This window comes from Coloeus monedula, assembly GCF_965178545.1.
Source record: "Coloeus monedula genome assembly, chromosome: 16".
NCBI classification, from domain to species: Eukaryota; Metazoa; Chordata; class Aves; order Passeriformes; family Corvidae; genus Coloeus; species Coloeus monedula.
In genome coordinates this window covers 11,549,544-11,673,091 of record NC_138796.1, presented here as the reverse complement: position 1 = coordinate 11,673,091, position 123,548 = coordinate 11,549,544, and the positions used below count along the sequence as shown (strand labels likewise).

At 42.6% G+C, this 123,548-nt stretch overlaps 2 protein-coding genes across 2 annotated transcripts; one reads left to right on the top strand and one right to left on the bottom strand.

Moving 5' to 3' along the window:
* Positions 1 to 10,006: 10,006 nt before the first annotated feature.
* On the top strand, positions 10,007 to 14,066 carry LITAFD (LITAF domain containing; the record flags this gene model as incomplete). Its single annotated transcript, XM_082292514.1, has 4 exons — positions 10,007 to 10,100; positions 12,157 to 12,222; positions 13,346 to 13,505; positions 13,958 to 14,066. 4 exons carry the CDS (start codon positions 10,007 to 10,009, stop codon positions 14,064 to 14,066), a joined length of 429 nt encoding a protein of 142 aa, XP_082148640.1.
* Positions 14,067 to 18,579: 4,513 nt separating this feature from the next.
* USP7 (ubiquitin specific peptidase 7) lies at positions 18,580 to 90,472 on the bottom strand. The gene is made up of 31 exons (XM_082292330.1): positions 89,836 to 90,472; positions 59,631 to 59,735; positions 53,711 to 53,909; positions 52,184 to 52,322; positions 51,409 to 51,497; positions 50,580 to 50,688; positions 44,729 to 44,859; positions 42,258 to 42,312; positions 41,656 to 41,736; positions 41,471 to 41,561; positions 40,604 to 40,686; positions 39,062 to 39,171; positions 38,043 to 38,199; positions 37,017 to 37,161; positions 36,298 to 36,428; positions 35,050 to 35,184; positions 34,743 to 34,844; positions 33,963 to 34,068; positions 33,522 to 33,614; positions 32,650 to 32,717; positions 31,625 to 31,725; positions 30,104 to 30,257; positions 28,720 to 28,787; positions 27,564 to 27,672; positions 27,393 to 27,470; positions 26,945 to 27,045; positions 26,251 to 26,350; positions 25,290 to 25,409; positions 23,989 to 24,060; positions 22,984 to 23,074; positions 18,580 to 20,268 (listed from the first exon to the last, which is right to left on the bottom strand). Exons 1-31 carry the CDS (start codon positions 89,918 to 89,920, stop codon positions 20,162 to 20,164), a joined length of 3,315 nt encoding a protein of 1,104 aa, XP_082148456.1. The 5' UTR covers positions 89,921 to 90,472; the 3' UTR covers positions 18,580 to 20,161.
* Positions 90,473 to 123,548: the final 33,076 nt, after the last annotated feature.

Sequence of the window (123,548 nt, the reverse complement as noted above, 5' to 3'; positions counted from 1 at the left end):
TCTTTCTACATCTTATTTCAATAAGCAAATTACCAGAAAAAGCCAGTGTCCAACTTGTCCTATGAGAGATGATTTTTCACGTGGAAAGCATTGAGCAGAAGTGGTTTCTGCTTTGAGCTGTGTGCCACGTGTCACCAAATATTTATTTTGCACATTACAGCAACTCATCTCTGGATCTTATCTGAGAAGAATGGTGTTTCATATTTGAGTCACTCTTATCCTTCTTGTGTCATCAGTGTTCCAAGAAAATGCTGCATTCAGATACCAAACAGGACAGGCGAGTTCCCAGCCAAGAGAAGGTTTGTTCAGCTATAGCAAACTGGCATTTTAATTGGGAAAGGAATTTTTCTACCTGCACTATATTTATGGCAGACAATAGCAGGGGTATTCACAGGAACTGACATTTTTTGAATTACAAAATGCTTCCAGCTCCAGATGTCAGTGACTGCACACAAACACCTGCTGGTGTAAACAGGAGGAGAACTGTGTGCACAAGGTCTCTGCTTTCTATAACTGGAGAAAGGGTTCAGATTTTTCACCAAGCTTTATTAGCAAAGGACCTTTACTCATTGATAGAGAAGCTATATCAAAATATGAGTTATCTGTAATAAGGTCTCAATTCAACTTTATTTTTGTCGTGCTTTTACAGAGGTTGCAGTCAGCAGGGCTAGAGCTGAACACAAAACAGCAAGGAAGAGACAGTCTCGCTCCAAAGAAGATATGAACTATTTAAAAGGGAACAAAGAGAGAATTAAATCTCAGTTTCACCCACCTACAAGTCAGGAGCACAGCATGAGCCACTTGTCTGAGGCCCCCCTAAGGTCAATGGAAAGACACAAAAACTCCTTTGTGCCCCATTCCACCTGCACAGGTGGGTGAACAAGGCCTGGCCAGGAGGAGACCTGTCCTCACTGCTCTGCTGGGTGCTCTGCCCTGTCCTGGGCCAGACTGAAAACCTCCTAAAGCTTCCCCAGGGGCAGCCTCTCCCACATGGTTCATGTAGGGCTTGATATCCAGCAGCACTCTGGCTCTGTAGAAGTCCCCAGGTGAGAATTTACAGTCTTTATCTCACACAAAGAACCTTCTGATCTTAACTCCACAGTTAAAACATCCACAGTCAGGGCTAACAACTACATGCAAAAAAAACCCATAAAAATATTGAATCCAATTTTTCCATCCCATGAGAAACTGTGAGCAAAAATAGGAAAGAAGCCACCAATAATTGTGAGCAGCTCCTACGTGCAGCAAGTGGCTATTTTGTATGATGATAGGAAAAGCAATCATCATTGATGGACTAATTTATAATGATTATTGCAGCCTTGTTGGTCTCTGATAGCATACATGATATTCAGGGGGCTGATACAATCTCTCTCCTTACCAAGCATCACACTGTTTCTCCTAGAGCAAGCACTGTAATTAAGATTGGGAAACAAAGCCAGTGATACGCACGTAACCCAAAGTTTAAAACCACTCACTTCCCCCACGGGCTGGAGAATCAGAGAGAGGTTGGCAGGGGAGCACAGCAGGAACAAAAACACATCTGGCAGGAGACAGGAGGGGCTTTGCACCCCCTCAGCTCACCTGCAACAAAGGCTGCAGGTGACAGAACACCTAGTGCCACTGGGAGCAGGGGCCAGAGCTGGCATTGCCCCCCGTGCACCTGCAAAGAGCCCTCAGAGCTCCAGCCACGGCAGAGCCTTTCCCAAGTGTCAGCTTGGCAGCACCTTAAGTGAATTAAGGCTGTTGAAAATATTTAAAGCACTTGAGCCACCCTACATCATATCCTGAATGTGTTGTGCGTGAGTGCTTTTGGATGCACTCACGGTTTCATCACTTCTTTTCCTCTGCTGTTCAAGGAAAAGAAAAGGCATCCATCCCCTAAGAAATGGGCCCTCTCTCCCACGCTGATTTCCTGATATATAAATATATAGAAGGACTATCCTTAAATCCATTTTTTCTACAGATATTACCATTTTGACACTTCTCCTTTTTTTTTTTCTTCAATAGAGTGTTTTCCCTAGACCTTAAAGCGCCTCTTCAAGGAATAGCACTTTGCAGTATGAACATGCAGTGACTTTCCTAAGAAAATATTGTCAAAATAAGGTCTCTTCACAAAGCATTTGAGTTTCAAAAAAGCATAATTTTAACATTTCTATTAAAATTGAGTTATGATGATCAGTCTGTTATTTTCATTTACATGAAGAGAACACAGAGGAGTGAATAAACCTGTGAAAGAACAAAGATTTGAAAGGCAGAAATGGGATCAGCCACAGTTACTGTCAGCCATCCTTTCATATTTCTAGTTTAGCCTGGAGATGTGACTCTTGTGAGGTGACTCTGCAGCTACTCTGGTAATGTGTGTGTAGAGCACAAAGTGCTGAGCCTCCACTTGGGCAGTGAGACAAATCTGAGTAAGTGCTCTGTACGTGGTCCTTTGAGTCTGGAGAGGGTGGTGATTAACAGCATCCAAACCCACCACAACATCCATTAACAACAACAAAAAACTTCTGTTTGCAGAGTTTCTGAGCTGTGGTGACAAAAGGGGCATGAAAACTTGGAGAGCAGAACAGTTCCCTCTCTTCCTTTTCCCATGGGCAGTTTCCCAGCTGTACTGGGAAAGAAGAACCACTGTTTTTGCTAATTACTATGCAATCCTGACTTTCCAAGCTCAGGGGCTTCCTGCACTGCTACAGCCCTTTCTTGAGTAAGATTTTGCCCAGGAGCCAAGCCAACAGCATGTTCTGTGTTGGTGATGAGAGTCTGCCAGGCAAACCCAGGGCATCACGCTCTGTCCTTGTGGGGAGCACTGGGGATGGGCTCCTGCTGTGGAGGAAGATCTTTGTACAAAACAGTTTTGCAGGAGGTTCAGACAAAGCAAAAATGATTCTTACTGAGAGGGTCACCATTAGACCTGGAGGTACCAAATGTATGGCATCTGAGGGAGGCAGTTTTGTCTCTGTTTCTCACCTTTCAAATATATTTAAATTGGTAATAAATTCAGTCAGTTTTCCCCAAGTCAAGTCTGGTTTGCCTGGGATGGTAATCGGTGAGTGATCTCCCTGACTTCATCTCATCTGATGAACACTTCCATCTCATTTTCACTATTGAGGAGGAGAATAAGAGCATCTGGGTGGGCATCTGGCAACCCACCACAGAGAAAAAGCATCTATTTGACAAAAATCCAGTTCAGCCACAGACGTGGTTACCAAGAAGATCTCAGCTAAAATATCAGTGGTCACCAGCCTGCACAGAGATCTTTGCTGATCTAAGCACACTTAACTGGTCAGAAAGTTAAAGTGATCTCAATAACACAATATCAGAGGCCCAGATGCACCTGTGCTTTCCATCACTCTCTTCTCCTAGAGAAGCACAGTGGGTGAGGATATACACTTTCCTCTCCATTGTCCTCAAGTTATTCCTGTGCTGCTTCTCATCATCTCCATTAGCTTTCAGCTTAGCACAAAGGAAAAAATCTCTGGGATATTGGGAAAAATACAAACTGAAAAAAACAAACCAACAAAAACAAGCTCTGGTGCAAGCCTGTCACACAACATTCCTTTTGTGACAGAGCAGGTGTGAGCAGTGGGCTGGGACTGTGGCAAGCTGGGGTAATTATACGCTGTGCACAGCTGACTCGCACCTTCCACGGGATGTCACTGGGGCAGGACCGGGGCCATGTCACTGCTCAGCTGTGGGCTCCCTCCCCACACACAGCCAGAGCAAAGACATGGATGAAGTGACCACCTTTTGAAGCTTTCTTTCCTCCCTAGATTTGCCAGAGCTACATAAAGGTAAGAGCTTTCAAATTGCCTGGGGTCAACACTGTGTTTCCTCCTCAGGAGATAGAGAAAGGGAGGACACAAGGACTAAAGCAGACAGTGAGCTCAAGGAGTATGGCAGCTGTGGCTCTCTGCTGGGAATGTTAACTTTTCGTGATTAAATTGTCAAGCTCTGAAAACCTGCAAGCCTCTCTCATGTTCCTAAAATCTGGAGGCAAAGATTTTTCTCAGGATATTTTCTCTTTTTCCTAGAACAGATGAGAGATGGAAAAGAGGAAAAGGAGCTTTCTGAGAAGGTGGAAATGAGAGCAGTAATAAGGATGGAAATTCAAGCTAATGCACCATAGGAAAGGGCTTAGCTCACACATAAACACAGGGCACACACCTGCTTGCTTCAAGTGAATTTATTCATCATAACTTTGTAAGAGTTGCTAAACCAGCTCCAGATGCTGTAGGACACATTACTTGAGCTGTTCTATCAGTTTTCAATTGAAGAACAAGTTATGGACATTATTTTTAGAAGGGTATAAATGAAATGCTGGCAACCCATGATTCAATGCTGTTGGTGAGAGAATGTTCATCTATAAAGGAATTAAATTAAAAGTTGGCAAACATTAATTTTTAAAGTAATGATGAGGTGCTGGAAACAACTGTGTAAGTCTGCCCTCAATTTTGAAAGCTAAAAGGGAACGTGAAAGACAAAATTGTGTTCATAGAGGACAAAGGCTGAATCTAAACTCAGCATTTCCTATCTTCTGTATGCTCGAGTTTTAAGGCCTAACCAAATGTGACCATGTCACAGCAGAACTGGTGCAGTGTCTCCTCAAAGCAGTATTTCTGTCCACAGCAGAGTTAAGGAAAACCAAGACTAATTAACTGTAGAACGTCACTGTGGCAGAACAGGAACTGAGCCCATTTTTTTTCCCCAGTGCAGGTTAAGGCACAAACCACTGGACAATACATCCTTTTAATGGTTCTTACTCTATTTTTGGAATGGCAATTAGGGAGGGACAAGTTCTAATGCAATCCCAGGGCTCAGCTGTACTCACCCTTCAGAGCAAGTGCCCTTTAAATACGAATAAAGTTGGTCATCTCAAGGGAACAAGGCATTATACATCAAACAGTAAATTAAGGAACAAGGTTTAAGAGATAAACCTGGTTTGCATCAAAGGTTAGCACAAAAAGCAGGGATGGATCCTATTCAGTATTTTAATTAATAACCTTGGCAGAAATATAGGAGTGGCTAATAAAATGTATGACTTAAGAAACAAATTATGAAAGCAGAAATTCTATTACACAGTATAAGAAAAGGTAGAGACCTGCTGTGGCAGTATTTGTGTGCACTACAATGCTACAAAGCAGCGCACTTAGAAAACGACCAGAAATTTCAGCTGCAAGCTGGGAGTTCATTAGTACAGAATGACATTGGAGGAGAAAGACCTGCTGCTGGTTAATGACAACTTAAATACAAACCAACAGCATGAGGTGGCTGTGGAAAAGGAAATAAGTGCTGCTGGATTATTCTGCAGACAGCTTTTCCATTAAATGCAAGAAGACATTCATACCATCCCATAGGCTGAGGACAGAGATCACTGACCATTCAGGGACAAGAAGGATGAATTCACTGTGCAGAAATGAAAAGGGCTCAGAACCTTGCTTAGCCCTGTGAAGGAAAGGCTGCAAAGGGACAGGAATGTTCTCTGGGCTGGCTCAAGGGGAGAAGGTTTTCTGCAAAAGCATGATGCTGGCACAATAGCACACAGCAAGGAACTACCATTAATAATTCTAGACTAGGAGGTTTGTGAAAGTTTACAGTGTTTTGGATTGATTTAAGGTGAGAGCAACAGGAGCAGTGAAGGTACTGAATTATAGGCTGGGGCTCTCTTCATGAAGGATTAACTCAACATAAACATCCGATGTGGGACAGGACTGGAAAATCCAGGCAGTCCCTGCCTATCCAGCAGCCTTGTGAGTGCACATACTGGGGAGTGAGTCAAGGCAGACAATAGACAAGAAAACAGAACCAGGTGAAGAGTTTCCAACAAGAAATATGGTGCATATTCAGTCAATCCCCCACAGCTACATCCTCTCCATTTGAAGAGGCTGGTAGCCGGATCCAGGCTTAAAAGCCAGAATAACTGTGATATTAAAAAATTAATTTAATGTGTAAAGAATGGGGAATTGGCAGAGCATTCTTCATCTCCTTGAAAAGGTTGTCTGCTACAGATATAATGAATACTTTTTTGAAGTCCAGCTTCTCATCTGCTGCCAGCTGTCCTCTCTTTTAGCTTCTGTTTAAGAATGAGAATAGGTAAATACCTGAATGCTGCTCGCCAATTATGTTTGTCTGTATTAGAGCTGGAACTATTCCTTCTTGAACATCTGGAAACCCTCAGCACATTGTGAATGTTACCTGAAATGACCAATGCAAGACTAAAGGCAAAAGATCTTTCCACTGAGGAATTCAGTGTTTAATTGCTAGCCAAAAACTGGAATTAACTGCTTCAATCAAGTGAAACGGGCTCTTGATATTGTTCAAGCCCCAGATGTAATTGCATGCCAGCAATGGCATTTTATGGCCAATCCTTAAAATATCAGAAATGTAAATTGTCTCATAAACACAGCTGGAAGGGCTAAATGCCCAAGAAAACGTTAAACTAGTGATGACAGGAGAACAAGAACACATTGCAGCAAACTGAAAGCCTTTGGGCCAGCACCCTCCAAGCCAACAGGCCACTGGAGAAAACTGCTATACCTCCATATGTCTAGGGAGCGTAGAGATCCCTCACTATAATGTTTTAATGCTAATCTTCCAAAATACCAAACTTTTGAATGTAGTACCCTATATTCTTTAAACACCTGAATCTTAAAGTTTCCTCCAAAATACCATGTTCCCTTTTTTCTGTCCTGAACACACCCTCACTGAATGGCAAATCCCACAGTGACATCAGATGAAGCTGGAATGGACATTAAACACTTCTCATAAAGTCACTGCTTGCTGAGATGCCATCCTGGAGAGCCAGATATGAATGTGAAAGCAGAATTAGTACTGCAGTGAGCTTCGACTTTCAAATGAAACCCTTTTCCAGGCACAGATGACAGTGCCTGTGCCTCTGCAGGCACACTTGGAATTAATGGCACCTATGGGATTATTCAGCCGACAGGGACAGTGGGGAGGGACGTGCAGAGGTGCCGGTGAGAGCTGGGCAGTGCAGCTGTGAGTGGAATTTCACACCTCATCAGCTTTGCTTGCCTGCATGAGGCTGCTCTTCACACCCAAACACAAACCCTGGAGCAGATCAGAGGAAGATGAAGGAAACTGCCTGCCCATTCTTCCCTGGAATCTGTCCTTCCTGGAACAGAAAGGCTTTGTCATTCGCACCTCACTTTCACTGAACGGGCTCTTTGTGCACATGCCTCAGGGTGTGATTTACTTATTTTTATTAAATACTGATTTCCACAGGACTTAAAGTCAGCTTTATTTTCCAGTGCATGTCCATATGTAGAAGAGACTAAAACTTGGGAGAAGACAGGGAATTGTTTTGGTGCCCCTGGGACGATGCGGTTCCGCCTGCAAATCAGGCAGTTTGCAGTAGTTTGAGTCAATCTGCTTCACATAAACTCAGGCTCACTCCAGAAGAGCTCCAGGGGCTGCTCTGCCCTTGCACAGAGCTCTGTTTGCTCAGGGTGACTGCAGAGAAGGAAACTCACATCACCTCCCAAGCTATTAATTGTGACCCTCCTGGGCATTACTGTAGGGAAGTTTATAGGGCATTTTCCTGCTCTTCAGGAACTGCTGCCTGATATTTCTCCTTATGACTTTTTCCTCCAGGGCTACCCACACTGTTCTCTCCCATATCTTCTCCTCCAAGAACTGAAAAAGAGGGAATTCTCTAGCTCTAATCTATGGCAACAACTCCTACAGGTTTGGGAGTCACAGCCCTAAAGGGCTCTCAGGCACCTTATACAGGGTTGGAACCAAGAACTGGGAGTAACATACTGGAGTATGTTATATTAAAGGGGCCGCTGAGTTGCATAAACCACCCTAGAAAATGCCTTTCCTGGACCTCTGAACTTGCAGCATTCAGGCCCAGAGGGTATCCAAGCCCCTGGTGCTTTCTCCCACACAGGCTGAAGAGGCTCCTGCAGAAGCTGAGCCCAGCTGCCCACCCAGCCCTGGAGCAGGTCCTCCCTCCCAGCGCACAGAGAGCACACAGCAGCAGCACTGAAAATGAGCAAATTCAGGGCTTTATCAACAGCCTCAGCCCACAGCTTCTGTGCTTGGCAGCTCCAATAGATCAAACACAAACCTGGCATCCCACACTATTCCCTGCTCTGCTGCTGATTCACTTTTGCACCTCGTGTCCTACACATCTACCTGGTGATATTATCCTGATACCTCTCTGGGTGGAACCAGGATTAGTCAGTGTGTGCTTGCTCTCAACAGTTAACTTGACAAGTTAACACCGTGCTAACCATGATTATTCCCTCCTACCCTGTGCCTCTTGCAAGCGCCTGCCTGGGCTTACAGGCACTGGATGGAATTCAAAAGCCCTTTCCTCTTTTTCCTGTTTCACAGCGAGATGAATTCTGCAGAAGTGTCGCCCAAAAGGACACCACCCAGTATTTAGTGTATGGTGTTTCACTACCAAGATAAGAATAAGACAAAAACTTGGAGACTCCCTGTAATTTTGCCCACTAATCCCTGTCCCAGGGGAGCAGCTCTTGGCCAACCCTGGCTAATGTAACATTATCTATCACCACACTCCTGAGCCCACGGTCACGGCTGACACACTCTCCTTCTTCTCCCTTGGCTCTCACAGCTTCATCCTACCCAAATTCTCTCTACTCTCACCTTTTCTCCTTCTCAGTGGGATCCTCATAAAGCTTCAACAATGGCCTATTAATAGCTCTGACATTCTCAATCACCTGTTTTAGCTCCTTTATAACAATTATACCGAGATGCTCCTTTCTCCAGCCATCCTCTCTAATCCGTGTGTTTTCAATTTCCTGCGGCATCTTTGGCCTTAACGTGGCCAGTGCTGGATTTCTGGTTTTTGCTCTACACCATCCTACCTATTCCCTTTATTATTCATTCTCCTACCATTTTCCATATCACCTGCTGTTCATCCAGATTTGTGAAAATTACAGCACTTCTTAACCGATGATATTTCCAAATTCCTTCTTTTCCTCCCTGAGGGACTGATGCTTTATCTCAGCACTACTGATCCCCCCTCTTTTGTCCTCCCCACCCATATTGCCCTTCAACACTCCTTGGGAAAAGACCTGTTGAGACCATCCTGCCTTGCCCAGCAACTCCTCTGTTGCTTTTCTTTGACCTCACACACTCGGGCAGTTTGTGCATCTGTGCTCCTTTTACCCCCAAAACTTCCCTTCCTGACCTGTGCAAAAACCCTGCGCCTTTCTTCTGCAAAGGACTCCTACAGTAAATGTTAGTAGGAAATCAACCAGTTAATACTGGTTCAAGAGGCAGCTAGGAATAATTAACGCCTTTCCACTGACAGAAATACGAACACATCCCCATCCGTGTCCTCTTCGTTCCACCCGCCTTTATTGCGAGGATCAACTTCTGCTAACACCTGCAAAACACACATTTTGTGGCCTGATCTTGCTCAGAGCCTCAGGGAACGCAGTCATACATAATAAGGATGTTTCCCAACAAAAGCCTGTCACCTACCGATGAGACAATGGTTTCACAGGACAAAGCTGGTCGAGGTAACAATGGTGATAAGGTTGCACAATAACCCGAGGAAAGACAGATCCGAATTGCCACTGATTGCACTGACTTAATCACATGTGAAGGTTTTTTTCACAGGTGCTCCAAGTGTGCTCTTCCCTTCCTTGATTATTTTGACAATCCATGGGGGAAAAAGGGTTATCTTTTCTGCAGAGGTAACACTTTCAGTCACGGGTTTACACACTTTGAATAGTGTTTTCTGGGGGAACATTTTTCGCTTTCCAGCGCAAAGAAACACCTCAAGATGGTATTTTCTGCTCTCCACCTTCCTCATCGTGAAGCGCAGTGCGGCAGGAACTGACGGCTCTCCGACCTACAAAGAGCCAGAATGTGAGAACTGCGATTTTCCCTCTGAGCATCACCCGAGTGTGAGAACCAGGAGCTCCAGAGGCACTGGCAAATGCAGGGCACGGAGAGGGGCGTGCAGCAGGGTTTATGATGCGCTCCCTTCGGCAGGTGAGCTGCGGAGATGCTCGGGGAGAAGGTGCGCGGGGAAGTGCCCATGGTGATGTACGAGCCGCACCGGCAGGAGCCCTCGGCCCCGCAGTTCTGCGGCCAGGACGGTAAGTGAGGGCTTGGAAACAGCAGCCACAGGGCTCCTTGGGCACACCGAGGGTTGGTTTCCTGCATGTCACTGAACACATTCGGGCCCGGCCTTTCCAGGACGTGATGGGGTTAGAGAGCATCTGCGCCAGGATATAAAACCCAGGGTTGGGGTAGGATCTCCTAACAGAAACACCATTAAGCGGCAGTAAGTATTTTTGTTGGTTTAGTCAATAGTTTTTCGAACAACACACGCTTTTTTGCAGCAGTGTCGCTACAATAATTTCATATTCCTAACGTGCAAATGTGTTCAGCCAGCGAACTCTGTACGTGGATGGGTTATGTCCTGCTTTAATTGCCATCTAGTTTTACAGAGGACTGGCCTTTTCCCTGACATCCCTGCTGGCCAGAGCTGCCCTGCCTAGGCGAGTTCTGCAGCCAGACTCCCACAGGGATGAACAACCCCTGCCCATGGGTGAAGCGCTGACAATTCAGCTCCAGGGCTGCGAGTGGGTGCCAAGAGCTGCTGCTCCTGGGTTGGCTTTTCCTTCTGAAACCAGGCACTGCTCTCACACCTACACAAGTACCTCACAGCACTCCTTGTCTGCAGTGATTCCACCTTCCTTACCTTCCTGCTACTGAGGAAATTGCCATTTACGGGACAGGACTGAAGAAAAAATCCGAGTGGGAGATCAGGTGGTGACTAATGAGGCTCCATGTGTCAGTCGTGGGCCTCTAAACCTGACTCATTTTCAGAGTATTTCACTCTGATCAGCTCTCCCTGTAAATATTTTTGTCTTCAAAGATCTCCCTGGCCTCTTTCTAAGCTCAGCAGAGCTTGCAAGAGACTGGGGAGAAGGAGTCTCACTTGAGAGCTACTCAGCCAAGGGACAGGGGCTGCACACATCCAACACTGAGCTGCAGGGTCTCGTCCTTGTGCAGGAAGCAGATCCTTCCCAAAAACACATCGAGTGGTAACTGACTTGTACTAAGAACATTCCTTTTCTAGATCATAAGGAAATTATTTTGTTTTTAATTTTTTTACAATTTTTTCCCCTACAAATAACACCCCCTAAAAACAAACAAAAACATCAAAGAGAAAACCACTCAAAGCCAAAAACTGAACACCACCCCATCACCACGAAACCCAAATGCCGTTGCAAATCTTTACTGCTTCTGGCAAGCCATTCAAGAAAATATTGCTAACGTTTTTTTCATCTTTGTCACTGTATTTTGTCTCACTTTGGAAAATTCCAGTTTATATCCCTGTGGGCTCATTCCCTGGTTGCACTCACATCGTTTCTGAAAAGCTCGAGCACAGGCTGGACTCCCAGCTCAGGGCTGCTCTGCCTGGGGGTGAGGGTTTCTCCAATGCTGTCCAGGGTTGACCAACCAAGATTTCTCATAGGGACTGTCCTCCTCTCCCAAACTCAGTCCTGTAGTTTGGTACCACGCTAGCTGGCTGTTAAGTTTTGTACATGGGTTTATTTTGAATGTATCCATGAATGTATTTTTTAATACAGTAATTTATTTCACTTCAGGTAGGCTGATTGCATTCTTAATTTGAAAGATCAGTAAGAGAACTGAAAATCCTTGAGGTGTCTTAGTCACCAGCTTCCCTTCTCCCAAAACAAAAGGAAAAAGATCTCTGAACTTTGTTTTCTAGAACAAAGAGTATGATGAAATAACTTGGTTGAAAGCTGAGGAAGTTCAAGCTAGTAAAAAGGCTCTAAATACTCAGAATAAGGGTAGTTATCACTGAAATTAGAGGTACTGTGGATCTGTTATCAGTGGAGTCCTTAAATTAAGATTGAGTACCATGCCAGTGTTATGCTGGAATGGATGAAGTTGCTGCCTTTCCTAAAAAATTATTTGGTTTCTCAGCTTTTGTTATACAGAAAGTGAGACCAGCCAGTCACTGCAGGCTTTAAAAACCCAGGAGTCAGTACAGTGGCTGTTTCTCCCTGTGCTGGATTTCACCCTCTCTGCGAGGCACCTCTTGTCTCACTCCACGCAGCTTTTGGGAGCCAGAAGCTGTTTGCACTTGTACAGTTTGCCCTGGTTTTCTTTGCACAGGGGGCTACGAGTTTCCTTCTCCCCCGCCTTATTCCTACCGAGAAACCACCACCATCGAGGAGCCGGGTAAGTGCAGGGGTTGTGCTCCTGACAGCTCTCGTGCCACATGCCAACAAAAGCGAAATAGGTTTCGTTTTAAAATCAACAGAGAGGGTGGGAGTTTTCTGACCCAGTCGCAATCTCATAAACTGGAAAATTTGCACAGAAATGTCAGAAGATAAACTAAGACAAGGGACTCAGACTTGCTTCTCCAGCATTAGCCAATCTACACAAGTACCCCTTTAAAAAAAAAAAACAAACCAAAAAGCCCAGCCAGAAGCCAGGGCTTTCAGAATAAATCATTTTAAGAGCGGTGTTCCTGATCTAGTCACCTTTATGGAAGTGGAGAAGCTCAAAGGAGATGCTGAGGAAAGGCTTTGAAGAAGAGTCAATAACACCTCATACAGGAGGAAAGGAAACACATTTTTAAATATCCCTAAAACCAGCAGGCACTTGAACTCAGACATGCTCTATCCTATTTATGAAACAGATACGTTCCCACTCCTCAAGTTTTGCCTCAGGCTACAGTGTGAAGTTGTACCCTAAACTTGTTTTAGGATCCTTAAAATAGTATTTTTTTCCCGAAAACATTTCTGAAAAAATATCCTTCATGTACCCACAAGGGGCATCCCCCTCAGGGAGTATGACAGTCAAGTCTAGACTGCAAAAACATGAGCTGGAGTCTAACTGGGGACAGCACCAGCAGCTGTTTGATGGCATTTAGGTTTTAGAGTAACTGCGTCGCTGAATTTCTCATAACTACTGAAAAGTTGATTCAGAATGTTCCTCTGTATCCTTCAAACCTCTTCAGGGAGAACAAGCATTTTCATATGATTTTAAATATCAGAAGATAAATTCTCAGTGTCAGAGTACATCCACCAGAGGGTGGTGGGGACTGCCTGACTCCGGGGATTATCCCACAGACAACTCCCTGTGTATGTCCTTATCCGAGTAAAACTGGCTGGTTTTAGGTGCAATGTATTGGGACACACAGAACAACCAGCACAGTGGTTCTAAGGAATATACCTGAAATCAACAATAACATGGGTGCCACCTTAAGAGCCCACATTCTCCCAGTTAAGGCTTTATAACTTGTAAAATATTTCCTGTGGTTCTAATTGGGCTGCTTCTCCTCTCCTCCTGAATTCAGTTTATTTGGTCTCCCAGCCTCCAATCATTGTGGCAGGGATCTTCTCCAGCAAACCAACATCCACAATCTGTCCTTCCTGCCGCCAGCACATCACCACCCAGGTCACCTACAGACTGGGCAAGCTGTCCTACCTCCTGTGCACAAGCCTGTGCATGGTTGGGTAAGTTTTCATGGCCACTTTAGAGATTCAGCATAGCAGAAGGTTAAAAATGAGTAATTAAAAAATCAAAGTTCTAGTTAGTGCTTATACAGACAGTTTGCCCTTTTCCACTTGATAAGAAGCCATCCTGTCCTTTCTAGATACAGTCATCATGCTACAGGGGATGCAAACTTGCTAAATTTAACCCAGGATGTTCCACTTTTCATAAGACAAGCAGAAATTAGTACAACGTTGTCTACTTCCCAACTGTCATTTAGAATCAGGCTCAGAAACCGGCTCATGCATAAGATGTAAGAAGCGAAGATTAATTTTTTGGAAGATACTTCAAACATTAACAGACTTGGGAAAGAAGTGGATTCATACAGTGAAAAGACAGACAGAACAAGGCAGGGAAAAATCACAGATGCAGCCAGTAATCATTCTGTGCATGTCCATCTCCTCTTTGGCTGCAGGTGCTGCTTTGGATGCTGCTTCGTACCTCTCTTCGTGAGGGCCTTCAAGGATGCAGACCATTACTGCCCCTGCTGCCAGTTTCACATTTACAGATACAAAAGACTATAGAAACAAACTATGAAACCAGATGATGTAAAGCCTCAATTTCGTAATGGCATAAGATTCTGCACATAAAACTACTGCTAGGAAACTCACAGGAGTATGCTTAGGTTCTGCAGCTCCCTTGCTGGTGAACCCACCTGTAAACTCCAGTTTACCACCACATGGTTGGACTGGCTTTAAAACAAAAGCACTTAAGGACTAATTTGCAGTGTCACTTAATTCATGCTCTATTTGATTTGCTGCCCTGTGCTGTGAAGTTTCCAGCTGGTGAGTACTTCAGCTCCTCTCAAACCTCCCACCCAGCTGGGACACAGACTCCTCTGGACCTCTCAGCCCAACACTAACCAAGGTTTGGACATGGATGTTTCAGAGAAGCTCCTACCTTCTCTGCACTGGAACTGACTGGTTGAGATTTCATTTTTCTCTGCTCTTCTTCCTATGGGACCTACCCCTGCAGGGCTGTGGGTGGTACAGTGTAACTGATTATTTATTAACAAAACACTAATTTATGAGACTGTCTTTGCTCTGTTATGTATGAGGTAAGAAAATAAATCTATAATTGTTCACACTACTGGCAAAACATCTGCTGTCTGCATTGCTTCCATGCCCCACTGCACCCAGAGCAGAGATGCAGGTCACTGGGACACCCCTTTACACTAACAAGCTACAATCCAAAAGGCAAACACACAAAGAAGAAATATCAGCAAACACAGCTTGAAAAAAGTCACCACATCACAAGGCCGTGATTTTACCTCTCGGCCTTCTCACTGCACTGTATCATCTCCCAAAGCAAGGACATACCTCTACATAGAACTTTACAGTCACTTATCTTGTGAAATCAAATATCTGCAGTTGCAATGCCCAGGAGGTGCCCAGAACCTTCTCAACACTGACAGCAGCAGCACCTGCTGAAGCTTATTGCTGGCTGCAAAAATAAACAGAGGAAGAGAAGAAACCCATGTATATCCATGTTATAACATCATAAATGCTTTCACATTGAATCAGCACCCTGCTTGCTGAGGGCAGGTGGGACGAGAGGCAGCAGCACTGGGCTGCTCCCCTACCCCGCTCTGAGTACAGGGTCTGCACTACCGGGCACTTCAGGAACTCTAAAAGCTCCTTATCCAAACCCTGTCCCAGCGGTGTGTGACCAGCCCCCTGTCCCTGCTGTGTGTGACCAACCCCCTGTCCCAGCGGTGTGTGACCAGTCCCCTGTCCCTGCTGTGTGACCAGCCCCCTGTCCCAGCGGTGTGTGACCAGCCCCCTGTCCCTGCTGTGTGACCAGCCCCCTGTCCCAGCGGTGTGTGACCAGTCCCCTGTCCGGCTGTTCGGTCACTCACTGACCGTGGCCGCAGCCGCCGTCCCGGCCATCGCCCGCCACCGCCCCCTGCCGGGCACGGGGCGCACTGCGCGCTCCGCCCGCGGGGGACCGGGGCAGGGACAGCGGGAAGGGTCAGGGACAGCGGGAAGGGCCAGCGACAGCGGGAAGGGTCAGGGACAGCGGGAAGGGTCAGGGACAGCGGGAAGGGCCAGCGACAGCGGGCAGAGCCCAGGCCAGAGCCCCCAGCAGCTCCTCCGGCGGCTGGCACTGCGACACAGCGAGGGCAGGTCCTGGCTGTTGGACACTGTGGGGTTGAAGGCGGCCGTAGCAATGAGCTCCAGAAACGGCACTGCCCCCCGGCCCTGCCATCCTAAGCCAGCATCACAAACTGCCCCTACTGAGCTGATCCCACGGTTTAGATTGGACAAACTGCCCCTACTGAGCTGATCCCATAGTTTAGTTAAGCTAGGCTGGCCATATGCACTGATTTTTGCTTCAACACGGAACTGCAGCCTTCAGACTATAGAAACCCCAGTCTTCAGACTGTGAAACGTGAAAAAACATAATCCAGTGTAAGTGAAAACTTAAACCACCATTTCCCTGGCCCTACATGAAACCCAGAGCCAGCACTCGCCAGCCCCCTCAACACCCAGGCCACTCCCAGAGCAGCTGCCCCAGGTTTCACTCCTCCGTACCAAGGTCAGGGACTCGCCCTCCTCTGGTCACCCAACCCACTGTGACCTAATGGAACAGAAACCCACAAGGATCGAAGGCAGCCACACAGATGGCAGCACAACAGGTTTTACCAATTCACACATTGTTTTAGGATGCTAAGATTTTTCTCCATTTTAAAATCTGGCTGTGAAACCACAAGATTTGCTGTTAATTAGTGGTAAATAACGCACCAAGTCAGTGACATTCATCAGGAAAGGTGCAAAACCCAAATCCACATGAATATGCACACAGCAAAGGAATTATATAAATATATGACTTGAGATGTGCAGGAGGTATTTAACACAAGTCGTTACGACATTTTTACACCACTATTTACAGATACAATAGTTTACACAAGTGTTTAATAAAAAAATAAAGGCTTCCAGCCATAGCAAATTTAATTCCCTGCTGTGCTTGGTATACAGCTAACTTCAACATCACCTGGGACAGAAATTAAGTTGAATACAGATTTGGAGCTGGATTAGGACATATCACATGTGAACATTGCCCCCTTTTTCTGACCTCAAAGACCACGCAGGTTTAACAGCCAACAATAAATGAACACTCACTGCTCTCACATCAAACAGCGACACTCTGCGCCTCAATACCAAAATGTTACAGGAAAAACAAGGGCTCAAAATGTGGAAGCTGACATACAAGTCAGAATTTACCTTCTGGCCAGCACACCTTATATTACTAATGCCATTCCTGACACACAATTTGGCTGAATTTTGCAAACTTCATCTACCTGATCTAACCAAAATCTCCCTGAGTTCTGAGCGACCCACAAGCTGTAACTCCCAATCCTCTCCAAAATGAAGGGCCAAGACACCAATGCAGTGTTTACCCTAGGCTATTTTATTTACAATATGTACAGTTCCTACAGAAAATGATTTCTCACAGAGGATATCAAACAGCAACCCCCCAGCGTGGCTCCGATGTGGGCGCTGCCGCCCGCAGCCAGCGCAGCGCCCACGGCCGGGCGGGTCCGAGCTCCAGAGGCCGGGCGGGGACGCTGGCTCGGGAATGCTGGCTCGGGAATGCTGGCACGGAGCTCCGGAGGGCAGCAGCTGAGGTAGATCCGGGATGCGGGAGGCACTCGCTCTGCTCGTCCTGCGGGAAGGCCACGGCCGGGCCCTGGCGCGTCCTGCGGCAGCACTGCCTTGTCGGGGTCGCTATGCCAGCCTGGGCGGCTGAAGGGGGCTGGGGCTGGCTGTCACTCTCTAGGCAGCAACTATGTCACTGGTGTGATCTGCTCAGATTTCACAGAATGCTTTGGACTCCTTTAGGATAAAAGGCACTATATAAATCTACAGGAACAACGCTCGCTATTTTCGTAGGGAGAATTCGGATGGGCTGTTAACAACATGTTGCTCTGATGCTGTGTACCATGAAATTACATCCTTATTGCTTAACACTTATATTACCATTACCTTAATTTAATGCATTCACTGTCTACTATCCAGATAACTCCAAAATCTGAATAAAGAAATGAAATTCATGGCAGTTTTGAAGACTGTATTCTTGTAAATTTTTTTAAATGAACTAAACAAACATACTGCACCTGAGAAACCCTCCTGTCCTCCTCTTCATAGGTGTTATTTCCATATTTGAATAACAAGTTACTTGTGCTCCAAAAAAATTTTTTTCAGAAAATCCTTCAGTCACTGAAAACTGCATATGGAATGCCCCAAAGTATGGACTTCACCAAACTAGTGTGGGAATAGCACAAATACTGAAGCACATAAAATCCAGTTATCTAAAAACCAAAAGGCACCCAAAATCTGTTAGCGGCTTTTTCTTCTGAAATAGGAAGGATTGTGTTTCTTAAGATAGTCCCTAAAAGCTGCCAACATTCCATAAATTAATGTGAAAACTTAGTGACATTCAGATACAAGCTCAATTTTATATCAGTCTAAACAACACTATATATAATTAGGGCTTACTACTGCTGACCAGAGCCTCTTATTTCACAGAACAGTTTGGAAACAAATCCTGGTATTTACTGAAAGCCTGTAGAGACAATCCAAGTACCAGTAAAAACACCACTGGGATGGTGCAATTCTCACCAGCTTGAGGGAAATTTGAAGCAAAGGAAAGCTTTCTCCACTTAGGGCGTGCCAGTTAAGCACTTCCCTCTATTGCTAACCTACACACTCAGACAAAAAAAAAAAAAAAGCAAACTAGTCTGCCTTGACTGGAAATAAGAGACAGTTTAAAGCACTGCAAGATACAAACTAAAAAGAGAATCAAACATACCTAGAACTTGCACCTTCTGTTTTGGTTATGAATACAAGGAACACACTAGGGAGGGAATCTATTTACTCTATGAAGAGACCTTACCTTTAGAGACTCCAGATTTCACTTTACACCATTTATAGCAACAGACTTGAGAATCTGACCACAAAATTTTGTACAGGCAGGAAGAGTCCAGTCTACCACAAAGACTCTACTACAAGCTTTACAAACAAACTAGTAAAATAATTTTTCCATTTGTCTTTTTTGTACATGGCTCCTTCCTGGAAAACCTTTTATTTGTTAAGTTCAAATGTTACTAGTTAGGACATAAAAAAACCAAAACCCCAAAAAAAACTCCAAACCCCAAAACTATTAAACAGAAAACCCCACAAAGTTTCCCCAAAACAACCAATGAGGATTATACAATTGTCAACACTTAAGGAAAAAAACCCACACCTTTAGCAAAATCTCATGAATGAAAATGTTTCTCAAAACTCTATTTCCAAGGAGAGGAGAAATCTTCTTCAATGTCCATGTCATCACTCATCGAAAAAAATTTTATAGAAAATTTTATTCAACATACAACATTTTCCAGCAAAAAAAGGCAATATACAGGAAGAGGAGTTGTACACTGCGGCTACAGAAACAAAATAAAATACTGGAAAAGAATGTAAAATTAAGTGTGAATTGCTGATTCTATCTTTACTGCACTCAAAACTAGACACGCGGCTGGCATTAGCTCCAAAGAAAAGGAAGCAGTCTGGGGACTGAAATAAAACTACACACAATGAATATCAACATCAGTGAAATTCACTTGCAGACTCACCCAATAAAATTAACCTCCAAGTGTTAAATTGTACATGTTCATTCATTAAATATACAATTTCTTTTTTCGTTTTTTTTCTTCTTTTTTCGTTTTTTTTTCCTCCTTTTTTATACAAAGTCAACAGCTTACTAAACACTAGTGAGCATGCCCTCTGTGCTAAAAGGCTAGTTCTTGTGTTTTCCCCATCTCTTCCCATGGTAACTAAATTAATGATATTTATAATCTTTTCACTTGCTTTTGCCAACTTTTGAGTGTCATTCTATTTGCCAGAAGATGGCATAATCAATCGCAATGGTATTTCTCAATGGTTGGAAATTTAATAAAAAGACCCAAATATCTCTTTTTAGGACTCGGGGCATCCACTTGGTAAAACGGGATGCAAAGTATTGACTAAATTAAATGAAAACTAGTTTATTAAAAAAGATTCTATGAAGCTGGAGGAGACAAAAATCCCGAATAAGTGCCAACAATGTACACAATGAAGTAGAGATTGCTATTTATTGATGATGTGAGTTTTTCTTTTGCATTTACAAATGCACAAAAATGTCATTTAAAGTATAACTGAAGGAAATAAATCTGATGTGAGTCTAAACATAAGATTTACTAGCTGCAGTGATGGTGAACACCACACAGGAAGGGCAGCCAGTCAGCTTATGCCATCTATAAACGTACTACAGACAAATAATTTTGCCAATGTCAACTGTTCTACTAAACTCTTCCCTCATTATGCTGACAATTGCCTTGCATTACGTTTACCATAAAATAACTCTCATTGGCATCCAAGCTTTTATAAAAACACCTTCATTTTGCTCAAAAAGGGCAGTCAATAGATACAGAGAAGCCAAACTGAACAGCCTCAACAAAATAAAATTAACATCAGCAGCAAATCCTCTTGCTGAAGACTTCAGATATAGTGCACGTGTACCAAAGTTCTACAGTTGTTAAAAAGGTGCACACACACACTTATTTTTGTCCCTTGCCTTGACAATCTGGTTAAGTAAGTCAGTTATGGATTTTAATAGCTTTTTCAAGGTAAGTGTAGCGACTTCTCTTTGGGGCTTTATTGAAATGGTCAAGCCCTAGCCATGGCCTTGGATGAGACATGTTGCCTAGAAAAGAAAAGAGAAAAAAAAATAATGAAGTTTTAAGACTAAATTGGAAAAATGTTTCCATTACACAACCTACTCCTGTGTGCCCTGTCCACAGCTTGCTGAGAATCACAGGGGAGGGCAGAGGAGTGCAGAGCAGCCCCAGCGCCAGCAGGGCAGGGCTTTCCTTCCAACAGCACATTCCGCAGCTCTTTCTGCATCAGGTACCTGGTTTTTCTCTTCTTCAGTCACCTACAGGAGTTTACAGCAGTGAAGGGTGTGCTAAAGCAGGAAAACTGCTGGTTTATGGCCAGAGGCACATCAGAGTACCAGCTTTCACCAGAGTGCTGAGCTGGTTTCAAAGGGGGGAATCTGCCCTCGAAACATGACAACCTACAGTACCTGCCATAATCTCTGCTATTCCTATTATCTGGTTTAACTGGGAATATCTGTTAAATTAATGTAAAATGCAAATAATGCTAATTAAGAAATCATAAAACTGACTCTTCTCTTTATTTTCTAAGAAAAAAAACCCTAGTCATTCAGATTGCAAAGAAAACATGCAGACTTTTTCACTAGTTCAACCCAATATTATTTATTTTACTGCTAGTTTTCATGATAAACCACAGTCTGCATACTTCTTGCAAAACGGAGAAATTCTCTTTTAAGACGTCCTCAATGCAGTGCATCAAATGTTCTTTGAAGTGCAATGATAAAGGCAGAAACTAAAGAGGCCCCCAGCAAGGAAAGCACATTCTACATTCAAAGCCATCAACTGCAACCACTAAAGCATAAAACACGTGACCTTGTTGGTTGCCTGCATCTGCATTTTGTGATATATTTTCTTGAATTTTTTTTTTGTTTGTTTCACATAATGGCCAATGTCAAATTAAAAGAGAACTGCCAATCTTAGTGGGAGAATGTGAATGTTTTTGAAGGAAGAAATTAGGTCCTACATGGTTGGTGCCAGCACAGTCATGGCTATAGTTAGTGTACCTTAGCAAAAGCAAAAGGGACACTGTTGACATCAGCTATGCCAATCAAACTGGGGAATGCCACAGCTTTGTTTCCATCACTCCAGTGTGTGTTAAAATTTGGTACTTGTAGAAATTAATTATATCAAAGCACATTCTATCAAAGGGGTGAATTCTATGAACTCTCAAATTAGAACATTTTGCTCTCACATTCCCTACAGTTCCTACAAACAGTTCAAGTTCTCCCTTTTCCACATTCTGACATGCTCTGTGCTTTTGACCTGGTTACCTGGTTAGTTTTTCAAGCTGTTTTGGCACCACTGGCTCTGCCTTGCTCACCAAGTCCAACAGTTCATTCCAGACTATTGCCTTTCCCTCCCTGACCCAAGAGGGATGACTCTCAGAATAAAATCAGGACTCTGCTCTGACCACAGAAGAGAGAGTTTATCTGCCTGTGGAGAAATGTCCACCTCCAAGCTGACCATCTGGAGACCCTTCCCAAGTAGTGCATGAAGAGGTCCTGCAGTGACACACTCCTGGGCTCTCAGGTGACTTGTGCACTCACAGCTCTGGCAAGCCACGAGCCATGGACCTGCCTGTGCTACATACACAAAAGCTCTGTTTGCTAGGCTCCTGCAAGGTACCCAGCAAGAGCACAGGTCTAACTGTTCTCTGCAGGTTTTGAAATAAATGGACAGCTACAGGATTTCTTTACAACTGTTACATAAATCCAGAGCACAGCTGGGAAAAATTGGGAGAAAACTCGACCCTAGCAGAACCTACCAATAAAAACCAGAATTCCTAATTGTCAGAAAAACAGAATTGCAGAGAGCCAGTGCCACTCACAGAGAGAACAATCAGCTAAGCTGGAAGAAGAAACCCCAATGAATTCAAGGGTTTCAATGGATCCCTGACTGCAGATCCAAAGGTGCCATTCCCAAACAGAACTCCCAGAAAAGAAGAGAATTGGATTTAGAAGCACTGGTGCAGGTTGCCCAGAGAAGCTGTGGCTGCCCCATGCCTGGAAGCGTCCAAGGCCAGGTGTGATGGGGCCCTGAGCAATGGGTCTAGTGTGTGGCATGCCCCTGCCCATGGCAGGAGGGTGGAATGGGATGGTTTTTAAGGCACCTCCCAGCCTAAACCATTCCATGACTATGAAAACACTCCGGTGACGGAACTCCTGAAGGACTAACCTGGTTTCTCCCATGTGTAAATGTCTCAGAAAATAGAGGTTTAAATATCAGTCAAGTTAACAAGTTGGCAGCCTATCCAGAGACAAATTTAGAATGGAGCCACATTTGTACCTTGGTGAATCATCTCTTATGGAAAAAAAAAAATCTAACAGCATCTTATTGAGATATTTAATGTTCTTGCTAGAATCTTCAGATTCATTGAGGAGATCAAGAATGAACAAGAATTATCTTTCCATGAGAACCAAACATGCAAGGGAGTAGATGGACAATAAAGGTAAGGTGAAACTGATGCTGCAAAGTGTGTTATACTGATACTAGACCCATTTGGTCATTCAAATGCAATCTTTTAACTCAAAAGGAAACAGATTATTTATCTATATGCCTATAAAATACATACTCTGGAACTAACACATACATGTAACACTGCTCAGTGTGCTCAGTCACTACATCTAACGTATGCCATGTAAAAAGAACAAACTTTCTGCATCCTGAGTTAAGGATAAACAAGTAACAACTGGCAGAGCAACTTCAGCAGGCCAAAAGAATACTGAGGTTGTCTAACAACTTACCAGGTTGGGACTCAAAATCTTTCAAGTTCACTTCATACTCATCTTCGTTGAGATACTGGTGTCGGCCCATCATTACAATGGCAAATTTAAACTATAAAAAGAAAAAAGAAACACAAAAACCAAGTGGTAGGATACAACATTAAAATAAAGTCTTCAAGCCTAAGTTCACAGTCTAACTTGCAGCTGGTTTTAAGTAGTACTCTTCAGGGGCTGAAAAAGGCCAAACCTGTTTAAAACCCTCATCAATAACCTGGATAATGGGACAAAATAAATGCTTGGGAAATCATGGACCCATATCCTGGAATACTGCGTCCAGGTTCAGGCCCTCCAGGGAAAAAAGATGGGGCAACAAACTGCAGCAAGTGCAGCAACAGTCCAGTGAGACCGTGAGAGGACTGGGGGGGAAGCTGGTGTACAGGAACCTCTGGGAAATGGGTTTTGGTTAGCCCAGAGAACAAAAGGCTGACAGGGCATCTACAGCTTTCCACCACCTGAAGGACGGTGCACAGGAGCAGACTCTTCTCAAAAAACTGCACAGAGGCGACCTCCACAAGTTGCAAAATGAAACATTCTGATTACATGCAAGAAAAGAAAAGCCTTCACAATCATAGTGGAAATACTCTAAAACACAGTGTCCAGAACAGGGCAGAATTCCCACCCGTGGGAGTTTAAAAATTGCAACTAAAAAGCCCGGCACAGCCTGACTGAGTCACGTTCTGCTCTGAGCAGGAATGTGAAGGGGGGATGGCTCCTAAAGGTCCCACACCAGCTACACTTTTCTGGGTTACTTTAATGTTTCACCAAGTATCTCTCTTGGTGCAATACAGAAATACTGATCCTACTCATCCTACCTAATTAGTCCTAGAAAAAGCATTATTTCAGTCAGGAAGCTGTTCTATCACACAAAATCTACACTTATCCCAAGTCTGTGCTATTCCAACTTATTAAAATAAACTCACTTAGGGTTTACAGTCAGCAATAAAAACTCTCCCAAATTGAAATTACCTTTTCAAATTCTTTTTCTTGTATGTCCAGCATTGTCTGAATCCGCTTCATAACCTCTCTGAAGTGTTCACCCTAGTAATTACAACAAGATTTTTAATGTCAAAAAAATCTAGGAAAAAAAAGGGAAGCTGTTAGTATTTTCTGCTTTAAGCTTCATTGAAAAACACTGCCTCAATCTCTCAAAAATTACACAAGTGTCAACATCATTCTCTACAATATGGAGTAACAGCAGGCAACTTGCTCTAAGTTCAGGAACTTTAGAAGTCTTATTGATTCACCATTATGCAAACTGCCCCATAAATTGGCCAGGCACTGCCACTGATATGTACAAGTCAGGTTAAAGTTAAGCAGCAAAGTTAGAAAATTAGCAGCAAAATAGAAATTTGGAAAAAAAAACCCCATATTCTGCTCCTTGTCTATGTAAACTGCCCAAAAAAGTGACAGATACCATCAACTTAAAGATGAATAATATACATTAACTGTCACAACAAGGAAATGCAGAACAAATATTTTCCACCAAAAATCACAGGCTTTACTCTTTGATCAAAAGTATGAAAATTAGTAAAATTCTAATTTTAGAGCTTTAGAAGCAGAGATGGACACATTTCTCATTCCCATATTTTTAAAAGTAGCTAATTTTCACACAAGGTAACATACATTAACCAGAAAAAGTTTAGAAGCAAATGGCTAACTGCTCCCAGAAATACACTTTGACATTAAGAGAATCAGGGTGACATTCAGCTGGAGCAGCACCACAGAAAAACTTGAGAATTTAAATTAACCTTTCAAAATTAGTTTTTGTTCTTGTACTAACTTTCAGCCCTAGAAGATAAAGCACATCAAATTACAGAAGGGATGAAATGCAAAGTCATCTCAGAAAGTGCTGGAGAAAGCAAACCCATTTTCCATAATCACGTCTCAGTGAGAGCAACCATGGCTGGGCCACTTTTGCCAACAACTCTGCACTGCAGTTACTCAAGCACTATTAGAAATGGGGTTCTGGGTTTGTTGGGGGATTCTGCAGGGCCAGGGGAAGGGGGTAGTACTGATTTGACAGCTGATGCCAAATGCCTGCTTTCTAGGTATTGCACAGGCTCACTGAAACACTGAACAATGCAGATATGCAAAAGGAACTGAGCTGGGAAGTGATTTAACCATAAAAAGGCACAGATGGGGCACAACCTTTGATACAAGAGCTGTATTTTCCTACACACTTCTTACACTAATGCATTTCTTTGACAGTACTAAAGAAAACATCATCAGTATAATCCCACAGAGAGAAAAAGGGAGGCATACTGCACCTGGTGTATCCTCAGCAAGAATGGAATTCCAAATGTCCCGAAAACCTCTTTGTGGAAATGTGCCACTGTGATTAGCATCTCATTTTCTTTATCTATATCTACCTGGTCCAGAGGAATTTCCTAGATCCAGACAGAGAATTGTGACTCCAATCAGCTAAACTTCCACAAAAAGAAACTAAAGCTTTTATTTTTCCAGTTATTAAGAAACTGAAAGCATTATTGATGTACTGTTACTGATCTAAAACAATTCCATTCAAAAACATTTAGAAGAGCCATGTCTGACAGAGTCTTTTACCAGAGTCCCTCATCCCTGGCATGACAGCACTTCAGTTTTCCCTACTCAGGAAACACTCTCCTGGCTTCCCTGAATGGCTTTTTTGACAAGAAATCTTCTGTCAGTGCAGAACTAGCTGACTGTAACACAGCCCTCTCATCAGCTCCTCATTACAGTTTACACTGGAAACTTTTTTTTGGATTTCTAATCTTTGAGGCAGGTTAGCAGATCTGAACAAGATGTTTAGGGAAAAAAAAAATCACACAGTAAGTATCAAATTTGCCTTAAGAACCTCAAATGTAACAGAAAAGGAAACAAAGCCTTCTAGAATATAAGGGTACAAAAGGGGGTTCTAAGGATAAACATTTCTACCATGAACTCTCAAACAAACCTTGGAATTATTGCTAAGACATTAAATGTCCTATGGACAGGCACTTGCAAAGTCTTCATGTATTGTTATAAAAAACATACATAAAAATGAAAGAATGAAACCATTATAGGGAAGCAGATGGAAAAAGTGACGATTTTCTTAAAAGCATTATCTTTAAAAATACATGTAATATTATCATGCAATCTTAGTACAAACATCACAGTACTTGAAAATCAACATCCAGAAAATTACCACTTGAGAGGGTTTCTTCTCTCAAAGTTAAGTTTTAAAGCTGTTTAAAGACAAGCACAATTTACCTCTATTCGAAACGTTCGACTTGTTGCAGGTGACAAACACTCTAACAGCTCATCCTCCTGATGGACACCGATTATTTTGTAACTTACAATTTCTAGCAGCCTTAAAGATAAGCAGGAAAAGCATTTTAAAGAAGTGAACTAAAAAAAAAAAAAAATCAATGCAACGTGTCTTTCTGAAACCTTGAGACAGATTAGTGTGGAATGTAAACTGATGCTGCTATTGTATTTGTAAAATTTTAAATTCAATCTTTAGTAAAAATTAAGCAGTAAAGCCACAAGAGGTTACACTATTTCTGGCTCATGACAAAAAGCCAGGACGTGCCATTACAAAATAGGGGTTTCTAGTGGAGATTATTTTATATATCCTCTTTAAATGACCTCACTTTTAACTCCTGTAACTCCTGAGAAGTGAATAGCATGAAATTCTTTGATTTTAAACAATTATTAAGTTGTGACTAACAAATGCAATTGATGAAACTCAAGGATGTAACTTTATTAAATACAAAATAAATAACGGTGTAAAAATCTGTATTTATAGTTAAGAACTCTTAACAGTGGGAATCTAGAAGCTTTTAACACAATATTACATTTAATCTGTTAATAATGGTTTTTACAGTATTTTAAATTCTACAGATACTTTGCTGCATAAAATTTACATGATCACATAGAAGACATCATAGTCATGCAGTTTTACCTTAATTTCCCTGAACCTTTTTCAGAGAGTTCTACAACTTTTTTACATTCTTCTAACAGGTCCCGCACACACCCATGCTTATCTGGATATACTGTTATTTCCTGTGGGATTTGAAACACAAAAATCATTAGAGAATCTGAAAATGTAAACAACCACGTGACAGCACAGAACACATCAGATTGTTGTCCTTAAACACTCATCTTGAAAAGATAACTAAAGTCAACACCTATGTTATCTTCAAAACTTTTGTTAACAGATCTAATTTTCTCTTACGTTTTTTTGTGGTCTTTAGATGTTTTTTGCTGTTGTTAGATTTTATTTTTTTTTTACATTATGCATAACCTTGTTCTAATTTTGTGTTACTCAGGGGTAGAATGTGTGACCCATAACCACAGCCATACCAGCTCTGACACAGGAATGACAGCAAGTGTGTAATGGCTTCACTCACCTCTTCCCTAAACTGGCTATTTAGCCATATGCATTTAAAACTTCTTCTGTTTTCAAAATCAGTTATCTTCATTTTGAGCTTAAGAAAGAAAAGAAAACCTCTTTAGGCATACTTTGAATTGGGCAGAATTATTTTTTACAGCTCATCCCAATAAAAGGAACAGACTCTTACCTGTTGATAGTAGAGTTTTTTTGGTTGCCTAGGCTTGAAGAACTGCAGAAGATCTCTTAAAGTACCTTCATAATTGTGTCTAAGAGGATTACCAGGACCATCTCTATAACTACAGGAGGAAAGAGAACATGTTTTTGAAATCCATCTCTTCAAACTCATCACTGCTCAGTAAATTGAAGCACCAAGAACATTTTTATTACTGTCTTTCAGTTTCACGTAATTGCTAACACAGCCCAAGCAGCACAACACACAGAACTTTAGTGATTTTTAAACACAGCTGGGCTGTGGGAACAGAAAACCATTCAGGGTGTGTGTTAACTCTCCTTTACAAGCTCACTGTCAGTGCTGCAGGCTGGCAGACCTACATTCCTCTGAAATTACTGGCATAGCAGCACATGCTTTAGATTGTGAAAGGTTAATTTGTGGAGCCATACGACACAACAAATTCCACAGTGGCCACAGTACTGGAAACTACAAAGAGCTACTCAAATTCTCACTGATGATGAAGGGCAATAGCCTCAGGTAACTAAAGAGCATCTACATTTCCATGTATACAGAAAGATGTAAGTTTGGTGTGTGCATTATTCCTGCAGCACATACACAGAGCTGTAATACACTAGTTTCTGCTATAGTTTTATGTAGATTCAAATCTAGTTTTACACAAACATGCATAAAACCACCACTTGAACCAGAAATATCCCTTTGAGCACCTGTGAACTTGTTAGATTGTCATCATCTTCATGAAACTTCATTTGCAAACTTTGAGGGAGGAGGGGGAAATTCAGTGAAGTAACTCCTGAATTTAAACTTGTAAAATCAGCAAAAACCAGCTTTTATGTGCACTTGTTTTTGCTCTCCTCCATTCTAGAAATCTGCATTCACTGAAACAGCACTTGCATTAGCTTAGCAATTTATCCCACAGCATCAGGCTTTGATGTAATTAATGATTTTTAAAATGACATTTACTAGAACTCTTCTAAAACATGCAATTCTTTGAGGCTCTAGAGACAGCCATTGCAATACTTCAACTGTCAAAGCAACCTGCTGTGCTTGCCAGAAAGGTAACATCTTACTGGTAGAGAATTAGTTAACAACCTGGCAAAGGCTTATTTTTGAGTAACAGCTTAGACACAGAATACTAAGGAATTCATCTTACCCTTGGGACTTGAAAAACTGTAATAACATTGGATCCGTGTTAAGTCTCTGAGCGACTGTCTTTGCAACCTGAAAATAAATTTTTGGTAAGTTCTGAATTGTTTCACACAATTATGACATTGCTCTACAATCATACAGTCATTCATTCCATGACAAGAACATTATGCTACTGAAAGTCTGAGAGAACCCACTATGCCTACCTCCCAAAGGCTAAATAAACTAGTATTGTTAGCTTCTGAACAGTTGACACAGAGTAAGATATACTAAGAAAAGAAAATGAGGAAATTGTTTTATTACAGTAAGTTACTGTTGCCAAAAGGCCACTAAAACCACAACAATAGCTCCATTCTTCTTTTGCTTGTTTTTGTTGTTTGGTTGCTTTTTGTCGGTTTTTGGGTTTTTTTAAATCATAGTATTAGGGAAATAAGTAAGACTTACTCTTTGAAGATTCCCCCTCCTTTAATCCCCTCCAAGCAAGTTAGCTTGCTGAGTAATAACACCACATTATTCCAATGAGTACATTTCCCATCACTACCTCACAAAAGCAGGGGCATTCTGGTTTTGCCTGACCAAGAAACCTCAACCTATACAGACCTTACACCTCAAGTGAAAAGAAAGTAGGAGAGAGCAACTAGCCTAAAAACAGATGATGAGAACAGGACAGCAAAACTCATCCCTGACTTTCCCTGTGTATGCAGGTGCTCAAAGTTTCTGCCTTTGGGGACAGAAAATAAAACTGTCTGGTTTTAAGCAGGTTTTTTTTTTTTTTTGACACTGACAAAAGCAACTGCAGGAGAACTGCAGGCAGTCAAATCTACTCAAGCTTTTAATGGATCAGACCAACTTTATTTCAATTTTTTTCTTATGTTTCCATGTCCAGTTTTCCTCATCTGAACACCCCAACCTATCTATTATCAACACAACAGGTTTGATCTGTTAGTCACTGAGCACTAAACAGCACCGTGTGAAGAAAGCAATACAGCTTGGTCTACAAAATAAATATTGTTGTTGACATTACAAGCACAGAACAGGTATCACTAGAATCCACAGGTATTTTCCTTTTAACGGCCAAATAAGTTGAGCAAGTTTTACATGTCACTTTGAAAGCAAAAGCGTAATTTCATGAGAATATAATTTCCCTGACAGAGCAGAATGGCCTACCAAGAAAGAACTTATTATCAAATAACTCATTATTAATAAAACTGGGGGGTTTATAGTATTTTCTTCTCACAAGCCTTAGTGGCTTCCTTCAATTTTTCATTAACTCAGTGGAAAAAATGTACATGGACAGTTTTAGAATTTTTAGAAAAGTATGTATAATGCATTTGTGAACTACTGCAAGTTACTTTCAGAACAAGGAAGCAAAAGAGAAATAGGACACATGCCTGAAAGTAATTCATCCTATTGGATAAAGTAACAACAAAGCCTGGGTCATTGGGGATGGTTTTATCACAGAAAATGACATCCACACGGTGATAGAGGTCTCGGAAGTATTCCTTAGCTGTTGGGAGCTCGCTGTTATCATTTTCTGGGTCATCCCTACAAGAGCAAACAAATGATGATACCATTACACATCACACTGTTACACACACAGGCAGTTTGGGCTTTTAAAAACACGTTCTACAGTAAGTCAGCCACAGCGGAGAGACAGAGATGAAGTTTAGAAACCTTTTGCAAGAGCCACCACGGATACACAGTAGGACTGATGCAGTCAGCAGTGACCCCAGAGCCCGGCGTGTCTGTGCGGTCAGGGCCCGGTGCCCTCGCCTGCTGTGCTGCTCACTCAGCAGCCTGGCCCTACTCTTGATTCCTGTGGGTTCACAGCACCATTACAGCAGGCACCATCCCTCCCTCCCACCCTGGCACATCCCTGTGTGTCTGTACTGATGCTGCACAGCTTTCCATGAACCCCTGTATCAATTGCTTTGCACAGAGGCCAGATGGACAACATTCCTTGGCACAGAGAGGCAGAACAGTGGGCACAGGGGCTGGTTTGGGTCACTCCTGCCTGGTACCCCAACTTCTCTGCAGAGAAATAGCACCAGGGTACAAGCTGTGCACTTACCCAGGAGTCAGCAGCCAGCCAAGGGTGCATAACACCAACTGGGTCAACTGGGAATGCGAGTTCCAAGGCATGACATGAGAAATATATTCATCTCACATAATCTGGGGTAAGAGTGCTGAAGATAGACTAGCTGGCTTCCACCCACTGTCAGCCCATGGAGAGAAACAGAGCAACACAGTTGGGTGTGACCATCAGGAGTGAGAGCATAGAAATGCTGATTTATAGCCCCGCCAAGCTTATGAAAGATCCCTTTATTGGATACAAGATGCAGGAGCTCCCCTTTTGCCTTGGAGAAATCTCCAGCTGAAGCACCAGTACATCTACGAGCTGCACGTGCTCAGGCAAACTGGGAGCATCTCATCACCACAGAGCAGTAAGGAACTGACTGTGAACATAAGGGAGAGGCAAAAAGGGAAAGCAATTTAGCATAGTTCTGGGCTGAAAGGAGCTCCAAGAGCCTTGTCCAGTGGCCATGGTACTGAGCCCAGGATCTGAAATGCTGGAAGGCTCCTCAGGGTCTGTGTTACAGTGGCTCCAGTATAAAGCTGCACAAATCAGATGCACTGCTGGACACACTCTGGGAATATTACGACCTATTTTAGGTTATTGGTTTTCTAAACTAGGAGGACACCTTTTCCTTAAGTAATGTGGCACATGATAACTCAAATACCACTGATATTTGCTCATTTCCCCTTTGAATAAACAAATGAGAACTGCTGAGAACACATCTACTGCTGGAATGTAATACTTTGCTCGGAATAAAAAAAGCTTAAAGGAAGTTCAGCTTTCAAAGTGAACCAGGTGATTTAATTGCAATAAGCTGCCACCTTAAAATACATACTTCTGAAACACTATGATGTCACCATCCATGAGTTCATCAAGAGCTTTATCAAGAGATACATCATAGTCTTGAATCCTTTCTGTTAAATTGGGTTTAACTTCCTGTAATAAAGAACAAAAATTACTGATCACAGAATAAACAAGAGACAAAAATAAAGGTCACAAATAAAGGTCACGATAGTGAAGAAATCATCAGATAAGGTAACCTATATGTTCTTCCAACTGAAACAAATGGATAGATATCTATCCATACAAATCAAATGCATGTATTATAAAATATCTATACACATATTACATATTTATACTTGCAGGCTGACTTCTTGGGATAGAAGCACCTGTGTAAACAAACTAGAATGACACTGTAACCCTGACCTGCCCAGAGCAAGGAGTACAGCTTTGCTTTTTAGGATGGCAGTGTGTGTGCTGCCCTGGAACCACCAGAGAGAGCAGCAGGACTGCTACCAGAAATTGCAACAAAAACCCAATTCCTTGTTCTTCCTGTAGCAAGGACTTTGCCTTGGCAAGATCTGCATCTTCAGCACTCAATAAATGTAGCAGTTATGAAGATTTATTGCTTCTGTATTTGGGCAGAAACAGCACAGCAGACTAAGGATTTTGTTTGCTGACTTCTTAGGGAAGGAAGGAGAAGATGCAACATTTTCTTAACTCCACTGTCTAAGGTGGGCACTGAAAACATGATGGCCAATAATGTCAGCAGCATTAGCTCCTCTAACACAGCAACACAGGTTTAGCACAACAAAGCTGCTCATATAGAACTTCATGGAGATTTTTTTGTTTTTGAAGCCTTACACTTCTATCTTATCTGCTTAATATAAAATCTCTTTTGTAGTCAACTCTCTGCTGCTACTCTGTTGCAGCACGGTAGACTTGGAAGTTGCAGATTACAGTGCTGATGATTTATAAATTACCATTGTTATAAGCAACTTTTTTAAATTAATAAGTCTTTTTTCTTTCTTTACAGCACGCAAAAGACAAAAAAGTTACAAAAAGTCTATCAATCCAAACCTCATAGAGGATAAGGTTAGTTTCTTGTGGAAATCCTGCTCTCTCACACATAACTGGAAGCAAGTCACCTGTTGGGGAAAAAAAAAAGGAATTTGAAATATGTTGCACGAATTGCTAGTGAGACCAATCACAAAAAGGAGAGAATCCCTTTTTTTACCCTGGGCAGATGGCTCTACAATGTCTAAGCCCTCCAGGTTAAAGTTTCCCTTATTGACATTCAACCAGAGACACATTTATGGTTTCTTTCCACTTAATCTGAACAACAAAAATACATGCAAGGTCATTGAAAATCCAAGAGATGAAGTAACACTGCTCCTTCCCCAGAGAAAAGGTTTAGTGTCTTTAAAAAAAAAATTCATGACAGCTAAAATTAAAAACGCGACATTCAAAATGACAAACTAAAATATTTTTAGTCAGTGGGTATTTGCTGAATTCCTCAAATGGACCCATATGAAAACCAAGGCTCACACACAATTCAGGCTGAGCAGCTGCTCAGGCTGCCATAGTGAAAGGTTGTAGAAGAGTTATTTGAAAATCTATTGCAAAAGTATATTCCAAAAGTATCAGAACAGATAGAGGTAAGTATGAAATCCCAAAGCTTTACAACAGGTCCAAAACAGCTCTTTGTGGGCAGTTACACCTGGTGAGTACAGCAGCAATGAACTGACCACCAGCGGGGTTCTGAGGCTCAGACCTGCAGAAAATATCACTGACACAATGTGGGGACAAAACTACTCAGGTGCTTGGTGAAATAAGAATTTGCTTCTATGGTGTACCTTTGGTTTCAGTGATGGAATTATTATTAAAGTATGTGCAATTTACTTTCATTAAAAACTTCAGTGATAGCACTGAAATTTAAATTCAGAACTCACGTATTTTACAGGATATAGGGGTGTAGATATGTCCACAATAATTCAAACTCCGAGTCTTCGGATCATACATCTTCAAAAACAACATTACATCATCTACAAATTAAAAAACAAGATTTAATTTTAAGTAAGGCTTGGGGAGGGGGAAGGAGAGCACCTAGATATTTTTATTTACACGGTAACAAATACATGTCTTTGATTTATTAATTCGGTGTCCTTAAAATATAAGAGAAATTTATTCAGTGAGTCTAAAACATGCAAAACATGTCTTCCACTTCAAGAGAAATGAAGGAAAAACTGCATGAGAAAAATTAATTTCAGCACTGTAGTCGTTTGATGGATACATCAACCACATTATTGAAAAAAGGAGTGCACTGTGTTTTTGGAGATATACCCAAAATGGAAGTGTTTTGTATTTCAGAAATGTTTAGACCATATGCTTACGATCTTTATCAAACTTGGGCAATGTTGCTCCAGTAGCAGCCATCTCTGGATCTACTGTTTCCAAAAATATTGTCCATGGATTCTCATTGTCACTGAGCTCAATCATCTATGTAAAAGGATGTGAGAGAAGAAAAAAAAGTCTCTGAAGAACATAATACAAACCTGGTATCTGCATTTTAATCAGATACAAGAACTTTATGACATTCTACAAGTGGGAGAGGTTTTTTTCTAAGTTGTGTTAGAGGAAGTTTATTAAGACACACAAATATAGGTATAAAACTACCAAAAACTTTGATGAAGCACTAACAGTAGGTTTTACTTAAAATGAACCCATTTCTTTATCATTTAAAAGTTGACCTACAGCTACCTTTACAGTGGCAAGGACATTACTTTGTTTTAGAATAAAAAGACACTGAAACCAATCCCTGTCCTCAGTGGTATTTACACACATTTTACACTTTAAGCAAGAGAATTTATTAAATCCAGCGGGTTTGCCCCTTTTGAAAAAGGGACATTTCTGTTTTAATCTAACATAAAAAAAATCACTATCACACCTTTTATCCACAGAAGAAAAATCATGCACCAACCACACTCCTCTGCTTCCTATCCAAATTAATCCACTAAACCTCAAGTCTTCCCAAGTATCAAGCTTCACCAGATACAGTGAAATTAATTTTAAATTAAAAGCCTGAAAAATCTTATGTCTCAAAGTTAGATATTCTTAAAGAGAACTAAAAATCATGGGATATGTACAGAAGTAATCTCTCAGTGACTACTTACCGTTTTATTGCCATCTGCTTCATTATCTAACATTGCAGGTCTTTTTGTTCCATTACTTCTCGCTTGCATTGGCCATAATCTGATTTGATCCTGGGGAAATCCCTAAAATAAATAAAAATTGTGACAGGAAACGAAATCAAAACAAGGGAAAAATAGGCTAAGATGCTTTTACTAAACTCAAACAGATCTTCTGTGTTAAAAGGTCTAAATTATGATTGCTGTCAGTATGTGGAGAAGATAAGGGCTATGAAACAACCATAATGTAACAAAATACATACGTGCTGGTATTCAGCTACAGAAAACTCACCATTGTTTGAGAGAGGTTTTGAACAAATTCTGTAAGTGTGGAGTTTTTTAATACTTTGAAAACGGTGTATTTCACTTTTTCTTCATCATACATATCATTGCCTTGGTGACCACAGAACTGATCCTCTGCCACTATCTGAAAAATGACATTTAAAGGTTACTATTCAGATTAGCCCAGCTGCACCACATAATACCTTCTCAGGATGCTTTACTGTGCAGCCTCACTGGCCCCCTGGCACAGTGCTAACACTATTCATGTTCTCAGGGAGCAAATTTGCAAGAATACAGATTATAATGAAACTAAAAAATTGTGATTGATAATCTCATCGGTGCAAGTAATTAAAATACATTAATTCTTACAAATCCCAAGCAATTAAAAACCAGTCGTGCTTAGATCCCAAGTCTTGGAATGTGCTCTAACAATCTTGGCACGTGGAGAAAATAAAAAGGCTACATAATTCTGTGCCTGGTGTAATGCAAGGAGGCCACCTAACCCTTCCCCTGCATTTCCCACAGCTCCTCTGCACTCTTTGTTAACAGAAGCACAAACAGTGCAATGCTGCCAGTGTCCCACTGCAAACTGCTCAGTGCAAATGCAGTGCAGAACAAGCTGAACTTGACCAATATCTCTGCTTATCAACACCAGAAAGAACAGGCAAGGAAACATGGAGGCCCATGGAAAATGGGTTCTATTTTCCTGTGCCAGATGGGTTCTGGAAAGAGCCATAAACAGGGTTCCTTAAGGCAATTCATAACAATCTAGTCCATCTGGCTTTTCCAAAAAGATAATTGCAAATATAAGCACTCTCTCCTTCTGCTTCTACTTGATGAGCTCAGTTTGGCAGTAGTCCAGACCTGCAGCCTATGGCTAGATACATTCTAATTTTAGAAAATAATTCCTGAAGGAGATAGAAGTGCAGTGGCAGGGCAGCCATTTGAAATAACCTGGTCCTTTTCCCTTTCACCTGAACTTACTATTTTCACTCACAAGCACAATAAATTCTAAAGAAAACAGAAATGTTTATAACATACAGTACTGTGTGTTTTATTATGATTCATTGCATATGTAAATATACTTAAAAGTACTAAAATCATTACTTCTCTTCAAACACTACTTTGGAACAAAAACTTAAAAAAAAAAAAAAAAAAAAGGAAAGAAAAGAAAAATCAAGGTTTGCCTCCAGGGTGGCTCAATATTCTAAATTTTCATGGTAAAGTAGTTGTAACTTAATCTGCTTCAAAAGCTGACCTGCACTTGCATATAGAGGTGAGCTTCCTGCCTCTCCTTCCTCTTCTGAGCTTCTATCCTTTTCTCTTCTTGTAGCCTTTCTACAAGTTGTTGAGGAATATCATGGTCGGTGACAGGCTGCAAAACTTCACCTACAAAACAGATTTTATGATGTCATTTCAAGATTTACATCAAACAGGTTCTTTTTCATAGACACTTGACTTACTTCTGATTTGAAGTCAAAATCAGCTTTCTTTATCTTTTGCTTAAAAACATGGTTTGGTATCATCATGCTTTGGCAACATTGAAGCACTTTCTACAACGAGCCAAAATGCACTACCTCCATGAAATATGTATCATAAACTTTTGAATGAAATATTCAGTTCAGAATTAAAAAATATTTACCACCACTCCATTTTTTTAGCATACATATGTATCTACATGTTTACAATCAATATGATTCAATTCCATTACTGAAGTCAGTTCACTAAGTTTTCTAGTCTATAAACCAACCAAGGCTGAAGCATTTGCAGGTGCCTTACAGAGCTAAAAGATGACACAGAGCAAGCAGCACATGCTTTCCAAAAGTGAGAGAACGGCCAGTTGATCCCATGGGATCTCTCCGTTCTGACTGTAAATAACGCAGTCCTGTTGTATAGGAAGACTGCGAACAACTCAGAGGTAAAAAAACCCTGACTCCCTGCCTGGAAGTCCCCCTGGAGCACAGAGAGGACACGTACTGAGCTTGGACTCCCTGATGTACACCAGCATGTAGGCGTTGGTGCAGTGTCGCACGGACAAGTCATCGTCGTGCCCCCCGTAGTTGTGCTCGATCGCCTCCTCCTTCGTGCATCTCGACACAACATCATCATCGAATTTACACCACTAGGGAGAAAATTTTACAGAAAGATGATTTTACATGTAAAAACATATTCCTGGATGATAAATTAATCCTATTTCTGGCATGTCTTTCAACTCTTTGAAGTAACTAAAATTACTCTTCAAGCGGCATGACTTTCAAAAGGAAATCTAGTTCAGTATAATTTGTGCTACCTGCTACTTGTGCTCAGTATAAGGAAGTCCATAAATACCAAACCTTTACTGAACATTTTACACTGAGTACCAAAAGCACAATAATTATTCCAGGAAGCTTTTCTTAAGACTGTTATTCAAACAGCTAGTTACTTCTGCAGGAAACAGAAAATTGACCTTTTCTGTTGTAAAATTAAATAAAAAGCAGTGATGCACAAGTCATCTAGTAATTATTTGTACATTTAGAGCAATATACATCAAATTTTAAATTAAAACAATATGGCCAATTAAGAATAAATTACAAATAGCAACAAATTCACAGTAAAATCTGACTTCTACTCTTACTGTGCACAGTTAGGTACACACAAAACCAGTGAACTCAAAGGAAGAGGTACCTGACCTATAAGTGTCCAATCCAATCAAGTCACCTGAACCTGGGACAGTGGGACATATACAAACATGCTGAACTTCTGAGTCACAGAAACATAGGAAATGCTCGTATTTCCTTCAGCAAAGTCAGCCTCAAAAAAATGCTGGATAAAATCTGATCGAAGTAGAACTTCAACACATACACAAGTGAAAGGATTTCCTCAGTTAAAGTCTTTTGCTAAGAGTCAAGTGTGTCTGCAGACTTTTCTTTTAGGGGACAAAACTTCTAAAGACTTGTCCATTATGAAAACTGCATATATGCATGTACAACACACAAATACTTTTAGGTGCTTTTCAATACTCACTTTGCCATCGCCCTTTGGATTTAAGTAAACAACGTAATGTCCACCATGGTTATCTCCACTGTGTACTAGAACTGCATGGAGAATGTAATTTGCAGGATCTTTAGGATCTGTTTTTTGCAAAAATTCATCTAGTGGCAACTGTTCAGGAAATTCAAACCTAGTTTTGAAAAGAATGAAGACAATTGTATTTGTACTTAAGATAGACATACTTTATTATGCACGTATTATTATGGAACATTATGTGTACTCCTAAAGCAAAGTATAAAAATTGAACATGTTACTGTTACAATGCCATTTCTATCCAAGACATACTGCATACAGTGGCAGAATTTACACTATTTAAATACGGAGTAAAAATAAACTTTTTAAGCAGCTCAGGAAAGTATACCCTCAGTAACAAGGGCAAGAGCACTTCAAATGAATTAGGGCTGGTTTGGATTCACTGTGTCAAGGCAATAGCTTTACAATCTGTTGTTTTCTAGCAGACAAATGCAGCTTTCCTTGCACAGGTACCACTGGACTGGAACATTACTCTGAAATTTCTCACCTTGGTGAGAATGAGATAATTGCAACACACATTTAGTTTACAACCAACCACTTATCTCCTCGAGAAATTATCAGCCTCTACTTACAGTGAGTGGGCAAATGGCTCTCCCTCCATCCATGGAAACAGATGGAGGGCAAGCAGGTAAATCCTTATTCATCCTGCTTACTCTGGTGGCAGCCTAGCCACAAACTACCCAAAGAATGCTACACAAGCCATTAAAAGATGCAGTCACCTGTTCACAATCAAAACAATCACTATAAATTACCAAGCATTCAATTTGTCATTCTGAACCTCAACATTCAACCAGTACACCTTTAGGGAACCTCCCCTGTGTGTGACTGCACACATCTGCCTCTCAGAGTTTACTCAAAAACAGGATCTTAGGAAGCTATTTTTTGGTAAAATACATTCACAGGTCTAAATTCTGTTAAAAAAACCCCAACCCACACACTAAACCAACCAACCCACTTACCTATCATTTATCTTGATGTTTTGGTCAGTCTGAGGATCATACATAAACCTCATGAGCTGTAGGTGTAATACTGGTGGCAATGTTAGGAACTTCACACCCTTCTCTGCCTCCTAGACATTTTAAAGGAAATAGAGGGTTGAAATTTCAGGATTTTTAGCAACTCAAAATAGTTGTTTGCCACAGATACTCTTCATATGGACTTTTATAGACTTGATGACACAATGTGCACCAGAATGGTTCAAAACTTGGGTGCAAGTTAAGTATCCTAATGCTGCACCAATCTCCCATGAGCTACTCCAGTAACACAAGAACTCAGTTAAATTAAATTTAGGCCATTGATACAAGCATATTTGGACACCTCCCTGCATTAAGAGCAAGTTACCTGCATAAATAAAATTGAGAGAATATGGAGGCAAAACCTCATTTTTGATCTATTAAGAATTTCATGTTCATTGCATCCTGCCAACAAGTATTTGGCTACTGTGCTGCACCTTCCTAAGAACAGCTAAAGAATATATAGAACATTACTGACAAAACCTGGCTGTGGTGGCCAGTGCACCTACATTACAAGGGACAGAGAGTTCTCAGTAAGACCAGTCCCGAGTGCCACAAGAACCACTTTAGGTTTGGGTGACCAGAAAGGCTTCTCCCAGGATGCTTGTTCTGTTATGTTAATCTATAACATAATAATCTAATATAATTTTATATAATCTATAATCCAGTTTGGATTCCCCGGTTGGCTGTTAGCCTCCACCCCTCGTCACTCCCCCAGAGATCCCCATTGGTCCCGCTCCCTAGTCCCGCCTTTTCCCCGCCCCCGGATAAAAGCCAGGTTTGCCTTTGTTCTCTCGTCTTTGCCCCTCAATCTTCGGCAGTGTAGAAGCAATAAATGCTCCTGCTGGAACTCATGCAAAGGCCCTTCCCATCTCTTTGTAACCGACTTTACACTGAAGCAGGCCATGCATTTGTGTGTGCGTGCATGCATGTGACCCCACAGAGCTGGACAGAGGCAGCAACACCTGGTATGTCAAAGCTGCAGAAATAAGCTTTAGTAAAACATTATTTATAAAGGACTTCAGCTTACTCCAGTGGGTGCAGCGAAGTGCAGCTGAAGAGCTCAGAAACACGTGCACACACATAAATGTTTAATTTTCATGGGTTCATTTGGTGTTCTTGCTGAGGATACAAACATGAGCTCTCCAAAGTTACTTTTAGAGCTATGCTGCTTTTTCACTTGACACATGGAAGAACAGACTACTCATAGAGGAAGAACTTCTCAGTCTTGAGACTGGTAGAAAAGTGAACCATTCTAGAAACTGGAAGACTTGGACCTATAAAACTCACTACTAATTAAATTGCTATAGAATCAGAGCTCCATTTTAAGAAAACTAACAGCAAATAAGAGGAGGTACATAAAATGCTTGTCTAAGAAGAAGCATCACCAAAATCAGTTGATAAAATCTAGAATGGGTTTTGCAACACAGCTGTGTTATCAAGGATAAAGAAATAAGATTTAAAACCAGGTAAAAAAAATAACAATACCTGCAAGCCGTGTTCTCCTGCATCATACTTGTTATCACCATCCAACTGCTCCACTGCAACGTAGTCAATGAAGGACTCAAAAACTAAATGAAAAAGAATGGGGAATTGTACAGAAGGAGGAAAAAAAGAAAGTTTCCTCTAGCCTGCAATGTATTAATCAAATGACATATTAGGACATGGCAGTTTGTGTTTGAATATTTCTGTCCTTACTTTAAGTAAAGTTTTACATTACTTAAGAATGTCAAGAAATGCACCATACTGCAGGAGCACATCTAAGAATATCGGTAGATTTTAAAATCACAGTTACAGCTCTCTGCCGCAACTCCTCACTTTGCAACTGTTAGGCATCAAGCCAGATGCCTCTGTTTGCTGGACTCTTACACATCCTTTTCCATGCCTTGTACACCAAGGGCTCAGTAACGAGATGATAAGGAACCACTGTTATGCTGTTCTGAGTAGTTCAATCTTTTTTCTTGCTTACTACTATGGTCGGGTCTAAATAAGACTCTATTTTGTCTGAGTTCATCTTTACATATAAATTATAATTACTGTGACAACACCACTGTGATCACCATGGCACCGTTCTGTGACACCAGAAAATGTCTAAAGTTCTTCAAGTTTTATGAAAAGATACCAGTAAGAGAATTAGGGAAGAAAGAGCAGGGAAAGGAAATGGAATAAGGGAAAAAAAAAGAAATGTAATGCAGGCAAAAACATTCTCTGCATTGAAAATGTTTTCAATGAGGTGTCCTAAAGCAGGTATTTCCAATCACTGTGCACCAACAAACCCATTTGAAATCAGCAGGCACTAAAGTTGTGCAACATGTTGAAGTACTGGATTGGTGCATATCACAATGTGTCACTTACTATTTTTCTTTCCCTTTATACTTAGCTGGATGTCATAATAATCTTCTATTCGTTCAGATCGATAGTCTACGTGCTTGCATTGGATATAAGACTGGAAACAAAAACGAAACAACAGGGAAGTTCAATTTTATACAAGTAGCAAGAGTTAATTTAAATTATTTTTGAGAAAGGTATTAAATACATACCACCATCTTCCCTCTGAACAATTTAGGGATTGTGCCTTCTACACACGTGCCTTTCATTTTATTTTCCACATTATCAAGCAGCTGAAAGAAAAATCAGTTTTTACACAAGACAAACTTGCAGTTTTTTAATTTATTCATCACACACACATGATTACTTGATTGATTAGATACTAAGTCTCTTGGATAAAAACGAAATATTAGTCTCTTTGTACTGGCATCTCCTTTCTAGTCCTTTAAATCCTCCTCCTCCCCCTAAACTGAGGGCTACTCCATGCCTTTGAGTCTGGAAAACCCCACAGATGTAACAATCCATTTCATCTTCAAAACTGCATTTCTCTCCACGGCTATAAAAGTACCACTAGCACATGCTCCAGCTACTTTCAAGCTTCCCTACTGTTTACAAATTCCTCACCCACAAAAGGCCACAAGCAATTCATTCTTAAAGAGGAACCAAGGCAAAAACTCTGTCTTTGAGACCTAATTTAAATTATTCAGGGCCACTATTACTCTGATTGTTCCTAAACTATATCATATTTATATACACACAATTTCAGGAGACAAATACATACATCACAGATCAGCAAGAAATAATATAAACATACCACTCGACATAATTCCTGGACATCATGTTGCATGAAGCTGTCTAAAGTTTCCCACCTTTGTAAGGCAAATAAATAAAAAATTACTAATTATGAAAAAAACACCTCAAAAGACATTTTTTCTGATTTCTTTGCAGATCAAGAATGTAAAACACAGCAAGATGTAAACACTGAGATTTAGGACTGGCTGCTGCACAGGTTCTTTAGTTGTGTAGGAAGAAGGGGCGGTGAACTCGTGAGACATTTTGGCAGCCGTTCTGTGGCCACCCTCCTTCTCCTGTGTGGGACTGGGGACAGGGACTGGGAGTGCACCCAGAGCCAGCTGAGGAGGCCACAGCCAGGCTGCTGCTCTTCCAGTCTACAACCCCGTCTCAGTTCATGCCAAAAAGCTCTTAAGAGAAGAGAGAGCAAGAGACTTAAGAGACTTGGGAGCAATTCAGTGCCATCAGTTTCCACAGCAGGTTTCCAGCTGCCTCTCTTCTGAGGGCACTTCAGGTGCAGTCAAGTATCATTTAGGGATTATTTCAGCACAGGAAAGGAAGCAAATGGATTTATAGGAAAGACCGGCTCCTTTGTGCTCATCTAAACAGTTAATCCTGGGCATGCAGTAACTCCAAGGAGGCATTCAGCTTTCTGAACTGTCCATGTGCAAACACACTGTGTGAAAGCAGGGGTAAGGGCAGCAGGCTCTAAATGCCTTCCAGCCAGCATGCCACACAGCAGCAAGGGTGTTCAGCACTTCTGCCTTCAATAAAACAAGAGTAACATGCTTCTAGCTCCAGCATTAAATACTCCTGTGAGAACTGTAACTTCAACTCAAGAAAACTTTTAAGTTCTAAGTCTCTGACAATTTTTTTAGCAGCAGTCACCACTCCCAACTGTAGAAAATAAACTCTGTTGACTGTAGGCTTCAGCTTCAGTGGGATGTTCCACCCTGGCCCTGGAACCAGCACCAGGGTGACCAGGAGCAATGCTGACTTTATCCTCCCTCACACTCTCTTCTCAGTGACTCACCCCCACTGTCACACAGCAGCAAATTAATCTCCAAAGTGTGCCAACAACTGTGCGGGGTCCACACTTAAACAAGCTGAATCAAGTGACTTGTCAGATAATTAAGAATAGAAAATAATGCCCTGAACTCTCTAGGCTTTACACACTAGCCAGCTCATAGGACAAACCAAAGAAAAAGGTCACACACTAAAATTAGGATAAAGAAGGGCCCCTTCAGACATGGCATCATTTTCTACTTAAAGAGGTCAAACTTAGAAATTCACAACACTCAGTAAAAAGTACTACCCTAACCAGCATCTATCTAGGTAGGGCCCACAAGGCCAAAAACCCCTCTCTGATTCAATGATGAAGGAAGGGGAAAACCTAAATCTTCAAACACATTCTAAAACTCCTTCCCAAGAACAAAAGCAGGCATGAACACATTTTTAAAGCCCTGCTGGTTTGGATATACATTTAAGCATCTGCAACACCCTTGGGAAAGGTCTCTTCATGCTACTGAATATGACACAGTTGGGATCTTAAGTGAAGATGAAATTTTACTCTATCACCAAGTCCTTCCAATGTAACGGGACAGCAGGAGCACTGATAAACTAAATATACAGTGTGCTAGTAGGAAGAGGGTATGGTCAGATAGACAACACTGAGGCTTCTGATTTCCCTTTAAGATTCCCCAAAGGGGGAAAAGTCAAGGTTGCAAAGACACAAGGTTACAAAGAGTGTTTCTAGGACAGAGCACCACTACAGGCTGTAGCAGCAGACGCAGGATGAACACGGAGGACAGCTGTGTGGAAAAGATGATACAAACTCCCTAATGTGTTTTGAACTAAAACAGTGCTTGTCAATATTACTACAAGACTAACCTACAGTGAGACAAAGTAATACAAAATCCAGTATTTTAGAACAGATTTTATTAAAATCCTACTCTACACTTACAGCACATGCAAAGAGAAGACCTGTAAAGGTTATGCTAATGTTAGTTTTTCTGTCCTAACTTGTGTCTTTGATATGTTGTAAGAAAATGTTACAGCAGCCAACAATGTACAACATGGACATGCAAATTATTGCTATTGCACTAAATCTAAAACAGATTCCATTTTAAAAAGATATTACCAATGCATGAACTGCAATGTTTCAACAACTGTTTTGTTCTGAATTTTACTTAAGTCAAATTCATCACACAATGTTCAAGTAACAGACAAATTATAACCCTGCTATTAACAGCTCTGTTTCTGTACCATTCCCCTTTCCAAAAAAATCTGACTTTTGGATCAGCTGTCCTTAGTACTGGCTACAAATAAAAACCTATCCAAGTCAACTACAGAAAGTTTACAATTAACACCATGTTATATTCACACTTCTCTGCACCTCTCTAAAAATAACCTTATTAAAATAGAACATTTTTAAAGAAAAGCTTTATGAAGCCTGCAAAAGCCCAATGAATAGTGCAAGTTTCTGAAACTTACCCAAATGATTTTGTTAACTTTTTAGTTCCAACTGGTTTGTCACTATGTTGCAGCTCATAAAACACTCTTTGCAATGCTAAAGGAACACTTTTGGATGAATCATCTCCTTCTGTGGGCATCATGTACACAGCCTGAAAAAGCATTTAGTTCAATTAGTATCAGAAAAGTTTATTGCTCATCCTATTTAATGCATTCTTTCCTCTTCAGTGACTTCCTTCACAGAACTCAATTTAATCAACACTTCAAAAAAGTCTGAAAAAAAATCTTGTACTGTAGTGTAAAAATGTTAATTGTCTGGAACAACTCTTCTTAGAGCACAGTGGTTAGAAAGATCTGAACAACAGATTCCATTCATGGTTATTTTATCTAAATAGTTCCCTTATTCCAGCCTAGAACAGTAAATGCACTAAAGCATTTAACACCTTCAAATAACTCTCATGCCTGGTATGTCTGTGCAATCATCACAGTAGGACCAGATATACCAGTCAATACTACAGACTTTTGAAAATAACTGGTATTGTGAAAAAGCAACCACATGAAACCATAAAGGGCAACAAGTGAACGAAAACAGAAATGGCCCACATGGAGAAAGATGTCAGAGGAAGCTCTGAGAGCTCCCAATACATTCATTCCTACTTAACATCATCACTGTCCAGCAAATAAACAGCTTAACAATTCAATTCACTGATTATACTGATCTGTGAAGGATTGAGAACAGAGAAATTACACAAATAGACCAAACAGGGATTAAGAGAGTTCAATAGTCATTGAAATGAGATTTACTTTTTAAGAAGTGTACATCAATACATCTAGGGACAAGGAAGAGCAAACAAAAGGCATTTACAGGGAGATGTTCATTTAAGAAGCATAAATGATAAAAAGAAACAGACAACCCTGTAAGGAGATTAGGCAACAAACGAAACTAAAAAGGACCCCAATATTAAGTAGCATATGAGAAAATAACCTGTTAAAACCAGAAAAATTGCCACCTGAATTTTTTTCCTGTGAAACAACAGGGAACGATCCATTTCTGTGAGTGAAGTGCTGAACTGGACCTCAGTGACTCTCCCTCAGTTTGTGCATTAGCCTGAATTCCAGGTGTGCAGCACATCTAACTTACCCTGGACTTCAGTTCCCTAAATATAGAGCAAGGGTAGCACTTCCAGCAGGCAGCTGGGAATTGCTGGGCAAACAGTCACTGCTACAGGACAGCTCAGAGTGATGGGAATCAGATGGGACAGGCACTAGATGAAGACAATGCTAATAGAAAAAGAACACAAGGTTGTGGCAAAAAAGAAAAAACAGCAAAAGAAGTTCCGAAAAAGTTGACAGGCCTGTTTTCTATTCCAATTCTGAGGATCCACTACATTTTCCAAAAGTACCGCAACAGAAATACTTCAAAGAATAAAGAAACTGTCATCAGAGTATCTACAGCAGTAAGATGAAATAAGAGAAATAATTTCATAAAGAAAGCAAATTCCTGATATTCTGACAAAAAACCAATGGTTAATTAAGCAACTGTAAAGTAATATGATAATTCACGTGACTGTATCTTTAAAATTTTTAATTTAATTTTCAGAAGTTACCAGTTAATAGAGATGACCTAAAACAGAATCACGAACACCAGTAACTTCAAATTTTTATTTCTACTCAGTTGCAAGCTACACCGTTAGTAGTACTTACACATACAGAAAGGAAACATCAACTATATTCTGAAGGACAGTCAACAGAAGTCTTTGTTAGAGTAATTTTAAGAACAATAGCCCAACCTCACCCTAATGGCAACAATAAAAAAAGTCTTCTTTTGCTCTACTTTGGGATTTGCTTAAACTGCTTTTATAAATTTTATAAATTGAAGAAAACAGCATCTTCAATTTTATCACTGGCAACAGGTTTTAACTGTTGAAACTCAATAACCCTTCAACTTTTTTAATGTGTTAAGCACTGCTTCAAGAGTTTATAGTGATGCAGTCTGGAAGAGAACTCTGTAGGTTCTGATCTCTGTTCCTGCCCATACAGGTGCCAAGTTCAGAGTGGGGGTCCAGGTGCTCAGGATCAGATCCAGTTAAATTCTGAGCATCTCCAGGAATGGAGATCCCACCACCTCTCCATAATGTAAAGCTGGACCCTGATTATGGAAATTTCCATCCTAAGCTCAGAACATTCAGCTTCAAAACAATTCAAGTAAACTAATGAAGTAAATAATTTCCAATTGCTTTATGTTTATCATCCAAATGCAGAATCCCAGTTAACCAGATCAATCTGGGCAAACTCCAATTCAAATTTCACTAGCTAGGCTTATACCTCTGATTTCACAAGCAAAAATTATTTCTTGCTTTAAAATATGAACATCAAAACAAGCCACCATGCTGAAGAGTCAACTTTAAACCTCTTCCTGTACCTGGTTTATGAACCTTTTTAAGAGTGGGTGTCACTGGCTAAAGGTAGAAAGAGAAACAGTTCAACAATCAAGTCTCGAATCTTCCAAATCTCTATCACCAGCCCCTATTAACTTCTTTGAATATCTTATAAATTCTTTTTTTTAAAAAAAATATATATCGACACTTGCTATGTTTAAACAAATAGAAACAGGGTGTGAAAATCAAGTAATGAAAAAATGCAAATATAGTCACTGCTGATACATTCAAAAAATAAATACTAAAATGCTAAACTTACAGCAGGCTAAAAATCAACATAGTGATTGACTCTTCCATCAAAAATGCATAAACTGGAACTCAGAATACCTTGACAATTAAACAAAATTAAATCCTTTGCCTTTAGTTCCTTTTTTTTTTTTCATGTTTTTCTCATATACCATCTGGACAATTAATTCCCTTCCTATATCTCTCAAGTAATATTCAAATAATAATTTACAATTTACTTATAATCACTACATTCCAGCTGTCATTGAATAAAAACACCAGTTTTATTTCTCGGGAAGTTCTACATGTGTTATGACAAAGCAGACATTTAACACAGCCTTTCTTGGCTCTTCATTCTGTTTGTGTATATAGGTAATATTGGAGCTCATTTATCTAAGTTTTTCTCCACACTACCACTTTTTAAGTATTATCCTCTTCAAACCTTTATTTTTATGCCTTACCCTCCCAAATTCTGAAAGCCTGACCTCAAGATAAAGGAGTGAGGCATTCTGAGGCATTCTGATCCACTTAAAAAAGCAAGGTCTCTTAATTTAACACCTGAGAAGTTCCCTCAGGAAATGAATACAAAAGAGGGATAAGAACATGTATAGGCATACTGACAGATATGAGAAAAATTTTAGATATTTATATAATAAAAGAATGGTACAGGTAACTTTGAACACATTGCTTAAAGCCAGAAATTACTTGAAGAAGGGAAGAAAATACTGTGCACGAAATTCCAAGGTTAGGTAAAATATATTGCATAACCTTAGGAGAGCCAGGAAGAAATGGACCAGTACTTAGTATTTTAATGTAGTTCGATCACCATTCTACAATGTTCTCATGAGTTGTAGGGACTTTTTCAAGGGAACCAGCAAAAGTTCCCAAATGGACTGAATGCAGCCACAAGCACGGAGAAGCTGGAGGCACTAAAGACAGTTCTGGGACAACTCAGGTAACAGACCCCAGGATCAAACCTGGATCCCTCTGGAAGTCACCACTGCCTCTTGCCTACATGGACTGCAGTTAAGCAGAGATTATCAGTCACAAACAACAAATAACAATATGCTCTAATGTGAAAGTTCCTTTCTTTATACCCTACCACTAAAGCCACCTTGTTGCTTAAAGGGGAGGTCTCATTTCAAACCCCCAAGAACCTCCTATCTGTTATCTGGAAGCAGAGCAGAGAAGAAAGGACCTCTCCATCAATCCTCACCCACGCTTCCCCAGGGCCTGACTTTCCATAGGTACGTGCCTGCCTTTGCTATTGTTCATTGCTTCCCCAGCTCTGCTCCTGACAGCAGCTTCTCTGGGAACAAAGCTCTAAGTAACAGCAACAGAAATCATTATTTCTTCCAAGGAAGGAGGATTCACAGAAATTATGGAAACAGTGAGAAGCAAACCAAGGATACTGCACGTTTCATTTTACTTTGGTTTAAGAGGAACGAGTTTGGTCAAAGTGAAAACAAAAATGTAAATAATACTTTTTTCAGACAAGGCAATTCCTGATTCTTCCTGATCTGTACCAATGCCAAGTGAGTGCTAAAGCTGTCTAAAACTGCCACTGTCATCTGTTCTGTTTGAAGGGGCTCTGAAAGCCTGAGAAATGAGCAAGGAATTGGGTATACCAGCTGAGTCCAGGAACACTTCCATAAAGGAAGCTGCAGCTACCAACTTTAGTAAATTAAGTTTCCTCTATGGTCACTAGCCAGATATTAAGAGACTCTAAAAGCTGCTATTTATTTTGGGGCTGGGGAAGAAGTGCAGGGGAATGCCTGGTAAGATTAGTTCAGCTGAAACCAATCTGTATTACAAAAAGAATTTCTTCTTCACTACCTCATGGTACATATTGATTTAGTGACTACAAGACAATCTTGAGCAAGCTACTCAATTGCATTAGATGGAGCTATTACAAAAACACTTTTTTCTCTCAAGCAAAGTGAAGTTGTCCAAAAAAGTAAAATGCACAAACATTGAGTGCTGAGCAGAAAGAACAGACTTTATAATGAGTGATAAACTGAATGAGTAAATTATACCTCCTGCAAAAAAGAAACAAAACAGGTGCATCATGTAAAACAAGACAAGTGTTTATCTCTTGTCCATGGCATTGGTAAGATCTCACTTACATTCTACTGGAGTTTGAAGTGCTATTTTTTTTTTTTTGCAGCACTTCGGAGTAAACAGCACATTGCACATTGCAAAGACAGAAAACAAATGCCAACTGGGACACTTACAGGCCACAGGGATATAAATAATAACATGGTGGGAAATTAAAGGCAGTGGAAAGCAGGTACATTGGAAAGGGAAAAGAAAGCTTAACTGAACAGCAACAACTAGTCTACACAAGAGAAAGCCCAAGTTAGAACAGTTCATTTTCACCAAGAGACAAAGAGTAAGTGCAGAAATGCACACAAGGATGAATTAGGATCAATAGGACACTCCAATACACTGAATAGTTCCAAGTTTTTTTTTTCTCCCAGTACATCCCCTCTTCTAGATCACCACCTCCAATATCAAGTCATCACTTCTGTTTTTAATCCCAGTGAGGGCACTGCACTGTTTTAAAATTACACATTATCTAGTTATTTTATTCTGGCTTTGGATGAGACATTTATTAAAAGGTATTCAAAGAAGTTCTTTCCAGCAAAGAAATAACATCTACAGTAAACAAAAAATATTACTAAGGTAAATATAAAATTCAGTGTTTAAACTACTGAAAATACAATGCTTTCCATCACTGTAAGGATGGCAATCATAATAACAAAAAATTCTGCTGCATAACATGAATTTCAAGATGGAGCAAATGTGTATTTTTGTGCATTGTTTATGGGCTGAGAAGCCATAATTCCCTATTTTAACTATTTCAAAAAAAGGGAAATTACTTCCATCTTTTATCTGCAAGATTAAACTCCTTCTCCTGCCCCCAGCAATTCCTAGCAATATTAGCACATAATACAGTCAAAGAAACACCCCCTAAGCTGCAGGTGCTCTGCCTGCTTCCACAAAAGACAAAAGCTTGTGTTCCACACACTACAAAAGGGAGCTTCCTGTACTCTGCCTGCAGTACGGCATGCATGACCATGTAAGTCACAACTCCTCTGAAAGGATAAAGGAGGCAGAAGGATCACACAGCTCTGTTTTGAAGCATTTATAAATGCTAATTAGAACAGCCAATGTTACAATCTCATGCTCTTTCATGTATTACTTACCTTTCGTAGCTGATTTGTGAAAAATAAAGTCTGTAACAAGCTGTTCATGTAACAAGTTGCTCCCTGGTTCTTTAAGCCAACATATCCTGTGTGCTTCTTTGAATCCCACCTGGAAAATAGTTTGTGGTTGAAACCAAGAGAGTTCTGTATTGCCAATAATAAAGAGTATTTCTTCTAAGGTAGTGCTGCTGGTAGATACCAGCTACTCTTCATTGCTACTGAAGGTTCAAATAAACTACACTTCATTACTGCCTGCCAGTAACAACAGTCTTCGCAATGAAATGCTTAGTGATTTTATTACTTTTTAAAGAAATATGTTCTATATGGCAGAAAAATTATGTCCTATGAGAGAGTTGTGGAACTCAGAGCTGTACTTTTAAGGGGCAAGTCTGCACCTCTGTACAGCCCCGTTGTTTACAAGTGCCATGAAGGGGAACAACTGAGATGAAGCAGTTTTACAACAACTGCAAACCAAGGCAAGTTAGACAGCAGAGCCACCTGGCTGCACCTGAAACCCCATCAGCTCCCACACCACAAATGCTCGGGCCAGAACTGCAGAGGTGTTGAATCACAAACCAACTCACACAGAAGCTGAGTTTCCACAACATTTTGGTGACTTGTGCAAACAGAAATTTAAGCTATAAAAAATCTCTATGCGACTGAAAATATTGCCATGTGAGAATTCATCAATTAGTAGTGACAAAGTGAGAATGTCTGATGGGAGCTACAAATGGCAATAATACAAAATACTTGAATCATCTCAAGCAACATAAAAATGCTAGAATTAAGAATTTTGAATATTGATTTATTTTTAAACAAAAATACTTACGCTACTCCGTGTGGAGCATCTGCTTGAACATAGACTTCAAAAGTAACTTTGTCCTCTTCTATAAAGCCTTTTTCAGGATCAGTAACTTCCTGTAAAACAGGAGTGACACAGGAACATGAGAAGAGGAAAATGCAGCGAAGCATTCAGTTACACATCGCTTTCTAATTTCCAAGCCTGAGCTATCAGTAATAATAAACTGAAGAACACCAAAGCAGCTGTTTGTCAGCTTGCTACATTTAAATTCTTTTTCAGTGTCTCAATGCAGGAAACTTGTTGCCTTTTAAGATTTTGCAGTAGTTTTTCAGTTTTCAATGATATAAGTCGGTAATAAGAGTTGGTAATCAAATGTTCTAGTTCTTCTAGAACATATTCCAAAATCTTTGCAAATGCTTAAAAAACTGTCACAATTCAAGAGAAACCTCAGTAATATTATTAGGGCATTAAATATTTGTACACATACACAAAGAACATATGGAAATGCAAGCAAATGTATGTTGCTCCAGAATGTCATTGACTTTCACAAAGTGAAAACAAAACACAAGCACTCAGATAGACAGAAAATAATAATGAGGGAACATTTAAATTACAACATAAGTAAAAGCACTCTATAAAAATCAAATTAATACAGTAAGAAATTGAAAAGAAATCTACAGCAATGATAGAAAAAAGTAACAGCTTGGGGAAAAAACCCCCTTGCTATCAGCATCTCAGTATGCAGGAGTACAAGTACAAAACTGCTCCTATCTAACAAACTAATACATGTCCAATTACTTACACTCCAGGCCATGAAGTTAGAAAAGCCCCAGTCATTCTCCTTATGAAAGAACAAGTGACTAATACGACGACTGAATGATTTTTCATCATCCTTGTAGTTTATTATCTTGAGAACTGCTTGTGCATGACAGGACCATGACCTATAAATACAGAAGAAACACTTGAAACTCTTTCAAAATCAAGCTTTTTATAGTTGTTACATAATTTTTTTTGTTAGGGATTTTTGGCACATTACTTTCACACACCGGCTTTTTTTTCCTTATTAGATGTTAATTGTTATTGAGGGCATGAACCTCTGGGGCTTTCTGAAGCCACATTATGAACCAGGAATGGAGATTTTCTTATGGCAACAGTGTTGACAAGAAAGTGTGTCAGTGACTTGCAGGTTGGTTTAAGAAACTGATGGCTCTCCCACATGAGTTCAACCTCACTGGACATGGACAGGCCAACTCCAAGTACCCTTGGTGTCTACAGAGTGGGAGGTCTCAGCCTTTGGTAAGGAAAGGAGGAGGAGCTTCTACCCTTTTTCCCACAAGGTAAACTCCCCAACACTAATTGTCTCAGCAGCACTTCTTCATGACCACTGGTGTTCCAAACCACCCTACGCGTGCAAGGCAATCAGGCTGGATACCAGCTCAGACAAAGTCCTGTCACTGTCTCATGCAGTGACACTGATGCTTGCTCAGCTCCACCAGCTGCACCTTGGTTGGTACTTCTGAAGATCACATTGTCCTTTTTCTGTAAATACTAGGATGTGAATCACATCCTGTGACTTGTTAATATACTTACAACTTTTTCTTTACATTCTGCCCTGAGCACTCACCTCTAAATCATAAAAACAACGAAGAAATGCAACTTATTATTCAGAGTAAACAAGCTTTGTGAGATTCAGTATCAGAATGGGAGTTACCCTATTGGAAAGGACACCTGAGAGGTCTGCACTCTTCCTGGATAAGCTACAGGAATGCCCCAGAAATTTGTAGTTATCTTTTAAATTTTTTCTATTATTTACAAAAGCAGTCAAAGGTAGACAATGTTGATTTGCATGCAGGACTCCAAGAACACACATGTGTTCAGATCTTGCTGGATGAGTGATGAACTCCACTTAAAGAGAGGACTCATGCCCTGTTCTGCCTGCACTGGTAGCAGTTACCTGTTCACACGCTTCACAGGGCAGCATTTATAGCTTGGCATGGTTAGAGAAGCTCCACTTTCATTTGAAATAAACCCAGAACTTTTTCCATGCCAAGAAAACTGTCAGTCAAGGACTTCTCCTTCAGCAAGCATATATCTAAATTCTACCAAAAATTTCTAGTTACACAAGCTGATTTTAGCTCATCCTAAAGAGGGGATTATTCTTATACTTTGAGATTTAGAAAGGTGGGGGATAAAGGGGACTCAAGCCCTTGCAAGAATTCTCTCCTCTTGCAGAAAGCAAGGCGAAGTATTTTTTGTAGATGTTTGTATTTCTTGCAATAGATTAACCAGTATCAAGCGAGGACTTGTACAATAATTAAAAGGGTCTTACGTGGAATCAGATTCAGCATTGCACTGAAGGAAGAATCCTACGCTTTTTTGGTGTGGTCTGTCCGGGTAGAGGCGCGGCATAACCATGATCTTCCATGGCAAATTCCGCACGAAGCAGGGAGGGCTGAGGACTGACTCACTCAACCTGTTGAAGCGTTCGACTGTAAACTGAAATGTTGCTTCTGATCGCCAACTTGTATCTGTAATACACACACACAGTTGTTTGAAACACCTCATGTTCTTCACTCCAAGATGACCAACATCATGTAACATGAGCATGTTTCATGTGGTGGGATATTGGAAGGAACAAGAACATCCCCATCCCAGTGAACTACTTAATTACTGACATTCCAATTTTTTAATTTTGAAAAACACTGCAACTCCATTTGGGCAAACAGGGCACTGCAAGACGCGTCCCTTTTGTACACAATTTCCTTAAATGCTTCTTTAGCAGTAGGATTTGTTACCACTCCAGTTTCTTCTAAAGCAGCAGATGCAGCAAGACAGAGACATCAAATGCTTTACAACTAAATCACAGCCCACTCTAACTCTTCTTGTTGTGTAGCATCTCTACAGCCCAGTTGAAGTCAGTTCCCTGCATGAACCCATATGCACTAAGGAATTTGACAATCTGTTCAAATGCCCTGTTGATATCATGTCACCATTTAGTTGGTTTTGGCTTGCAACAGTGTATTTTAGAACAGATGAATGCCACAGGTTGGTCATTGGATTTTTGTAAAATCTTATCAGTTTGCCAAATATTAGCTCAAGAATGGGGTCCTGTATTCTTTGTGGTATGCAAAGACTTTAGAGATTTTTAGTGGTCTAGCACGTAATTAAACGAGACTATTTTTTTTTAAAGAGCTTATTTTGACACACACGATTAAAGTAATTTTGCCTTCTTCCCACATACCCAATTCTTCACCTACCACAATCTGCTCTGCTTCTGTAGTACACAGCTATAACAGGGTGCTGGAGACTGCGACAGTTTCAGCAAGGCACAAGACCAGGCTCTCTCTTATTGTGACACGCCTCATATTGCACTCAGGGAGAAAAAGCCTGAAACTTATCCCAACAACTCTACAGGCCAGGGATGCACAAGATACTCCCCTCCTTTTCCATGGTTCCAGTCTGACATTCATGTAACACTGAATGCTGCTAGGCTGTAAGGAGATTGGACAGGCACACAGGGCAGCACGCAGCACCCATGGTCACCCTGCTGTTCTCACTGCACCTATGGGGGATGCACAACTGAAGGTATGTGACACATGCAGTGACACCTGAAATCAAAGAGCACTGAGGGACAACACCACCAAGCCAGAAATCGGATTGTGAAACTGTGACAAGGAGCACAGCACAATAAAAGTGTTCTTTCCATACACGGACAGCAGTCGTTTACTCAGCTTGGCACAGCACCAGAGACAGCGCTGAATCATTTTTTCAAAACACAGGTGAGTCCTGATTGCCACCTTACTTAAAAAATGAAACACTGTTGATTACAACAATGTAACAGTGTAAAGATTATACACTTCATACTGAAAATCACCACGTTTTATCCACAACTGCCAGGGAGCTATGACAGATTTCATTCTTCTCCCTTGTGAAGCAGTTTTCAAGCAGTTTCCTACTCCTGAACTGCAACACAGAGGATTTTTTTGTGTATGGCCTGGCAGCCCTAAGCAGTCCAATTGTCTCTTGAAGGTACTACAGCCCAAACCAGCTTCCTGTCCCTTCTACTAGTGCAAAGACCTTCGTGTTGCCCTGTGCTGTCAGCTTCCTCAGTAACTTAGGAGTTCAAAGGATTACTCTCTCTTTTTTCCCTACCTGCAAGTGCAGCTAAATAGCGGTCTGTCACCTACTTAAAAACTGCTCTCTTCCCAGTTTCACTACTCACTGCCTGTTGACAGAGTGAAGAGCTGATCTTCTACACCCAAGAACCTGGCAGGCTGCAGACAGAGGAGCTCTAACTTGATTTGCAGCCAGGATAAAACAAATCTGTAACATACTTAAAAATTTAAAATCAGTCTTGCATCACGTGTATCTCAAACCAACTTGAGGCCACCTCCCTACTCACAATCATGATCAGTGCTTCTGGGCTCAGTCTGAGCTTCCAAAAAACGAGCCAAGTTTGCTTTCTGCCTCCTTTGATGCAGCTTTCAGAGCACTTCAGCACAAGGATGCAGCAGTGCTGCTACAGTGTCAGCTAAAAAACGCAGCCCACGCTGCATCTGCAGAGGCTTCAGAGAAAGTTTGCCTGTATTTCTTGATTTCTTTTCAGGAAAGCCTGTGCATGAGAGCTCACCAGGGAATGGGAACTCTTCCTTGTAAAATATTTGAGCAATCACTAGTAACTGCTCCATAAAAATGCAGCCTCGTAACACAGGTCAACCCCAAAATAGAAGCTTCTTTAAAAATAACAACCTTCCTTTCTTTCCAGTAAGCCCATTTCTTTCTTCGCAAGTGTAATGATTTAAAAGAGGAATTTTACTAGAAAAAGAAGTTTACATAGCAAATGTGACAATTATTTTGAGTATGTCAATAAATAAAGCCTTTTTTTGCCATCATGAACGTGTCCTCCAGATTCCAGTTACAGACTGCAGCTGGCAGGAGGATAATTTAGCAGTGACTGGCAAGTGAGACTTTTATGAATCCCTGAACTACAAACCGAACACAAGTTAGAAAGGACTGATCCCACTGACAATACTTGGAGAAGTTACATGCAATGGACTGTCTTTGCTATGTGGAAAAGATTTTTTCATTGATGTGATGAATGTTATATTCAGCATCTTCATGGAACAAAGATCCTTCAAACCACAGATCCAAATACTGAATATGATCCATTTTAAGACTGAAACACATATTTAAATGTTTATACTTCTGGGAAAAGCAGATTTCTTTATCCTCTTAGTAAATGATGCTACCTTTAAAGTGCACTGGGGTTATTAAAATATTCTGAACCTGAATTATTAATGGAGAAACTGGCTGAATATTCTATGAATATTTTAATAATGATCCAAATATAGCATGCAATACCAGCATACAGCTAAGACTGATGCTTCTGAAAGCCTTCTTGCCTCTGCAATTCTTCACAGAAATGAGACTTCAGGAGGTAATGGCAAAGCTGTGAGTTTATGTTTAGCTAGGGACCTTCTGTTTGAACTTTAACTTCTAAGAGAATTTATTCTATGTGTTGCTTTGAATACTGATGTACTTGCAAACAAAATTTGATCAGAGCCTTGTTTTTATTATTTTTTACTTTATTTGCAGAAGCTGCTATTCCAGCTGTTAAAGTCTGGTTCATTTAAGTCATTCTCCATACAAAGCACAGCACAGTCCTTCAGCTGGTCCTTTTTAATGGCTAAGACTTCATACAGAGCAACAACAGGTACTGGTTGAGAGAACACAGCCGTATCTGAAAGTCCTGCTGGTGGTCCACTGCTGCTCCCATTCCCTGTGCCTCACAATGCCTGCAGCCTGCCGCCTAGCAAAGGGGATGAGAGCCATACTTTTTTTTTCCCCAATCTTATCAGTCATTTCTTTATGTGCTAAGCTAGAAGAACAAAATCACCTCAGAAGTTGCTTGAGCTCAGAAAATCACCAGAAAGCTGATTTCTATGATCCAGCTGGAAGCATCAACCTTTCACCTTACTGTTCACCTCTCTCACAGGAACCATTAAACTCATTAATTTCGCTGAAGAGGTACCTAAATTCTCCTCATGCATTCAGTATCAGCTCAGATTGATGACCCTTGCTATGAGTAACAGCAAAGGAAAACTGCATGTTTATCAAAGAAGCCAGTATCTCCCATTTTTCCCTGTCTTTGGAATCTCTGAGCTGTCCATTACCCATGCACATCATGCTGCAAACCAGGTTAGCAAGAGCACAAATAGCAAGAGAGCAATTGCACTGATGTGTAAATAATGCAACAGCAAGCAACTAATCTGATTTACAAGACTTGGAAAAGAGGCATCATCCACCTACGTGATGCAAGTCTTCAGGAATGTTTCTGCAACTCTAACATTTTGCAATAACAGTGTTTTCTATCTGTGTCAATGCACAGCTGTAGCAGCACTGAGATGTAGCCAGACACTCCTTTATTCAAATATGATAATGAGGAACTATTAAGACTATTGCTTAATAGTCACACTTGAACCCTGAAGGATGTCCCACTGCAGAGTGGGCCAAAGCTCCTGGCCATGCTAGAAGGCCACAAAGGCAGGAAAATGCTTTCACAAGCCTTCTGTCAAATGCCTTCAGATACTTCTCTCTAGTGCAACACCTTCATACCCAGTTCTGAGAGGAGACAGACAGCTGGAAATTGACACAAACAGGTTCACAGTAGTTTTTTGGTTAAAGGGTCAATGTTATTCTAAATGAAGAGGTGAATATCTGATTATTTGCCAGCCCTGATATAGCCTGGCTTTCATCAGCTATTTCTGCAGCTTAAGTACCTTTTGGCTAATTTGTACAAGTCTATACAGACCAACTAGTGGACAAATTTTTTTTGCTAATTGACCAATGTGTTATGTACTGGTTATATCAACAGCAAACACTATGAGGCTTTCTACCTATAAACATCATCACTAACAACAGAACTTGAACAGAGCTGTTCTTGCCAGTTGGTGGCAACCTATGGGATCTTCTCTTGCCACCCTCTAAATACCATGGCCTGACAGACATTTAACATCTTCTGTAACAACTTTTGATAAGAACAGAATTCCCTGTTTCAGGCTCAACTATTTACTCTGAGCAATAAATCAAAACCCTCTGAATGAGATTAGGTAATCACATAAAATTCATAGGCTAAGGAGACTTCATTTTTATTTCATTGTGAGACTCTGGTCATAGAAAACTTTATCTTTGCCAATAATACAGAAGTGATTCAACCATGAGATGCTTTTGTTCTGAATTTAAACTCTCTTCTCTTCATGGAACATTACTATTTGCTATCAGTATTCTATGTTCCTTGAATGCATGAAAGTAAGCACTGTTTTCACCTTTAACCTCAAACTCTAATTTTTCTGAAAAAAATCACTCAGCATTTTTGCATAACTAACTAAATGTTTAAGCCTAGTCCTGAATGTACTCTCACAAGACAGCATGGAATATGTAACAAATCCCACTCATATGATGACTCCCTTCTCTCAACTCAATTTTATTTCATTCTTGAAAATGAGCAGTCCCTACCCATATCCTCTCGTAAGAAAAGAAATATCATTGCACATTTTCCTCACTAAACATAACAGATTTAAATGAATTAGAGACTTGTTACGTTTCTTTAAATACACCCGGAGTTGTAACTATTTGATCTTCTGTAACAGAAAAACTGTACTACCTTATTTTCATTTAATGGACCTAGAAAAAGACTTCAAAAACACATGTCCCCTTTTATTAACAGGACATTAATATATAATTTTTCCTTTGCTTTTGCAAGTAAAATTGGGCATCAGAACTGAGGGCAAAAGATATTCATCAACAGAATAGTTACCACTGACTTACCACACAAAGACAAAACCACAGCACAGCTGCCACCTGACAAGAGAGCAGGACAGATAAGGATTCTAAACACCCCAAAGGAATTGCGTAACTGATAAAATTACTATTCAGCAAAGCCCAGCTGCAGCACCTTTAAAGGGCTGCATCACAAAACATAACAACGGACAGTAGCACTTTCAGCAGTTTAAATGAGTACCTAGAAAGAGTACAAGAAAAAAAATCCCAAACCTTCAGTAGTCTAATCCTATTGTACAGCTACGTCAAAAGGATGCCTACACAGAAAACCTGCAGCCATAACTACAAAGGGATTCATTTTTTTAATGAGCTGCAGATCACAGGACACAGGTAAGATGGACCACTTTCTCTTCAAAATCATAAAACCAAAGAAGCCAAACAAACCAGGATTTTATCAAATATTTACTTACCATCTTCCATGTCTTCCTCAGTGTTGTTATGTCCGTCAGCCATCGCTACATTCCCATTAATGACAGGATTTTGAGTAATTCTTGGAGGATCATCTGTATCTCCAGCTAAGACAACAAAAAGTACATAAAAATTAATTATCAGAAATTAACTTTTTTGTCTCAGGTAATGCTTATGAGACACATGAATGGTGCACACTTGCACAGAACAGTATTTAATTAAATTATTTCCCCACAATTGTACTGGTATTTGTCTAATGAAAATTCTTCATATAGGTCAATATTTATAGACGAAATAAAAAGTCCACATTAATGTGGAATACAGATACAAAGAACACAAATTGACTTTTAAGTTTCCAAATGGCCTTAAAATCAGCATCTCATAATCAAATCTCATTAAATAAAAACTTTTTCTTGCATTATGCATTTTTACACAGATTCAAGTTTCTAGTAGCAGACTTGCTAAACCAGTAAGTCACTTTAAGACTTCTTCAGTGTTACTGGTTTTCTAAAAAAAACCCTGAACCTCTAATCTAATGTAATGGTAAGATTTAAATCTTACTTAGGGAAAATTGGAAAGGAAATCCTTTAGGATCAAGGAACATTTTAGATATAATATTTTCCAGTTTCTAGCCATCACTGCCATTAAGTTTTGCTACAGTGACCATTACATATGTAAATGCCACTACACCAAGAGATATGAGACAACTCAATGAACTGAAACCCCGCTATTTCTCAAATGCATTGCTTTGATTGAGCAAGCACCTTCCTGATTCCTCCAACAACCGAACAACACCTCCTTCCATTGCTTCCACACCAAAAGCCAGTGGATAGTTTCAGCATGATTATACAAAGTGGATATATTCTTGGATAAACCAAACTGAGTTTTATAATCAAACTGTAAAACCTATAAGCCCCTGCAACCATCTCAAGGACAAGCACTACTTAAAAGACACTAATTTAAAAGCAAGGTTTTTCCTTATTATACAAGTCGTGCTATTAACTTACACATTCTACTATGCCTCAAAAGTCCCAAGGTCACCGATTTGTGTAACCAGGAATAGTCTTATACCCAAAAGCTACACACAAGTTATTGCCTGGGGATGCAGGTAACCTCCGCACAGGAGGGAAACCATTCCCAAGGGACACAGCGCGATGCCAGCTCCAACACAGCAGCCTGGCCGTGCCCTCAGCCGTCAGCACCCTGGACAGAGCCGCCCTCGCCACGGGCCCTGCCGAGCTCCCACCCGGCTCCGTGCTCCACACGGGCACGCAGGGATGGATGCCCACGGACCGGGGTGCCCACGGACCCGGGTGCCCACGGACCGGGGTGCCCGGCTGTTTGCAAGAACTGCCAACTAACCTGGACATTTGCCTTCTACCAGATTGCAGCTGAATCTCTCCTGGGCAAAAGGGACAAACACAAGCGACAACGGGAATCACTGTGTGATTATCTCCCAAGTCTTTCAAAAGCCAGGGAGGAGCTCGCACAAAGGTAGGATAAGCCACGGGGGAAGTGCAGTAGGATCAGTCAGCAAGTGCTTCAGAGTTCTCCCTCTCCTCAGAACACAAAATGCTTTTGCAGCCTCATTCCAATTCACAGCACACAGGAAGATACTTTCACACCCGGCACTCCTATTCTGATTGTTTACTCTCCTAGTAAATCCGCACAAGTAGTAACCTCTGCCCTCAGCACGACAGAAACAGCTCCGGTTAAGGACTTACTTCTGGATTAGAGCCATGCTAGATCACGAACTTAATGCTCACACACGGCTTTTGGAAGCTTATTAGGGTGCAGCACATCTCACTGAGGTACCAGTGAAAGGGCTGTTGTGAAACATACAGTGTGCAGCACCCACGACAACACGTGCACTTTTCTACACTCCCAGTTTTAGAACAAAAGCAAAATTAAGTATGACTTGAAGTTTTGACTTTGTAAGAAAAAGGGCTGCAGAAGATGAGCTCGGGTGTGGTAGAGCCTCAGGGGTCCCCTCAGCAGCAATCGGCACTGGCAATGCTGCATTGGAACAGCAAGTTAAAGTAAAGATTTACTACAACAAAATTATGGAGGGACAGGTTTGAACTCCTGCAACTCAAGAGCAGGAAAAATGATAAAAATCAAGAGTGAGAAGGAAAAGATCTCCATTTCTACATCCTGCCTTTCCCCCCCTCCCCCCTTTTTTTACCAGCACGGGCTGGTCTAAACAGAAAGCTGTCCTCTGGGTCACTGCTATCTAGAAGCATACACCATGTTCTCAAAATGCAACAATTGTTTACACTGAATTAACACTTTTTTTTTTTTTTTTAAATTAGTATTCTTCCTAAAGTTATCATCAGTGCAACTTAATATCTGGAAACAACCTGAAGCGAACACCTGAGGAATAGTTCAATTTTCATTAAAAGCACATACAATGTTTTCTTTCAACAGGGAATTTAAATGTTGACACTGTGTTTCATGGGGAAAGAACTCTCCTTAACTAAGAAAGTAAAGAGCTTTCTAAGAGATACTGCTCTACCTCCTTTGAAAGTATGAGGAGTTAGAGAGCACAGCAATAGCAATCAACTTAAACAGAGACAGCTTCTGAGAGATACTGTTTAGTGATAAGACAAATGAACCATGATGAATGCCCTTGCTTCTTCTTCTGACATATATGGACAAAAAGTTTGTGATACAGCTTTCAGATATGGAAACTAGATAACACTAGTCAATGTTTTTGGCTTCTGTGAACAAAGGAAGCTTTTTAACTGCTAATAAAATTCAACTAATCCTTTAAACAAACAAAACACAATCCCTCTTCAACAGATATGCTAGCAAGCAGTATGACAAAATACATTTTCTACTAGAGCACTGAAAACCAGTAATTTGTGTTTTCCTCTCTTGTCCTTAAGAGCTCATAGGAAAGAATTGTAAAATCATACCAAGATTTAATTAAGAAATATGTTTTCCTTTGCCTCAAGCAGAGGCAATGCCACAGACTTAGTCAAATTACACATTACAGGATTAAGAAAGAGAAAACATACCTGTCCACACTGGCCAGGAAAACCTTCCTACCACACATACTACTTAATACACTGCTGTCTTTAATGCAGCTTAAACCACAGCGTGTCAACATCACGCCAGTCATGTCATCTGTCCATTCCCAGATCAGAATGCCCAGTTTCAATCATATCCCTGGAATAAATTTGAGATGCAGTCTATGAATCAACTGAAAGTTAACATAAACCACATCAATTAAGGACCTTATGCATAGGAAAGCAACCTTATGAATAGGAAATGTTTTTAACTCTTTAAATACATTACTCAAAAATATTAAATAAATACAGCCTTCAGTAGCAAAACTGTAGACATTGTAAGACTGTTTTGTAAGCATTGGCTTTCCACCTCCCCAAAATGCAACACATAAACCTTTGTAGATATTCTTTTGTTACAAAAAGGAATGCAAGGCAACATAAAAAAATAGTGATGACAATTTCTTCTGAAACATTTAACATCACATACCATTTTCTCTCTGCCCATAGCACTGTGTTATAAATGAAAAATACATCTTGAAGAGTTTAAAGGGGGTCTCTGAGTTTGGAGGTTAAGACAACTTCCAAGAAGACACATTTCAGATGTTAGTTTGTGCAAAAAAAGAGCTTTCACTTAGTTACTGAAAGATCATGAATGCTGAAATAAGTCTGAGATATGTGACTGGAACAAAACTGAAGCGTGACACCACAGCTTGGGAAGCTGGTAAGAAGTGTCAGTCAACCTTACATAGACAAATTACTGGATTATATATAAATGACTCCGCAGGTGCACACTTCTTATCACTCATTAACTAAGTCTGTTACTGAAGTGTTGAGATGAAAGCCTGAAAGCAAAATGGTTGTGGCAATTGCTGCAGGGGAAAGCGAGGGAGAGAAGGAAAAAAACCCAACCAAATTCTCTGAAACTATAAACTGGCCATGCAATGACAGACCCTACAGAAAGTATATATATTTAAAAAATCTGCTTGTTATGGACTATGAGCTCAACATTATCATATTCAAATACTCACACCATTAAGCAATCAGAATTAAAACAGCATCAGTGTTTTAAAAAAAACCAACCCTGTATTCAAAAAAGGCTGTTCAGATGGATTCCACCTGTTTAATAATATGAACTCAAGTGTCACTGAAAGATACACTGCTCTGTTCTACTGTTCACACAATTCAAATCCACAAGGAAGGAATCTCAGTTTGCCGTATTTTTTTCCTACCGATGAGAAAGCGGAAAAGATTTTGTCAAGTTCATATGGCCTCTGGCATAACTTAAATCCTGTTCTAAGACAGGAGCACTGCAGAGTGCTCCGTCCCTGAGCTGCAGGACATTGCTCAGCATAAACACGTGTTTGCAGTAACATGTGGCCAAAAGCTACAGAATGACTCCACAATCACAGCAATTCCACTACAACAGAAACTGCCTCTATTTTAAAAGCTATGACAGCGAGCTGTAACTTTACTAGCTGGCTTTCAGTCATGACTCACATCACAGCAATAGTCAAAGTCTGAAAGATTATTTATAATGTTTGTCATTAGCTTTTGGAGCTGGCAGCCACTGAGGAGACACTGAAGCAGTCTCCGCAGCAGGTTATGAAACATTTGTTTCCTCTTGAGGTTAAGGAGACCACAGCGGAGGAGTAATAGTGATACTAAAAACTTGGTTACAGTTATCACACACATCCGTCTCACACTGGAAATCACTCGGACTGAGGGCTTTTAGTTCCTGCAGACAGTTTGCACAGCCCTCCATGCAGCAGTGCCACAGCAATCCCAAAATGAGCAGGGAATTGCACCAAGGGCAGCATAAGCAGCCTCAACAGGGTCAGTCATTCACAGCAGCTTTAAGAGTACCATGAACTTTCATATCCGGAGTTTGGCTTTTAGTGGAGGAACGCAGAAAACAACATGACTTTCTCCTCTTCTGCTCGACTAAATGGACATTCCAGAATCAAAGCCTTCATGAAAGTTTTTATAAGGAGCGTTTTTCTTTTTAAATACAAATACAACACTATATACAGATATGACTGGGGGGGGTGAATTCCAGTGGATGGATGAGCCTGCAGTAAACACTAAGAAAAGGACTTACTGAGTAAAAATATAAGGTGGCAGGAGATAAGAATAAAGTCAGAGAATGCAAATGAGCAATGCCCATGCTGTAGCAGTCAACCTACATCAGCATCAAGGATATCCACTGCATGCTCAATACACAGTCGAGGTCTAGCTTTGCACCTCAGCATCAGGACTCAAAGCTGTCACATCCCCCAGGGCAGCCCAGCAGAGCCACGGTCCTCTGCACTCACTACAGAACATCTCTTCAATTGTGGAACAAACCAGAATCTCTTCAAAAGCTTTTAATTTTTTTTTTTTTTAAATGCATCAGTATTTTAAATAAATCAACATCTAGAAGTTTACTTCAGTGCACCGTTTAGAATACCAGCCTGACATGGATAATAGCACACAAGTAAAAAAAAAAATAAAGAAATCACCACTGCTAGAAATCATAATGAATAAACATTCTGTGATTTTGAGTGTTATAATAAATATCACCTCTTTAACCACCAAAGTGACCCTTGCTATTGTAGCTATTGGGCAGCATATCAAAACACATAATTGAGAAATTCCTAAAGCAAGCAGGAAATGTCATGCTTTCTGAAGCAGTTACCGGACTGTGGTGCAAAGAGGACACTAAAAAGACTCAAACAGAAAGCATGAATATTACTTATTGGAAGCAAACAAGAAAGTTAGAAAAATGTGAAGGAGATGATGAACAAATACCTGCCTTGAGCTGGAAGAAACAATGCCAACAGGTTACTTCACAACTCTGTAGCAAACACTGCCCAGACCATGCCTGTAAGGGCTGCAGGCACTCCAGTGGAACTGGTTTTTATGTGGCTGTTAACAGCTCACAAGAAAACTTGTGGGCTCCAGCAGCTTGCTTCTCCAGAAGTCTGGAAAGCAGCTCTCTGAAAGCCAGATGAACAGGCAACAGTCCCAAGAGGCAGGGTTTAAAAAGAATAACCAAAAACCAACCAACCAACCAAACAACAAGACCAAAAAAAACCCAAACCAACCACGCACACCAAAATTAGCCAAACAAGCTCCCAACTCCATGACCTGAATGGAATCATTTACAGTAGTCAATCTTTGAACTACTAGAAGTGTTCAGTCAAAAATTTCCCCTCACTTGCCTTGGAAGAACTCAGCTTTTCCAAAGTAAGAGAAACTATTTGGCCTCTAATCCCTACCTGCAGTTAGAATACAAACACCACTTATTGCACAAAGGGACTCAAGAGAAAAGGAATTAAATGAAAAGCATTCTACACAGCTTCATTTTTCCAGGACAGTCCTAGGTTGCTATAATGAAAAATCTAAAGAGGAATCAAGCAATTTCTATACTGTGGCTGCCTCTCAAAAGGCATCCAAAAATAAAGCAATTCACCTAAAACATTTCAAAGGTATGAAACAGTAACAGAGACTGAGATTAATTTTGGCCAGTAGAATGGGAGGAGGGGAAAGGGAAGTACATAAAGCCCCATGATCCTGTGGATCAAGATGTAGGTATCTGCTGTCACAGATGTTTCCATGATTTGTAAATATTATGTCATTTCTCTTAGCAGTTAAAAATTAATTCTCCCATTAGCAAAATTTGCGATCTTTTGCTATGGTTTCATTTATTCTTTTTCTTTCTTTATGGTTCATTACTTGATCCAGTGCCAAAAGGTATCTAGAAATGTATGTACCTTAACAAGAAAGTTATGAAGGACAATGACTAAGTCTTAAGGGGAAAAAGCTTCTAGAGAAGTTATCAGAAGGCAAGAGCCAAGCTTACAGACTAAGGGAGAAAGGTATTAGGGGCATAGGAAGCGAGCAGATTTCCAGCTAGGGAAACAAGATCTTCAGTGCTTTCAAAATATGCCTTAGTCCATTTAGAAAGAAAGAAGAAAAGACATTTATTTACTAAAGAGCAAGTAGCCAACGTTAGATCTTAAAAAAACAAAACAAAACAAAACCCAAACCAGTATTATATGGAAGCCTCTTGCTCTCAAACTGTCATCTGAAACAAGTAATTATTGCATTATTGACTGGGAATTGCAAATCTCCCACAGAAGGAGATGATGTTACACAAGACAGCAAATGAAGAACTGGGATGGAACAACTTCCTGGAAGCAGACTCATCTCTGCCATGCCTCCAGAATATGTAGCAATGACTAGACAGACAGTAACAACACTGCAGCCACCACTTATTACACTGATCAATCATTATATTCCTGCTGCCTCCATTCCCATCACTGGGTCTGCCCAGCCAGAGAGGACATTTTGACAAAGCACAGGACGGCCAGACTGGTTTCTAACTGTGCCAATGTAACTAATGAATGGGAACAAAACTGTATTAATAGATTACATGATTATTCTATTCTTAGATAAAACAAAGCAATTACACTCTAAGAAGCCCCTGAACACTGAACAACACACATGAACAATACCAATCTGTAAGGTAAACAGTATCAGAAGCTTCATCCCACTGATACAGTTATCTTCATGCAAAAACGAATGGGAGGTACAATGTAACTTTGGGGATAGAAAAATAGATGAGAACAAATAGCCTATGCAGAACCTGCTCTATAACTAAGCAGCTTGCTGCAGCAACTCACTTATCTGCTGATCTTCAAAGACAGGAGCAGGCTGATGCCACTTTACAAAACAAAACTCTTAAAATGTTTTAAAAATGTGATTAACTTCCTACTGACACGTAAAAAGCATTTAGGGTATTATCAATACAACTACTCAGTGAACTTTAGGCTGCCATTGAAGAAGTCACCCCAATATTTGCTAAAACCAACAGTGACTAAATTACCGGCTTTCAGCGGTTTAACCCTTTGCTTTATGAATAATTCAATGTCAGATGAAAGACTGTGTGAACCAGAGTGCCGTTTGGACACTAAAAACACACCTGTAATTATCCAACAAATTTACAACTTATGCTCTTGGTAAAGGAGTGTGTATAGGCAGCCTTCACATTTCAAGGGATCTTTCAAACGCTTTTTAAGCCACAGGTGTTTAATAACTGGGGTAGACAGCAGCACTGGCATGAGATTTTCTTCAGTAGAGTGAAATTATTTATCGGAAGACACCAACCTGCCTGTCTCATTATTCTGGCTTTATGCATTATACAGTGTCACAACCTCTTGACACTCACCAGGATAAGAGAAGGTGTGCTGAAAAATCACAGTTCCTTTTCTTAGTCTGAAGAAATTTTTTTAGGTTATGCTTCTAGAAAACTATCAGATCAGGAAGAAATGCAGGAAGACTGCTTCTGGCTATCCTGTAATACTCAAAAAACAGTAACTAGAACAGTTGACAGGATAAATTATTTTCTTCCATGATCAGAAAAGGCTGAAACATCACAAGTGCCATGACCTATTATGGCAGCAGCTCCTGGACTTGCACTACCTTCTCCTTGCTGTATCTAGAGCAGCAAGGCTACAGAAGCAGCTACCCCAACTCGTCATGTCTTGTCTCTGCACATTCCAGAGATGGCAGTGTGATTACATCTCTGCTGGGATCGGGCACTCGGTCCCAACCTACCGAACACACCCTAAACAATGTGTTTTTCCAGTATCACACCCCTCTTTATGTTTTACTGCTCTACTGAGTAATGGCCTTCTCTATTGCAACAACAAAGTCTACCATCCATGGCATCACTAGAGAGGTGGCAAAACTACTCACAGAAAAAAGGAAGTTCTGACAGAGGGAAGAAAAGGATGCACCCTCAGCTGGAGCCAGGGCAGTCCAGGCATTTATGTTTGTGTGACACTTTACCCAGCATGCTACAGTGCTGTGGACATGATCATGGTGTGTTTAAGACAGACAATTAAAAAGCAATTAAATTGAGTATGTTTGGATAATAATATGAGCACATCATGGAATTAGTGATTCTGCTCCCATTAGCACTTCTCTCTTTCCTTGTGGAAGTCTAGAAAAGCACACACCTCCACCACCAGAACCAGCACGATTTTTATTACTTGGATACATACATTACACAGAACTCACTTCTGTATCATTCTGGATGAGTACAATCCAGAGTCTCAGAAAGTCTTGGGGTACATCTATTTAATTAACTACAATAACTGAACACTCACAATATGCTTAAGCAGCAAAAGGTTTTGCACATTTACCAGTAGCATAAAACATTGCCTTACATGGGTATGATCACACATACCACTTGCCCAAACTAGCTCTGAAGGTACAGTGCTTCTGCGCAGTTACTTTGCTACAGAGTCAAAATATTATTCATCACTATTTCAGATTCTGCAATTCTGTTTTGAGACCAGAATCATCCTTACAGCGAATGCTAATTGCACTGCTCACTCCTGAACTCAGCCTTGAAGCATGCTGAGTTTTGATCACACTAGCAGTAGCACAGAAAATAGCCTGAATGTATTTTCCTAATAGTGATGCGATTTTTAAACTGTTGAAACACTGTTGATCTGTCCATGTTGGAGTTTAAAAGCAAAAATAATTTCCTAGTAGAGAACAACACCAGATAATAATATGGATTTGCACTGGAATTAATTTTATAGGCACTAGAAGGAAAAAACACAAACCACCTACTTTAGCCCCATCCTTTAATTTACCTTTAAACAGAAAAGATCACTCCAAACCACAGAAACTGTGCAATGTGCCCAGAAACCTCACATTTAGGGATCTAACACCTCCAGCATTTGTTCCTGTTATTTTCAGTAATGCTTTTAAAGGTCTATCCTTTATTACTGGAGATTTGCTAACACTGAGCTTGTTTTCCCTCTTCCTCTTATGCTCCCTCCTGTGCAGAAAAATGGATAGATACATAAAGCAGGTTCACAGGAGTCACAGACAGATACTAATTCTGAGACTAGGCTTTGGTGAGAAGAGGGAAAGGCAAATAAATCAGATTCATGAAAATAACATTAAATACTACATATAACTGTGAAAAAGCAGGCAAGCACAGTTAATCGTGTTTCCTTCTCACCTGACAACACAAACAAGCTTAAATGCAGGCTCCTTTGCTGCATAGTAAGAGTCAAAATCAAATATGCTCACAAGAAAGTACTCCTTTGAGGAGGACTATGGAACATGTTTCAAAGGTGGCTGTTGTAGCAAAGCAGCCTGAAATCACAGGCCAAAGCATCTCCAAACTTGATCTGGTAATCCTATGGCAAACCTAGGAAAGTGCAAAAGCTGTGTCCCTGAGGACACAAAGAGTGGTGATTTCTGCCATGCCCCTGGATGCATACACTGCCCAGTGGGGATGCACAACTGGAAGATCTCAAAAGCACAGTATCTGACTACATTTTTCTTGAGGTGGTGGCTGCGGCAACCAAGAACCACTCCATACTCTAATTAGCACGGTGCACTGAGTACTAGAGCAATCTGAAATGTGGAAGCAGAAAGATATTGTTTATACAGAAGAACCGTAAATCAAGCCTGTTGTGTGTGCTGGTTTGGCTTCTCCATGACTAGAGAGGGATACAGGATTTTCTACTACTTACAATACACAAGGGACTTTGTATTAAATTACCAGAATGCAAGTTTAAAGAAACAAAATCTGCTCTCCAGACTTTTAGCACATATTTCCTCAGTTATCCAGGACCCTTCCTAGTCTACTCAGTCAATACCACTAAACAGCCATTTGATACCTTGTACCATCTTTATTTTCCTTGCTGTAACTTCTTTACTTCTCCTATACCTTTTCAAGATGGTGGAGGAAAGCAAGGCTGTTAACCAGGCTGCACTCAGTGTTCGAAATGCAGCAGCACAGTGAACTTACACAAAGCATTTATTATTCCCAGTTCACTTCCAAAGGCGATGCAGTGAATGGAAGAAGATTCTATGAGGAGTGCTGAAAAGGTACAGAGGCAGCATGGCCAGGCTCAGACACCCTCGGGGTGTGCACAGCAGGGAAGGGAACTCGCCATCCCTCCCCTGCACTCACGTTTAACATCAGCATCTGCCACTGACAGACCTCAATTCACCAGGTTAAACAATTTTGCTCAACCCAGGGTGGCTAATCTTATGCAAATATTCAGGGTTTCCATAAGGAGCTTTTGAACATTCATACCAGGAAACCTGTTACCAGCCTAAAGTTTAAAAAAAGCCCCCAAACCAAAGTTCCTGAGAACAGAGTTTTGCAGAATCTATAAAACTTTACTGTAGAAAAAAAAAAAAAAAAAAAAGCCTATTGCCACAGTGTTTGGCACTTTTAATTCAAACTAAGAGCAGGCCGAAGTCATGCTTCTCTTCCACTTCAGGACAAACATTCCCAGTCATGGAGAAGCATCCAGGCGGCATGGGGCTGGGAGCAGGATCAGCCCTACAGCCCCAGGTGGGTTTCCTCCTGGTTTGAGCAGCCAACTGCTCTGAGCAGCCTCTGCTCCGAGGAAGCACCGCGGCAGTGAAGTGCAGAGCTGAACCAATTAGCGTGGGGTGCCCGGTGCTGATAAATCCTAACCTCATGTCAGGGTCGCTTTTACAAGTGTAGATTAACCGTGGGGAAAACGACAACAACAATTAAACCATTCAAGGCCTGAGGTTTGGGGTTGTTTTGTTAAGTCCTTTATGTGAACTGATCCACATGCACACGTGCACGGCCTGGTAACACAGGAACATTTACTGCTTCCTGCCAGCCATACAGAGAGCACTGCTGACAAAATCATTATTTTCTACTGAAATTCAGTTTTCACTGTATTTAGTAACAGATACATTTCAAGCATAATAGTAAGCTATGATTTTAAGAGATTCCTACTACAAAAAAAAAAACAATCTACACTTTGGGTTAATTTTAACATTTGTTTTCGATGTAATTAACTAGAAGTAATTATACTCTCATCTAAAATTAACAACTGCAAAATGAGCAAAACAAAAAGCGTTCCTTTTTTTAAATGAGATGATATGGAAAAGAAGCTGCTTTCTTGTTCTCTAAGACCCAGATTTCAGAGTTCTATCCTCCACTAGTTTCCCAAATTCCTGAAAGACATGGTTCCCGGGAGCTTTTGAGGTTGTTCCTTAATAAGCTCAATTTTCCAGCCCTGTCTGTTAGCACTGTGCCATATTCTACAAAAGCTTCACTGACCAAAGAGGACAAGCAGGGAATGACTGCATGGAAGGGGTGCCCAGCTGGGACGTGATGCCCCTGCCTTGAACAGGCAAAAGGCTCAGGGCTGGTGCCCCAGGGAGCAGAGGCTCTAGGGCGCTTTCACCCATCCTGCTCCCATTTGGAAAACCCCTTCCCTGCATCAGTGTCCCCATTTTGGCTGGAGTCTCCATGAAGATTTTGGGGTCTAGACACTCCCAAGAAAACCCAGCCATTAAATTTCTGGCCAGCCTTAAGCTATGGAATCATCTGCCAGGTGGCTGCTTTCTCCTACTTTGTAGCATAAACACTAGCAATCATTAAAATAGTTTTAAAAGCCTTAACAGAGCACTGAACCAAGAGTTTTCCTCAGTCTCTACAACAGAACCATTAAATCCCAAAGCAGTTTATGCTTTCTTCAGCATTCATTTTAACTAAGATTTTACCTTTATTTTCCCCTTCCATTCTGACAGCAACCTTCCTACCCCCAAGTGTTAATGCAAGAAAATAATTATTTAGGCTCTAAGAAAGAGTTGATTATTGTTGTAAAATATTCTGAAGATCAGCTTCACTTTACTGCTTTGAAGATGAAAGTTACTGTACCAAAAACATCCAAATGTTAGCAGACACCAAAATTAGCACTAAACAGTGTTAATTATTTAATACTGTCTACACGGAGAACAACTTTCTTCAAACAAATAACACAGCTGAAAAACTGTTTTGTATGGAATCTCCAGTGTCAGTCTCCACTATTTACCACTGAATTCTTAAAAGAATGCAGAATGGGAACTTTATAATCCTCAGCTAAGCACTCCACTGACAATTTTATCACTTTTCTTTGTCAGCAATTTTAAGTCACATTCTTTTCTTACTGAAAACAAAAGAAAACTTTTAAGTGACTAAAAAAGCTCTTCCTGTTTAACTATTCAGTGTTAAATAGCCAAGCAGCTGTTCTGGTGCCAAACAGGCTGCCATGGGACCATGGAACCAAGTCCCTGCTTCCCCAGGCCTATTAGTTAAGCAATCACTATCAGAAACGAAGTTATACTTTGTATTCTGGAGAAAACAGTATACAGACCCAGCCACATACAGATTTTGACGCTAACTTGCTTTTCCAAATCCTAACACAAACACACTGAAATCTATGAGGCAAAGAAACTGCTGCATACTCCTCTACAGGCACATTAGTTGTGAAAAGCCAAATTCAGACCTCCAAACCCGAGAAACTTGTAATGCAAACAAGAGGAAAAAAGAACCTACTGATAAAACACTGAAACACCTCTAAACAAGCAATCTTTTAGAACTATTCTTTATCACAGACAGAGCTTGAACCCTGTGCCTCATACAGTAACATCTGCAGCTGCAAACTTCAAAACTACATGGTTTATGCAAACAACTATTTCAGAAACAGAAATACGAAGGATGCATTTAAGAAAGACGACCTCACACCTCTGTAATTAAATTTTCATTTCATTTTACAGAGCAACCAAATGTCAGGGGTGGAGGGATAATGATGCTTCTGATGGAGTTCATTGTATATGGTGCGGCTCTTGGATATTTCAGTGCTCTTGGTAATGTCCTGTTGTGTTACCATCCCAAAAAATCACCCAAATTAGTTTTCCCCTGTAAAGGGAGACGAAACAAGTTGGTCAAAATTCTTCTCTTTCTTTGGAAAGCCAAGTTAGTTCACATGTGGCAGCAGTTATAATTAGCACATTTTTCATCAAAAATACATTCTGAAGAGGAAATTGTACTTCACTGCTCACATGCTTGTTGCATATTTACTTTCTTAGTACATATTACATTTATTTTTTGTTTCATGGCCCAAATCCTCAGACAGTATTTCAATAGCTTTCTGGTCAACTATTCTTAGAACGTAAGGGCAACAAAACAGACTTGAAAATGCATTTTAGGACAGCTGACTACTGCGTGTCACTCAGTGAATTACATCTTTCCTATGCTTTGCAGAACACCCTAATTCCAGAAATACACTCCCAATCTCAATACTCTATTCTTTCTGGCAAATCTTCCCAACTACTTCTATTTTCGCTCCACTGCTAGTACCACTCATCTGAAGCAAATTTTGAGGACTTCCAAAATTAATTACTGCCTTCCTGCTTTGCCTCTGGCTAGAAGCTGGTATAAACACCACCACCAAACTAAGCTGTATCTCAGATTCCTTATTCTATTGATGATGAATGATTCTTCCTTTGTCTTAGGAAAACCCAAAGTCCCTTAAGTTACTCCACACCCTGTATTTTTCTCTCTAAAATGCAGCATTTGTGGTCTGTGTCATCATCAGCCACTACAACCTCACACACAGCTGGGACGGAAACCCTCACTACTCGCGCTTCTTTTGCTCCAGTTAGCCCATTCACATTCCCTGCTACAGCTTTTACCCCACAAATGCCCTCGCTATTTGGAGTATACCCCTGGAGCATACAAGAGCGGATTTTCTGTCACTACTGGATCCTCATCTAATTTCCTCTCTTTTTCCTGGACTACTTTTCCATGACTTTAAAACTGCTAACAGTTTTCCTTGAAGGGGTGTGAGCATGGGATAGTGCATAGCAGTGGATCACAGGGGAGAAGAGAAAAATAAATCCATAGAGGTACACCACAAACTGTCTAATATATAATTCCTGGCACTTCCTTAGCTCCAGACCTTTTTCACCAAAAAAATTCAATTAAGAAGCCATAAAGATGTTTCTTCTTTCAGAAGCAGAAAGGACATGATTTAAGAGATCTTACTGAAGAAATAGAAGCACATACAAAAAAAAAGTATCTGCAATTAATGTGCATTATTTACAGGTTTTTCATTCAAAAGTCACTAATTTTTTAATGCATTAAACTAACCGAACTCAAGCAGAGAGTTCCAGTTTAAATACCATTACAGACAGGTCAGACCCAAACCTGAAACAAGCTCCAGATGTTACTGGTCAAAGTCAGAATTAGACCAGGATTTAAGAATTACTAGAGACAGTAATAATTTAACTACAACTGTTATCCCTTCAGGAAGGGGAAACTTTTTTTCTGAAAGAAAGGAAGAGACACACTGTGCCCTTGCAGTAACGAAGAGACATAAAAGACAATTTTAAAAAAGGAGAAGATAAAATAGGGACTGAAAAGAGAATGCTTACTTTAGTGGTTACTTTGCTGGAGGATATCAGGGAGGAGAAGCTGCTCTCTTGGACACAGTACTCAGACCAGCAAAAGAACTAAACTGACCCTTTGAAGGAATATTCAGTTATTTTACCTACAGAAACCAGGTGGCTGCAAGCGGTGGTGCTGTGCTTATCCGGGCAGTAACACTACACTGGCATACTTCGAGCAGCCAAGCTACACAACAGGAAATTTATCTGTGCACATGTAACAGGAGAGTCTTTACCTGTTTAAGCTTGTTCACAAACCCCATCAGACACAACAGATTATCTAGATTTTTACCTAGCAGATGTACTTTTTTCCCCCATTACATCCTTTGACCATAAAAATGTTAAAATAAACATATGCGGTTTGATTTGCTCTAATTCATATGGACAAACTCAGGTATTTTACCGTCCCTGTGATGTTTTATTATTGATGCATTTTCAGCACACTTTAAGATCAAAGAAACCCCACAAGACCAGAAAGAGAGAAACACAGACAAGGGGACAGGGCGAGTACATCTCTGTCTCACTTTGACTTGGACAATCTGGGTAAACAAGATATTTCACTAAACACCCAGATGATAATCTGTGGGATGCTAGAGATGTCTGGGATTTTATCAGAAAACTTCTATCAAGCTGCAGGATCTCCCCATCCTGCCCTTCTCAAGGCAAGGCCCTGGGATTTAAGCCACCTGTGGCTGTATGGCAGGAGAGAGGCAACCCACCCCAAGGACCAGGCTGCACATACAGGAAAAATGCCACATCCACTGCTGCTGGGTTACACAATGCAAGATAAAAAGGTGCTCCTTCAGTGTACAAAACACTGCAAATGCCACCCTCTCTTCTTTGAAAATTAAAATACTGACTTCAAAGTGCTGACACAAAATAAATGACCCCAGAACAAAGAGAAACACCTTTCAATTAACTTCCAGGCACCTGGTTTTAGCTTTTGCTATTGCTTGTGCCATCTTACCTGCCTAACACATGCAGTGTTCACAGCCAAATTTGGCCAATGTGGTTGGGGAGGAAGGGTATTTTCATTATTTTCTGCAAATCCTATTAGCAACCAACTCCAGGAATTTCTCAACCAAGCAGAAACGCTACAAATGTAACGATTTCAACACCAATAGCGCTTATTCCCTGCCTGAATATAATCCAGCACCCTTGAAGTCTGAGCATATTCCAAATCCCTGCAAGCTTCCTTCTCAGGCACAATTCTGAACTCACCCTGGTGAGCTGTACAGGGAACATCCACCTGACCTGAATGCTGAGCTCCAGTTACTGCGCAAAAAGGAAGACTATTCCACATCTACCAATAAATGCACTCCCCGCGCATTTGCACACATGCACACAAACTCAAGACACCGGTCCCAAGCAGGCCAGCAGAATCCTGGCATCCCTCTGCAGCTGAGGTTAAGAACCAGCATGGAGTGACAAACTCCTGCTACACAACAGCACTGCCTGCACTGCATTAATTGTGTGTTACAACTACTGCTCTAGGGACAAATATGGTATTTTTGTAGATAAAAAAGTCTGCTGGACATGCAGAGTTTCCATGTGATTTTTGTTATCAGTTTTAAAAAGTATGCAATCAGATTGGATCAACAAGGTACAGCTCTCACACTTTCTGTTCTGTGAGGACTAAATCAGAAACAGTCGTATTGGTATTATTTATAGAATTTAGTATTACTTTAGTATTACTGACACTATTATTGTAATACTCAATTTATATAAATACTTTATCTGAGATGAAAGCGATGTTTTATTTGTTATACTTGGTCTGGCCAGATCTTGAACAGGATCAGCAATCCAAGTACCAGCAATACAGTTTCTCAATGTCCAACAATCAGAATCCATGCTTATGCAGGCCCATAACCTTCATGATGCTTTATCTTCAGGGAGAAACAGAAAGAAAACCAGACAAAAAGCATGAGTTCTAGGGCTTTAAGGGTTTTCAGTTTCTGAGTTTTGTCAGAAATACAGAGAGGATGAGTGAAAAGCTCGGCAGGTACATGATGTACACAGATGGCAGGTACAGGATGTTCACACAAGAGCTGTTCCTGCCACTGCTGGGTCCTGCTACCTCACTGGCGCTCTATAAACTTCTTAAATGGTAACATGCACTTCATTATGGCTCGAACAACTTAACACCAATCCTTGTATTTGGTTATCACTGCTTGAAAAAACACATCTCAAAGAGCTGGGAGAGCTCTATGGAAAGGAGCAGGTATTTCTCACTACTACATGTGGCATATCTACAGTAATTTATATTTTCTCCCAAATCTTACAACACACAAAGTGATTAAACAATCTGGATAGGCCATAAATCAAATTATTCAGGTATATTCAGGTGCTGAGCTACCATTAAAATAGCATCTTAAAATAGCTTTTGCTGCTGCTGAAGATCACAGAGCAGTCCAAATTTCTCTGCAGATCAAGGAGGCAGCTGCATATATTCAACCACTACAGGACTTACAGATCTTAGTGAGTAAATTAACATGTGAAGGAAAAACAGTAGGGTGAGGAAAGCATTCCAGCTCCCAGAAAATTCAAGCCCACTTAACACAGCCAAGTATACAGCTATCTTCTGAATATAAGCTGAACTTCTGAAATGAACGTATACCACTAAAAATTCCATGTTATCCAAGTGCTGGCACCACTCCCTGCCTAGCAGGCAGTTAACACACCATCTTCTTTCTCTGCGGCAGCACGAAAAAGGAGCAGGTACCCCTCCAGCCTCTGCTCAGGTCCAAGGACCACCTAGACAAGGCTGCAACCAAGAACAAGGCATCTTCCCAGCTGCCCACTTCTCCAGGTGCCCTTCTGAACTGGATCAGTAGGTAGGGCACAATTTTTCTTTTGGAAGCAGTTACCTATTTTCAAAGCTTCTCCTCCCAGGGCACCTCTTCCTCTACCTTTGGCGCACCCTCCTCTGGGAAAGGGGCATAGAGCAGGGTGCTGCCATCCCAACAGGTCACCCAGCCGGGAGATGGCTCCCATGGAAGGAGTGCTGCCAGGAACAGGACAGGGGCCACATTAACTGGCTACAGGGTGCAGCACATCCCCATTGGAGAAGCAAGTTACCAAATGAATAACCCCTCCCCAAATTTCTGAGCACAATGTAGAAATCAAAATTGCACACTACCAGCAGCGGGTTTACAACACCGAGAGTTTAACTAGCTTCTCACAGAAGGCAATAGTCCATATTTAGGGTAGAAATTAACCATAATTGCTCAACAACTCCATTTACTTTAAAAAATTTCTTACTCCAGAAAACCCAAGTATCTATTTACAAAGCTGTATGCTACCAAAATTTTAAATACTTCTATTGTACACTCATCCTTTGATTTAATAAAGCATGCATCTGAGGTGGTTAATATGCATTTCAAGGTATATTAAAAGTGAGAGATCAAAAATTAGCACTAGCCCAGTTAATCTCTGCCAATATTTTGCTCCAGCTACACTAACTAGACTCTGTCTAGCATTAAGTTCATCAGTACTAAGCCAGTTTTACCTTCATAGGTCTAACCAGTGAATGTGATGCTAATCGCAATAGGCATACTTTAAGCTCAATTCAAAATGACAGAAATTTCATGCATCTTCTTCTGCAAACTTTCCAGATCAGGAAGCAGGTTAACTCTGAAACTCTCTGCTTTTAACATACCTGCTAAAAACCTGTATGATCCAACCATATTCCAGAAATCAATGTCTCCTGTTTAAGTGAGTACCATTACCCTGGCCAGAAACCTTGGTTGATCAAACAGCTGCAATAAACACCAACTCCCAGTCTAAATGCAACCTGGAAACTTTTATCCCACAGGAAAAGACAATTTGGACAGGAGACTAAAACCTCCATGAATACATTTAGATCATAATTTAAATTATTATTTAGATTTGTATTTTCTATTATTATTTAAATTTGTAATTTAAATTAGGTAACTGTTTGACTTTTTAATATGTACTTAAATCAGAAAATAGTAACCCACTTTGTAAAGGCAAAAAACCGAAGACCCTTCAGATGTATATCCAAGTTGGAAAATGCAAGAAACTATACAAAGCTACAAGGAATACCCTTGTGGGAAGGGGAATAAAAAAAAAGAAGTAACAGAAGTGAAGATATTCAGAAGCAGACCTGTAATGGGAACAATTTCATCCTCAGAAGTGGTTTACATCTGAACGACATTCAATTTTTATAATGGTAAAACCATGTGTCTGCACTAAGAGCTCTGTAAACTCAGATCTTATACCTTTGGAACTTTGCTATGGCCCTGCAATGCATTTCTTGGGGGAGACAGGCCCAGGTGTCCAATGTTTTAAAAACAAGTTATAGAAGCTATTAGTGGCTTAAGAATTTTCTCTTCCTCCTGCCTCCCCAGTCAAATTGACCCACTTGTCTGTGGGGCCAAACAATAGAGCAGACCAGTGAACGGAGCTAGGTTAAAAATAAACACAAAATAAGGAAGTTATTTTAAATTCAGATCTCTTCATTCATCTCCTCATGAGCAAGGAGGAAAAAGGGAAGCACAGAGGTCAAAAAACCCTGCTCTAGAAGACCACCTCTTCTCTGTAGCAATGTTGAAGTGAACTAGACACAACTCTTCCCCCAGCTCTCAGCAGCATGTAAAAGTCATCTGATACAATGAAGTCTGGTGCCCAGACCAAAATCAAGGACCTTCCCTGCAGCTTGTGCTCAGTTTTGGGTTAAGCTCCTCTTTCTTGCAGGCACTATTCTCAGCTGGACTGCTGCACAGCCACCTGACACTGTACCAGTCAAGAGACTCCTTGGAGGTGGGAGACTTTTGATGCCTCTGGCTCCAGAGAGGTCAAACACGCACACCTGCTAAGTGGGCTTCTGATGGACTAATTTAAGCAAAAGCCAGGTAACAACAATAGCAATCTTGAACAAAATGGGCCTTCAAGATGCACTCTGTGTTGAATTCAGTGCTACTGGTACAACTTCACTAGCAAAAGCAAGCATTTACACATTTGGATAAGTAAGGCATTGAAAAGGCTCCCATGGTTCATATTCAGACCTTGACTAAGCTCTACTTCAAGCAATCACACACTATTCTTGGATTTGACCTCAGTTCTGTTCTTCAAAGGTGGCATAAAATATCTAAATTTTTATTCATCTTAATTAGTAGTTGCAATAAAGATTTACACAAACACTTCTGGGGCATGTATGATCTGAAAGACAACAAACAGATATAAACATACTGAGGAGAACCACTTGAGGCATGGGCTCTCACTGCACTCAGTTCATTGTAACTGCAGGATGCTGAAAGGTCTTACAGAATTAATTGGAATATTTTCTTAATCCAGCAAGAGAGATCACTGACCAATAAAGCTGAAGTGTTTTTATCCCAGGTTTAAAAGTCTGAAAACAGATGCTGAGGTTCCACACACCCTTCTTCAGTGGCAATGCCAACAGGCTCAGTCCCACCTCTCTCTACACCTCAACCTGCCCCACAGCCAGCTCAGCTCCTGCTCAGCTACAGGGACTGAAGAGCCCCTGGGTCTGACTCCTGATCTCCAGCCAAGCACCGGGATACAACAGTCATGGCTTATCAACAGGCAACTGACACAGGCACAACGAGATCCATTGTTGTGCAACTTTCTAATTATTTTCCCATTAATCTGTGCTATTATCAAAATCAAGAGGGTTTCCCCAGCCGAGCTCTGCTGATAAGCAAAGGAGCTGCACAGCTTTCCCTCCTTCAGAAGGAAACCACAAGAATCCTTTCCAGTAAGGACCATATCCCTTCCACACCAGCCCTCTGTCCTGCTTTGGGTGATACACTCCAGGGCACAGGTGTTAGGTCAAAGCACAAGCCTGATGAACAAAAGTTGAAAACACAAGACAAATCTGCTGAGGACCAGAAAATATTTTAAAATCGTTATGGAACTGAAGCAGTACATTTGAAGGAAAAACCCAATTATTAAATCCTGTGGTTAAACTTTCAGAATTAACTACTTTTAAAGAAATTATTAGTAAATTTTTAGTTCTGGCAGATTTGGGATTGATTTTACTGTTGCTTATTTTTAATTCCTCGACCATAAGGACACTTTTAGAAAGGAAAAAAAAAAAAAGGAAAAAACCCAACACTTAAGCTTATGCTTGCCTTCGTGGCATGACAGAAATATTGCAAAGTGTTATAGTTTTTAAGGGGACTGTTTTTTTGATGCAGAGTGCAAGCGCAAGAAGTATCTGAAACAGACTGAAATAGAGGAGGTGAAAACCACACAGGAAGAATGAGAAGAGGGAGAGGAAAGCAGATGAAAAATTGTGAAACACCACTACGCTAATTGCTACTAGCAGGGAAGGTTTTGCATGTGGCTTGTGACCCACTGTTTAATTCATGTAATACACAGACACATCTGAGTTATCTCTGTGTTCAAACTGCTAATAGTCTCTCCTGTTCTCCAGAATTAGGTTCACCCCTTGATATTACTAAGCAACTAACAGTTAACCAGGTGAAAAATTCTTTAGAAGAGGTCAGTTCCTTGCTATTCCCAAGGAAGAAAGAAATCTAACTATCTTTAGCTTGATTTAATGAACAATAAAAGGTTCACACAACCTCTGCTTAAGCAAATTTCTTCTTACAACAAGTACACCTCACATTGTCTTAGGACCTGAAGCCTGTATACCCACACAGCAGCATGCAAGTGTCCGGTCAGCTCCAATATCTGTAACAGAAGCAAATTAACCATTTATCTAAATGGAAGAATTCAGATACGCTCTGAAGGACAACTCGTGTCTAAAAATTGTTACCTGACCTTGGTTACCAGAAATACCTGGTGGTAAGTAACTGAGACCCATTTCACAACTACTGAGCAGCAAAGAGGCAGATGCATCAAGAGAACTGTCTACATTTGTGAGCAGGAAGGGAGAATGCAAGTTTTGCCCTACCTCCAAATAAAGCGATCTCAGTTCTTGACAAAAACCAAAGATGATACAGAAAGCACCATGCCCCTGTACTAGGATTCAGAACTCCACCTTGATTGCCTAAGACAATATGCATTTTTAGATGGGGGGGCGGGGGGAGGAGGCAAAAAAAAGAAAATGTTCACTCCCCAAACATTTCTTAATCTCTTTATTATTTTCCAGCAGAGATTATCAAGACAAAAAAATGCAACAGGTTATTGTCCAAAAACTGCAGAGTGCTAAATAGCACAGTCATACAGGGGCTGAGCAGCCTGGAAGGACCAGATCCTTAATGGTCCCTATCACAGCTGATGCATGGAAACACAGATCCCAGGGTGACCATCATGTAGATCCTAATACCTGCACACTGGAATGTTGGTATACAAGCCCCTACCATTGCCACAACCATGTCCAGCACAGCAGGAGAACTGCAGAACATGGCCAAGTTCCAAACACCTACCCGAAAGTCCTCGTCCTCTGCTGAGGGATATGGGCTCAGCTGCAGAGGGCAGCAACAAGAGCAGGTGGGCACAGCTGCCCCAGTGCCAGGGCAGGGTGGCTTCCTCCCACAGCGTGTTGGTTTTACATTGAGAAGTCTGTTTCTTTTCTTAAAAATGTAATTTCTCTCTTCTTAAATGTCATACATTAAAATAAATAACATCATTTATTTCCTTATCTACTAAAGACAGATGTAACATCTGTACATTTTTAATTCACCAATTAGGCATGTTATGAAATAAATTTACACCACTAATGCCTGATCTATTTATCAGAAAGAATATTAACCCCCTAAGTTGTATTTGGAACTTAAAACCATCACCAAGTTTTAATAGGTACTCTCACCCTTTTATCAAAATCTCCAACAAAGTTCTGCTGAACAGTATCAGGGATATTAGAAAACTCACTGAATCACAAGGGGAGGAAAATATGTGTTGTGGGACCACACAACCATTCCTTTTTTCAAACATGGCAGAAAGTCATCCAACTGTTGTATAACACCACATTTAGAATCCTACACCAAAGCTGTCCCTAGACCTTTACAAAAACACACATGCACAGCTGGAGATGCCATATTTTTAAAGAATATCCCTACACTGCACCTTGTGAAATCATCAGATGATCAAGATTAGAGCTCAGTGAACACCAATGATACTCCTACACATCCTTTGCTATTTACACTAGGAAAAGGGAAATTATGAAAAATTACCTCAATAATTTTCACAGATTTCTGCATTTAAATCAATTCATCATTTACATCTACTGGAGTGCATTAAGCCCCTTAACACACAACATATAAAGCTCCAAGTTCTGCTTCCCAGCAACTTTATTCTTCATATCAAACAGATGTGACTATATTAAAAAAACTCATCACCTCTCCTAGGCTGAAAAACACTGCAGTACTGCTAAAAAAAAATATCTATTTTGAACTTTCTCCTCATATGACACTCCAGCTCACTATCCACATCGTCTTCCTCTGGCTTGCAATATGCTTTGGAGTGCAAGCTGAGGTGTTGGTTATGATGCAGAAAAGCTGACAGTGTTCAGGACACCTGGAAGACTGTCTAGATCCACACACCAGCACACATGCAAGAATAGGCTGAGGGAACAGTGTTTTTTCTTTCCCAATTTAAACAGGATGCTCCTGGCACACCTTCTCTGAGTGGCATCACTCTGGAGCTCTCTTTACAGCTGCAGTCAGGAAGAACTCAGGTTTGCAGACAGTGAACATCCTGTTCTCCTACGACATTTGATGCTACAGAGCATGATGGTTTTGTTTAAATCTTCACTATAATTTGGGTCAGAAATGACTTATTTTGGTAATGTTTAAAACAGCTGCCAAGCAGCAATTAAAAACACTAACTGAACTATGCTGTATTGATTATAGCACGGAATTTGAGTTTTCTGAAAATTTATCACTTAATCTCCACATTTTTGATTTTGCCTAACAAATATGTCCATGCTGTTATGCTGGACAATCAAACTGTGATATTCTAGATCTTATCAAGTCCAATATAAAACCGTTTTCAAATGTATTTTTAAATTCTGAAGAGAATCCCCAAGATTCTTAGGCACTACAGTAAGACTAACACTGTCTTCCCCAAACTGGAAATAGTCAGCACAGTGTTTTCAAAATCCATTTACTAATGTCCAGAAGCCTAATTATTTCTAGTTGACAAAATCTCAGCCTTCTAGGGAATCTAAGCAAATTAAAGCCAGAATAAGACACTATTTCCAAGCTGACCATTCTTCATTTTGCTGGCAAGTCATTCAAACCCTACTCAAAGGTTCTAAACTTACAGAAATAGTTTTAACACAACCAACAAGGCAAGATGAAAAAAAATATGGATTAGCAGAAATGTTAAAATGTTGCAGTCTAAACCTGCAACAATATTAAGCCTGCACAGATTATGCTACAGCCATTGCCACTGATTAGGTGCACTTTCACTATTTTTTCTAATATATGAAATTAAAATGCTATAACCACTGCAGCAAAACACACTAAGTGACGAATGGAAATGTTTCAGAAAACAACACTATATATTTAATAACTTGACAAATAAGATAGCCAGTCTCCAGCCCCACTTCTACTTGTCAGAACATTTTTAATAACTGTTACCCTTGTTGGTGGCAATGTCAAATCAGCACATAGCAGATTTTGAATATATTACTATACATATGTATTTGCAGGGAAAAAGCACACTTGCTATGGATTACTAATAACTTATATTGCGAGCCACACAATACTTTACTCCCTTGCAATCAACAGCCCTAAGCCCTACAGCCCCAAGATACAAAGTCAAACCAAAGTGACTGATCTGAGACACCTCAAAGCACAAACTAAAGCAAACAATGCCATATTTTAAATTCATTATCATTCAAGAAAAATTAGATGCTTCACAAGCTTTAAACCAGTTCATTTTCACCCTTACCCCAAATATCGAATGATGTCATGCAAGATGTACTGGCTAAACTGGTTTAACTGCTACAGGCTGGATGCACTGTTTAGATTTTCTTGTGATAAATTACTTTGCAGCAATGAAATGGATTCTGTTAGTTTTAAACAACTATCTTCACCTGCTTTTTTAAAGTAGTTTGGGCTTCTACTACTTTTCCTCACACAGCTTGACAGCTTTCTACTTTGCTTTGTGTAACTCCCTAGGAACAACAGGGAGCAGTTTTTACCACTTCCGAATTCAGTCAACAACATGGAACAACTGGAGTGCAGTAAGGAAGCCTGAGATACAGAGCTCATCCTGAGGAGTGTGCAATCTGCACTTCCCTCTGAAGCTTGCACACATTTTCCACTACTCCACTATTTCCACTTCTTCACAGAGAGTTTACTAAATCTGACAACTTACTGAGCACCCAGTTTATGGAGAATGCACAGAAGGAACTCCAGACATAGGCTGTACTCTTCAGAAGCCACCAAGGCCGTTTTCCTGGCTGGCATGAAGCGGCTACTTGAGAATGATCCAATGCACATCTTCTCCCAAAGCCAAGCAAGCTGTTTCCAGAGCTACTACACATGATCATTACTGGGAGTAAGAGGCCAGGCCTGGTTCTTTGCTCTAGGTATAACCTCAGAATTAACCTAATTTTGCTTGTTGTCCACTGCATCAGCATTTTTATATTCCTTCGCTTGATCATCATCTATTTCATGGAAAACGCTGGAGAGGGGAAGGGGCAGGAAGAACATATAAACAAGCAGATACCCACAGCTGTATAATGAAATTAGTCTGCATATTCTCCTCTCAAACACACAGCCCCATTTTTATCACCACCTGGCTAGAAGCAACATAGAAGACAGCAAAGGAGCACAGGGAAAAAGAGGGATACAGGCATTCAGGAGGAAGGCATAGCAGCAAGCAGAAAAAGAAATGAACACTGGGTTATGTATGCAAATGATATTAAATTGCCAGGAATTGAGAATACTAATGAGGACAAAATATGAGAGGGAAGCAAGCATTCAGAAGACAGGCAAAAATAAGTTAAGTATTTGAGACCAGTATTCCACAGAGGGTCTGATATCTAGCAAATTCTGTCAGTAATGTGCAAGGAGCACAAACTTTCAGCTGCATGGAAACTGCAAAATAGCGTGATTTTAAACTTTTCACATACACACAGACACGTCAGGTTTTTTACTGGGGTTTTTTGTATATATCTTGCATCGTTTCCACCTGAAATTCAAGTCTCAATTTTGAATTGCCCAAACTAAGGAAAAACTTAGAAGATGGCATTACCTGAGAGGCTGCAGAGCTGACACAGTGACAGAACGCAAGTGTGCAACCTGAACTACCAGTCACTGCATGTTCCCTGCCTGTGACACTCTTGCTAAGCCTGTGCTGGCTACTTCAGGAAAGAAACTTCCCTAATGAGAAACACACATACCTATGGAACTATGGGCACAGGCCAAACCTACAAAAAACCAGTTTCAAATTATAAACAAGGGAAACTTATAGTTATTAAACTGCAAATGAGTCTTTCCATGAAAGAACTCTATGCAATATGTAACTGTAGATTTGTATTAACCCGAGTTCTTTGAAGCTCATGCATTTGTGAAAAGATGTTACAGAGGAAGCATATATAAAGTATCAGACTTTGATTCAATTACACTTTAAGAGCAACTCACTAGCAACGTGAGAGCCCTAATTCTTTGCATGATAAAGCAAACTACACACACTACTTACAGTACAGAAAAAGTTATTACTTATTTCTTCCACTAAATTTATTTAGCACACAAATAAACTCTTCAGAATTTCCACAGGATAATTTACTAATCACCACCCCAAACTGTTAATTTATCTAACACCCAGGCACCAACGGCTCATCTGCACACTCCCACTCTGTTTCGGCCCAAAGGCAGCCAAGGCACCCAGAATCACATGCTTTTATGCAGCAAGAATAAATGAGGGGTGCACACAAAATCCATGACTAGTGACAGAATTTGGCCAGATAACTGTCAGCACCTGTGCTACCTCAAGCTGCCCTTCCTCTTCCTTTCCGCCCCAATGCCAAACCCTCACCGCATTCACACAACACTAAACGGGGTTGCAGGATGAACTCAATTAACAACCTGAACTGCATTTTAACCCTCCACTTTCTGTTTGTAATAGTCACAGGGAGGTGCAGTAGCCCAGCCGCTGGTGTGGCACATGAGGGGACCACCACCAGCAGCAAACACTGTGTTGTCCAAGTGTCCCCTCAGCCTGGGAAGTAGCTGCCTTCAGCTACAGGGACACAACCCCTACGGCACTCTGAAATTTAAAGTTTCTCTGTCCACATATCACTGCTGCCAAGCCTCAGTAAGGCTAAAGCTGATTACTAACAACACCCACAGGTAACAGGACTAAATACACAAAGGGGTGACTGGTAACACCACAGCATTCTAGCGAGTACTGCAAGTAGGTGAGGCTGCATCACCCTGGTCCTGCTGAGCATGTACCTGGCCTTCACCACGGCTGTCACTGCTTCATTCCTTCGAGATGCAGAGATTCATTTTTCTTTTTAAAGGGAATGTCTTCATCCCTCGTGAAGTCCAAAAGCCCTGTCCAGTAGTACTTTCATTTATACAGAGTGTCCATAAGCTCATCAAGAGTAAATTAGTCATAAGGTAAAGGGGAGGGGGAAAACAGGGACATGAGAGCGAACACTCAAAATACCGTATCTGATTCAACCCTGAAGAGTTTAATCCCACACTTCAATTACTACATCTGAAATTGTTATTTCGCTCTTTAAAAATTGTTCATCTGGTGTAGCTGTACACAGACTAAGCAAACTTTAAAGTAATTTAAAATCAAGATGTGCAATTTTCCACTGTGCATTCTTCACATGCCTCCTAAATCTAATGTGATCACTCGCTGAAGAATGGCATCCAATACTGCTCTGTGCATGTTAAAATTAAGCTAACTACATGTTATTAAGTCTTTTCCTCACTGCTTGAAAACATCTCTAAAGAAAGCACAAACACCCATATATTAAGATGATGAACACTGTTTTTACACATTAAATTAATATATACCCATGATGTCAACTTTTAATAAAAGTTTGCAATAATCCAATCTCTGCAGTCCTGTAAAATTAACATGTTTCTCTAAGAAAAATCAAGTATGGGAATAAACCTCCAAAGGCCAGACTTTCCTGGTTTTGTTTTCACATAAATGGGCAGTTCTGTAAAGTCTCAAAAATTAGCAGGTTTGCCATATCAGGTGGAATCAGCTGTGTCTAGTCTAAAAGATTTCAAATAGATTTCTGAGACAATGATGTATTCTCAGTGTCACTATGTTGATATGTGCAGAGACTCTTCCCTCACCCCTCCAATGAAGGTGACCACCAGCGTGATTTTCACAACCACCACAGTGATTTCTGCATGTGTTTTGGTCTCCTGTATTCCCACTGGCAAAGGGGCTGCAATCCAGAGAAGTTCAGGACACCTTTAAACTGCATAAAAATGTCCAGCATGTCACAGCGAGCCCAGCACGCTGGAGCATCCAGCCCACAAAATTCAAAATAAAAACAGTAAATACAGTCAATATTCTAAAGGACTTGAAAAGGACACTGAGAAAATGCAGATTACTAATGGCTATCAAACAATCTGCTGGAAACTATAACCCTCAAGATGTTAATATTTGTATGTATACAAATAGGAGGTATATTTTAAATCACCTCCTTTTACGTATTTGTAAATTTGGAGATTTTACTAAAACAGAACTGAAGAGTAATTCAGATAGTAAATAAGTTTTAGCCATTATTGTATGAAATGGACACTTACGTTTAAGAAAACTGGGCTTTATGTAATGACCTTCTAATCTTGAAATGTAATCTCACAGTCACTGTGACAAACTTCCACAGAAACACCTTAGCTCCTCCCAATTTCAATGGCTATTATTTAGCAGAAAGGCACATTTGCTAAGTCGATTGTCCCGTTTTCAAGCAAAATATCTTGTGCTGGCGAGTATTTATGTCACTCTTCACTAAAACGAGTGAATGAGAATTGTCATCTTCGCAGCCAGGCGTTCTAAACGATATTTAGGTAGTTGATGATTTTGACCTCCAAGTCAACTGTATGAGTAGCTTACTGTGGCCGTCCTTCCTTCAGGAATGAAACCCCGCCATACATTTGCCCAAAAAAATTTTACAGCGTTGAATTCAGATGGAAGGTGTTGTTCAGAGCAAGGGAGGGCGTGTAAAAACAACACCACAATGCAAAAAAAAAAAAAAAAAAAAAAAAAAGAGAAAAGAAAAAAAAGGCCCCGCTAAAGGCACCACTGGAGACTACACCGGACGGGGGTAGGGAACATGCAAACGTAGTACCTCCTTTATGGAGCCAGCGCAACTGCATGACGGTGCAGGATGCGGGCCGCGGGCTGTGCAGGCGCTACACATGGCCAGCGCTGCCCGCCGACCCGCGCAGGCCCGGCCGGCAGCGGGTTCTGTAAATAACCCTCGGAGGAGGGTTAATTAAAAATGGCGAGCAGCGTAGCTGCCTGCATACAATGAGCGGCCAGGCAGGGCAGGGCTGCAGCCCCCCGCCCGCCCCGCCGGGCAGCCCCGCGACAGCCGCGTCCCCTCCGCCCGCCCCAGGCAAAACCCTGCCCCAGAATCACCGCAACTACTTTGACCGGACCCCGTCCCCCCACCGCGGCTCGCCCCCAAGCCCGGCGGGAGGCTCCGAGGGTCTGGGGGCGCGGGGCTCCTTTTGTAGCGGCGCTTCCCCCGCGCCCTCCCCCTCCCGCGGTGCAAATTCCTGCGGAGCCCCCCGGCCGCCTCCCCCGGCCCCGCACCGCAACTTTCCCCGGCGTCCCCCCGCAGCCCCGCCGGGCAGCGCTCCCCTCGCCCCGGAGGTGCCGGGGCCGGCAGGAGCGGCCCGGGCAGAGCGTGTTTACCGCGGAGGGCGGCCCGGGATCCCCGAAGGGACGCGGCGGTAGGGGAGCCCCGGGAGCGGGGCAGAGGGGCGAGGGGGAAACTCTCCGCGGAGTTGAGGGCGCGGGCCCTGCCCGGCTTTACCTTCCATCTCCATGTCCTCTGGCTCGCTCAGCTGCTGCTCCCCGGGCTTCTGGTGCTGCTGCTGCTGCTGCTGATGGTGGTTCATGTCGGGCTGGGGCTGGGGCTCGGCGGCGGCGGGCTGGGCCTTTCCCGCGGGGGGCTGCGGGCCTGTGTCGAGAGGGGAAGGGGCGGAGGAGCGGCGGGGCCTCGGCAGCGGCCGGGACTGGGCGCCCGGTTCGGGGGGCTGCGGCGGGGCTCCGGCGAGTAGGGAGCGGGGCGCCGGCGGAGGCAGCGAGACGCGCACGTATTTGCTCGCTATTCGCCCAATCTCGGCGGCGGCACCCGGTCGGGGGAAAGGGGCTGGGAGGAGGGACCGGCCGGGGGCGGCGGCTTCCCCGGGGGCCGGAGGGGAGGGGACCGGGAGGGGGGGACGGGAGACCCGGAGTCAGGGCCCGGCGGCGCCCGGCGCTTCCCCTTCCCCCGGCGAGGTGTCCACGGCGCTGCGAAGTCGGGGAGGCGCCGCAGGGCCCCTGCCGTGCCCTCCCGCCCCCCCCGGCGCCCCGGCACCGCCGCTGGCCGACGCCCGGCTCGCCGCTCCCGGCCCGCGGGCCGCCCCCGTCGCCCGAGCCCCGGCGCGCTGCTGCCGCTCCGCCGCCGCCAGCGCTCTGTACCTCAAAATGGCGGCTGCGGTAACGCCGTGAAATGTCACATCCGCATGAGGGGGAACAGCCCCGCAGCCGGGGAGGGAGGGAGCGAGCGAGAGAGGGAGGGGAACAGCGCCGCGGCCGCCGCCGTCGCCACAGGAGGGCCGGAGGGGCGGGGACAGGGGCCGGGCCGGCGCTGCCGCCGCGGCCTCCCCGCAGGGCTGCCGCCACCTGCGCGGGGAGCGCTGCGGCCGCGGGTCTGCACTGTCCGCTGGGCCTTTCGCGGCCGCTGCGGCGGAGACCCCGCTGCTCGCCCCGGCTCTGGCTGGCGGGGCCGCGCCCTGTGCTCGCCGTGCGGGCCCGGGGCGGGGAGCGGAGGGAGCCCCGCGCGGCCGCGCACCGACACCGGCCGCCTCACGCGGGGCTCCGGCCCGGCTCCGGCGCGGCCCCGTGGGCTCGGTTGCCTCTTGCGCCCTGGCCCGCGGGTGTGTGGCTGTGCGGGGGCTCATGGCGGACCCTCCCCGTCACGGGGCTGCAGCCGGAGCCGGGGCACGGCCGGGCCGGGGGCTCTGGCGGGGCCGTGCCCGAGGTGGGCCCTGCGCAGAGCTCGGCCCGTCCCCGGCAGGGCACTCGCTGCCACATTTCCCACTTGTGCGGCGTGGACGGGCGGATAAAGGACATATTTGTGAGACGTGTGGAAGGGGAAAAATCTGCTGTAAACAAGACTGTTCCTCGCCTGCATGCCACTATTTTTTAATGAGCCTTGCCTGAAGGATGTAGTCGCTCCCAGGGAAGAGACCTGTTTTCAGAGGAGGGATGGAGGAGGCAGGGGTGCATATGAATAAATAATACCAGGCTGGTCCAGGCTGCGGTTAGAGCAGTGAAGGAAGCAACTTCATCTAAGGATGAAAGTGTAGTTGGAAGGCTGTGGAGAGTTCCATTAAACAGTCCAGTGTTTGCTTCAGAATCCTGGGAAACAGGCAGCAGGACAGTCTCCAAAGGGAAGGACTCAGAACGTGCAAAACTGGGCCTCCTGAAGGGACTGAAAATGTACCTAGGCAGACAGTGCTGATCTGCCTGCAAGAGGATAAATTAATTTTAAAAATTATTTGTTTTTCTAGTTTATAAAATGAGCAAATCAAAACCAATCTGAGGGGAAAATTCAGCATGTCTGGTTTCCAGTTTCTCAGCAGCACAGGAGTCTACAGGGGCAGGAGAGGAAAATAATTTCCAAGTGTGGAGTGTGAAACCCTGCCTTAAGAAGTAAATTCCAGGTCTAGAAAGTGGACAAATAAGGGAAGATGAGGATAGTAGTGGGAAGATCAGGTTTTAAAAACACTTATTTGATAGTTCGCCTCTCAAAAAGTATATTCCTACTTTCCTTGTTGTTCCTCTGAATTTTCAAAAGCTTTTTAAAGAAAAATGAATTACAGATCTGGAATTTTTTTTTTGCTATTGACCCAGGCAAAAACATGACAAATCTGGGGTTACAGTGTCTCAGCAAAAGAGGAAGATTAGGACAGAGGTTCAGAGAGAGATTGATGCACATATCTTTAGTCTCCTAACATCCTAAACTTTGAGTTCCCCACTGTCAGTATTTCCCTATAATTACCTCCCAGAAAAATTGCTCTTTCCTAACAACTTCCATTCCAAGCTCCTAAATCATACACAGGTTTAAACTCATCCTTCCATCCTCCTTTCCAAGTGATCCCCAATACAGGATGAACCAGTATGTCACAACAAGAAGGTGGCTACGGGTTATTACCTGATTCTTCAGCCACAGACACTGGTCTTGTGGGCATGGAACAACTGAGGAAAACAATTTCACTACTGCAAAGAGCGAGTCCCTAAAACTAACTGTAGGCTGATATTACCATAAGCCTTAAAAGCATTCTTTTGTATGCAAAAACTCCTCTGAGCTTCAGTTCACTTTAAGGTAGATAATTTTCCAAAATTGTCAAAATAACGTTCCAAAATTCCTACTGTTTTAGGGGAGTAAAAATTGTACAAAATTCATCTGTACAAATACTTTGCTGTGGAAGAGGTAGTATTGAAGAGAGCGGTAGGAATCTTCATGTCATTAGCTGCATGTGGGAACAATGTATCATCAGTTTGTGAAGGCAACATATCAAAATCCAGCACTTGATTGTATATTCCTAATTTAAGTCAACCAAGTCCAGTTACAATAAGGTCTAAAGTATCCTAAAATGTTTTGAAAAGACGTATGAAAATGTGCCATTTGTATTGTGCAAAACCAGCAAAAATCTATTGAGAATTGATTCAAGTATTTCTATTTAAGAGGGAATAAATTTTTAGTATGGGTGTATAGTAATGTCAAGTGCATTTATAAAATAATTAAATAGCAGGCATTTTATACTATCAGCCAGTAATTGTAGCAGTGTGATTTGATTGTTTCTAAGCAGGAAATAGAAATCTTATTAACTGTTGAGCCTAAGGTGAAGTCCAGATCTCAACATATGCTAACACTTTATCCTAACTACATGAATAATACTTCTGCTGAATATTCCTGACCTTTTGCCACTCCCTCCTGAAACTTTCTGCTCTCCAGTACAAGACACAAAGGCTCTGCCCTTTGAAGGAAAGGACGGTCACCTTTGTATAACCACTCGGCTGTGTCACTGCAGCCAGCATTTCACACTGCCTCCATTCCAGCACTGATTCCAAATCGCTTATTTATCCAGCTGATCCATAAATGCCTCCTATTTTCTTGCAAACCTGTTTCTGCACTGCACACCGCATCTTCCTGTGACTTCTGTGCACTGTAGTTCTGATGGCAAATTCCTTGTGCAGGAAAGTTGGGCAAATCTCTGGCATGGGTTACTGATATTTACAAAAAACTAAAGTAAATATCATTAGCAGGAACATAATGAATAGAGTCTAGGTATCCATTCCTTTCATTCTTGTCCTTCCTTTTTCACTCCTTCCTTTCGTTTCTTGCACCCACTAACAGAATCTTCTCCAAAGTTAGGCCTCTGTCCTGTCTACCAACCCAGTCCCTCTTGGCCCTTGTGCCCCCACAAAGCACTGGGCAATCTGGTGAAGCTGCACCTAGCACAGGATTTCATCTCCCAGGTCCAGGCCATGGATCAGCAGGCAAAGGCGATCCCCCCGTGTGTGTGCTGGGGTCAATAGGGTTGTGACTGGCTGCAGCCTTGCCACATTCCCTCCACATTAGTCATCCTAATGAGATGAAGTTAAAGAGGTGCTATCGTCTTTAAAATGCCATTGAAGAAATGGGCTTTGTTTTGCAAGGCTGACCTGCTCCCCAGCCTCCCTGAAACGTAAAAATAAATCCAAGTCAGGCTGTTTATTTTTAAAACACTCACAAGCCCGTGTTTGTGCACCAGGCTGAGCCTTCAGGAACCAGAGAGAGCCCCGTGTCTCCCTGTGCCTCTGCCCTCCAGGAGAGAGATCCTGACCGTGGCAGAGCCAGGGAGGTTCATCCCATCTTGCTCCAGGCTACCCCCCATCTTCAGCAGGGCCTGATGCCCACCGCTTGGAAAAATTTGGGAGGGAACTGCAGAAAACTGAAGGAAAGGAGGAGGGTGCTCAACCCATCCTGTGCCCCGTGGCAGAATCAGCCAGACCAGGCATGTTTCTGCCAGCCTGCTGGTTTCCTCCCTGCTGCAGGAAATCTTGCTTCCCACTTGGCTCCATTTGCCGCCCTGGCTTCAGCCTAGAGATGGCCTCCCCTGGCCAGTGCAGAACTCGTTTCCAGCACCACGTATGGTGCTCCATAATGTGTGCAGGTGGCCGTGTCTATAATTAAGAAGATGTATAGCCATTTAATGAGAGGAGGGAAATTACACCAGCACACACCCTTAATACAGATGCACTAAACCAGCAGAACTGGGGTTCCTGCTTGTGCAGCTTATTCTGCTGTGTCTGTGAATGAATATACATTAATGCAGATGTGCCTCTGTGCCAGCAGGCACTGACACACTCAAGACACTGAGTGTGCCCCACTCAGGCAGCCTCTTCTGATCTCTCATAGTTTTTCTCCTTCATCTCACGTATGCACAGACACTTGCTGCTACAGTGATAGAAGTAGTTGATGGCCAGAAGCCCCCTATTCCATTGTTCATGATCCTTCTGATGCTTTGCCCCATTACCTGTGCTGCCTGGCTTGGTTTGTACCTGGAAAGAGCGAAAGGGAGATCTCAAGAACCTTTATTTAGGGACCCAAAGAATCATATCCATTGTCCCAGGTACTCTAGATCAACATAATTGCAAACCAGAGACCTTACAGCTTCAGCAGGTGGTCAGTGGCTCTTGCGAACACCTTCAAGCTGAGTGTGGAGAAAGAAACAATCACAAGCTTCCTGCAGCACGTGAGACAGGAAGCCAACAGGCAAAAGCCATAAAATGTTGTTAAAGGTTCAAAATTAGCTGGAAAAACTCGGTGATTTGTTTGACTGCAATGTATGTATTTAGCTATAGCAACTTGTTCCACAGTAGTGGGATGGGTGAAGTCTCATGCCCTGTAAATGTATTCTATTTGTTTTGTAACACTCAATATCCTGCAATAACCCCAGACTTTCATGGCTTTTCTTTCCAGTGGCAAACGGCTTCAAATAACCCCAGTCTTTCTCTGAGCAAGGGCTAGACTCAATGACCTCTGAAAGTCCCTTCCAGCTGCAATAATTCCATGGTTCTTTAATATGCCAGCAATTTCCACAAAGTATGCAGTTATTTCCCAGTTCAGTTTTTTCCCCTTTACTGGCTGGGAGTTTTTTTGAGACTGATGGACAGGCAGACAGTGCAATAACCTAAGCTTTGTTTCCTTAGGAAGCTAGGGAAAAATATATAATTACATTTTCAGGGATCTTCTCAATACAGAGACCTTTGGTTTGATGATTCTCTTTAATCTCACAAACATTATATTTTAAGGAGAGATATAAATCCTTATGCCTAAGTAATCAAAGGTGGTAAATTCATTACAACTGAATACGTGCGATAATTCAAAGATTTACATGATTTAAAGTATATTTTGTAGCGGTTTCTCAAAGCCACAATTTTCATATGACTTTCACCGGCAGTCAAGATGTCTAATGTCATAACTATTAAAAAAAAAGAACTGATGAACTTTAATTTTCACAATAAAACCGGGACTGTTTTGCTGAAAACTTGAATATTTACACCTAAGCTGGTAGGTGGTGATTCAGTCACTGTTTAACATCTTTGAAAAGTCCAATGATTTCTTTTTCTCATCTTCTTTTATTGGACACTGTAAAGTATAAAGTCAAGTATTACAGCAATAGACATCCAAAGTAAAAAGGGAATGGAAGGTACTTTACCAGTCCATCTTTTTCTGTGCAAAGTAATTAAGTAAGGGTAGCAGTACAAGTGGTGTCTCACTCTGAGGAGGCAGAAGGTAAAGCTGAAAAGTGCAGTGAGGGAAATTTGTGGTGAGGTAAACCAGTCCTTTTAAAATGACTGTGTTGCTAGCAGGAGATTGGGGTTGCCAGCAGGAACATTGATCCTTCACATGCCATTCTGGAGAGGTCCTCACCATGCTGGGAACATGGTGTTGGAATAAGCTGTGCATCTCCTGGTCTGCGAGGGAGATGAGGAGTGTGAGATCCCTGTATTTACAAACAGGCAGCAAGAGCTGATGTGCTTTGTGGCGCAGCACAGGTCACACAGCAGCTCTCTCACTGTCAGTGCCAGAATGTGAGCTCTGTGTGTATTAAAGTGAGTTAGATGTCCTTTTGAGAAAAAATAATGGTTTGTGTGTTCTCTCCATCCCTGTATCACACACCCCAACAGAGGTGGCATAGAGCAGTGGGATGAAAATGAGATTAATTCCTCATTTGGCATAGCAATTGATCATTGCAAATTTTTTAATCTTCCTGATTTTTGACATCAAAACCAAGGATCACCTGTGATGGCAGTTGGCCACTTTTCTATCCAGCTGTGGATACCAAAGAATTTCTGTGCATTTTGCCCAGAGAGTTCTTGAACACAAGGAGAATAGAAACTTTCCAGTTAAGGTACGAGGCTGAGACTTAGGAAATGGTAGTTCAGTTCTTGTCATTGTCACATCTGTGTCACAGCTGTGACACCTGCTCTGCAGAGCACCAAATGGCTGACCCAGAAGACCACAGCACACATTTAAGTTGGCCTTGCTAACTAGAGGCATTAGTTGTGTGTCCACAAATGTATTTCTCTGCTTTGTTTGATGGCAGGAAAGGGACACAGAGACAGGCAGGTACTGTCTCTGCTAAACAAAAAGCATTTTTTTCTGCCACTTGTTAGGGCTGCTAGGCAAACAAACTGTTAAGGAAACTACTATGTTAAAATGAAAATGAATATAAAATAAACCATGAAAAATCTGAGTTTTTAAAATTTGAGCCATTTCTCCTCCCTGTAATTACCTCCCTTTGCCTGCCTGGACATCACGTTCCCACCTGGATGCAGAGTTTAGCTTTGGTGTCCTATGAAGCTTATGGCAGCCCAAACATCAGCCTGAGACCCATCCTACCATCTAACTCCAGCAATTTCCATATCTCCTGCCTATGCCTTCTTCCTCAAAAGAAAAACCTGCCTCCACAAATCCTTTCCTCCTTTCAAGACTCCACATTAATGATGACCTCCTCTCTGACACTGGTTCTTCTTCATCCTGGTCTTCACGTCATTCCAACAGTTTAACAAACTGCAAAAGCAGGGCAGGGGCAGCATAACCAAGTGATGCCATGGCTACATCCAATCTGTATCTGTCATATTAGAATAATCTGTTGTATACCAAGGGGTAGATTTGATTTCCTTTCCAATGTGTTATTTACAATCTGGCAGAGTTCAGGAGAAATGTAGGAACTGATCCTGCAATTTGATCAGCCCCAGCAGACCCAGTGAAGTCAGTGGAGTCTGCACGGATGGATCGGATTCCAGTATTGAAGATTATTCTTGTAAACTGTTTCACATGCAAACCTCACAAAATCTGTAGTCACAGAATGATTAATAAACAGGGCAATTGACATCTGTAGTTGGCATTTTTACTTCCTAAGAATGTCACAGCATTGGCTGAATTAATCCATTTTTGTTAAGTGGCAGAGAAAAGATCCTAGAGAGAGAAAAAAATAGAAGAAGTGAAAGTAGTAACAGAGAAATTTTTAAAAGATAAGCTTGGGAAGACACACGTTTTTCTTTGAAGGGAATAAAACTAGGTCCTAGAAGACAGAACTCTCTTGATATCACTTTCAAATGAGAGCCCCAATCCTGACAGGGAGCTCTGGGCAGGCAGATGTATGTAAGAATCAGTGTAGTGTCCTTCAGCATCTCAAGTTTTTATTTCAGTTCAGAAATTCCCAGTAAAATGAAGAAAAGTATTTTCCCCCTTTTTTAAAAAATCAGAATTATGAATCTTCATAATTCCTACAAGAAATTCGTGAAGTAAAAGCCCTTTGGCTTTTGATAAAGATGTGACTGCTGAATTTAGCTGGGAGAAAGCTCTCTCCTAGCTATTATTAGGAATTAGAGTTCAGTAGGAGGAAGAAGTAGTTTAATTAGAACCCCCTGCCCTCTGATTGCTCAGATATCAGTCTTTTTGCCACTGTCATCCTCCTGTTTTTCCTATGCTATCTGCCAGCCAGCGAAGCTGGAGAAGTCAAAGTGCAAGCCAGCCAAAAACCCAGGACAAAATAAAGAAGGTATATTTAGTCTTTTGTCATAAAGGCCTTGAGAAACAAATGAGATCTTTTTGTCTCCTCGTTAAGGTAATTTTCAGATGTATATGCTACAGACATTTGAGCAGAAACTGAGTATTAATTGCTATAAAACTGCTCCTGATGTGTTTTTCGAGGAGGAGGAGTTTCTCACCAAAGCAATGCCTGGATTTTGCAGCATGTTGCAGAGAGAAGGAAGATACCAATTAGAGTAATAGAGAGAGCAAGGCTTGAAGAACATAGATAAACATCTGGAAGGCTCCTTGGGGCAATTGCATTTGAAGACTTAAAAATAGGAAGGATTAATTTAACTGGGATTCTGAACTGGAACTGAAACTGGAGTTGTTTGCTGGTGGAATCACATAATTGCACTTCTTCCTATTATCAGTGGCAGTTTACATTCAGAGGAGTTTGGGAAGTCTGACTTTTAAGAACAAAGAAGGAGAACTGACAATAGTGTGGGAATTGAGATGAGAGCATGAATTAATATTTCCCCAGTGCTGAAGTCAATGTCGAGTGTGGCATCTGACTACCTTTATTTAGGTAGGCCTTTATCCTCAATATTTAGCAATGAATATTAATTGTATTTATTGCAAGCTGGTTTGTTATCTGAATAGGAGACATTCAGCTGGTGCTGACAGCACAGCTTAGAGCAGGCTGCAGTGTTTCAGCACACCCTGCTTTTCTGGCCATTTTAACGGGAGTGCACTTTCACTCAGGCTACATTTTGGTTGAGCTTGGGTTTTAACAACAAAAAACCATTTGATTCTATTGAGAAAACTCTGGAATTGAAAATTTTTTGGTATAAGTCACTTCTTAGTCTGGGATCTTTAGGATGATACTTTTCAATAACTTTTGGGCTTGATCCTGCAGTTGCTGCATTCAACAAAATGCAGTATTCCTATGATTCCTATACTTTTTCCAGCAAGCATATGTATATGAATATATGTGTGTATATGTATATTTCATGTCCCTCATAATTTCTTCCTGACTGTGCGTGGCAAAGGAAGTCCCCACCGAATCACTGCTGCTTTGCCAATGGTGAAGGCTGTTGCCTGGAGAGTTATGATGCATGTAAGAACCTGCTTGGACACTTGATTTCCCTGGCTGCTCTGGAGGTACTCCAGTGTTTTGGCAGACTGGTAGTGCTCATTATACTTCTTGCCTCAATGCTCAGGGTGCATTGATACTTCAAAATGCTTTTCTTTAATAGCTTAACAATCAGAATCTTCTACAGAAGCCTTAATTCAGTGCTTCTACAGGCTCAATGGCACAGCTTTTTCATGTTTTTGTCCATAGGCCCAATAAACTCTCACCATCAAACTGGATGTTTCTGCCAAGGGTTAACTCACAGAGTCATCTGAATGCTCTGGTCACAGCAAGGAACAAGGATTCTTATAAATGGGATTTTATGCTCCTGTGTAGCTTCAAGGAAATCGGTCTCAGGGGTCTTCCACAGCAGCAGCTGAAGGAGCAAAAGCCATCTTTCAGCACAGCCCAAGCCCCAGAAGGCTGGAATATTTAAAGTTCTTTTCAGGAGCTTTCTATCAAAGGCAAATCTTTTGCCTCTGCCCTTCGAGCAGAAGGAGGAGAAGATTTTTCAGTGAAGATCAGCTGGGTTTCAAACTTGGGAAGACCTACAGCTGCAAGTGAAGAAGAACTGGTGTTTTCATTTGATGATTCCTGGGTGATTTAGCCCATCACAGCACAAAGTTAAGCCACTGACCTTCCCCAATACGTGTGGGAAGCAGTACATCCAAGTAGTCTGGCTCCTTGATGTAAAAATGCCAACAACTTTTACCTGAACTGAATTACTCCAAGGTAGACTCTTAAGACTTTGTTATGGGTTCATATGGCAGTGGGTATTTTTGAAACCACCTACAAAAAGCTCTTTTCTAGGGTCTTTATGAGGGTTGGATATTGCTGTCTTCCTTCAATCCAATCATTGTCTGGTTTCTTAAAGACTTTTTTGCTGACCTCAAGTGAGTTTCATGCATCACTCACTTCTTTATCATCTTTTAGATTTTAAATGGTAGAGTGCTGCAGAGAGTCCCTGCAAAGAGGAGACTTGAGATACTTTGCCATTTTTACCCTGAATCTTATCATGAAGCCCTGTTCTAAATTTTTGTTAGCAACCAGATGTAAAGTTGTAAAGGCCACTGCAGGTGAGCTATGTGGACTTTCCCTATGCCTCTACAAAACCATTATGCTTTAGATTTGGTCTACAGCAAGAAATCCTATTTTAGTCATCCTGTGCTGTGGAAATTGTTTCTGATATTATAGAAATCAAGCTGTTCAACCTAGAAACTTCATCTGTTTCAGGATAACATTCCTTAACTCTGAGTTGCTTTTGCTGTAACCTTGCATACATCTTTCAGAGAATGCAATGCCACGATGGAAATTCTCTGAGTTACCCCACCTTTTGTTTCAAATATGACTTGGCTTCTGTATCCATCCCTTTCTCCCAATAATTCCATCCTGACATGGTTTTTCTCATAGTTGTAGCTTCTTTTTTGTCACCTCCTGGTACTGTAGGGGTAAGAGTCCAGATAGCCCTCTGGAGAGGGCAGCCACTCACTAGAGCTGATTTCCCTGAAGAGACTCTTCACCCCTGTCATTTAACAATGGCAGAGTATGATAAGATATTGATTTTGTGGCTTCTGTGTTGTTCTGTCAGACTTCCTTCCCACTCTCATCCTCTTTTATTTTTTGCCTTCTGATTTATTTCTCTGGTAAAACATTGACTCCTGCTCAAACTGGGAGCTGCATGGAGCAGCTGATCCAGTCATGGAAACCACCAGTTTGTGCTTGGCACTTGTACCCAGCCACCACAGTATGGACCCAAACCTCTGTGGGTTATAAAGGCTTATATTTATCTCATTCTGAGAAGTCAAGATACAGAACTGAGAATCTTCACTGAAATGAGGATCTGAGTGTTCTCCTCCAACAGTAACCTTTTTTTTAAGGAGTTGATATTCCACAGTCAATACTGTTCGGGTGTTGCTAGTATAGTATAAGATCTCACGATGCATTCACAACACTAATGCTTAACCAGAGCTAGAGAACAAACCAACAACAAGGAAAAAGCATGCATACATTAATGCAGAAATGGGTTATTCTATGAAATATTTCAGATTTACAAAGGTACAAAATTATAAAGAGCTATTATTTGTTCTGGGAATTTGAGTAAAGGTAAGAGAGGAGAAAGAATATTTTCAAAAACTTTAGACTGAGTATATGAAAAAGCCTTATTAGTGCTAGGTGCTAAATCGTGGACATACCTTTCCATGTGCCTTAAGGGGTTTAAATAGTAGGAAGCAATCCTGCACTAGCAGATAGGATGGACAGAAGAACAGGTTACACAGACACTCAGGACCTGAGGAAGGCAGCAAGTGCCTCAGCCAGCACAGGTACAGCTGGAAGAGGATGAGCCATGATGCCCTCAGGCTCACAAGGCTTTCCAAAGGGGATATTCCTGTGCATAACTTCACACATGGCTATTTGCAGACCTGTAAATCTAGTGCAATTGATGTCTTCCTCTCTATATCCTGTAATTTGAGAGCTGAAAATTACTTATAGTAGAGGGAGTGCTGTCTAAACGTGAGAGTAACTTGATGCTTAAATATGTTGTTTTTTAAAGATTTTTCCAACTTGCTACTAATCATCTCTCAGTCCAACAGCTCGGCACTGGTTTCAAGGGAGCAGGATACTTTCTCCAGTCCAATGTCCTCATTTCTGTGTGTCTGAACAACAATTTATAGCAGTGTCACACAGTCCCAGAAAAATTATGTTGTCAAGGTCAGTATGTTTAAAGATGTCACCACTGTTGTTCACCTTTCCCGTCCTCTTGCCAGGTGTCACTGCCCTCGAAACAAGGACAACTTTTTGTGAATCAGCACTGGGGCTGCTGCAATTCTGTATTAAGGCCAATGCAGGCTGGAGTTATTTCCCTTCAGTATATTGGGCTGACAGCGGCAATCTAGGACCTGATTCCCCAGAGGATCAGATGTCTCTGCCTTGGAGAGGAGCAAGGCTGAAGGTGGTGTAACCTCAGACTATTGATTTAATCTGCTGGCCCAAGCATGCTGGAGCCTGGCTCAGCATCAGATAGTGGCAGCCATGGAGAGGTTCTGGGCAACGTGACAGGGACTAGAGGCCAGGTAGATTGTTGGTCTGATTTTGCTGCTTGTGAAGCGCTTGTACATAGTGATAAGCCATTTTTGAATCCTGCCAGGCAAAAGCTTAAGGACTGGCTATCTGGAAATCCATGGGAAATCCTCAATCTTCTGCTCCAATGGAGGAGAGAGAAGAGTGAAGTAGATACACACAGCAGCAGGACAGCAGGGAAACATGGAGGAGTCACAGCTGGAAGGACTCTAGGTGACTCTTGAGGACTTGCAGGAACAGCCATGATTTTGGGAATTGGTGGCTGAGCAGGGGGAGCTACATCTTAGTGTGGAGGTGGGAGGAGGCAGGAGGCCTGAAGGCAAGGGAGTTTCCAAGGGTAGGCTGAAGTCCTGGTGTGGATGGGTTCCTGAGAGCAGGGGAGCCCAGGCAGGTGCCCAGTGGCTGTGCCAGGGTGCAGGTCCAGGAGGGCTCTGTCCGTTTGTGGTGACCCCCTCCGGCCATTGGGCAGTGTGCGCCTGCCCTTGGCTCTCTGGCTCCAGTGGGTCTGGGCACTGCCAGGGAGCTGCAGTTCCACAGGGAGACCTGCACAAACACATGTGCTCTGTGCAATGTCTATACTCTCTTCTTTCTCTGTTGCACAAAATTCAGGCTCGTTACTTTTCCTTCCCTGTTATTTTAGTTACAAATCACTTTTTTGGTTAAACCAAAAAGGGGTTTTTATAAAAAAAAAAACCAAACAAAACCCCAACATTTTATAACTGTCAGGGAAGCCAAAACTTTTCAAAACTTAATTCTTCAGAGCACTTTGGAAATTCCCACCAGAAAACATCATATAAAGCAACTGGAGGGAACCAAGGCTGGTTTGGGAGTCGTTTCTTGGGATATCAGACTTCAAGGAAAACAAATTAGCAATAACCTGTGAGAAGGACAAAGGCCTATTGTTCTTCCTGTTCTTCTGGCTCCATCAGCTCTCTGACTGTTCCTGCCCAGAGGAGCTTCCTCGTTCTTTCCCGGTTATTTTTCAATCCATTTCTTTCCATTTCTAAAAGACAGAATGTGAAGCAGATCAATGAACAAAATAACAAATCTCAGGTTTCCTAACACCAAGCAAATACTGCCAGAGCCCATCTGACAATGCCCAGGATGGAGGATCCCTTTGGGAACACCAGCTGGCACCAGAGAGGAGCAGGAGATGGCCAGACCCTGCAGCAGCAGCAAAGCTGACAGGCTCTCTCTCTTTTGAGGCTGAGAGAATTAAGTCTTTTTACAAAACTTTTTGTAGAAAACCTTATTTTTCATTTGTTTTCCTAGATTGGTGGGGTGTGATTCTTCTTCTTCTGCTTTATTTATGGAGAGATGATTTAGCCACATGATTAACTAACAGAACAACCAGTTACACACATTGTAGTAATTGTGAGTTTGCATACAGAAAACTTGCCATGGAAATTACATGAAACAGGCTCATGTCAGTGAAAAGAAGGAACACTGGCTGTTAGAGCAGGAAGAGTGTAGACCATGTCTTCCCATACAGACCTGTCACCTTGCTTTGCTTTAGCACTCATGGAGATTCTTTTTCAAGAAACACTTTTGGTGACATTTTAAAAGCCCTGCAATTTACTAGATGCTCACATTTGGCATTTATTGTGTTGGACAGTGACTCAGATAAAATCCTTGTGGCCTGTGTTTGTTGCTAAATGTTTTTACTGTGCAAAAGACACTTGAATGGGGATGTTACAAATGGGAGGTGTTTGTGTGGTGGCTTGCAGCCAGCAGACAGTGTGGCCTCTGCTGCTCAGGACACTTCCTTAACCCTTAGACTGGAAGAAAATAAATACATATAGGTATTGCAGAGGCCCTGTAGAATGGCTGCTCCCAAGAAATACAAGTCTTCAAATATCTCTGACTTCCCTGTTAGGAAGTTGGAGTCGTTCCTTGAAGGACAAGATAGCTCAATGATTGAATCCAGGAAGCAGAAAAATAGGTTAAGTGACAGAAGCACAAAGTGATAGCAGTAACCGGTAGGCAATCTCAGTTTGTCCCAAAGGAATATTATCACAGAAAGGCAAAATGGTTCTGAGATATATGTGGAATTAAAAATTCACAAATTCAGACTACCTACTCCCACTCCCAAAATAATTTGGTGTAAGGTTTATCATCATCTCAGCACACTGATGGTGAACTAGGAGAAGTGCCAGCTAATTCATGAACAGAGGGGACTGGGCAGCAGTGTAAGGAAAATTAAGAATTCTGTGCTTCTCGCTCTAATAAAAAAGGCCAACACCAAAATAGCAGTTATAAGTCTAATTTTTCTTTATGGATTTAAACTCATTGTTGTACACCAAGGAGGCAAATACATCTGTGTATCTACACCATTACTGTCAGTGATACTGAGAGAAGGAAAGGCAGTTGTTGCAGTCATCAGAAATATAAATATATAATCAGGGTTAAAGGTGGATGCTGAAAACTGATAAAGGAAACCAAAAAAATTACTAGAGCATGTCCTGTGAATATCCTGGTCTTTCACAGGGAGCACACCTGGAGCAGCAGAGCAGAGGATCACACAGCAGCTCATCCTCCAGCAGCAGCTCCTCGGGAAGAGTGCAGGACAGCCATGGGTGGGCACGGTCCCCCTCCCAGGCGCTACAGGAGAGTCTGATAACAAAATAAATGCAAAGCTAACATTACTAACATGCTATGGGCTTTGCAGGAGACATCCTCAAGTGCTGCAACATGAGCAGTACAGCACAGTCAATCCACAAATTCAGTGCACCGAGGCACTGGGGCTGTTACACACCCCGGGGTGCATCTTGCAAATCTCGGGTGACACCACATTCCTGGAGAAGCACGGTAAAGGGGGAAACAGTGTGCCATAAACCATGGTCATGTTCAGGCACCAGCCTCAGGTGGCTTTTCACATGGCCTTTACAACAGCCATAAACCAGGTCTGTGTCAGCCACCCTGCCGTGCTCATGGGGGACAGACACCTTCCCCAAAGAGCCAGTCCTGCCCATCAGGTGTTCATTTATATACTCAGGGGTGATCTGTTCACTCAGAGCTTTAGAAGGGTAAGTGCCAGCTGCTGGGGTACTCATTTGGTGACCTGAGGTCTGGGGCTCCCCGTGTGGGATGAACGAGGAGTGCTGGGAAGTGCTCTCTGCTTTCCTGGCCAGCCACATGTGCTCTGCATGGCTGGAGAAGGGCCAGGGGAAACCTGTTAGGAAAAAGTTCCTGTTTGGCTTATAAAAGCAAAGGTGAGCCCCAAGTTAGGCACATGGTGTTACTTGTTATTGCCTGGGACCAAGGTCAGGTGTGCCACCCTCCTTCCAGCAGTGAGGAAGTGCCCTCTGTGCTGCTCCTCAGCGTGTCTGTGACAGGTCAGGCTGTGCCCTACACATTTGTCATTTTTTCCAAAAGCAGCAAGATTAGCTCCCAAATGAATACATCCAGAGTGCTCCAAGAGTGTGCTATGCAGGGAAGAAACCCACCATGCCTCCCCAGTTATAATAGCCACAAGAAGAGCACAATTGTGCTATCAGACATCAGAGAATCTGATCTGCTCGGGACAATGTGCAGAAACCAAGTCTCATCATTTCTGCTGTTCCTAGAGCATTGTTTATAAGCAACATTTCTCCCTTTTGTAGGGTCCTTAGACATAATTGACTGTATTTTAGCAAGATTCTTGTCTGTCTTCCCTTGTTTCTCAATGGGTTGCCATGCTGAGAGCATAGGAAGCAGCCTCCTCTATTCCTTTCCCTCCTGCTCCCCTGGGGATCTCTCTCTCCCCAAATTGCAAGCAGATTGAGACGTCTGGCATCCAGAGAAGTGGGAAAACAAACGACTCTCTCACCCCTTGCCTGCCCTGTGAGCCCAGCTGGGCTGTGTGTGCTGGCTGTGCACAGTCCATGAGCTGCTGCACCCAGCTAGCAGTGCAGGGCCATGGGGAGCTTTGTGCCAGTGCTCCTGTGAGAGACACGTGCTTTAACACTCCTTCTGGCCCCTGTGAGAGAGGTTAGACTCCTGAAAAACTGCCTACCTTAACTTCAACACTTCTATTTTTTCCCTGTTCTACAGGCTGCAGCATAGTGGATTAAACATCTAGAAAAAAGTGCTGTTGGAATTTTTTGCAGCTTTCAGTGGTTCAGATGAGGCGAGCAATCAAAGGGCAAGGCAGAGGCATGGCTTTTCATTGCTGCTATAAACAATCAAACTGAGACTTTGCACCATTTAGAAGGCTGTGTTATAAACAAGCACGGCTGCTATCATATTACCATCCCCAGGCTGATTTATATAAACTGCCTTCTGAGCTCTGATTAGCTTCAAACACATGAGCTGTATAGGCAGAGCAGATTGCTGGAATAAAATTTTCAATAAGACTTCTAATTATTCAGGTGCCTACTAGTGAGAAATTTCTGTTTTGGGGAAGTTGCATGCAGTTTCTGAAGTGTTTGAGGAGGAAGGTAGTTAAGCAAATGAAGATGGACTAGAATTTCTCTCTGAGGAGGCTGTGTCTCTGCACTGTGCAGGCTGTACATGAGTCAGGAGCAGTACTTGTTCAGCAGATCACTGGAGGGAAAAATAAATGCATTGCAAAGTTAAGGTAGAGTGCAAACATCTGCATCAGGGCCTTTTAATTTATTCTGTGAAAGGAATATTTACAGCTAGTGAAATCCAAGAGTTTTCAGGCATATATTCAGAGGTCATGATCAGGGCTGCTGCATGTGAATTTGCACTGCTCATACTTGACTACAAAAAGACTTTCTGTCAAGGCATATACAGAAAGAACAGTATTCCTTCCACTCAGTAACTCAGAAATCACAAAAGCCGTTGATTATAGACTAGTGTTCTGCTCCCGTGATATAAACCCCTCTTCCCCCAAAAGATTTCTGAGGCAAAGACCCCCTCTGTATTTATGTGCAGTGCCAGACCTATCTATGGCCGAGAATATATCCAGTCCTGCCTGTTCAAATGGCAGTGAAGTGAGGCTGGGGACGCAAGAATTAAACATTATGGTGGAGTCTTAGCTGCTTAGAAAAGTGCTGCAAATGACTAGGAAGCAGCTGCCCCAAAATAAACTCGGGAAGGTGCAGTGTAGTGCTGCAGCTGAGCCCTGCATTAGGAGAGCAGTGGCACAAATGTGCGAAATGGGCGAGTCTTTATCAGGCAGAAGTCCCCGCTGGCCTGGATTCCCGTGCAATTGAAAGCAGAGTCATCTGCAACAATGGGAGCTTTATTTATCCTGAGCAATTGCTGCCAAAGCAGTCCTGGGACGTCCATGAGACTGCTATGAATATGTTTGGAGCGGGATGAATCTGGCAGCGTGCTGCGAAACTGCTGCATCACCAGTCTCAGGTCTGCCGGCTGGATGCACTGACTGGCAGTTTTTGTGCAGGGTTGCTAAGGAAAATATAAAGCTTTTAGGAGCCTGAAATGGCACTGTTCAGCCTGCCTGCCCCTGTGGAGACTCATGATTGCTCTACCCTCTAGAGGCAGTGGCCAGGATGTAATCGCTGCTGTTCTGGGAGCTGATGGAGACTGGCAGTCAGGGCTGTGGGCTGTGCCCAGCCCCGCATCCCCCACACGCTCACAGCTCCCACTCTGCTGGTGGGTGTTTCAAGGAGTAGTGCATAAAGAGATACGTCAGGGGTAAAACGGGAGTCGTTTTACATCCTTTGTCTGAGGGCTCCCAGGACCCCATCAGGAGATTGCCCGGTTTTTTTCCTTATTCAAGGTAGAAGTAGGTGTACCAAAGGAATGAGAATTTAAGTTTTTCCCTTGTCAGGGACATTTGGCACTTTCTGATGTGCTGCACCGTGCTTGTCAGCAGGGCAGAAATCCGTGGCCATCTGAGTGTCCTACTGAACTGTGCTTAATCCTGTTAGCCTCGCTAATACGACCTACTTCTTCCCAGGACTGAGAGTCATCCGGCTTTCACGGGAAACAATCATGAAACCAAATCTGCTTCCAGCATGTAGGACTCCTGAAAGAAGAGTCACTTACTGACAAGCCTGGACTCGATACCAGAGAAGCAGCAGGACTGACAAGTTTGCACCAGAGAGCACCTCAGCAGGTTGGAAGGCTTTTCACTGGACATTATTACCAAGCTTGCAGGGCCTAGGGAGCAGTGAGAATTTGGGAGCACCAAACTGATAACTTATCTGGAAAGGTCACTGGTTGCATCAGGGAAGATGGAGCCCTTACAGCAGAAGGATTCGATGTTCTACAAGAGCTTGGGAAGAGATGTGGGAAAATACTTTACTGCCTTGTAGCCAGGGTCTTTCTGTAGGAGAATGTTCAAATCTTCACTGAAAATAAAATAACGGGAAGAATTTCAAGGGGAATAACCTTTCCTGTTTTGTGAATGTGCCTTTTCTTTATGTAGTCTTCCTGGCTCCTCTCTACATGAACCCTCCAGATGTGAGGGCTGAGGCAAAGCTCAGACAAGATCAGGATTGCTTATGGTGAACAAAAAGAAGTAGGGGACAGAAAAACAGCATAACTGGTACTCTGTGAGGTGATGCTGACCTTATTTCCTAATGGGCTGAAAAGAGAGAGGCAATAAGCAAATATAAAAGGATAAAAGGAAATTTTATATTAACTGTCTACTTGATCTCTTCCCAGGGTGAAGGTGAGAACCTTCTTGACAGCTTCCAGGTACCCAGGGTTCTGCTCCTGGGTAAATGTAAATTATGCTTTGTGGAAAAGCCACTCAATTCTACAGTTTGAATTTGGCTAATTAGAGGAGGCCTATTTCTTAACATATGACCCTTCCCATGAGAGGGACACGCTCAGAAACTGGTACGCCAGGGCAAATGTAGATGCCAGGTACACCCTGAACCTGAGAACCAGAGTCTCCAATGCGTGGTTATTTTGTTCCTTAAGAGAAAGGCTTCTATTCTGCACTGCAGTCCAAGTCATGAGCCAGGTGGGGATAGAAAGGCAAACTTTGAGTTGTGCTGCCCAGGCACAAGGAACTTGTCATGGATCCAGAATTAAAGCCCAGCGAAAAGCCCAGAGTATCACAGTGGCAAGCCCCTAACATGCCAAATGTCACAAACTTCTCAGCAATGCACAGAGATGTCAACAAAGTTTCTGTGCAACATTCTGTTGTCATTTCTCTGTGGAGGTAAGCAGGAGGACACTGTCACAGCCTGCAGGGCCACTGACGTGAGCCATGCAGTGCGTGTGAGACCACGGGAGAGTCTCCCTCCTTATCAGATGCCTGAGAAAATCCTTGTCATCCTGATACTGAGAGCAATAAGGTGATAAATCAAAGGAAATGAAAGCTTGTAGGTTGACAGTGGCTCAAAAAATACCTGGCAGCCCCCAAGGTGTTCATCTCCCCCTCCCATCATCACCTCCAGTTTGCTAAGTGCTGTTTGCTTTTCATTTTGGTTTAACCTTCCATTAGCTCTGGAATAGTGGCAAGCTGTGAGATCATTCAAAACCAACCTGCTTACCTCTTGCCTCAGCTCCTAAATCCCAAACTGTGAGACATCTCGCAGGGGGAAGAACAAAATGTGCTGTCCTGCTTTATTAAGAGACTGTAGGGATCTACAGTGCTCCAGGGAAAGAGAGGCAAAGCTCAGCAGTGCAGGAAGGTGGAAGGGCTGGCAGGAGATTGTGGGAAGGCACAGAGACCAGATCCCATCTCTTCTCCCTTGTTTTAGTCAAATCACTCTCTAAATGTGTATTGCAGGGCTGTCCCGAGCAGCTCAGTTTGTGTTACAGGCAGCTGTGATACAACACTCAAATATCGAGGTGGTTGCTTGGCAGTGGTAACACAGCTCAGTGGTGGAAGCCTCTCAGTGGGGAAATGGATCTGTGGAGTGCAGTGGTAGGGGAGATACAAGGTCAAGAATGTTAAACTAGAAATGCTGCTATTGGCATGCAAAAGAATATAAACCAATCTCTTAGTATGAAAACATGATAAAATAATGTAATTTTCATTGAGAAAGTAACACAGGGACCTATTTAGAACCTCTCTTCAGCCCTCCCAGATTCAGAAGTACTAGACATGTAATTTTATTTCCCTGTCACAGCTCATTATGAAAGGACATGGCATGTTCTGCACCCTCTCTGGTTCTAAGATTGGTCTTTATCTCATAATGTTCTGTATGTGAAAGTGTCCTGATCTTTGATCAGCATTAGACCTACACAAACAAAGTTAGAGCAATTTCACTGGACGTTATCTCCAGAGAAGGCAGGATTAGGAACAAAAGATCAATGTAAGGTGCATTGACAGAGCTGGATGCTGAGCTGTGTCTGTTTCTCTGAACAAGAGCAACACTTGGCTTCTGTGCTGTTTTCCAGCTGGTTCTGTTCTGCGTGGTGACTAATGTTACACTGATCTGGTGGAATAACGTCAAGGATCGTATGAAAATAGTCCTTCCAGTACAGTTTGCTACCAATCAAGTTGCTAATGGGGTGAAAAGCTTGAAAGAAACATTGACTCATCAAGCTGAAGCTGTTTGGGCTTTGCCCAAAACTTCCTTTAAAAACAAAAACTGCTCGGAGAGTCCTCAAATCTTTAATAGGATGCCCCAAATTAAGAAAGGGTACAGAGAGATACAGGATTTGTGGTGTGTGTACCATTGCTGCCCAGCAGCCAGATGTGGGTCTGCTCCTTCAGAGGCTGCCCTTGTGCTGCCTCTCCCACCCTGCTCTGGATCAGTGATGCTGCCCAGTGCCTCAGATACTGCTGTCAGGGACTGTGGTGAGATGAGTGTGGTGACTCACTCCTCTGCTCTGCTCAAGAAGGGTGTAAATGTTGTACAGCTTCTCTTGATTCTAAAAGAAAAAATAAAAGAGAGTTTTTAGAGTTTCTGAGCACAGTGCATGGCAGAGCCACAGGCAGACTGCATTACATTCCTGTGAACTCGCAGATTCTCTTCTTTTTATGGGAGATATTTTTCATTTCTTTCACCGAGTCAGGGGAGAATCATCTTCCTGTCCACCACCCATCCAGTCCTCCACAAAAATGTTTCTCTAGAACTTTTCTGATGGTGCTAAAACCTGACAAATGGCACATAAAATACAGCACTATCAAAATATGATCAGTCACAAAGCACCTCACTCTTGGTGAGGCGACACAGATTAAAAAACAGGCTGGGGATTCCTGATGGATTTTCCGGAGCCTCATCTTCCCAACTTCTTTTACTGTTATGCATAAAACAAAGAACATTTTTTTTGTGGAACATATCAACTTGCTTAAAACAATACAAGCAAAGGAAAACACGGCCCTGCCTCCCTTTTTTAGTAAGTTTGCAAACCAGCATGGTCTAGCCATTTATCCAAGAAAATTCAGAGGAATTTGAAACCCATTCCCTTGGCAGCAGGACAGAGGACTGCATCAAATGGGAAAGCCTGCTCTTGACAGCAGAGAAGTTCCCTTCTGGTATGAGACATAGAAGTTCACATCCTCAGCTGTTAAAACAGAGATTTATACTACATCAGGAACTGTCTCTTTCTTTCTCAGGTTGACTCCAAAAGTGAAGATGAAACAAAATAGGAACCAAGATACAAATGTAGTTATTTAAGCACTGACCCATGATCGATTTGGATAAATGAACTCCTGTCACCAAATGTCCTGGTTGTTTGAAGGTGCCATGTGCCAGGGAAAGGCCACTGGCTTTGGACTGGAGCTTTTTGTAACCAGAGGCACAAGAAGCAACCCAAGAGACCTTGGGCACCCATAAACCAGGGCCCTTGGCCCCCTCCTGCAGGTGCCAGCGGGGCATGTCTGTTCTCACTGACAGGGAATAACCCTGGCTGTGTGCAGTCTGGCAGCACAGGCTGACAGAGGCAGTCACCGTGCAGTGAAGTCTCTGCAGGAGCCCGGGGGCAGTAAGGTCAGCCAGCGACTGGGGCCATCCCCACCACCCACACCTCACTGGGGGAAACGGGGCTGGCGTGTCTGAACAGCTCCAAGAGTGGGAGGTTCCATCTCAGCCCCACTTGCAGCCCCCCCGTCCTCTCAGAAATGTCACTCATGGATGACCCAGCGGATGGCAGTCACCAGGCCAGGGATCCTTATTCACTCTTACGCAGTTAAAATCTGATTGATTTCCATCTGGTGACTTCAGAAGTGGTTGCCATACCCAGATTGCCTCAGGTCATATATTTTGTCTATTTATATCCTTGCAAAGGAGAAATAAATACAGGTAGATGACACGGGAAAGTGCCCTGAACCAAGCAGAAAGCTTTAGTGATAGCAGTTTTATCATTTGTAATGATAAACTTAATATTGCAGAAAATGCTAAAAGCGAGAAGAAATGAAAACAATTTGTATCTCTGTGGCTGAACTGTATAAACTGTGACACCAGGGCAGTTCTATCCAGAGAAAGAAAACCCACCCCCCTCACTGGTTTCTATTACATTCAACAGTTAAAAAATGATGCTGGTGGGTAAATCTTGCTCTAGACAGAATAAAGCATGGCCCAGCTGCAGTGCAGAGCTTGGTTCCCTGTCTGTGTGTGCACAGCGTGCACTCTCTGTAATGAAGGATAATTGTGTCAGTACATAATTAGAGATAAAAAAGCGGGCGGGTGAGATGCCAGTGATGAGATTGCCAGCATGACAATCCTAAAGAGATAGATATCTACTTGCCACGTGGTCTGCCATTATAGGTCTGGCACTAGGGTCAAGGAACTACATCTCTATCTAGGCTGTTGCACGACCCTGAGGAGAACGTTTAACTTTTCCTTGTCCCATTTCCCACGTGGTGCAAATGAAAGCTGATTGTTCAGATGAATGTCACCTCTCTGCAGAGGACCCATGAAAAATTCAGGCAGTATTTGAATCATTTAAAGGTTCTTTCCAAGATGCACTGGAGCAAAGTATACAGAGCAGTTCAAAGGCTGGAAGACTTGCAAAAAGATTTGAAGGGGATTATTTGTGACTTAGCTAAGCACTGATTAGTGGACAGTGTGTGTGGAGGCAGCCAGGATCCATGGAAGGAGGGAATGGGCAGTAGTGAAAGTATCAGTTGTAGTCTCATAGGTCCAGCTGTTGACACAATGACTGGGAGAAGTCTAAGATGTTCTGTAAGTTGTGGTACTGAACATGACACCTTATTCTAGAGACACAGGGGAAGAAGGGATTAAGGTAGGGAGAGAGATTTGGGAAAAAAAGGGTTTGCAGAAGAGGATAAGGTGGGAGAAAGGAGGATTGCAAAAGGGGAAAGGAGCCAGTAAGAGTAAGACAGCAGGGTCAGAGTTGGTAGAGGCTCTCCCTGGGCATCAAGGACAGCAGAAATCTCTTCAGCCATACCTAGGAGGTGGTGGGGCCTCAGAAGTGAGACCCCAGCATAGCTGGGATGCTCCCTCCTCCGTGACTGAAATGAGTGTTAAACCCTTGTTCTGGGCACACCTGGATCTAAACTCTGATATCCTGTTGGAAAAGTGCCAGGTAAGGGCCATTAGTGTTAGAGCCCCAGATAAAGGGCTGTTTTTACAGTGCAGGTGGTCTCATGGTCAGTGCCATCAAGAGGAGGGGCCCGAGGAAGTCCTGATGAGCAGCCTTGCTCTGACTCCGAGGAGCACACCGGGCTGCGCAGCCGAGCGCAGAGAGAGAAGGGACATTGTTAAAACCACTCCTTTGTGGGACATTCCTTTTTTTAAAGGCCATTCATATAATTCTGGAACAAGAATGGGAAATGCCTTGTCTCGGGCTTCCTGTTGTCAAAGCGAAAAACGATCCCATATCCTCCTGCACGGGCGCTGGCCTGGGCCCAGGACGCTCTGATCACGAGCGGGGCTGCGGGGCTGGCGCGGCACGGCGGGGCTGGGGCTGCTCCTCCTGCCCGTGGGCACTGTGCCTCCTCCTCCAGCTCATATTTTATTTTTAATTCAGCTACTCAGAGGGATGGAGAGAGGAAGAGGCGGGTGCTGCTGCCCTGGGTTGAAGTCCAAAGAGCATTGTTTTCTCATTATGAGCATTGTGTTGCCATCATGGATAATTATAATCTTACATCCCATTTCATTTTTTTTGAAAACCACACAAAAGCACTGAAGCCAGAAACTTCTTGGTGACAACCCAGGAGATGTCTGTTGTTCTTCCTGACTGTATTTTATCTTATGGAGATTTGAGGGTATTGCTGTGGAAATGCCAGATATTAAAACCTCATTATACTTCTGTTTGCAAAACAGATCTTAATCGCTCGCCATCCTAAACAATTACCCTGGCAGGCAAATTCTGGAAAAATTAACAGCCAAAAAGGATGAAAAATCTTTTCTTTTTTCTTTGTTGAAACAGCAAAATCTGCATGCAAATTCACTTAATCAGCCAAAACGCCCTGCTAACGCAGCCCTATTCCCAAGGAGGCACTTTTCCAATTTTCTAAAGTGGAGCTACTTGTGTTTCCTAAACCTTATTCCAACTATAGCTATAATATAAAGTTCAATGTTTTTCTGCAACCTGTCCCAGCATATGGAGCTCTGCTACGAAGCAGAGGGATGTACCCCATCCTTGCCCTCATCGCCTTTCCCGTGTAGCTCACACCAGAAGTGAGAAGTGCAGAGCCCCACTGGTGCCAGGCTGGTCAGTGCTGCAGATCAGCACAACCCATCTTGGCACTAAAAGTTAGCAAGGCAGCACTGGTGATTTCTGCTATCTCCTTGTCCAACAGAAAAAAAATCTCATGCACTTTTGCTGAGGCTCCTGAGTGATTTCCACATCCAAAAATGATGAGTTAGGACTGCCATGGAAAAAAGTAGTGATGGGAAATGAGTAGTGATGTCTTGGTTCCATGGGGATTCCAGTCCTGGAATTCCTGTCCTTGTGTTTGATTGAGTTCCCTGTGGTCTCTGTTACCCCTTGGGGTCTCAGTTACATCAGCCACAGGTCTCCTAATTGTCAGTTCAGGCTGTACTTAAAGCAAAACCACTCTCAAGAGGTTCAGGGGGCATTGCTTTTATGACAGCCATTTCACTAAGTGATGACTATGACTTGAATGCTCACTTGCCTTGGAGAAGATTAATCTCTTTTGCTGTTTTCCCCCCTGTAGAGAGCAGTCATTCCTCGACTCTGGAGATCTGACTTCTGAAAAGCTTGAAGTGATTGGTCTGTGTTCTGCTGCTCCAAGCCAGTGCTCGGGCATCAGACAGTTCCTGAGATTACAACAGAGTTCCCTCCGGGTCGCCTCCTCCAGCGTCTCTGAAAGGGCCGTGAGTCAGCTGATGCACAGGCTGCCGCTGAAGGATGGTCCCAGCGAGCCCCTGAGTGCAGGGCAGCTCGGTCCCTACTCTGTCTGCTCACAGCCCTCCCTGAGGGCTCAGGTAGAGCCTGCTGGCCCCCCAGCAGCACCCCTTTTCCGAGTGGCTCCCTGGGGAGCCAGGGGTGCCCTGCACCACCCATGGGGAGGGCACACTGCCCTCATCGCCCCCGAGCCCATCCTGGCACCAGAATCCTGCAATAAAGTACAAACACCTGATAGAGCTTCTGAAACACCTGAAAACCACGAGTACAGGACCCCTGTAGGTCCGTGAGGCAGAGCAGAGGCGAGTACATTGCTTGGGTTGGCTTTGGTTTAGCCGCATTTTAAGAGTGCTGACGAGGTGACAGAGGGGCGGTGGTGTAACTCTCCTCTCTAAGACTCTTCTCGCCTTGCCCAGCCAGCAGTTCAGCACGGCACTGGCCCCAATGAAATTTCTGAGATCACTGCTCTCCCTTAGGGGCTGTAACTAAAAATGCCAAAAGATAAATGGACGTTATGAATTGCCTAACTTCATGTTTCATGTCTCAGCTCCCGTTGGCCAATAGATGTTTATTTACTTATTTCGTGGAAGTTCAGTACCTGGATGGGAAGCTGAGGCCAGGTGTGAGTGTTCCAAGCGCAGAGCCAGCACCTCTGCGGCTGCTGAATGCTCCAGGAGGAGCCCGGCACAAGGAGCTGGATGCTGGGCTCTGGGAGCAGGGAGCTGGGCGCAGGCACCTCCCCGCCCCGCTCTGAGCCCCGGGCGCTGCTCAGGGTAGCGATTTAATGCTAATTTGAGTTGATGGCCGTGATTTCCAAAGCACTCAGCGTTATTGTGCACACCTTTTCAATATTCTCCCTTGGTTCAATACACAAGCTGCGGTTTACCATTGGGTCCCAGCTAATCCCGCCACCCCTGGAGGGGCAGGCTGGGCTCCGGGGGCTGGACAAGGACCAGGAGCCAGAGCCGGGCCGGGACAGCTCATCCATCCCCTTCCTCCACTCTCCCCTGCACCCTGACCTCCTCCCTGCCTCAGCTGAGAGTCTGTTCCCTTTAACAGGTGTTAGACAAAGGTTTTATGTGAAGTATCAGCATGAAGGTCCCTGAAAATTATTTCTTTTCAGGAAGCAAAGCATCCACTGGTTATCCCAGGAATGTGTGCTGTAGAAGTGTTTACAGCGACATTAGTCATTCAGGATCGGCTTCGGTTTCTCATTTCATTAGAAAGACATAGTTGTAAAGCTGCACAATGAAAAAAAACCAAACCAAACCCCATTAGGACCATAAGGTGCTCCATTTGAATTTGGAATATTGCTTTAGATACACAGCGCAGGGACAGAGGCACCAAAGATACAGAGATTATGCAGCACCTAAAGGCAAACACACTGGAGAGTGTTTCTGGTGAGAAAGTGCCTGTTGAGGCCTTTCACACTTCTCTAAAGGCAAAGGGACCTCGTCCGAGGTACCCGAATCGCCCTGTGCTCCGTCTCTCCCGGCGCCGCCGGCTCGGGAGCCCAGCAGCCCCTGCCGCAGCATTCCCAGGACAGACCCAGCTCCCTCCCGGCTGCCACGGCCTGCCCGGCACGGACCTCACTGACGTGATCTGAAGGGATTTTCTGGGCTGCTGTGTCCATGAGGAATCGGCTTTCATCAAAACATCACGATAACCGTGTTACCTTAAACCTGCTCCCAACGAATGTGGGTAACAGCCGCCCTGACACAGCGAGCTGCTCCCCGCTGCCAGTGCTCCTCTCTTCCCCTTCATCTGGGGCAGGAGCAGCTCCCTCCTTCCCCCAGAGCTGTGCCAGTGCTGAGCTGCCAAACCCAGGCAGAGCCTATCCCTGGCCCCGTGGCTGCCACGGCTGTCCTCCCCAGACCCCCACCCGAAAAATTTTAATTCTGCACAGATTTTTCCAAGGTGGGACAGTGATGCAGAAGGGGGGGTCTCCTCAGGCCTGCTGGATGCAACTTAAATCTGCGAATCCCGCTTTGTTGTTAGACAGAGACGAGCTCACAGAGAGGCCACCTCTGTTCCCACTTCTGGAGAAAAGGTAGTTCCGTTGTTTTGCCCACAGGCGATGGCACTGACACAAACATTTAGTGTGCACAATGACAAATACTCTGTATCTGAGCACATTCATACTTCAAGAGTCATCAAGAGGGATTTCAGCTCATCCGAGTGCTCAGCAGGAATGGGAAGGACAGAAGATTGTGCTTAAAACTTCGCAGCCTTGCCTTAACAAGAATTTCTGACAATCAGAGTAAGACCGCAAGGAGCTCCTGCCAGGTACTGTATGCGAGTCCCCTTTGCTGCAGGAGGATTTTAGCAAAAAAGAGTCCCTTTATGTCAAGTGAGTGGATGCCATCAGTCCGAGCAGAAGGATGTGACACAACGCAGGCACAGGGACGCCAACCTCAGGAGCGAGTAAACCATGGTCCGCCTTGGGGGAAGCTAAACACAAGGCAGAGCTAAAGCTGAAAGTAAAGGCTGCAAGTCCGAGGGGAGCTCTGGGGCTGAAAGTGTGACTTTCCTGCGGGAAGGGCGCCGGGGGGAGGGCAGCTGCTGGCGCAAACCCCCGAGCCAGGATGGATGGGAGATGTCTGCTTAACAGCCCACATTCCTGGGCTCTGCCAGCTCCTCCTAATCTCCCGATCTTAACAACAACCAGCTATTTGTCCCTAAAGTGGGCTGGCGGGAGACAGAAAAAGCCTTTCAGGTGCACAGGTTCCTGCGGTGATGCCAATTCTCAATTATTATATGAGGCATTTAGCAATATTTTGTGCAATTGACTGTTTTTTTTTTTTTTTTTTTTTTTTAAGCTTCACACACTGGAATTATGTCAACATGTGAGAATTTCAGCCCGGATTTTAGATAATTTCTTTTCGTAACCTGCAGCTTGCTCTTTCAGAGGAGGGGAAGGTGACTTGGGAAGCTTTGTGCTTTTAGAGGCAGTGCCCGTAAGAAGTGCTGCTCATCACAGCCTGAACTCGGGATCAGCCCTATCAACCCGAAGAGCAACTTCCCTAAAATCTGGGAACCTGAGGGGTGACGTGGGCAGACACAGCACAGTGTCTGACAGCGAGAAGAGGGAAAAAGACCTGTTGCTTCCCTTGCAGGAAGGGTGAGATGGAGGATGGAGAGGCCGAGCCGGGGAAGGATGGGGAAGCCAGCCAGGGCTGTGCAGGCGGCCCAGGGGCTCCTGAGCAAAACGTGTCGCTCCCGAAAGGGCAGCAGCCCGGTCATTTTGTCATGTCCAGAGTGAGTGTGGCGGTAGGAATGCAATGTTCCTTACAGCGGCACCGCAACACCCAGAGAAAGGTATTTGGAAAAACGTTTTTGGCACCATCCCATCGAAACGGCGCTGCCAGCGCATCTTTCAGCGTGAGGAGCCGAAGGTGTCACACCGCCGATTGGAACGAGAGAAGCGGACGCAGCAGTTTGAGATAAGATGCAAAATAAGTGTGGGCCAGACCCTGAGCTAAAGATCTGCTCACAACAGCAAATCCCAGGTAACAAGGGACTGCTGCTGGTGCCCGCGGGACCATGAGGGACCTGGCTCTCTGCCTCACCCCACACAGGCACTAACGATGCCAATCAAGGGCTAACGCGCAGCCCATCCGTTCTGTGCCCCACACAAAAGCCGCTGACCTTCCCTCGTTAACAGCTCAGTAAGAGGGGTTGGATCGCCCTACAAGTAACCTGGAGCAGTGATTGATACTCCAGGATTTCTCTCTCTAGTATTTGTCGAAGTCACTCCTTACACAACTCGTTATTTTCACTCCAAAAGGCTTTTCTTCCCTAGAAAAAAAAAAACAAAAAACAAAACCAACCACTCTTAAACAGATTCCCGAAGTTAGAGTTGCGTTAGTGTTCAATAATCTTTGAGAGTAAACTGAATTCCCCCTCTTCAAGCAGCAGGGAGAATTTAAACGGATGGTTTCTATTAAAGGAAAACGTTCCCTGTGAAATTTTGCCGATGCGTTCAGCGGAGTGCGCGAGTCACATTTATGGTGAGCTATTCATGTTTTCACTTTGAAGTGTAGGGTGATGGTATGGTAAACCCCGCAGCGCTGGGAAGCGTTTATTTTGGAGGAAAAGTTATTTGTTGGAATTTCTAAATGTATTTTGGGTCGATCTTAAAATAATTAACCCGCCCTGGAAGGTCAGTAAGGGGAAGCCTGCGGGGAAGCGCGGCCCCCTTCTCCTGCCCTGGAGGTGGGCGTTAAGCGAAAGAAAGGAGGAATGTTGCTTAGCCCGAAGTTACAAGAAATCATTTAAAAATCACCAAACTCTTTTCACAGGCAGCGTTCGGCTTCAGCGACACGCGCTGCCTGCAAATATTCCTTGGGACCGGGGGAAGCGCTGGGAAGCGGCTGTGAGGCGGGCTGGGACACGGGGTGGCCGCGGGCAGCGGTGGGCAGCGGACAGCAGGGGACAATAGCGACCGACAAGGGACAGCAGCGATGGACGGGGACAACAGCGAGGGACAGGAGCGACGGGAAGGGGACAGCAGAGACAGACAGGAACTGGCAGCGGCGGCCAGGGGACAACAGGGACTGTAGGGGACAGCAGGGATGGGCAGGGGACAGCAGGGGACAGCAGCGGGCTGGAGGGGACAGCAGGGACAGTAGGGGACAGCAGTGATGGGCAGGGGACAGCAGGGGACAGCAGCGGGCTGCAGGGGACAGCAGGGACAGTAGGGGACAGCAGTGATGGGCAGGGGACAGCAGGGGACAGCAGCGGGCTGCAGGGGACAGCAGGGACAGTAGGGGACAGCAGGGATGGGCAGGGGACAGCAGGGGACAGCAGCGGCGGGCAGGCGACAGCAGAGGGCAGCCAGTCCCCCTGTCATTCACCTTCCCAGATTCCTTCCCGTGGGTTGCGTGTGCAACAGTTGGCATTCCCAGCCTTTCCTTCCCTCGGTTCCCGCTGAGTGCTCCGGGCCGCGGGGAGAGCTCATCTCGCGCGTGATGTTACCCATCCAGAGATCCGCCTCTGAGCACTGAAAAACAACTGGCAATTTCCAAAGTGGCGGAATAAAAATAATAATAATAATAATAATAATAATAATAATAATAATAATAATAATAATCCATTGCCGGTTCCCCGGAGCGCTGCGGGGCCCGGTGGGAGCCAGCAGCATCGCGGCTGCCCGGCCGCCCGGCGACAGGCGGGCCCCGGGGGTGCCACACTCGCCGCGGTCACGGCAGGGTCCTGGGGAACACCAAGAAGGGACGATTTAACGATTCACACTGGCCCGTGTCTGCTTTGGCTTAACCTCCCTTGGAGCGGAAAGTGTCTCCGCATCCAGATTGTTAATCCAGGCCAGCGGCATCGGGCGGGCTACAAGACACGCGGTCAGGAAACCCGGTGCGCCCAGCCCCAGGTGTGCCAGGCGGGCACACAGAGCAGGTGTCCGGGCTGGCAGCAGCGTCGTGCCCATGGCTGAGCTGCAGGGACACAGCCCAGGGAGCCTCCTCTGCCACCCAGCCCGGGCTGGCACCGGAGCACTCCCTGGTTGTTATATAGGTTAAGCAATCTTTGAGTGTCGTGTCTCACATCAGACCTTGCCGTGCAGGAGACTTTATTTATAGCTATAGACAGGGATACAGAGATAGAGACTGAGCTTCCACAGGGAGTGGTTGTTCCTCATCAGACCCTTGGACCTAATTTCCTTTGGGATGTGTCATCTTAAAGCGTTGCCAGAGACTGATGGATTGTATCCAGATAGAAGGTGACAGGCACTATACAACCAAATTATAAAATGAATGAAGTCAGTTGTTATTTGAAAGAAAAAATGCATCTCCCAGAGCTCATAATTTATTAAAATCTGAAATCAAGAGCTGAATATTTATAGTTTACTTTTGTTCCTCTTTCTGGAGCTCTCTAGACAGACATTTTGTTCAGTTGGCCTAAAAAATTAGATCTGCATTCAGAATGAAGAAATCTGAAGTGCTCTCACAGCTTTCTTTCCTTCTGGAAGACAGTAAGAGTTTGGCCCATGATTTTTCCAGTCAATGAGCCTCCTGGCCTTTAGTGACTTTGGGCATGGTTTTTGACAACATTGTCCAAAGCACAGCTCACAATGTGATGCCATGGCTGTTTTAAATTGCAGTGGTAGAAAGAATAATTATTTCTAGATTATCACCTAAATTGGTATCTGCCTAAGAAATGGGTTTTTTTGTTTAAAAATCTCTTTCAGGAGTTTTTTCCCAAATGACAAAGAGTAATTCAACACCCACTATATAGAAACGGATCACCCACAATCAAAAGCACATCTGGGCTTATTATTAAAGGCTGCTTATTCAAATTATGCTGACTAGTAGTTCCTTAAGGAAATGGACTGAAATTAAATCCAGGTAAGATAGCTATAGCAATCCAAACTTCTTGTCTTTGTGCTACCTTAAAGCTGAAACACTAGCAAATCCCCTCCAAAGTCAGCTTCTGTCCAGGGGTGGGCAGCAGCTTTATTCCTTCCATCCCAGTGAAATCCCTACTGAGGAATGAAGCAATTACATTGAATCCATGGACTTTATACTCACATTCAAAATGAACGGGCATATGCCTCTACATGGAACAAAATGAACCACAGGCTAATTTTTAAGAAGTGTTTTTAAACCCTGAGTTGAGGGGTTCTCCTGTGCATACATGGGGTGAGACAGACACACAGAGCCCTGGCTCTGCAAAGGAAGAGCAGGATTCAAAAAGTGAGGAGGAAGTTTTAATTAAACTGGTACGGTATGGCGCAAAAGGCCAAATCAGTAGGAATTCATCTCCTCAGCATAGGCTGGTGCTCAGAGCAGGTCCTACAGATGTTCTTTAACAGTAAATATTTTGTGCCTTTAGGTGCATGTCAAAACCTCCTGACACAGCTGGGAAGTTTAAACCAGAATTCTCTATAAAGGCACCTGCTCAGGAGAAAAAACGGCAGCAAAAGTGAGAGCTGAACCAGTCCCTCTCTGCACTGCTGCAGTTCGGGAATTCTAGTGCAAACATTGGAAAAAAGCTGTTCTATTTACACAGACAGAAGGTCAAAGCCCTGGCTGGAGCCCTGTCTGGTGTCCTCAGGGGCAGGACATCAGGGTGGACATCAGCCCTGAAGGCAGAGGTGGCAGAGGGAGAGGCAAGCGCAGCAGGATTCTGGCTCTGGAGCGAGATCCAGTGCCCAGTTTCCTCACTGCTGGACATATTTGTTTGGCAGGGTTTAGTGCTATGTGACAGCTCAGAGTCATCCATGGGCTGACCTTCCAGCTGGACATGTGAGGAGTACAGGGGTATAGAGAGAGGCCTGACAAAATACATGCAAGGACTGCACTCCTTCTCTGGGACAAAGATACCTCCAGTGGCAAGCTCTTCATCCTGGTGGAGACACACTTGAAGTATGGTATTTTCTCCCTTCTGTTAAGAATGTTGCTGACTTTGACAGATTTTTCTCTGCTTAAATAATATTTTCAAGTCTGAATACAGCACTAGGAAAATCTGCTTAGCACTCAGCAGCAAACTTCTACCCCTGAGTTTTACACAAGGAAGCATGAACTGCCCAGAAATGCAGAGGATCCACACTTATGCTTCAGGGTAACTGGATTTTCCTCCCAGCACTAAAATACTCATTTGCCCGTGGGTTATTCAGCAGGGAGGCAGCCAGCAGCTCGCCATAGGCTCCCTGCAGCCTCTGCAATTATACACCAGAGCAGGGCTGTGCAATTACACAGCCTCTGCCATTCAAATGCCGCAAATCATTTTGCAAGCACTCATTAAATAACTTGCACAACAACCTTGCTGATAAAGTACACATGCTAATCATGTCTGAGCATCACAGGCTGAGGCACAGAAGATTCAAGGACTTGCTCAGGGTCACACTTTGAGGATCAATAGGAGTCACTGGTGGCTTCCCTCTCATTACCCAATGCCAGTTCTTATATGCAGTGTCCTCCATTTGGATTTTAAATACAGATGACTGATGCCATCTTCCTATTCCTGTTGGAAGGAATCCACATGTCAAATCTGAGTGTAAAAATACCATATTTTGATACAAACATATGCCATAAAAGGAGATCATGTTAGTAGAGCTTGCAAATTCATA

Coding starts and splice junctions, on each gene's coding strand:
- USP7 (XM_082292330.1), bottom strand. CDS start 89,920: ATGAACCACCATCAGCAGCAGCAGCAGCAGCACCAGAAGCCCGGGGAG. Junction 26,351..26,944: donor AAAGGTTCAGGGAAATTAAG/GTAAAACTGCAT, acceptor CTTATCTTTAAG/GCTGCTAGAAATTGTAAGTT. Junction 23,075..23,988: donor AAGAAAAAGAATTTGAAAAG/GTAATTTCAATT, acceptor TTCTTTTTATAG/TTTAAATTTGCCATTGTAAT.